Below are 144,179 nucleotides of genomic sequence, written 5' to 3'. Positions count from 1 at the left end.
GTTCGCTAAGCGTCTGATTTTGGCTCAGGTCATGATCCCACAGTTCACGGGTTCGAGCCTCGAGTCAGGCTCTGTGCTGACAGCAAGGAGCCTGCTTGGGATTGTCTCTCTCCCTCTCTCGGCCCCTCCCCAGCTCGCACATGTGCGCATACTTTCTCTCTCAAAATAAATAAATAAACATTAAACAACAAAAAAAAGAATTATAGGGGCTCCTGGGTGGCTCAGTTGGCTAAGCGTCTGACTTCGGCTCCGGTCATGATCTCACGGTTCATGGGTTCAAGCCCCGCGTCGGGCTCTGTGCTGACAGCTCGGAGCCTGGAGCCTGCTTCCAACTCTGTGTCTCCCTCTCTCTCTGCCCCTCCCCCACTCATGCTCTCTCTCTGTCTCTCAAAAAATGAATAAACGTTAAAAAATTTTGGAACAAAAAAAAGAATTATGGGAGCTTAAAGCACACGCCTCCTTATCCTGACTGTGGACCTCCACGAGGTCCACCCAGCCCCCTGCCCTCCTAGCATTAGCCAGCCAATGAACAGGAACCCGTGCAGCCCCTCCCCCACCCACCTGACCCTCCACCCCTCCTCACCACCCACAAGCACATGCTTCCGTGTTAGGACCTATGGTCTAGACAATTCTTGCGTTTTGTCTCACTGATTAGTCATGTCTACTCTCCAAGAATGCCCTACATCAGAGACCCCACTGACCCAAGAGCTTGTCTCCAAAATTTCCCCTGCTCTCGACCAGTTCAAGCTCACAGAACGTGACCGTGTCCGTGGAAGTCACCTCTCCCCAGCGCCACACTGGTTTCAGGTCCTGCTGTCCTCCTCATCCTCCGGTGGCGCGTCTGGGGATACAACGCAGAATAACTCGGCAGCCCTGCCCTCAGGGAGTGGAGTCTCGGCAGCGACCCCAAGCATGAGGAGAGGGCAAAGACCCTCTCCTTCCTAAAGCTCCCCAACTCCCCAGCCTCGCCTCTGCCTCTTCCGTCGCCAAAACACTTCACACCTCTCAGGACTCTGTGTGTGGTAGAAGCAAATCGGCAAGGCTCGGGATGTTAGATCCCCGAAGCCTTGGCCAGCTGTCGTTCCCCTGCAGTCCTGGGTTCCCCGGGGGTTGGGTGGGTGGGACCCCCGAGGAGCTAAGTCCTGAGACCCTGCATGGCCCTGAGTCCTGAGGCTCCCTTTCCTCCTGCCTCACGGTGAAGCTTTTCTTGCTCTTTTCTGGCCTTCAGGTCCAGATGGCTGGGGTCTCTATCCACAGAAATCCCAGCAAAGGGGAAAACAGCAGCCCTCATGGGGCTAAGGCTGGTCTGAGCACACCTGTGTCTACACCACTTGACTCCCAGGCTGGCAGCCCACAGTTCCCCTCACTCTCTCAGCCTTGTTTCCCAGGCTGGGGGACTAGGGGCTCCCCCACTGCCTGGCGCTCAGAGGGTGTGGCCAACACTGTCCTCGGCACTCGTGTCCTCAACTCCCTGCCTAGATGACAAACGCAGCGCCTACCTTTGTCCCATCTCCCCGTCGACACCGAGTGCGGAACGCAGTAGGTCCGTGGAATCGTCCGACCGCGCCTCCGATATGACTCTGGCTTCTGGCCAGTAGTTCCCAAGCTTCCCACGGACAGGCTTTGCCCCCAGCCTTGTCGTTCAGGTACAAGAGCGTGTCTCCCCTTCTCCAGACCCAGCTCACATCTCCTCTGCTCTAGTCACGTCCCCTACCTTCCCAGGTCCCCAAGCGAAGCTGCAAGGACAGCCATGAGTTCTGATTCAGGAGGTGACCCGTCTTGAGTACTCTTTGCTCCTGGCACTTGGGTGGTGGCTTTGGTCTAATCACACACCCTTTTTAAGAAAACGGTCGGTGCTCCCTGCCACGGGCCAGACACGGCTCCGAACAAGCACCCTGTGATTCTCACACTCGCCAGCCCTGTTTTCCCGATGTTACCCACGGGGTCTTTAGGACTGACTTGCCTGCGGTCTCAGGACCAGGAAGGGCGGTGCTGGGGTGTGGACTTGGCTTGCCTGGTCCCAGAGGCGTGGGCCCCCTGGGGGACCACCTGACGCAGCCTCTCTTGGAGGACGGCCGTGCAGGTTTTGTGGGGATGGCGGGCAGGTAAGCGGGAGGCAGTGCCAGCGGCCAGCCGGCCGTGACCCTGAGAGGGGAGAGGCCGTGATCATCCGTGTTACGGTTGAAGAAACACAGCTAGGTGGGGGTGAGCCCGTCCGGCTGGGGTGTGAGGCTTCGAGGGGTATGCTGCAGACACGGCTTAGCCAGCTTTGATGAAGGTGGCACGGAGGCTGGAAAGGGGTCTACAGATCTTTCTCCGACACACACACACACACACACACACACTAGATGAACACATTGCTACCCAGAACCGCGGATAGTAAGAGAGATTTGGGTTTGCACAGAGGGGTAAGAAGATCCAGGGAAGAATGGTCTCCTTGAGGCAGAGAAAGCCAAACCCTCCCTCATCCCCTCCTCTGCCTACAATGCCTTCGATTCCCTCTCCTTGCCCGACCTCCTATTCTGCTCAGAACTCTCCTCCTACAGGAAGTCTCCCCTGATTGCCTCCCCCTCTAGGCTGGGTTGGGCGCTGCTCTCTCACAGCGCCTGTGCCCTGCCATCAGGGGAAGGGGTGAGCAGAGCCACGAAGGAGGGAGCAGGCTGGGCTTGCGGGTGGTGACAGTCTGTTTTTCTTGGAGCTAAGAGTCCCTACAGGAGCAAGTGGCAGGTGGCCCTGGAGAAGTGGGGTGGCCCCATCCTGGTCCTCTTGGCCACGGATGCTACCGTCGCAGAAACTTTGGGGAAAGTGGCGTCTCCCTCATTTCTTCAAATAGCATCTGGACCCGAACGCTCCAGGCGGCTCTTGGGTGCAGAATCATACGTGCAAATTTTGCCACTTCGGGCTGATAACTCCGAGGGCTCAGGAGACAGTCCTGGCAGGGACTGTGCATAGTCAGGGAGCAAAGACAATCCGATAGTGTGGTTTGAATTCCACGTTCCTTGATCCTAAGGCCTTGAAAAAGAAAACACGTTCTGATCTGGCTTGGAGAACAGACGGAAACTTCGGTCTCATCATGGGGAAGCCGTCTCCTCAGCTGGTTCGTGCTGGTGAATCCTGGAGCTGGAGCCCAGTCGTCCAAGCTTGGACAGCAGCAGCGACACTGGGGGGGCAGAGGAAGGGCCTCCTTTCCGCGGTGGCCCGTCCCTGCTCAGAAGGCGGGGGAGAGGCTGGCATGTTCTATCCCGGCACCTGCTTATTGTTCGGCCCATCCTCTCTCCCCTGGCCTACACAACTCCAACTCCGCCCTCCTCCACCCTCCCTCCCCCCCCCCCCAGTGGATCTCGTACATTTTTACAAAGCATATGCGTATTTCCTTGAGAAACGCTGGCAGAGAAGGGAATTTATTTAAGTAGGCCATGGAAAGAGGCAGGGAGGTGGAGACATATTAGACGTGTGGCAAATAATCCCAGTGGCTAACTTTCTTTTTTTTCTTTTCTTAAAGTTTATTTATTGGGGGCGGGAAGAGAGGGAGAGAGAGAATCTTAAGCAGGTTCCATGCTCAGCGTGGAGCCCGATGCGGGGCTCCATCCCAGCAACGTGAGATCATGACCTAAGCTGAGATCAAGAGTCAGATGCTTAACTGACTGAGCCAGCCAGGCGCCCCCCAGTGGCTAAACTTTCTAGAGCACTTGACTGTTTTCTGAGCATGTGCAAATGTACGAGGACATCGTGAGTCTCCAGGAGCCAAGTTTACCAAATCTTTAAATCCAACTGCTGACATTTACTAAGCGCTTGGACCTTAGCACAAACCCCGGGAGGTAGGGAAAATGCCAAAAGTTTCCCTACAGCTCAGCTAAAGAGAAGCAAAAATGAATTAGAAAAATAATAATAAAGGAAACTGTAGTTCCCCCGCAGCTCAGCGGCTACACGGGAGTTATCCTCTTAACTGCTCACTACCAGGCCGTGTCTCCCTTCTGTTACAGATGCGGAAAGTGGGCCTAAGAGGAGGGGACCCACTCAAGGCCAGGAGTGGGTCAGTGCGAGCAGGAGACAGCAGAGTTGGGGCCAGAGCAGGGGTCTGATTCTACAGCCTGTGCTTTTTCTCACACTCTCAACGGAAGGAGGCTTCTGGCATTTGGTCCCGAGGTGGTGGATCCCACTCTGAGCCCCACGGGCTCAGGGAACTTTCTCTACCTGTCCCACGTAAAGGCCCCTTGCTCACCAGCGTTCCCATCCTGCGTGCTTGGGCTGAGATGGCTCTAGGCCGCTTGTTACGGGCTGAGTTGCGCCCCCTCAAATCCCCCTGTTGAAGCCCTAACGCTCGGTACTTCAGAATGTAACGTATTTGGCGAAAAGAAGTGATTGCATTAAAATAAGGTAGTTAGGGTGGGCCTTACTCCAACAGGACGGTGTCCTAAAGAGAAGAGACTTGGACACCTGGAGTGATACCAGAAATGTGCACGTGCGGAGAATCCCTTGTATGAAGATACAGTGAGAACGTGGCCATTTACAAGCCAAGAAGAAATACACTTCTTGACGCCCTGATTTCAGACTCCCAGCCTCCAGGACTATGAGAAAATAAATCTGGTGTTTAAACCACTCAGTCTGTGGTATTTTGTTACGGCCGCCCCAGTGAACTAACACAGCAACCCAATCTTTTTTTAAAGTTTATTCGTTTTTGAGGGAGACATAGAGACAGTGCAAGCAGGGTTGGGGGGGGGGGCAGACAGAGAGGGATAGAGAGAACCCCAAGCAGGCTCCATGATGTCAGCACAGAGCTCAATGCGGGGCTCGAACTCGTGAAACCGTGAAGTCATGACCTGAGCTGAAATCAAGAGTCAGATGCTTAACTGACTGAGCCACCCAGGTGCCCCCAGCACCCTAATCTTAAGTTACGAGGCCATATACACCTATTAGAATGACTAAAAAGAGAAAGAAAGAAAGGGAGGGAAGGAGGAGAGAAAGAAGGCAGGCAGGAAGGAAGGGAGGAACGGAGGGAGAGAGGGAGGGAGGAAGAAAGGTAGAGAAGGGAAGGGGGAGGGAGGGAGGGAAAGAAGGAAGAAAAAGCTTCCCTTTGACTGGTGATCCCCTGAGGGAGGGACCGAATCAGGGTGCTGGGCCCAAAGCCGTGCTCGGTGTTCATCAGGTGGGTGCAGAGTTGAACAGTGTTCATCAATTTTGGCCTTGGTGCACTTGGGCAGGAAGGAAGCCAGCTTCCAGAGCCCCCGGAGTGCTTGCTTTTGCAGGAAAGGTCTTCCCTGAAGACCCCACTCGGCCTCAGTCCAGTTCCTCTGAGCCCGGCAGTGTCACGAAAGGTGTGAGTGGCTCTGGGGCCTGAGCCTTTCTTGTGGTTTCTGTGCAAATGAACAGATGACGAGAGGTAAGCAGATTAGGACTGGCTGGTTGGAGTCATTTCAGCGGGCTCTGGGTGGCAGGGGCTGTGCTGGATGTAAGGTAGGGGCCCTGGGTGATGAGGGCGGGGGAAGGTGGCCTGGTCGAGCTCAATTAAGGAGGTGGTTGGGAGTGTGGACTTTGAAATGCGTTGCCTATGAAACACACCCTCCAGGGCAGGTTGTTGCCATCTCTAGGAATTGGCGAGCCCTGGGAGGGAGTCCCAGCCGCAGGCTGTCAAGCCATCAAAAACACAGAATAAAAATAACGACAAGCCCCCAGGTGATAGCTAGGCGCTCGCGATCTCCCAGCCCCTCTTAGACTACACGTCATAGACCTAGCTTTTCCCCCCCTACCTCACACGGGGGGCTGGCCACACAGGAGTTCGAGAGAGAGCCCTACCTGGAGGGATCAGAGTTTTCTCTGAGGAGTTGGTGAGTGTAGACAAGGTGTAGGGTTGTCCCATCCTTGCGGGGTTTTGCTGTGAGAGAGAAACCTCATCAAAACGTTCGTCAAACTTGAAAGTATTTGGGGGGCCGGGGTGGCTCAGTCGGGCAAGCATCCAACTCTTGATTTTGGCTCAGGTCATACATGAGCTCACGGTTTGTGAGATCGAGCCTCGTGTCGGGCTCTGCGCTAACAGTGTGGAGCCTGTTTGTGATTCTGTCGGCCTCTCTCCCTCTCTCTCAAAAGAAATGAAAAACATTTAAAAAATTTTTGAAAGTATTTTCACACATGCCACCTGGCAGAGTCTCACGACGGATTCGTGAGGTGATATTATCATCCTCGCCTCACAGTTGAGACCGAGGCTCAGAAGCGGCTGACCGAGGTTCATGGCTCCACAGTGAACCACCCCTGGGGCACTGGGGTGTGGCTGAGACAAAGATGGTCAGAGATAAGAAGCCTCTGGAAACTCTGGCTTTCTTGGGAAGATCAGCCCTGAGCATATGAAAAGGGGAATGCAGAGCAACCGGCTGGAATGAATGGGAGCTGGAAAATAGGAAGGTTCTGGGTGGCGGAAGGGGTCAAGTGCGTTGCGGTCAGGCGGGCTGAGGGAGGCTGGTGGGCATTTCAGGTGGGAGCAGGCTGGCTCCCAGGAGAAGGGCTAGTGGCTGATGTCAGTGGAGGGGAGGGGGGTGTTAGAGGTGAAGGGAAGGGGAGGGAGATCCTGCTACAAAGAGGATTGGCCGAGGACAGCTTCCGACGCCCAAGGAAGGAACGAGAGCTATGTTCTGGTGCGCTAGGGAGCCACTGGGGATATCTGAAGATATCCCCAACTGGCTTTAGAGCCAGTTGGATCGAGGCTTTAATACCCTGATCTATCACTAGCTGTTTTACCTTCAGCAAGGTGTTTAGCCTCTCTGGTCCTTAGTAGCTTCGTTGACAAAACAGGGATCAACACTTGGAATTAACAGTCTCAGAATTGTCACTATCAAATGAAATACCATGTAAGACATTCACACTATCCGACACGTCGCAGGTCCTCCAAATGGTAAATACTCACTGTTCATCAGAAGGGAAAGTTCATCCGGGCACCTGGGTGGCTCCGTTGGTTAAGCGTCCGACTTCGACTCAGGTCATGATCTCGCAGTTTGTGAGTTCGAGCCCCGCATCGGGCTCTGAGCTGACAGCTCAGAGAGAGCCTGGAGCCTGCTTCCGATTCTGTCTCCCTCTCTCTCTGTCCCTCCCCCACTCATGCTCTGTCTCTCTCCCTCTCTCAAAAATAAATAAACATTAAAAAAGTTTTTAAAAAAAGAAGAGAAAGTTCATCTCTCTGAGCGTCAGATGCCTCATCTGTACAACAGGAAAAATAATGCCAGCTGTCGAATTTCTCAGAACAAACATCAGGAGACTTTATCACGGAGCACACCATCTTGACAATCCTAGTAACGTCTCCGGAAGGGGAAGCCAGGAGAATAGAGTGACAGGGTTTGAAGTCCAGGGTGATTTTAAGGCAGTTCTGGAAAGACTGGTTGGGACTGGGCAGGATTGATGACATAATAGTTCTTGACTGGGGAGCACAGTGAGGTGAGGGTCTTGGAGTGAGTATCCATGAGGCACCTGGGTGGTTCAGTGAGTTAAGCATCCGACTTCGGCTCAGGTCATGATCTCACAGTTTGTGAGTTCGAGCCCCGCATCAAGCTCTGTGCTGGCAGTGCGGGGCCTGCTTGGGATTCTCTGCCTCTCTTTCTCTCTCCCTGCCCTTCCCCCACTTGCTCGCTCACTCTCTCTCTCTCTCAAAAATAAATAAACTTGAAGACAGTATCCATGAGCAAGCCTGTGGTCTGGATCAGAAAATCAGTGTGTAGCCTGCTGCCAGCAGCAAGTATTTTCTGGAACATGCAGCTAATTTAGCATAGTCCAGTTTTTTCTTAGCACAACCCCCAGAAAACATGTTTTGCCCCAGTATTAATTAGCACAGAAACAGTAAAGTATGTTGGTTTCCATAATAGTAATACCTCCTAGGATCGTTTGGAGAAATCAAGGGAAATCGTGTAGAATGTGTGCTTAGCACAACCTCTCCTCAATAACATACTTGTTAATTAGGGGGAGGCGGGAAATAACCAGATTAGGATAGGATAAAGCAATTTTGCCTGGGTGACCGATCCCCGGGCTGGGGGAGGCTTCCAGGATGTGAACTGCCAGTTTTAAAACAAAAACAACTCCCCCTACCCGGCCCCTGGTAACCGCCATTTTATTTTTGTCTACCGAATTTGACTACTATTCCATACTAATGGAATTATATAGTATTTGTCTTTTGGTGACTTAGCATAATGCTTTCAAGTTTTAACAGCGTGTCATGTGCATGTGTCAGAACTTCATTCCTGAGGCGCCTGGGTGGCCCCGTCGGTGAAGCATGAGATTTGGGCTCAGGTAGTGATCTCATGGTTCATGGGCTCGAGTCCCGCATCAGGCTCTGTGCTGACAGCTCGGAGCCTGGAGCCTGCTTCGGATTCTGTGTCTCCCTCTCTCTCTGCCCCTCCCCTGCTTGCGCTCCGTCTCTCCGTCAAAAACAATACATCAACATTACAACATTAAAAAGAAAGAACATTCCTTTTGAAGGCTGGATAATACCCCCTTGGAGGGCTACACCCCTGGTCGTTTGTCCTTTCATCTGTCAGTAGACACTTGGGAGGCCTTCCACTTCTTGGTTCTTAGGAATAATGCTGCCATCAACATGCATCAACACAGGTGTAATTAAAAAAAAACATTTGAAGTGTTACATAATGTTTGTTCACAAGTCAAAGAGTACAACGGGAGGCCCTTAGTGAGTAGAGAGTAGGGTTTCCTCAGTAGCAAAGGCTCTATCCTTCAGCAAGCCTTTGCTAGATTCTTGCTTCGGGGCCTTTGCTGAGGACGCTAGGGCAGCCCTTTGGAAGCACCCCAGCTTCTCTGGGAGACACTGCGTCGGAAAAAAATAAGCCCATAGAGGATCCTGCTGTGGGGAGAGCCTGAGCTCCTAAACCGAGCAGAGTCGCCCTTGGCATGACAGGCGGAGCTATACCTCTTTCATTCCTCTCGTCTGTTCAAAGGGAAAACTGAATCTGAGTGAAGAAATGCCCAGAACTGGGGTGAAAAATAAAGCAACTGGTTTCTTTTCCAAAGAAGACATCCAGATGGCCAACAGACACATGAAAAGATGCTCAGCATCACTCATCATCAGGGAAATGCAAATCAAAACCACAATGGGATATTGCCACACACCTGTTAGAATGGCTAATATCAAAAAGACAAGAAATAACAAGTGCTGGCAAGGATGAGGAGAAAAGGGAGCCCTTGTGCACTGTCGGTGGGAATGTAAATTGGTACAACTATGGAAAATAGAGTGAAGGTTCCTCAAAAAATTAAACAGAGGGCTACCATAGAATCCAGAAATTCCACTTCTGGGTATTGACCCAAAGAAAATGAAAACACTAATTCAAAAAGATATATGCACTCCTATGTTTATCGCAGCATTATTTACAATAGCCAAGATATATATGAAACAATCTAAGTGTCCATTGATGGGTGAATGGATAAAGGAGATGTGATACACACACACACACACACACGCACACACACGCACACACAAATAGTATTCAACCATAAAAAAGAGTGAAAATTTTGCCATTTGCAAAGACATGGATGAAACCTGGGGGCATTATGCTACCTGAAATAAGGTAAAGATATATACCGAATGATCTCACTGCACGTGGAATCTAAAAACCAAAGTTAAAAAAAAAATACAAGCTCATAGAAAAAGGGAATAGATTGGTGATTTCCAGAGGTGGGGGTTGGGGGTGGGGGTAATGGGTGAAAAGGGTTAAATGGGTGAAATGGGTGAAAGGGGCCAGTTTTAAAACTAGTATATCATGAGTATGTGATATACAGCATGACTATAGTTAATAATACAGTATTGGGGCACCTAGGTGGCTCAGTGGGTTCAGCATCCAACTCGACTTCAGCTCAGGTCATGTCTCATGGGTTCATGAAACGGAGCCCCACGTCGGGGAGCAGGGATTCTCTCTTTCCATCTCTCTGTGTCCCTCCCCCATTCTCACATGCACCCATCCGTTCTCTCTCTCAAAATAAATAAACATTAAAAAAAATTACAACATTGCATATTTGAAAGTTGCTAATAGAGTAAATCTTGAACGTTTTCATCTCAAGAAAAAAAAACTCTTTATGTGTGGTGACGGATATTAACTGGATTTATTGTGATCATTTCACAATATATAGAAATATCGAATTGTTACGTTCAACCCCTGAAACTAATGTAATGTTGTATGTCAGTTGTACCTCAATTAAAAAAAAAAAAAAGCCACAGGCTTCACAGTTAGACATTTCCCCCATCCCCTTTTCCCCGGATGGAGACCCACATGGCTTACTGGCTTACTGGATTTCTCTGCTAAATGCCTGGCTGGCACTGGTGCATGTAATTCTCACCACCGCCCTGTGATGAGTGTATTACTATCCACATTGCAGACCAGGAAATTAAGGTTGGGAGGGGTTAAGGGACTAGCAAAAGGTCCCGCAGCAGAAAGGACAGGAGAGCTGGGATTCCAATTTGGGTCTGTAGGGAGAGAACGGGGGCCTTTCTTCTCAGTCTCCTAAGTGTTGAGCCATCAACCACTGGGTGATCGGGTCTCCAAGATTAATGAGTCACCAGGACTCTTAAAGCATTATCTGAAGGTAAACAAGTCAGTATCATCTCCCGTTTAGGATCTGCGGGTCACGTCGGTCTACGGTCTGCGAGTGACTTTTCCTCTCTTGGGAGAGAAAGGTGGAAATTCATACCTAATTGAGCCCAAGGCAGGGGCTCAGGTTTCTCCTGGGGCGGCCTTGCTTCCAACCCCCTGGGGGGTCCTGGCCCAGTGCTATTCTCAGTAGGGTCCCCCATCAGCAGGGAAACTAGAACAGATTGACGGGAACTCCAGATGGAGAGAGACGCCCTGGGGGCACTTGGCTTAAGCCAGATCTGAACTGTTTCCCTCAATCCTGCTCCCCAGGCAGGAGGCCCTCTGAAAGGCCCTAACCACACTGATCTTATCTCCTCCTGCAGAACTTTCCCACAGGGAGGTGGGAAAGGTCAGCTGTGTGTCCTGGGAGCCTTGGGGGCAGGCTCAGCCCCCTTCTGCTGCAGAGGGGCTATGACAGAGGTCCCAGAGCCTACACACCTGTACTCCGGTGGCCCCTGTATCCTTCTAAGATATACGAGGGAGCCCTAAGTGCGGGGCATTAACATGGTACCTGGCCTACAAGACAGCTGAAAATCATTGTTAGGTTTTGTTTTTTTATAGAATTTTTTTTTTAATGTTTGAGAGGGTGGGGGGCAGAGAGAGAGGGAGACAGAGACGCTGAAGCAGGCTGCACACTGCCGGTGCAAAGCCTGACGGGGCTCAAACCCACGAACCACGAGATCATGACCTGAGCTGAAGTCGGACGCTCAACCGGCTGAGCCACCCAGGCACCCCCATTGTCAGGTTTTATCAAGCTCTCGTTTGACAAGGTTTAAAATGGGCTCAAACCTGAACATGGGTGCACGATGAGAAACTCCCTCACCCTGAATCAGGTCAGAAATGCCATCTCTTCACAATTCATGCACCACATTCACTATTTTTGCCACATCTGCGTTCCACCAAGTGCTGTTGTTTCCATTTTTAAGTCTATTATTTTATCCCTTAGTAATTTTTTTTAAACGTTTACTTATTTTTGAGACAGAGAGAGACAGAGCATGAACGGGGTAGGGGCAGAGAGAGAGAGGGAGACACAGAATCGGAAGCAGGCTCCAGGCTCTGAGCCATCAGCACAGAGCCCCACGCGGGGCTCGAACTCATGGACCGCGAGATCGTGACCTGAGCCGAAGTTGGACGCTCAACCGACTGATCCACCCAGGCTCCCCCCAGGCTCCCCGTTAGTAAGTTTTTTTAAAGTATCAACAGAGGTCAGTGGAAAGCCGGTACCAGTACCCATGTACTGTGCATACTCTCTCACCATATTTTATACGTGTACATATTTTATCACCGCAAAAATCAATACTATGAATACTCGTCAGCAACGAGAATGATCAACCTACATATAAACACAGTAATGCGGATGAATTTCACAAACAGAAAGCTTCAGGAAAGAAGCTGGGCCCCGGGGGATTCCATTTGTATGAATGATGTGAAAAACAGGCAGATCTAACCTATGCTGTTAAGAGTCAGGAGAGTGGGTGGTCGCCCTTTGGGGAGGGAGATAGTGACTGGCAAGGGAGGGGAGGGGCTCCCAGGAGCCCAGAAAATTCTGTTTTGTGAATTCAGCATTATCTGACTGCTGGATTCACAGGTTGCTCAGTTTGCGATAGATAATTCGCCCAGTTGCCCACCACTTAGGGTGCTGAACTTAAACGTTAAAAAGAAAAAAGGTTACAAGAAGTGGAAACACAGTGAACCAGCGAGGGTGCGTATTAACTTCTAGGCATCGGCCATGAGGGTGTAAGGGCCCTGAGCCCGAGGGCCGCGCCCCGTGGTAGGAAGAGGGCACGGGAAGGGCCCAAGAGGAGTCAAAGGCTGGTGCTTTGGTTTGCTCCGAAGGTTTGCAGGAGAACTAGAAAGGACGGGGCTTTCTCCCGGGCACTTGGGGAAAACACAGAAGGAGGCAGCCCACCCCCAGCTCCAGGTAAAAGGCTGCAATGCGGTGGGTCAGGGTGCAAAGCAGGGGCCACTGAGGGTGCGCAGCAGGAGGCGGGTGGACAGGGGGTGGGTGGGAGGATGGGGGTGTGTGGGGGCAGCAGAAAGCAGAGCTGAAGCCCTGTGCTGGGGACCAGCGGGGGTGGGGGGAGGGGCTGGAAAGAGCGGGGCGGGGCGGGGCGTAGCGGGGCGGGGCGTAGCGGGGCGGGGCTCCCCAAGGTTGGGGCCTCCCTGCTGCCCCTGGCCTTTCTGAGCGGCCAGCGTCTGTGGTTTTGGGCTGCTTACACACCGCATCTCAAGTGTGGCCTAAAAAGTGGGCTAATGCCTCCACCTTACCAGGGCTGCGAGGGCCGGTGGAAGGGCCACCTAGGTGCCCCCCACTCGCCTTAGATCCGCAAACGATTGAAACCTCAATAGGCCCCAGGTGCCCACCCTTGGCGTCAGCAGGACGCCCCATTCACTCCGTGGGAGCCGCGGAAGCCACCCCCTCCCCCGCCCAAACGCTGAGCCAGGGCATCCCGGGCACCCTCCGCCCCCACTTGGGTCGCCCTCCTGGGGCTGCTTTAGTATTAAGCGTTAATGATTAAATCCGGGTTCTCCATTAACCCCGCCGCCAGCCTTTGTCCCCAGGCCGCCCAGGAGCCTCCTCCTTTGAAACGCCACATAAAAATGATAGATGCTCTCTTCCTCCCTCCCCGGATCCGCAGGCCCTCTTTCCCTTTAAAGTTTGAGTCGGGCGAGTCCAGCTTTAACACGGAAGCGCGGGGGAGGGAGGGGGGCGGGGGGGGGAACCAACGCGCACGGTGGCTGCGGGGACCGGCCTGCAGAGGCGGGGCGGACGCGGGAACCGGGCCAGCCACCAGCGCCCCCCCACCTGCGCTGCTCCAGCTCAGGGCGGGACCTGCCTCTCCGCCAAGGATCACGTTGTTGTGGGCGGTAATGGTAACCTCAACCGCTGGAACGAAGCTTGATCTGCCCACATGGCAACGCGCTGTGATGAGAATTGAATGAGAAACGTGTAGGCACGGCTGGTGAATTCCGAATTCTGCCCCTACACCACCCAGAGCGGGGTCCAGGCCTTAGTGGCACTGGCCACACCCGCGTGCTCCTGAGAAATGCGGCATCTCCGGCGCGCTGAATCGGAATCTGGGCTTCAATTAGATTGCCAAGTGACTCCCGTGCCCCCTACAGTCTGCGAAGCCTTGTCCACCTACGTAACCGGTGGTTCTGGTTATAATGGCAACAAAACCGGGTAACGGGCATTGAGTGCTTGTCATGAGTCAGCATCCATCGAAGCACTTTGTGTCATTATTCTGCTTAATCTTTGCAACGGGCGGCTACACCATTTTGTGGATGCCAGAGTTGAGGTTCAGGGAGGGTTGGTGCCTTGTGAAGACACATGTGGTCACATGTGAAGCGATCCGAAGCCCAGGCCGGGACAGTCTGGCAAACAAGCACCCACACAGATACACTTCTAAGTTAGCTTCTGGGTGCATGGGCCACATCGAGTTGGGGACCGTCCTTTGGGATAACCAGAGACCAACTCCTGGTGCCTCTGGGCACACCCAGCTGACATGGGTGAAGCAAAACCACACCTGGCCCCAGAAAGACATGCCCTTTGTGGTACCCACCTGCAGCTTTTGGAGACAGACGGATGAGACATCCTGTCCCCATACTCCAGCTTTTAGGAGGAAATACCAGTGCGAGGCGTAAGCAACTGCCCCTACCCGTGTACCCCAGGTCAGCTGTGGCGCTACGAAAGGGTTAAGCTCGGACTCAGCCACTACATAAATCTGTGTTTATCTGCTGCAAAGTAAGCTATTTAGGTTTCTGATTTACAATCCTCGGTTTTCATAAAAGTCAGTCATTCCCAGTAAAAGAATGTGGGTTAGATTTATAGGATCTGCGTTAGTCTTTAAAGCCCAAAGCTGGTCTATGACTCACTCGCTTTAATGTTTTTGCTCTAGTCCGGATTATTCATGTGCAAAGAGAAAGATTCAGAACTCTGCCCTAAAAAATAAGACTTTTGGGGGGAACTAATTATAATGGCATCGATTGTACTATGCTTGTAAACTTGCCGTCAGCAGGCCCCCCTGGAGTCTGTTTTCCAAGGGTTTTATTCCATAATAAAATGTGCTCTGGTTTGCAGCTTGGCATGTGAGACCTCCAATGGTATGAGCGCATGTTTTTTTTTTCCCCTCCAAATTATTAGAAATAAACAGCCCACCGGTGGAAAGGCAGAAAAATTATAAGCAAGGAAAATAAATCTTGGAATGTTTGCATTCGGTGACTTTAATAAAATCGGTCACTTAGCCCAACAGCCCAACTGGCTAAATGGAGCCGGCCTGGTATTTTTATTTTAACTTGAGTTTGTGTTTTGCCAGTGTGAAATGGGGTCAAGGCAAGGCACCATGGAAAAAGGCTTTGATGTCTCCTTGAAAAATATTTTGCACTGTGACTTTACCGTATTTCATGTCCTTCTCCCCCTCCCCCCCCCCCGCCCCCGCCCCCAGGCCCAGCTTGATGAACTGCATGTTTAACCCATGGCCATGACGCATGGTGAAATATGGCCATCACCAACAGTCCTCATTCCAGCTCGCTCCCCTCCCCCAACGAAGTCCGAATTCAAGGCAGAATGCTTAATGCAAAATAAAAGTGCTGATCAAAATCAGCAAATATAATTAAAGGGGATGGAGGAAAGTAGCCTTTTCAAATTTCTCCCAAGCGAAGCCAAGGCGAGGGGCCCACGTGCAAGAGGGAAGGAAGGTCCCGGGGACTGGGCAGTTGGCTAGTTCTGTTCCAACTGGGTTAGGAGGGAAGGTTTGCCAGTGCGTCGAGAAGCAGAGAAGGACCGGTTAAAAAGGATGACAGAGAGCATTGAGCCCAGAATAAAAGCAAGCCCTCCTTCACCAAATGTGTGAGAGAGAAAGGTGGGCTTATGTTTACTAGAGCTTTCTGTCTCAGCGTGAGCACATTGGAGATCGAGGATGGTCAAGAGACAGACTTAGAAGTATCTGCTGTTAGTCACGGTCAGGAAAGGTTTACTGTGGGCCTGCAAAGCGCAGGCAGAGGCCCCCGGACACACGGATGCATGTTGCCCCTGACTTTTTCCCGGACCAGTGCTGGAGCAGATGATTTGGCAGAGGGTTTCCACCCAAGCAAGCAGAGCACGCAGAACAGTACAGATCGATCATGTGTGGCCCGTCCGTATTTCAGTGCAGCTGGGACAGAAATCCTATTGGGCTGCTTCCTTAATTTGTCTTGACCTTCACCTTAGCGCGGGGGATGATGGTAGGTAGGTCCTTTGGGGCTCTCAAAAGTGAACAAAATATGGTCCTGGCCTGAGTTCAATGGCACAAAGGAGTATACAGAGCACTCCACTATACCACAAAGAAATTGGTAAGGGCAGGAAAGAGAGAGAGAGAATATGTGTGACTCCAGAAACCAGGGAAGGCTTCAGGGAGCAGGTGGTGTTTCTATGGCTCTGGAAGACTCGGTAGGGACTTGATATGTAGAGGTGAGGAGGAAGGATAATCCAGGGAGAAAGAAAAATGAACCACAAAAGTGTTTGGAAGTAGGTAGCTTGGCCTGCTTGGAAAGAGGCAGGAGTTCTTTGCGGATGCTTCATGGAACACATGAGGAGTCTAGAGGTTAGGAGAGGGAACCCAGGCCAGGTGTGGACAACCTTGCATGCTCACCGAGGAAACTGGACTAAGTCCTGCAAGTACTGGGGTCTATCCTGACCCGCGGAGTCTGGGGTCAGTGTCCTTATTTGTGGCCCCAGCATAGCCTCTCCCTCCCTCCCTAATACTCTTCACCCTGTAGCTCAGCTTCATATCTGTCTCCCCTCCTGGATCGTGAGCCCCCAGAGTCCCGTTCACTGTTCTAATCCCAACATGTAATCGATGGGGATGCCCAACATGTAATCGATATTTAAGAAATACCAGATGCAGACTGAATGAAATGGACTTCTCATGGTAATGAACTGAATGAAGGCTTATGGCAGGGAAAGGGTGTGGACTTCGGAAAGGCCGTGGAAAGGCCGTGGCCTTCGGCTGTAAGGTAGACTGGAGCTGGGGGAGTCAGGACGCAGAGAGGCGCTGGCATTGGCTGGCAGCTGGGGAGTGTGGTCTGCTGGAGGTAGGAAATGGAAAGGATGGGGAGGTCAGGATGCAGAGAAGTCTGAAAATGATGGAGATGAACAAAGCACAGTGGATGGATGGATGGATGGATGAGTGAATTCAATCAGGGATATGCTACATTTGAAACGTGTTATGCACCCGAATAGAGGATTTGCAGGCATCAGGTAGAAATTTAGCGTAGAAACGTCTGCATGGTGAGCTCCAAGAGAGATAATGCAGAGAAAAAGCCAAGATCAGAGCCCAGGAGGTTGCCTATTTTGGGGGGATGGAACATCAGACACTACATCTGAAGCTCCCTTTTCTGCGACCCCCTCTTCTCTATTTTAGCTGAGATCAGTTTGGATTCACAGTGGGTCAGCCAGTTTCTCTCTGATGTTGTTTTGATCTTAACCCCCCACAAATTGGAGGTCTCTGTAGTAGGTGAAGTGTACCTCCCTCCAGCACACTGGGAAGTAGCCCGGCTGGCAGAAACCTTGAACTGTGTCACATTGTGATAAACAGTCCCCGACAATGAACAGCTCCCCGCCGCCCACTCCCTAGGCTCTGTGCCTCAGCTCTTTTGCAATATACCGGCATTATCGACTGTGAGAGCATCTAAAAGCAGGTGTTTTCTGCTCCCATGGTGGAACTGGTTGAAAGGATCCATGGGTAATGAACAGAGGGGTTGGCCTCCTACCCAGGACACAAGGAAATAGAGATACAGTTGACTAAGGTCAGAAATGACAGTGAGGGAGAAAAATGGGGGCCAGGATGGGGTGAAAGGCAGGAGGTGATGTTATGAACTGAGAAAGTTTGGCCTAACTTGAGCCTTGGAGGACAGAGCATATTTCTGGAGATTCTGAGTATATGAATCAGGAGAGAGAGGTGACTGAGAAGACGTTGCCCAAGGAGCCATGCCAGGCTAGAGCCCCACCTGAACAACCAGGCAGGAAGAGCCTGGTGTCCTTGAGGGGTAGAGAGAGAGAGAAGGGAAGGCTGACTGGCTAAGGAATCCCACATGACGTAGAAGACAAGAGCTTCCATTAAGCTGGCCTCTGGGCCGGTGGCGGCCCTCTAACCTTCTGCCCAGGCCACGTCTCTAGCAAAACAGTCTTTCCTCCGGGCAGATTATCTGGAAGAGTGTGAGATCATTTGGTTACTCACCCCTGACCCCAAAGGAGAATACAGAACAGGCTGTCCTCATCTCCCCAGTGGACGTGTCAGAAGTGCCCAGGGTGGCCTCAAATATGTTCCCAACATTAAGAAGTTTCTGCAATCTGTGCTCAAACCAGCTGCTCTGGTCTCCATGCCATGCTCTGGTCAGCAGAGGCTGCTGAGATGAACTGACCCTCCTCTGCAGGGGATTTATTTACATTTCCAGCAGAAGACGTGCTTTTACAGGAAGGATCTCCCAGAAGTAAACAGCAGTCGCTCCCATAATGGGTAGGACCCGCCGAGGTATAAGGTCCAGCCATAGAAGTGATGTCACCTTGGTGGGGTCTCTGGGGTCTGGGGACTTAGTCCTGGCAGGAATCGATGGTGCATTTAAAGTAATTTTAAAAGGAATTTTTGCACACATACCATAAAACTACCATTTAAACCATTTTAAAGCTATGATTCATTGGTATTTAGTACGTTCGCAGAGTTGTGCAACCATCACCACTATCTAGTTCCAGAACATTTTCATCCCCCCAAAAGGAAATCGTGTATCCATTAAGCAATCATTCTCATTTTCATCTCTGCCCCAGTCCCTGAAAACCACTGATCTGTTTTCTGTCTTATGGATTTGCCTATTCTGGACATTTATTTAGGTGGAGTCATTCAATAACATATGGAAGCTTCTGTCTGGCTTCTTCTACTTAGTGTCCTTCTCCAGGGATCCATCTATGCCACAGCATGTATCCAGACTTCATGCCTTTTTAGTGCCGAATAATATCCCTTGTATAGATATACCTCATTTTATCCGTCCATTTATCCATGGGGGGACATTTGAGTTGCTTCTACCTTTTGGTTACTGTGGATAATGCTACCGGTGAACATTCACACAAGTTTTATTTGCGTGTTTTTCATTCTTCTCGGCATAGACCTAGGAATAGAATGGCTGGGTCCTACGGCAAATCTGTGTTTAATTGTTTCAGGAACCACTAAAGCGTTCTGCACAGTGGCTCTTCTATTTGACAGCCCCACCAGCAAGGGATGAGGGTTCCACTCTCTCTCCATCCTCACCCATACTTGGGATTTTTCTTTTGTTTCCATCCTAGTGTGTGTGATGTGGTATCACACCGTGTTTTGATTCACATCAAAGGAGGCGGTAAAGGTGTGAAGCATCGTTTCACGTGCCTGCTGGCCATCTGGGTAGTTTCTTTGGAGATACGCCTACTCAGATCTTTTGCCCATTTATTAATTGGGTCCTGTGTCTTTTTATTATCGCATCCTAACAGCTCTTGGTATATTCTGGATTTTAGGCTCTTATCAGATATCTGATTTGCACACGCTGTCTCCGGCCCCCTGAGTTGTCTTTTCACTTTCCTGAGAGTGTTCTTTGATATGAACCAAAGTTTTTAATTTTGATGAAATCCAACTTATCAATTCTTTTCTTTTGTTGATTGTGCTTTTTTTTTGGGGGGGGGGATCATATCTAAGAATCTATTGATACATCCAAGGTCATGAAGACTTACCCTTATGTTATGTTCTAAGAGTTTTATAATTTTAGCAGTTGTATTTATGACTGACAGGAACTTTTTCAAGAGGTGTGTGCAGAGTTAAAGGACACCAACAAGAAATGGTGCAGGACTTTGGGGCGAGGCAGGCAGGGGCGCTGTCACCATTCCTAAGCCTGGGGGCAGAAGAGAGAGAGAGGAACGGGCTGAGTGGAGTTTGCAGCTGCGTGGAGGGGGGAAGGGACTGACTAGCAGGTGCCAGCCCACCACGGGGAAAAACTGGGGGATCTCTGTTTTCTGATCTTTGCTGATGCCTCCATTCATTGATCCCACCAGAAGCGAGAGGACAAGGGAGTGACTAGATGCGATCCCGACGGGTCAGTCTCCCCGGGGCACTGAACAGCTTAGAGGAAGTGAGGGGTGTAAATCTGGGGGTGTGGTCAGCAGGATAATAGCCCCCAAATATCTTCTGGTCCTAATCCTCAGAACCTATGAATACATTGCAGATGTGGTCAAGGATCTTGAGATGGGCAGATTATCCTGGATTATACAGGTTGGCATAATATAATCACAAAAGTCCTTACAAGGGGGGGGCAAGAAGGTCATTGTGAGAGTTTGAAGATGCTACTGCTTTTTAGATGGAGAAGAACACCATGAAACATAGAATGTGGGTGGCCTCTAGAAGCTAAAAAAGGCAAGGAAACAGATTCTCCCCGAGAGCCTCTAGGAAGAACATGGCCCTGAGGACCCCATAATTTTAACCCGATGAGACCCACTCTGGACTTCTGACCTCTAGAACTGTAAGATAATAAGTTTGTGTTGATTTAAGCCGTTTAGTTTGTAGTAAGTTCTTATAGCAGTAATAACAAACCAACACAGGAAAGACAGGTGGTGTTCCCCTCTGGGGAGGACCTGAGGTAACCAGTGCTGGAAACACTGCAGGTGACACATTTAGTCTCTCTGGGAAGACCGCATTTCATGAGTCCTGGCCCCTGCTTCCTGGGGGGGGGGGGGGGTAGGGGCACCATAAGTGCTCTTGGTGATTGTAGCTCACAGGATTCGCTCAGAAAATAGATGTCCTCTGAGGGATAGAGAATCGGGGGTTCATTATCGGAAATGGGCCTTACACAATCCTGGAAGCTGGTGGAAAATTCGCTGGAAGGCTGTTGCCTCTAGTGTTGAGTCTGACGCTGATTAGAACGCCAGGCCGGCAGTGAGGAAGGAAAGCTGACGTGAAGTGCGGGACAGCAGGGGTCCCCAAACCTGTCCCCCATGCAACTTTGACAGCACGAGTCACCTACCACAGGAACTGTGCCCTGAGCCACAGAAGTCACAGGCACCTAGGCCAGGACACGGAGACAGCGAAGGAGGAGATCCAGGGGGCACTGAAGAAGCTGTCCCAGGCCAACAAAGTGCCCCGTACCGACCTTGAAGAGGATAAAATGGCCACGCACCGCTCATGCCCTCCAGATTTCCCACAGAGGTCTCCTGCAGTCAGTCTGAACCTAGGGCTGTACAGGGAATGGAATTCTGGGAAGCACGGTTCAGCCTAGCTAGGTTAATATGTATGTCATGGACGCCATCTCCGTGACCTCATTTAGTCACCTCGTGACTGTGTCTGTTTTGCCGGCAAGGAAACCAAACCTCGGGATTACCTACCTTTCCAGATCACGCAGCTACTGCAAAGAAGACGCACAAATGGCCAACAAGTGCCTGAGAAGATGCTCAGTGTCATTGTCCTTTAGAGACAGGCAAATCGAAGCCAGTGAGAGGACTCTTCACACCGAGTAGGATGGTTTTAATAACAATTAAAAAAAAAATGGACAAAACGTGTACTGGGAGAGAGGTAGAGAAACTGCACGATTGCTGGGAATGTGAACGGGGGGCTGCCACAATCTGGCAGTTTCTCCGAATGGTGTATGTAGAGAGTTACCACACGACCCAGTGAGTCTACTCCCACGTGCGTAGCCAAGAGATACGTAAGCACGCGTCCGTGCGAAAACGTGGTGCACAAATGTCTTCAGCACCCTTATTCATAACAGCCAAAAAAATGGAAACCACCCAAATGCCCATCAACAAATAAATGGATAAATAAAAGATAGTATGTCCACACGATGGAATATTACTCGGCCATGAAAAAGAATGAGGTCCTGACACACTACAGCACAGATAAGCCTTGAAAACGTTAGGCTAAGTGAAAGAACCCAGACACGAATGGCCCTCCGATAGGAAATACCTAGCACAGACAAATCCATAGAGACAGAAGGCAGATTAGCGGCTGCTTAGGGGTCGGGGGTTAAGGGTCAGGAAATGGAGAATGACTGCTAATGGACACAGGTTTGTTTTTTTTTTACTTGGGGTAAGAAAAATGTTCTCAGATTGATTGTTATGGTGATTACACAACTCTGTGAATATACTGAAATCCAATGAATTGTAGGTACAAAGTATACGGGCAAATTAATTGCATGATATGCATATTATATCTCAAGAAAGCTGTTAAAAAAAAAAAAAATCATGCCACCGGTCAAGGGCAGAGCACAGGTCGGACTTCTGCGTCCCAGAGCTAAACGTGGGCATTAGTCAGCGACGTCTGAGCGAGTGGATGGGTAGAGGGGAAGGAGAAAGAGACATAGAAGCTCATGGACTGGGTCACGTGTTGGAGGGAGAGGCAGTGGAAGGCACGTCAGAATGCATCCAAGGGAGGGCACGGCAAAGGGCAAAGGGATGTCAAAGGCGTGTGGCAATTTCTCCGGAGGAGAGAGAGCACAAATACACCCTGGTCGAGTTTGCCACCTGCCTGGGGCTTCCGGGATGTGAACCCACGCGTAAACCTTGAAAGAGAATTTCAGTGAACTTGAGGTAGCCCGTTCTCTGGGCCTTCTTTTTGAAGAACTAATCTGAACAAGCTTGGAAAGCACCCAGCGGTGGTTAAATTTCAATCTTTTTTGTGCTGTCACATCTTTGTTCCCTTTACCTTCTCCTTGAAGTGGAAATGATTGATGCTTAAGTAACTTGGGCTGTTGAGTAATGTTTATTCAGACTGACGAGGAACAAGATAGGGCTTAAAAATGAGGTGGGCATTTTTCCTTTGAATGGCACAAGTTGAGCCTTTGAAAGTCAAGTGTATTCCCCATTGCGCAGTATAATAAAGAGAGAGGGGCCAGCGGGTAAAAGGTCTCCCGCGGATGATCAACGTCCAGAAGTTAAGTGGAGCTCAAGCAGACTCGTGAAGCCACTTGCGCCAAAGCCCCAGGTTATAAATGTTGACTGGGGCCTGGATCGTTTTGAGGACACCTTAGGTCTTGCGGTGAGTGCCTTTGACCCAGGAACTGGAGGGCTTTGTAAATAAACTTCCAAGGTTCTGAGGAAAGAAGCAAGTCTTGTTCCTGTATTTCAAACTCTCTGCAGATGATGGCGATCCTACCCCTACCCACCGCCTCAGAGGTAAACAGAGACCAGCCAGAAAACCTGCCCCCAACACCAGCGATGGTGGTGACGGCCTCCAGAAGAGCCGGAACCCCTCCATGTGTGGGCTCCTTCCTGTCCGTTGGCTCCAGTTGGCCCGTAGTAGCAGCCAACGGGGCTCAGACCATTCCAACACACATCCAAAGATTTGGCTTGGCACGCTATTATTTGATCTTAAAATCCAAAAATACACGAGCAAAAGCAGGAAAGAGAGTAATTGCTTGTTTTCGTTTTGCTAGGATAGCCTAACGATTGAATTGGGCATCTTCGGACCTACGGATGAAGACGGAGGGAGGGACCTACGTTCTCCTGGGAAGTGACGGGAAGGTAGAATTTTCTGAGCCCTGGGTGAGGGCTCCATTCATAACAAAACAGCCCTCTCCTTTTCAGGGGTGTGGCGGGCGGAAGGAAGAACTGAGGCCTCCAAGCGTTCTCCCCTGGAGCTTCCAGAAGGAGCGCCACCCTGCAACACCTTGAGTTTAGCCCGAGACGGCCGTGTTGGACTTCTCACCCACAGAACTGTAAGATGGGTTGGTGTTGGGTCAGGCCACGACATTTGTGGTGATTTGCCGCATCATGAATAGAAAACTAATACACGGGTTAAAAGATCAAGGATGTCCGAGTCCTTTGGAAAATGCTCTCTAGATGGAAATCGGAAGTGCTCAGAGGTCGGGAGGGGTGTGGACGGTGACCGACTTGATATCGCATCCCTGCAGGGGAATCTGTCAGACCCACCCACCCGACCTATTTGGGTCCCTCTGTGGGTGGATAAAACTCTCAAAGACCTAGGTGTTCAAAATCTCCCCTCCTGTACCCACCAGGCATGTGCCATCACCCCTGGCAGAGGGGAAGGTCACGGGTCAGAAACAAGGAGCCTGTCCCCTCTCCTCCCGCTCTGGGGACCTTGGCCTCAGCCAGTGGTTCTCAACCCTGTTGCCACATGAAAATCACCTGGCGAAGCTGTAACTCAGAGCTTGGTCTGTGGTGTGGCCCGGCCATCAGCATTTTTGAAACACTCCCCCAGGAGCGTCCGATCCGCAGCTAGAGCCGGGAGCGGCTGGCCAAGAGGGGCCACCTCACGGTCTGCGGGAGAGTCGTCTCTCTCATTCACAGGGACGCTGGGCTCCAATTTCTCCCAGCCTCCGCAGCCTGCTCCTCCCAGACGGGCAGGCTCAACCATAAATTTTAATTCAAAACTTTTCCTTTTTCTTATTTTCAAGTGCCCAAGGCCCTAAAAGTGGTGAGAAGCTTCTCTCGTGCTGTGACCCGCAGAAAAGCAGCGTTCCTCTGCAACAAGGTGCGTCCTGTGTCGGCAGCCCCGCCCCCTTGCACACACGCGCAAGCCCCCGTGCACACACACACTCGACTGCTTATTCTTTGCATCCGCGGATACTGTTCTATCCAGTGCGAAGTCAGTGACTTCACTCTGCTAAACTCGTTGTGTGGCGGCTCCTCCTCTGGGGCCAAATGGAAAGAAAATCCAGATAATCGTGGATAATGTGAGCGCTGACAGGTACGGGCGCGTGACTCCACCTGTACAGGCCGCCTCCCCGGTGAAACGCACATAACTTGTTGCAGCACGAAGTCCTGCCACTCTATGGCGGCATGAGCTCACCTGCATTCCCAGGGTGTCATGTGTTTTGACTGGGCGCCTGACACCGTGTGCCTGGGAGTGACCGAGCCCCCTTTTTCCGGCTGGCCTCCTGCCTGGAGTATTGGAAAACCTAAGCTGCAGCCTCGCTTAGCACCTGGAGAGAATGCGGGGTTTGGCCCCTGCCCTGCCCTGCGTGGCCTGAGCTTGGGAGTGGGAGGGTCCGTCCTCGAGGTCACATTGCCCCCAGGCAGTGGCCGCTGTTGGCCCAGAAACCCCTCGGGAAGTCACATGGCTCCGGTGAGCCAGAGAAATCCGATGCGATGCGGTGGGTGTGGGGCAGGCCCGAGGTTCTGCGTTTTGCCGATACTGCTGACTCCTGGACCACGCCTTGGGTAGCAAGTTCTGGGGGGGCTGGGTTCCAGCTGGCTCTGGGTCTAGGTCCAAACCCAGCTAGAGCTTCTGTGGGAAGATCTCTATTTCATAGGCAGAAAGGTACAAAGAAAGGGAGCCCAAGGGCTCGGTGGAAGGATGCACAGCGGTGTGACCACTCATAGCTGTGGCCAACAGGTCGCCATGATGTTGCTGCCAAGTGGTCAGTGGAGGTGACCCTCCCTTCACCCTCCCCTCCCTTCCAGCCTCCACTCTGCAGCCTGGTCACCAAACACCGTTTCCTTGTTGGCTCCGTCTGTAGCTCCTGTGCACTAGGCGATCCCCCTCCCAGTTGCTGGAGTGACATGCAGGGCCCCCCCACCCCCCTGAGGTCACAGTCCACCTCTCCGGCCTCAGCCCCTGGCCTGCAGTCCACTCTCTCTCAGGCCCGAGCCCAGGGACACGCCGTCATCCTCGAGCCCCAGCGGCAGTCACCTCCCCTGTGTGGTCTCCCCGCTTTCGGCCGGAATTATTCCCACGTTCTCCAGGCTCTGGGACACTTCGTACGCCCACCCGCTCTGGAGCTTTCCTTGGGGTGCTGCAGCTGTCTCCCCTGCCAGCCTCTGAACACCTCAGAAGTAGCACCCGCCAGGCATATGGCCGGCATGCAGTCAATGCCTGTTTATAAATAGTGCATCTAGTCACTCTGGCTTCCGGCTGTGCGGAGACCTCTTTCCCTCACCAGATAGGGAAGTGCAGCCCGGCTCAGCGCTGGAGAACACACAAAGGGCATTCTCAGTTCAGGGGAGCAAGCAGGGAGGAGAATTCACTGCCCTGAGAGGAAAGGAAATGGGTATAGAGCTCTTTCGGTCACCCCAACACTCCCCCTAAGTCCCCTTTTTCCTGAAAGAGAAAGTCCCAAGTCTGCGGCACAGGCCCGGCATACCCGGCAGGTGTGCGGACACCTGTGAGCTCAGAGGATCCCTTGACCATGAGGTGTATCCCCAGAAGCGAGGTCAGACCCTCACCTGTAATATCAAACAGGTTAAACACATCTCTGCCGATACTCGAACATGTATGTACATAAATACCGAAGTAGAGGGATGGTGAATTCTAGACCTGACAGGATGCTTCGTAGGCATTAAATTCAAGATGTATTCATTTCAGTTTTGTATTTCACTCCCTCTCTTTGAAGGAGGGGTGTGGCTTAAACCCTTTCAGAGGGTCTGGGTCCTAAGTCAGCCCCATGCCAAGAGAGCCTCTGCAGACACGCCCGGCTGAGAGGCCCCGGGGGTGGGGGTGGGGGGTGGGCAGGGAGGCAACACTATTTTCTTCTGTCGTCTTGGACAGGCATCAGGGCCCAGCTGATGTCTTTTCTGCCTCCAAGCTGGATTCTTCCTCCAAGCTCCCTCCTCTCCGGGAGGGAAGAGAAGGTCTCTTTCGGGTAGAGTAATGTAGTTGAAGCCAGGAATTCGGTGACGGCCACCGGGGAGTCATGAGGACCAAGAAATTCAACTTACGGTGTGCACTTTGCTTTGAGAGGGGCTCTCCGGAGGTGATGGTACAGAGGCTTGTTGGTGTCGCAAAGCCCGAAGCCCTCTCCAGAGGCCTGTGCTGTCCAGGGTGCTCACGCTCAGGGGCCGCCCCTCCCCCACCTCGCCCCAAGGGTAGGAGCCCCTCTAACCCCAGGTGTCTTCGATGCCCGGCCCCTGCCAGACGCCCCAGGAAACACACCTGCAGCCTGCAGCCTCCTGACCTGGGCTGGGCCGGGCAGGTGCATGTTCCTGCAGCCTGCGCCGCTCCACATTCCGCGGTGCCTCACCTCCGGGCTGGCTCAGACAAGCCGCTCCCCCCACCCCCAGCTCCGGATGCCCAGACAGAGGCCTCTCCCTCTCCTCTAGGCTGGGCCTAATTGCAACCTGGATGTGAGCGTCAGGAGGGACCGGGGAGAGCGTGTTAACCAGCCAGGAGGCTCCTGCTCTGAATTCTTTGGCAGTCGGGACTCCTGCACCAAGCGTGAGGCCGAGAATCAGAGACGGTGCAGGGACGGGAGCTAATTAAGCTGTAAACCATCCCCAGAGCCCCAGTGCATTTGTAATTATGCTCTCTGATCTCAGAAGCGCCTCGGGAGCTCTGGGAGAGCTGTGGGGGTGGCGGGGGGGAACGGGGAGCAGATGATTGAGAAGTTCATCGGGGCTTTTAGAATGGATTTTCACGAAACTGACATTTACACCGTTCTTGGAGAATCTGCTCCCTGAAAAGAACCATAAACCGTGCCTAATTCTGCCACGTGATCTGAGGAGCTCCAACCGGCTGGCCCCAGGGGGTACTGACTTGTTTTATGTAGGTCGGGGGACCCCTGTGTCATATGATTTCGGAAGCCCCCCTCCCTTGCTCCTGCCTGCGGAAATACCCCAGCTAAATGCACTGGTGCTGAAAACCGCGTAGCTCTTTAATTCTGGTGCTTTCAACATGGCCAAAAAAAAAAAAAAAAAAAAAAATCCAAACATTGTGCTTGCCTTATTGGAGGCTGTACCTCAGTAGGAAGGGAAGACGGGACCTCATCGCTATATCCCCAACCTATACTTTTTTAAAACAGTCAACAGACCAAAACATGACCTAATATTTAGATCTAATTTTTCAAGTGGGCAAACTGAGGGCCAGAAAGAACCGGGGACTTCACTGTAGGTCACATAGGCAGAATGTGGCAGAGTAGGACTTGCATCTAAGTCGCTTCGGATCTAACAGACGCTGCAGTTCATAAGAAATGGAGGAAAAAGAAAAAAAAAGCTGAGGACTTGTCAAGCGTCCTATTCCAGAGGCCGGTACTGAGCAGGGGTGCCACGCACGAAACTGGAGCCCGAACTGGGTTCGCATTATCACCTTTGGTCATTTCTTGATTTGTCGACTGTTAGAAAAATCCAGGTTGGGGACCGTAGCCTCGCTCCAAAGGATAAATTACAAGCAGAAATGCTCACGCCCGCGAGCTTGCATCTGTTAAGCACATCCCCGTGGGTCGATGGGCCCGGCTGACAATGGACTTGGGTCTGGGCTGAGCACACCCTCTCCCAGAAACCTCGTTCCCCAGACAGTCCCACATAACTAACTAGCAGCAGCTCGTCCGTGCTCAGCCTTTAAAGAAAACCAGATAATACTGGGCTCAACCCAGTTTAGGCCATGGCCATTTCTTTTAAAAACAGAGGGAGACAGGCAAAATTCCTGCTTGAATCCGTTCACCCTGCCCCTGCGGCCAAGCCCCAGGAATTCTGCCCTGGCCGGGAAGACTCAGGCCTCAGCACTTTTCCGAGCGGTGGGGACTTGGCCCAGAGTCTCCTTCCATGATTCTGGTTCCCAGAGTGGCAGCAAGGCATATCAGCGGGAGCCGGGCCTCCAGAGCCTTCCAAATGTGTGGAATGAAGCTAGGGAATCTTGAGACTTTTTTTCTATTTTTATTACAAATCATAAAATACAAACAACTGCTTTCTTCATAAAATTTTAATAAAAATTTAAGAGTTGAGGAACTCAGCCCGGTGCCTGGCATAGAGTAAGCACCCCCAAAATAGTCATTATAAAAATAATACCTTTCTGGTTATAAGGGTAGCTCTGAATTAGCAAATAAACAAATTTGTAAAACGCCGAGAAGAACAAAGAACATAATTAAATGCATCTATAACCCAAACTCTCAGACATGGCACCTGGTGGATATATATCTATATCCTTCCAGAATTTTTTCTACCCATAAACTCAGTATGTCTATAATATAAACTGGTTATGTCGATCTCACACATCATAAATGGGATATATCTATTCACACAAGTGGGGCCGTGGCCTATGTGTCGTTTGACTGTGTTTTCACTTTACAGCATTTCATGAACTTCTTTTCATAGTAACAGTAGTCGCCTAATTCATTATTCTTCACATCTGCAGGGTATCCTGTTACACCATAACAGCTCTCCGATAAGCATCCTTGCATCCTTCCCCCACCTGCCTGATGGTTTTCTCTAGATAATTCCCAGAAGATGAACTCTCAGAGTTAGATTTTAGGGACACGTGGGCCTCCCCTCCAGAATGAGACCCCAGTTTTCTTCCTAACATCTTTTCAGGCGTCACCAATACATCGACACGCGTCCATCCTCGCTATTCATGGATTCCATGTTTGCGACTTCACAAGAATTGTTCCAGAAAGTCTCTACAGAAAATACAATTCAATTGTTTTTTATCTTTTAACTTGCAATACACCTCGTACATTGTAAGCACTCTCTAAAGACAGTGCGTGTTGAATGAGTGGGAAGAAGGTCAGAGGTTGTTATACAATTTGGACCCCAGGTCAGGATACTGTGTTTTCTTTTTCTTTCTTTCTTTCTTTCTTTCTTTCTTTCTTTCTTTCTTTCTTTCTTCTTTCTTTCTTTCTTCTTTCTTTCTTTCTTCTTTCTTCTCTTTAACATTTATTTGTTTTTGAGAGATAGAGGGACAGAGTGTGAGTAGGGTAGGGGCAGAGAGAGGGAGACACAGAGTCTGAAGCAGGCTCTAGGCTCTGAGCTGTCAGCACAGAGCTTGACGTAGGGCTCGAACTCACGAACTGTGAGATCATGACCGAAGCCAAAGTTGGACGCTTAACTGAGTCATCCAGGTGCCCCAGGACACTGTATTTTCTATTCCTTCTTTTCTTAACCAGTATCTCTCCCTGTCCTGCCTTTAGCTGGTTCTTAACAGGCACTTCTCTGAGGCACAAGCATCCCTCACAAAAAAGCAAACTCCAGATCTCACCCTTGATCTTTCACCACTCATTAAATCTGAAGGCCACCAATGGCCTTGAAAAAAGTGGTGATATAGCACGGATAATCATATTTTCCCAACGAAAGAGTGGGAAACAAGGATGTTTTCTGATTTATAAATCTATTTATGTGGAAGAAGAAAAACATTTGCAGAAGAATAATATTTTGTGACACATGAAGATTATACAGAGTTCAAATTTCAGTGTCCACACGCCCATTTGTTACCCATCAACTATGGCAGATTCTGGTATATTACGGTGGAGTGGAGTAGTTGCTACAGAGAAGGGGCAGCTCACAAAGCCTAAAATATTTACTCTCTGGCCCTTACAGGAAAGTTTTCCAACTTCTGGCCTGCAGGTAGGAAAGGATATTTGGTCACAACGTACTCTGAAGTCTATATGTGTGTGCACACAGTCACCAGTGGTGCAAAAACTCTTTGGTTGATTTGCTCTCCAATTACTTGGCCTCAGAACCCTTTTTAATCTTGAAAATCACTGAAGACCTAAAAGAAGTTTGGATTAATGTGGGTTGTATGTGTTAATATTTGCCATATTTGAAAGTAAACCTATGAAACATTAAAAAAATTCATTAACTCACAATAACACCATAACCCCATTACATATTAATATGCCTAACATTTTTATGAACAAACAACTATGTTTTTCAAAACAAAAATGTCTGCTGAGAAGAGTGGCAGAGTTTTTACGTATTGGCAAATCTCTTTAAAATCTGGGTTAAGAGAAGACAGGTAGAGTCTCATCATTGCTTCTGTGTTCACTCCACTGCAATATTACACATAGCCTCTGGAAAACTCCACCGTGAGGGCGAAAAAGACAAATAACATCTTAGCATTACTATGAAAATAGTTTTGACATAGTGGATCCTCGGAATGTTTCTTGGGGAACCCCAGGGGTTCCCAGGCCACACTTTGAGAACTGCTGGTTTAGAAACACAAGGGCATATATATGATAAAAGCCTCTAGGAGAGGACTGACTGACGTGGAGCAAAGACGACCCCTTTGCCCCCGCTTCCAGAAAGATAACCAGAGTCTCAGACACGGAAAAGGTTAGGACAACCCATCCTCTTTCCATCCTGCAAAGCTGGGAGACGACCAGCCGCTTACTTGCAGTCCAGCAGCCAAAGCCATGGGAGAAGGAGGGGTGGCTTCAGAGATGGCAGTTCCTCCTCCCCAGCCCCCGCCTTCCACGAGCCTCCTCTGTCTTCCTTCCCATTCCCTCTCCTTCCTCTACCCTCTCCAGGAGCTGCGGGAAGAGAAGTGAGGTGCAGTGTCACCCTGGGTGGCATTGGGAAGGACCGGGGCAGTTCTCATTTGCATTTCCCACAGACATGTCTGTCCGAGACCCTTCTGTTAGCTGGAGGAATCACTTCCCTGGAGCTTGCACCTCAAATCACTTCCCGGGGCACCCACACCACCCACTGTGCCAGTGCCTTCGACACCCTTTGGGTGCAGCTATTTCCTCTCACGAGGAACACGAGATTCGGTCTCTTCCCGTGCTTGCTTTTGCTTTTCTCCCTTTTAAACTGTTGTCACTCCTCTGTGAAAACAGAATAGTCCCTATACTGAACCTGAGCACAAAAGGGTTCCGAGCACGAAGGTGCGATCTATCACGTGCTTGAAGCATGACCAGCTTCTTCCAATATGGCGGCGCTCTGGTAAGAGTATTAGTCTGCATTTCCCGCCCGCTCACGAAGCACCATGGAACTGGTTGGAGCCCTGGAGACACTCGAGACCGCAGGCTGTACACCTTGACACTGCTCTTCACTTTCCTTTAATTCTAGAAGCCATGGTTTTAAGTGAGGCACAAGGCTTCCCAGTTTAGAGACAACATCTGCAAGCCTCCCTTGCATCCGGGTGTGGCCACAGGACTAAGTTTTGGTTCATGAGATGCACAGAGTGTGCCCTTTGCCTCTCTTCCTCCTTCCTGCTAGCTGCAGTGAGGCTCTGAAGCACCAGTGGACCATCTCGGGTCGTGGAGTGGAAGCCACTTTTTGAAGACGGTAGAGCGACAAGTTAGAAGGACCTGTGTCCCTGACACTGGGCAATATGCCAGCCTGGTCTGCCTCGCTTCCCAGGGCGCCCATGCCGCCCCCTGCGCCAGCCCCTATGGAAGGAAATAACGATCTTTCTTTTGTTTTAAGCCACCATTTTCTGAGACAGTTCAACACAATCCTAATACAGACATCTAAGAGCCATTACTTGTAATCCTTATGACAACAGTACGACATCACCATTTTCCAACTGAGGCAGATAGAGATTGTATAACTAACCCCAGGCCATATGCTGGATGAGGGAGGAAATGAAAATCCGAGCCCAGGAAGTCAGAGTTCAAATCTGGTGCTTTAGCAACTCTACTTGGCTCCCCAATAGTTCACTCAATGACTGGCCTTCTTCCTTTTGGGGTTGGTTTTCCGACTTCCTTCATTTAGTGTTTACAAATATCTGTTACTGTTTGATACTAGCTTCTGGAGTAGAGCCACTGGGTTGCCAGCTACAACATGAAGAAATGATACCTCTAACGATTATATGCTCCATTCTCCTGTGAACTTACAGGTGTATAGGCACACGTGCACACACACACACACACACACACGCACATCCAAGCACTACTGAGGATACATACCCATTGTGGGGCGAAAAGCCAGGTGTCCACCTAGCTCATCAGACATTGGCTTTTAGACTCTCTACACACTTATCATGATCCTGAGCCCAGAAATATATCCTGGTCAAGTATAAACTATATTTGCTGTACTTCTATTGTGTCCAAAGGAAACATCCTTTAGAGGCCACTGGCAGTCCCATGCTGATTTTCCCTAAATCAAAAGTTAGGTGGCATTCTTCCCACCAGCAGAGCAGTCTTGTACCCCTGTCCCCACGCCATGCGGTGCTCTGCTTAGAAAGGACCACTCAGCTAACCTTTCATGAGAACGTGGCTAGCTCCCAGTCCTGTTCGTTAGGTTAGGCTATACTACGACAATTAGTTAACCCTAAAAGTTGAGCGCCTTAACGTAACAAAGGTTTAGTCTGTTCCCAGTGCGGGGTGGCCAGAGACCAGGAAATATTCAAGGGTGGTGGTACTCCACATAGTCATGTAAAGACCCAGGCTAATGGTGGCCCCCTGCATCCTACAGCTATACTCTCTGGAACATCTGACCTCCACGATTACCATGGAAGGGGAAGAGACCACTTGCATATCCGGCCCCCTCAGTCTCATGCTCCAACCCAGAAGTAACAGGCCACTTCCTCTCACAACCCATTGGGCAGAACTAGTCACGTGACCTGACCTCTGTACAACGGGGCTGGAGGAGGGAACACGATAGATACGTGAGGCGCTGGAAAGGTCTCTGCCATCCCATGTAAGCATCAACATGTCCACAATCCTGAGTCCTACTAAAAACATATTCGGAGTTCTTTCCTTAGTCTTTGGGGGGCACAGGTGAAACAGGCTAAGCTCCAAATAATGAGACAGCGTAGATGCGTAAGGACTTCCATGGGCTTCTCTGCCTTAGTGACAGAACACGTTAGGATTTTACTATCTGATGGTTAAAGAGCAATTGACAAGTGGCGCCTGAGAATTAAAACAGGATACTTCGTGGCCCGAGGAGAGAGAAGTCAACTGGTCCATCTGGCTCTGTCTTACAGGCCATGAGGAAGCCTGGAGCACTACCTGTGGTGCTCACCCACTCTTCTACCCACTATGGTCCTCCAGTAAGGATGGGAAGAAATACAGACACAGATTTATGGACTTCGGAAAGAGATAAATCAAGAATATGAAGCAAGAGAAACGTACGTTATTATTTATATCCTGAGTCCTCCAGGACTAAACACATTAGATGTTTTTTTAAGTTTTATTTATTTTTTTTTTTTTTAATTTTTTTTTTAACGTTTTATTTATTTTTGAGACCGAGAGAGACAGAGCATGAACGGGGGAGGGGCAGAGAGAGAGGGAGACACAGAATCAGAAGCAGGCTCCAGGCTCCGAGCCGTCAGCCCAGAGCCCGACGCGGGGCTCGAACTCACGGACCGCGAGATCGTGACCTGAGCCGAAGTCGGCCGCCCAACCGACTGAGCCACCCAGGCGCCCCAAGTTTTATTTATTTTTGAGAGAGAGAGAGAGAGAGACAGAGCACAAGCAGGGGAGGGGCAGAGAGGGAGACACAGAATCCAAAGCAGGTTCCAGGCTCCGAGCTTTCAGCACAGAACCCGACGCGGGGCTCGAACCCATGAATCAGGAGGTCATGACGTGAGCCAAAGTCAGATGCTTCACTGACTGAGCCACCTAGGCGCCCCAAACACATTAAAGGATATTTAGAGGTCTGAAGAGGAATGGTCAGCTTCTCTTTTTTACGGCTGGCTCACTACCGCTGGTACCTAAGGCCCTAACTGAACCAGGGGCAGGCTTGTTTTGGCTCTGGATCACGAATCAACCAGATATTTACTTTGACCCTACCATGGGTCTGGTACTATGCCTACTAATATTTTGATGGTTGCAAAAGGAAAGGAGAGTGTGCTACAAGGCAATAAGACGGGTTTTGTAGTAAAACATGCCACTTTTGTAATGTGTACAAATAGCCCAGAAGAACTCGCCCTTCACACGAGTCCTTTTAGAAGTTTGCACGCCTACGACTGAGAGCAGGTCATGGTGTCCTCTTTCGGAGCTGTCTTCAGGCCCCGGGGAAGGACGCATATGAAAGCTGACCCCATTACCACTGTAACCTCTCCTTTTCTGGTACTATTGTTATCCAGCAGAGTTATCTACTAGGTAGTTTACTAGAGTCGGCTTTCAATACCTTTTGTGTATCCTCAGAAATCAAATATGTGGCTCAACAGAGGAAGGGTAACCGTGCCAATAGAATATCTAGAAAAATGTGCTGTAGCCTCTGCAGGCAAATCCCTAATCACATTTTAAAACTCCATGGCAGGGGCGCCTGGGTGGCTCAGTCAGTTAAGCCTCCGACTCCGGCTCAGGTCACGATCTCACAGTTCGTGAGTTCGAGCCCCACGTCGGGCTCTGTGCTGACGGCTCAGACCCCGGAGCCTGCTTTGGATTCTGTGTCTCCCTCTCTCTCTGCCCCTCCCCTGCTCATGCTTGCTCGCTCTCGCGCTCTCGCTCTCCCTCTCTCTCAAAAATAAATAAACATTAAAAAATTAATGTTTTAAAACTCTATGGCGAGTTACATTTTCCCAAAAGCAGTATCTCTCATCCCATTTCTCATTCTGTATACCTTTCAAGAGATTTACTCACCCACCAGGAGGTGGAGTCTACTCTCTGTCCCCCTAAAAACCAGATGAGTTTTTGACTCACTTGTAACCAACAGAATGCAGAGACGTGATACTCTCTGACGTCAGCGTGAGGCCATAGAAGGCACTTCGGCTCTGCCACGTTGAGTCGAACACCCTCGCGGGAGCCCGGAATCGCCATGTAAGCGCTCGACCATTTCTGTGGTGTCAATAGTCCCAGAATGGCCAACCTCAAGCTACCAAAGTGGTGAATACAGAGTTGAAAAGAGATGCCCACTGCGGGCGTGCTGGCCGTAGAGCTGGAGCAGACCCTGAATCAGGTCAGCTCTGCAGGGCCAACAGGTGCTGCTGAATGGGTTTCATTTTTATTGATTTTTAAAATTTTTTCAAAGTGTATTTATTTCGAGAGACAGTGCGAGTGAGAGAGGGGCAGAGAGAAAGGAAGAGAGAGAGAGAGAGAGAGAGAGAGAATCCCAAGCAGGCTCCATGTTTTCAGTGCAGAGCCGGACGTGGGGCTCGAACCCACAAACCCTGAGATCACGACCTGAGCGGAAATCAAGAGTCAGACGCTTACCGGACTGAGCCACGCAGACGCCCCAAACGAGTTTAAAGTTCCTTCCCGCTTATGGGATGGGAGCCAGAACCAGGAAGACTGACATTTGTGGAGCTTTGTCTGCGCTTGCCTCTGGCCAAGATAGAGAATGAGAGTCTCTGGGTTCACGGTGGACAAACAGAACAGAAACCTCTGAGCAGCCCAAATGGACCCCTAAGTGACAGTATCTTTCCCCTGAGACAGAAGAATGTGGTGACGATCAGATCCCAGCGTAGATATGCAGATGCCGGTGGGGAGTTAGGCCACCCCCTGTTTGGGGTTTTGAAGGCCCTGCCCCCCCCTAAGGGGGCTGGGAAAATCCACCCTGAAGGATGTGGCTAGCGAGGAACAAGCTGTGAGGGGGCTGGGCCCGCTTTGTGAGAACACGGCCCCCCACCCCTACCTGGGAAAATACCCACCCCCCCGGCCAACACCAGAGTCTGCGTGAGGGGGTCAGACGCGGAAGGTCTTGCTATTTTCAACAACTTGTTTTCGATCTTAAATTAATCTCTTGTAGTTTGGGGGAAAAAACACATGAAAGGAGAACATTAACATGGTGCCCGGTCCCCCACTCTCCCCGCTGAACACGCGGCATTGTTTGCATGAATTTGCATTATTGGCTTCGTTTCCATTTTTGATGACCGCTGGGAGACACTTGGCATGATTGTCGACCGTGTGTATTTTTGCCGTTTAAGGGTGTTCTTTTTCCTCTTAACACTTGGGTCATGTTTTGCAATAGCGTTTCACGTAAAAGTACAATCCTGTGTGATATTTAGCACACACCTCTGCACTGGGTTAACTGACAGCCACATGAGTTCGTGTTTCTGTGGTCAAACACAATCACCTCCTACTTTTTAACTTCCATCTCAGCTTTTGTATCTCCAAAGTCCCTCCCTCAAGATCCAAAGTGTACCTACGTCTTCCAGGCTTACGTTGTCCTTGTATATAACTCTTGAATGCATGTGGACTTTATTTTGAAATATAGGGAGAGGAGCGCCTGAGTGGCTCAGTCGGTTGGGCGTCCGACTTCGGCTCAGGTCATGATCTCACGGTTCGTGGGTTCGAGCCCCGCATCAGGCTCCGTGCTGAAAACTGGGAGCCCGGAGCCTGCTTCGCATTCTGTGTCTCCCTCTCTCTCTGCCCCTCCCCTGCTCATGCTGTCTCTCTGTCTCTCAAAAACAAACATGAAAAGATTACTCTAATGAAATATGGGGAGAGCTAGGGATCATCTCTCATTTTTTCCACATGGTTGGTCCGAACATCATTTGTGGCGAACCTCCCTTTCCCCACGGATCTTAACTATGTGCTGATTTTTTATCTACAAGTGTCTCTATTCGGGTCTGCGTGTGAGACGCTCTGTTGTCCCCATCATCTGCCGATGGTTTGATTCGGCCATTGAAGCTTTAGAATATCTTTGGTTTTCTTCTTTCCCCTCAACAATATAAAACTTTGAAGCATGGGTTCCACCTGCATGTCTATCAGTAAATTATCTTGGGCACGCCGCTGCCACGCTCTGGAATTCTGCCACACCATCTGTAACACGAGGGTTCCAAACTGGACTCCCTTCCAGCTCTAACGCGGCGCAACCGGTTGGAGGCGACTGCATCCAAACCTCGCCGCCTTTGTTTCCCTGAAGCCCGCATCCGTCAGAACGTTCCGCAAGCTCTGAGTTCGGACATCTTCACATTTTTCCTGAGCCTTCTGACTTTGTGAACAGGCCCTTTCAAGGCCCAAGGAGTAAAAGCGCCCCCAAAGCGGGAAGCAGATAAAAAGCAACAGCTATGCCGGAGAAGAAGAAAGTTGCGTGTATGTTTTCTCCCTCTCGCTCGCTCTCATTAGGGTAACTTCTGACCGACTCAAACATTTGTTACACTTTTCCTGGAAACGTACAAGTTTAATTTGGAATACAGTCATGGAGAGAAAATTCTGCTCAGTGCAGAATGTAAAAATATGGTGGCTAATGAGTGGCACTGATTTCACAGGAAATAAGGAAGCAAAATACAGATTTTGGAAGAAAATAAGCAATTTCAAAATGTTTCCATTTGCTCCGAATCCAGCTTCATTGCTTCAAGGGGTAGTTTGGAAATTCTTCGCATGAAAGTGCAGTAAATATTACTGCAGACCGTCCTATTTACTGGCCCGGAAGAAAGGGGTAGAAATCACAGATTTCCTAGAACAACTTCTGGGAAATTTGTGTTGATGGTACTTCTGATTTAAAAAACTTTTTTTAACGTTTATTTATTTTTTCGAGACAAGAGACAGACAGACGCGAACGGGGGAGGGCCAGAGAGGGAGGGAGACACAGAATCCGAAACAGGCTCCGAGCTGTGGGCACAGAGCCTAACGCAGGGCTCGAACTCGCAGACCGTGAGCTCGTGACCTGAGCCGAAGTCGACGCTTCACCGCCTAAGCCACCCAGGCGCCCCCGCCGGTACTTCTGATCTTAAAATGCTTCGCTCTTTCCTCCAGCGAGACTACCCCAAATCCTGCGACAACATGCGACAGACTGGCAAATGCCCGCTTCTTCAGTTACACAAAAAAAGGAAGCTTTTTGTTCTTTGTGTCCGTACTGCTTGGGTGTGAGTGGCTGAGTGTGTGTTGTGTGTGACATAGATTTTTGAGATCGTTTCGGGAGATATCACGAAAGAATCTCCTTCCTCCCTGTTAGAAATTCCGATTCTACGCCATTAATTGGCATTTTCAAAACACCAAGCACCAGGTTTGAAGTCTACAAATAAAATACAAGCCCAGATGCTGTGTTTACGCTTGCATGCATTAACACTTCATAAGCAGTTCATTAAACTGATAACACTTTAAACGGTAACCCTGGCTCTTTCAGACCCTCTCAGCCTGTAATTGTCCTGAGGCACCAAATGAACCCTTTCGAGGCTGGGAACCACAGGAATTTACATTCTTGACGTGTGTCTCTTAATTATGGACACCCTGGGCCCCGGCTGACTCAGAGAGGGCCGGGCTCAAGCCTGCACGCCCCAGTGACTACACACACAGGGACAGACCCAGAGGACTTGTGTGCCGGGGACACGGCCCAGGGAAACGGGCCTCAGGACCGGTCCCGGCCGCAGGGGCAAGGCTGTCTCACTACTTTCCTGAAGCACCTCGGGTTTGCGCTGAGCCTCTCGCTAGAAACCAGTTTTCCAAGAACAAATCTCCCTGTTGATAAAGATCTGGGGAATGAACGGTCACCACCCTCTTGAGTTTTCCTTTCTCACTGCCCCAGCACTCGCTAGAAGTCGGAGAGCCTGGTGCAGTCTGGGACCCATCCCCCTCGCATAGACTTCTAAGCCCCTGGGGACTGTCTCATCAGAGGGGACATCTTGGCCACCTTGACGTCCGCGTATCCACGCACGGTACTCTTTCTTGAAGGGTTAACTGTCCTATTACCACTGTGTGAGCTCTCCGCACGCATTTCACTCAGTTCGACAACCCAGGGAGGCTCTACCTCTTTGGAATGATGACACCGAGGCCACAAAGGGATGATGGTATCAGTCCCCCTTGTACTCGAGCACAGGGCACTCTGCCCAGTAAGCCTTTCCTAGCATTGCCTCCCACATCCTGCCAACTGGTGGGGACCTTATTACCCTCACTTTGCAAAAGAGAAAGGGGAGACAAAGGGGAGGGGGGACTGAACTGGAACTCAAGTCCACCCGGCTCCCACGACCGGGCCAAGGCCTCTACGAGACGGTCCTCTCTGAGGACCCGGGGTGTGCACGGCAACTTAGAGGCTCTCTAAGCCCAGCTCCTGGGGCTTCACCCCCGAGGGCAGTGAGAACCAGGCCCCTCTCGCCCCTCCTGCCAGGCCAGTGCCTGCTGCCCTGAGTTCCCACGCCTCTTACCCCGGGGATGACCTCCAGCCCCACGGAACTGATGGTAACTGATCTGATGAGCAACTGATGGGTAACTGATGCATAACTGACCGGCTGCTGATTAACCTCAGCAGGGGTTTCGGCGAGCACCCTTTCCAGACCCGGAGGTCTACGGGCTTGGCTGCTCAGAGGCGGACACCTAACCGTGAGGCCCTACCCTGGAATCCTTGGTCGGAGTCCGCAGCAAGCACGGGGACCTTGAAGCACGATGTTCCGCGGCCGGGCGCACAGCGCCATCGCGTGGCCAGAGTGGGTAGCGCAGCTAGAACCTCGCGCTCAAACCTCCAGGACCAGGATGAGTTGGGCGATTCAGGATGGGGAAGGACCACTTCATCCTTTTGGGAACCTCCCCTAGTCTGCAGCTGTGGGCTCTGGCGGCTTGTGTGGCTGTAACAGCAGGGGGAACGGCCCGGTGGGGTCTTGCTCAGCGGAGACGCTGTGGTCGGTCCCAAAGCCTTCAGTGGGGGGAGCAAGGCACCCCCACCTCTCCTAGTGGGGCAATGGATTTCTTCCTTCTGAAAAAAGGAGCATGGATAGCAACGGCTCCTGAGAACCTTCTGCTCTTTCAAGGATATGTGGCTTTTCGAAACGGGCAAGGTCGTATTAAGGCCCACACCACTATTCATTCATTCGTTTTACGGTTCATTAAGTCAGCCAGCAAAAATGTAGTGAGCACTTCCCATGTGCCAGGACCCAAGGTGCATGCCGATGGTACAAAAGAGGACCCCAGGGTTGGCTTACAATGTGGCGGGCCCTTTACCGGTCAGCGGAGGCCCCTGGGCTCCTTCTCAAAACATTTGAGAACACATAAGGAAAGATACACAGAATCACAAAGCAACCAATTATCCTAAAACACAGTCACCAAAGTATTTTTTTTAATTGTGAAATAGTCGTGTTCTTTGTTAATATATGATGTAACAAGGTCTACAGACCAGAGTGCTAACGGCCGTCATTTCATATAGTGAGGAGCACAAGTGACATTTCAAGTCAATTGCACCAACTGTAACGTGATGGGAAAATAGCTGTGATTCCCGTTAGTGACAAAGTCACCAGCACTGCTAATACGCTGGGACATATTGCCTGTATTCATAATTGAAGAAATGTTAAGTTGAAAACAGAGATGTAAATGCTTCCTCATCCGAGTTCCCGGAGCCCCTTGGATTTTACCCATGTGCAGCTTTTGGTTAAGAAGCTGGCGGGTGAGCAGATAATAGGTAAATAAACAGGGTGAGTGTGGATGGTGCTGAATCCTTTGCAGGAAATCAAGAGGGGGATTCTGGCCACAAAACTGAGGTGGGGGAGTGGGTGCATGTCACATGCAATGGTCCCGGAAGCCCAGGAGAAGACATCTGTGAAGAGGCTCTTATAGAGGCAGGAGATGGCCACCAGGGGGCGCACTTTAACCCATAACCCGTGCATTCCGCAAACTTGACTCTTGCCTGCAGGGCTGGTCTCCAACCTTTGCCCACAGTGCACTGCACCCCCGCCCCCCCAGTTCCTAAAGCCTGGTCATACTCGCACCCCTGCCTGGGCCCTGAAGGCACTTGATTTTGCAACTTTGCCCCCCGGGGCAACCCAGCCGTGAGACAACAGTGATCTGCCCTGTGGAATTGAACCCCTCAGAACTGAACCTTGAAGAAAAAGCTCAGGATCTGAGTTGTATTTGGGAACCAGGCTCCTTAAGGCCTGGAGGTCCCCCGAGCCTTCCGGGTTTGTGATTCCTAAACCCCCTCAGCTGGCGGGTACGGAACCTCTGTTCTTATCCTCGGGGTCCAGGCCAGACGGTGTCTTGGGGAGTGGTTGGTGAGCTTGGGGCCGGGTCAGAGGCGGCCTTTGTAGTTGGTTACGAACCAGTGTGGCAGGCTTGCGGGGTGATGTCAGGGGCTGGCACCAGCAAAGAACAACTTTGTTGACAAGAAGATTAATTAGACAAATGTAGCGCCCATCAGTTACTGCCGCCCCCTCCTCAGGGGTCAACTCTAGTCAAGCCTTTGCTGGAGGTTTTTTCTTCTCTCTCTCTCTCTTGTTTTCCGTCTTTTTAAAAGAAAGCTTAATCTTCTAACAAGGCAGCCAAAAAATAATTCAAGGCGTGCCAGAGGAGCAAGTACATACAGGCAGGCTCTGAAGGGAAGGTTCCTGCCAGGCCTTGGGCTGGCCCAGCCTGGGAGCCGACTGGGGCCTCTTCCTCCTACCTGTACAGACCCGACCCCAGGAAGCGTGTTGAGCCCTGAATCCTTCCTCACGAGGGGGGACGCCCTGTTTGTGAGCTCTCTCGGCCTCTCCTCCTCTCTGCCTTTCATGACCGCGTGTCCCCAGAGAGCGGCTCTGGCAGCCAGCCATGCTGGGTCTTGAGGACGCGAGGCTTCTGCCATCTCCACCTCTCCTCGTTTCAAATGCCGTCTTTCTCCAGCGGGCACCCGTCCCATTGTCTCATTACGGGAAGCGACAATGAATCACCGAGTCGTGGTGGCCTCATTCATCATTCCACAAATATTCATCGAACCCGTTAAATGCCAGCATCGCTGGGGAGAGAGGGGTGATCTTGATACATCAGGCCCTCGCCTTGGGGGTGGGGGCCTTATATTCCTGAGAGGGAGACACAGCAATGAGTAAAATACACAAATGAGCTAGTTGCTGCCTGTGGTAAAGGCCAAGAAGGAGCTAAATGACGGGATGCGGTGGAGAGGGCTTGGAGGTGGCAGCCATTTTGGGAAGGGCGCCCTTGAGGAGGTGAAATTGCAGTGGAGGCTCCAGGAGGGAGGGAATCTGGCTGGGGAGAGCTGGTTGTTTTTCAGCCACAGGAGACAAGAGTCTCCTATTTACGCTTTGTCAATCAATACCTGACGGTTGGATGAATGAAAAAATATTTCCAAGTTGTGCTTCTCACACTTTTGGCGTACAATTTGAATCTTCTGGAAGACTTGTTAAAATTCAGATTTCCAGCCCCACCGATTCAGAAACGGTGGTGTGGGGCCCAGGAAGCTGCACCTCAACGGCCCTCCCCTCCTGTGCACCCCCGCCGGGGAGATGGATGAGGGCTGCCGCAGGTCCCGGCCTGCCCAGAGGCTCTGCTCCCCGCCCAGCCGGTGGCCATGGCACAGCCCACGCCTTCGGCCTGAGCTGCAGTCCCTCCTCGGCCCCCTCCCCTGCTCAGCCCTGGATTGCTGCCATCTCCGTCCCGTCAGGCTCCCTGAGATTCGAGAAAGCCCTTGCACGGCTGTGGGTGTCCCAAACCAACCAGTGTAGCTTCAGCAGGCCTGTCCCGGGAGCTTTTGATAACCCAGGGCCTTCACCCCCCACCCTGCCCACAGCACCCAGGCCCGGCCCGGGGTGAGGCCCGTGTCCCACTGTTAGCGAGGCCAAGACCCCTGAGCACACCCAAGGCTCATAGCAGATCTGGCCTCTTTAAGGGGCCTCTGAAAGCCTCCTAGGGTGGGGGGCAGAGCTGGATGGACACTCAATTGTCCTGCCCAACTGTCACCGCTCCTAGAGACGCCCTAAAGCCCCCAGAGGGTCCCCAGAGCCTCCTGGGCCCCACATCCATTTTTTTCTCAGAAAGAGCTGAGGATCCCACCTGTGGGAATGAGCTTCGGTAGCAGACGGGAGCCCAGGGCCTGATGAGGACACGGCCACGCTGAGGGGCCCCTGGGAGTGCAGGAGAGAGGCCGGGCCTTTGAGGAGTGGGGCGTGATCACCGCTGAGCACTGGGTCATCCAGGGAGGAGGAGCCTGCATTGCCACCCCTGAGGCTGTCTTGGCCTGAGGCCCCGGGGGGGGGGGGGGGGGGGTTGGGGGTTGCGGCTGGGACCTGCTCTGGAGCCAGGCCCCTGTCTACTGGACAAGGAGCCCCAGGGCCAAGATGGGACCTTCGTCCTGACCTTCCAGAGTTCATCTTGGGTACCTGGCGCCCTGAGCCAACCCCGGGTCTGTGTGGCCCTCTCTCCCTGGGTTCGTTCTCCCGTGGGTAACAGAGCCAGGATGTGTGGGTGGTGGGGATGTGGGCACAGACAGGGCTTGGACAGGTGGGACGTGCATCTCACACGCGAGACAAAGAGCCGGGGTTGGGCTGAAGCCCAGCTCTCTGCCCTGCATGTTCTGATAGGCAACTCTTGAGAATTCTCTTTTTTTTAATTTTTTAAATGTTTATTCTTTTAAAAAATTTTTTTTTCACATTTATTTATTTTTGACAGAGAGATACAGAGCATGAGTGGGGGAGGGGCAGAGAGAGGGAGAATCCGAAGCAGGCTCCAGGCTCCGAGCTGTCAGCACAGAGCCCGACGTGGGGCTTGAACTCACGAACCACGAGACCATGACCTGAGTCGAAGTTGGAAGCTTAACCGACTGAGCCACCTGGGGGCCCTTAGATTCCTAAAGTCAAACCTGGCCTTCCAGATGAGGAGGAAGATTCATTTATCAAGGTAGAAGAATAACACATGTCTTACCTAACAGCTTATTTTAATAACCTGTCAGTAATAGGCACAGGGCACGGGGCCTCCACTTTTGCTCTTGTCCTGGGCATCTCAAACGTCAGGGAGCTCAGAGACGGAGGAAGTTGCCAGAACCAAGGAATGCTCCTCATGGAGGCTGGGTGATTCTGAGAACAGAGACAGGAAACTACCAGTGTTGGTCAGGCCTCTTTTCTTCTCTGCACCCTGGTTTCACCGCAGCGATTCTCCCGGTGTGGCTGGGGAAGACCAGCCTGAGTCTCGTGGGGGCCTGTTTAACACGCAGATCCAGGGCCACCTGCCCCCCGCCGCCCCCCCCCCACGCCCAGACCTGATGAATGAATGGGGTCTGGTGACTCAAAGTCTCTGGGGATGGGAGAGCCACCGCCCCTCATGGGCCCACACCGGCAGATGCACACTTGGAAAAGGAGCATGGGGCTCTCTGAAGACCAGCCGGAGGGGTCTGATCCCAGACTGGGATCATCTGCTGTCTCGAATAGATGTTTGGGGACCCCCCAGAGACCCGTGACAGGAAGCCGGCCCTCAGGCCACCTGGCCTGGTTCTTTTCTAGGAGGGAATGTAAAACTCACAATGGGATGGAGTGATAGGCCTGTGCGTTATCCTGAGCCTGCCACAACGTGTGGCCCTTTCTCCCTCTCCAGGCCTCAGTTTCCCTGCGTGCAGGACTATAAAGGCAGTTTGATATCATCTGACTTGAATAAATAAACTGCCATGTAAGGCATCAATTTACTGGTCCTAGTCACGAAAGCGAGCACACATAGATTGGGACATTTTTGGTTTCTTTGGCCAATGGCTTTTGGAGGGCTGAGGGGCCAGACAGATCTGATCAAACAGAAGGCACTCCAGAGTTCCGTGGAGGGGATGAGCCGCCCAAATAACGCCATTTCCGGATCTCTGCCGCCCTCTGCTGTCCAGCGCTGGCTAGGACATGCTGACAAGGCAGCCTGGAGCCACATTCCAAGGGGTTCTTGGAAGGGACAGCGGTGTCCTCCAGGGCTGCTGCCTCCCCATCAGCTGGGCAGAGTCCTCTGGCTCACGGAGGCTTCGCAGGTGGTGCCGGGACCAGCAGTGGCTGCAGCACCACCTGGGAACTGGCTAGAAACGCTTTTCAGGGGTCCCCCGAGACCCTGTGTATCAGAAAGTGTGGACGGGACTCAGCACTCAGCATTCTGGTAAATTCCTCTGGGTGATTCTGATGTACACGCTAAAGGAGAAGCTTCGCTTCTCTTTGGAAACAGAAGCCCAAAGGAGAAATGGGTGTATATGTATATATGAATTTATTTATATTTACATGTATTTTGTACCCATATCGTGCATCTTCAAAATTAAAATGAGACATGAAAATGTAGCTTGACTAGTTTGTTTTTATTTCGTATTTGGGTAGCTCAGTGCTGTGAGAACATTAGGATCCCATCACACAGGCGGGCTCAGTCTGAGCTTTTGCAGAGAATGAGACTCCTGGGGGACAAGCATGTAGGAAGTTTTCTCTAATCTGGGTGATGCATGTGCCACTGCAGTGAGTGACGGAGAGCCTCTGCTGTCCAGCAGGATTTCTGGGTCTCAGCAAGACCCATCTGATGGCCGACATCATCAGCGACAGGGATATGGACTTTCAGAGACAGTCCTGATTTGAATGCATTCATTCCCTCGTTTAGTGACTGTTTATTGAGCACTAACCATGGATTCTAAAGACCGAGCCAGCCGTGTGGCATTGATTCCTGCCCTTGTTGACGTAGTCCCATGGGGAAGACCAGAACTAGCGCATAAGAATGAAGTCACTGAAATTAATTGGTCACAGCTATAAGCACTGTGATGGAGACAGTCCGAGGGCGCCGCCTAGTGACAGGGAGAATTATAAGGCAGTGGGATTTTCAGAGGGAGGTGGCCCCAGCGCTGTGAGGGAACCTAGGACACCTCAGCCTCCACCTTTCCCTCTGTGGGCTGCAGGGGGTGCCCCGAGAAAAGACGTCGCAGAGGCTGGGGGTTGGAGGCCTGAATCTTTCTACCCCATCAGAATTAATTATTAGTCATTATGGGACAATTTGTATTGTTTAAAAACTTTAGAAAACGTGGATCATACAGAGAAGGTGAACATTTTATTTATTTTTTTCAATGTTTATTTTTGAGACAGAGACAGAGCATGAATGGGGGAGGGTCAGAGAGGGGGAGACACAGAATCTGAAGCAGACTCCAGGCTCCAAGCTGTCAGCACAGAGCCTGACGCGGGGCCCAAACTCATGGACCGTGAGATCATGACCTGAGCCAAAGTCGGTCGCTCAACGGACTGACCCACCAGGCGCCCTGAGAAGGTGAACATTTTAAACCACCAATGATCCCATCATGCAGACATAACCACTGATAAGAGTTTGTTGTAGAGGCGTTTTTTTAAAGTTTATTTCTTTTGAGAGAGAGAGAGTGAGAGAGAGAGAGAGCCAGTGGAGGAGGGCCAGAAAGACAAGAGAATCCTAAGCAGGCTCCACACTGTCAGTGGAGAGCCCATTGCGGGGCTCGATCCCACAAACTGGAATCGTGACCTGAGCCAAGATGGAGTCGGATGCTTAACCCACTGAGCCACCCATGTGCCCCAGCTTGACTTTATTTATGTAAACATATGTGATATTACACTGCATTATATTAATTATACTAGCCATCATGCTGTATATTGTTTGGTACTTCACTTTTTTTTTTTTTTTTTTGAGGGAGGAGGAAAGTGTGAGGGGGGAGGGGCAGCGAGAGAGAGGGAGAGAGAGAAAACCCCAACAGGCTCTGCACTGTTAGCTCAGAGCCCAACTTGGGGCTCGAACCCCACGAACCGTGAGATCATGACCTGGGCCGAAGTCGGACGCGTAACCAGCTGAGCCACCCAGGCGCCCCAGTAATTCGCTTTTCAAATGGCCAGTGTGGCCTGGCGTTCTTCCTTTCTGCCCTCCGTCCACCTGTGACTACCACGCTGTAGCACGTGGCCAGGCAAGGTGCCTCCAAGGCTCATTTCACTGTGACACCTGTCAGGTCGTCCTCCCACGGCTCCCAAGCATACCCTGAACTGAAGGGGCTTTTCTTACTGAAAAGTCACTTTAAGAAGACGGTGGCCCTGTTCTGGGGCTTTTGTGTGAACGTGATCCTTAACTTTCAGAGGTAACTTTCAGAGATAACGATGCCCCGAGGGCCAGGAGAGCGCAGACTTGGGACCTAGGAGGGCAGAGACCAGGTGAGGAGGGACAGGGAGACGGGGTCACACTGGGAGAACCAGAGCTGCCTGGAGCCTGGGAGGGGAGCCGAGAGGTGGTTTCGGCGTTCAAGGCCCAGTCGCCTCCATGAGGGGCATTTAAGGCGTCATTGGTAATAAGGACGAAAACCTCCTTTCTGCAGGCTGTGCCCGTCATCAGTGAAGCCACGTGCCAGCCCTGCGCCCTGGCCCAGACACGGCCTCCCCCCAAGGCTCTGGTGACAGCAGGGCAGGAGCGAGGAAGGGCCTGTTGGAAGCCACGCGGGAGCATTTGCTGGGGAGCCAGAGCGAGGAAACACAGAAAGGTCTGGGGGCAGGAGGAAACTCAGAAAGCCCGCCTGGGGGTGTGCACCTCACTCCGCGGCCTACCAGCTGCTTGTGGAAATTTGCATGTCGCCAGCAGCAGCCTCCCCGGCCTGGTGAACGCGGGGAGATGCAGATCTCGGGGCAAATTGCTGGATCCGGGCAACGCGGGGCAAGAAGGACACCGCTCGGGGCACCTGATGCCACATCTCATGCTCTTGCCCTGTCCCTGTGATGGGTCTGGAGAACGGGCCGAGAAGGCCGTGGAGGGATGGATGCACCCCTACCGTGGCAAGATGGCCCGTTCTCGGCCATCAGAGCCACTGGGGTACGGAGGGGCCGTCACAGGCGCATCGGCTCTCAGCCACCGTCACTCCAACGGAGGGATAGGAGACGGATAAGGAAAGTAAGCTCGATCCCGACCGCACAGGGAAATGGCTTGGGGCTCTGGGCACAGCTCACGTGCTCAGGCGCCCCCTCGGTCCTCCAGCTGCACGACACTGTGTGTTCGTGCCTAGTTTTCAATTTGTTCATACACTTCAGGTGACCAGGAATGAGGCAGAAACACCTGGGGCGCATGCTGGCGGCCCACGTGTGCCCAGGTGGGGCCACAGGTCGTGCAGTGAGACCAAGGTGGTTCTGAGAGTTGAGTGTCTTTGCTTACGAACATAGCGAAACTACAAAATAAAGCACGGTGCTGGTTCTTTCTTGGTTTTATGATTACAAAAGTCAAAAACTGTCGGCACAAGAGTTGATTTTGGCCCGGGGTCGTATTTTGTCTGGCTTGGATTTTTTTTTTTTTTTTTTTAATCAAGCCAACACTTAAAAATCTGGATATTCTATGAAGTGTTTGGCCTTTCAGCTTCTTCTGAAAGATCGGATCTGACGTTCAGGGCTGGGGTTCTTCTGCACCAACAGTCAGCTGGCGTCAGCGGCTGCTACTGATTTTCTTTCCGGAGCTGCGGCCCCGGCATCCCCCGCACACAGGGTGGGCTTGAGCGCTGCACCCCGTCTGTCTCCCTCGCACTCATGACCGCCCCGCCTGGGCAGCGTTTGACTTTCTGACTTGTTCTAGAGCCTGTGGGTCCCCGTCACCCGTAAAATAAAAATGTTTTGGTGCCTCTGGACTTCCTCCGTATTAAAATCAAGCAACATAAATCAAGTTGTTCAGGGGCTCTTTGTGCATCTGATTCTAGCCCCTGAGTCAGCGACGCTATACGTTTTCATCTTGCAAATATGATAACCACAAGCAACTCTAGGGAAAAAGTTGTGGATCACAACACTATTGGTCATTTCTGAGCGCCCTGTTAGACACCGTACCTGTCCCTTTGCTCAGGAGCGGAAGGTGAGCATTGACGGAACGGAGGGGAGATCTGACCAGGACGTGGCTTCTTTGCTGAATGAGGAGGAAGGCGCCTTATCTGGCAGTTACGCCCAAGCTCGTGGTGGCCTGCAGCCCAGTCTGTGGAGGCACCAGGGCCACCGGAGTCTTACCGTCCTTTCCAAGAAGTGGCCAAAATGGACTTTTTTCTGTGTTTAAAAGGGGTGGCAGAGAGGCTGTGAACCCAAGTGGAGGTTTCAGTGGACAGAGTGGGGGTCCTGAAAGGCTCACTACACTCTAAAAATAAGAGTCAACCAGAAGTAGACTTGCCCCCCCAAGGTTCAAAGCCCGGTTTGGGGTCACCTCATTTCCCAACTGGATTAAGTTCAGGTAATCTGGCTGGCGCGTCTCACCTGACCGCCTGCAAAAAGCAAAAAGTAACCAACCCCCAGGGGAAGACAGCCCCATCCACAGCTCCAAGTTATACCGAAGTTTTTTTACATACAATGTCTGACAATCAAAAATTATCAGGCAGGGGCGCCTGGATGGCTCAGTGGGTTAAGCGTCCAACTCTTGATTTTGGCTCACGTCATTATCTCACGGTTCGTGAGTTTGAGCCCTGCGTCAGGCTCTGCGCTGTCATTGCAGAGCCTGGTTGGGATTCTCTCTCTCTCTCTCTCTCTCTCTCTCTCTCTGCCCCTCCCCTGCTCTCTCAAAATAAGTAAATAAACTTTAAAAAAAACTATCCAAAAATGATCAGGCATATTCAAAGGCGCATCAGTAAGACTGACGACTGGTTCCTCTGTAGAAATAGTGGATGCCAGAAGACGATGGAGTATGTTCAAAGTGTTGACAGAAAATCATCGCCAGGCTAGACTCCGCGGTAAAAATATCCTTAAAATGATGGAGCTGAGCAATGATTGTTTAAGCTGGGTTATGGGTACACAGAGGTTTATTTCATTGTTTTCTCTACTTCTGGAGGCTTGACGTTCTCCAGAAAAGAAATGGAAACAAAATGAAAGACAATGAAGATAAACAAAAGCTGAGAGACTGCCTTACCATTAGACACATACTAAAGATAATAGTGGAAAGTGTTCTTCAGGCAGAGGGAGAAGGATCCCAGACGGCAGCTGGCAATACAGGAGGAGCGAGAACGATGTGGGCAAGTCTGAATGGATATTGACCACATAAAATAATAATTATGTCGTGAGGAGGTTTGAAATATACATAGAATTAAACTCCATGCCAACAATAGCTCACGAGCCGGAAGAGGGATAAACGGAATTAGAATGTTCTAAGGTCCTTTTCACTGTCCGGAAGGTGGTAAAAGCATTAATTTATGTTAGACTTTAATAATGAGTCACGATGAATGCTGTAATCCCCCGGATAATAATGAAATGAGAAGAAGACAATATATAAGTAACGAGTGGGGAAATGGAATATTAAAGAAATACTAATCCGAAAGAGCAGGGAGGAGGGGGAAAGGATATAAAACAAGTAGGGGAAAGGAGAAAACAAAGAGTCAAGATAACAGATTTAAACTGCAGTGCATTAAGGAACGGGTGATATGTAAGTGGTCTAACACTCCAACTGAAAGAGTAAATAAAAACCAAAGCCCAGGGCGCCTGAGTGGCTCCGTTAGTTAAGCATTGACTTCGGCTCAGGTCATGATCTCGCAGTTCGTGAGTTCGAGCCCCGCGTCGGGCTCTGTGCTGACAGCTCGGAGCCTGGAGCCTGCTTCGGATTCTGTGTCTCCCTCTCTCTCTGCCCCTCCTCTGCTCATATGCACACGCACGCTCTCTCTCTCTCTCTCATTCTCTCTCTCAAGAATAAATAAACATTTAAAAAAAGAAAAAACCCAACTCCATGGTACTTAGAAGGGATGCCCGGTGTATGTAGAGGCACAGAAGGCTAAACATCAAACAGTACAGGCCCAGGGAAGGAAAAACAACGTAGTTGTGCCAACAGCAAGCCCGGAGGACCGTGAGGCAAGAAGCGGTGAGCGAAGACCCAGTGGCTATGCACCCGACAGCCTGTCATGGCGGTAACCTCACCCTCTAGTGAAACGTGGTTTGTGCCTGTCCCAGACCCTGACTCATCATGAAGAAGCAGGCGTATGGAAACCTGGACATGCCTGGTGCTGAAGAAAATGCCGGAGACGCTGGAGTGGGTGAGACCCGCCCCGCCTTCCCAGGGCCTACGGCCCAGTGGAGGAGACAGACTGAGGAATGGGGTGATACGGGGGAGAGTGGCAGGCCTTGTGGTGAGCTCAGAGGTGTGAGATGGGGCGGGGGGCCCTCGGCTGTCAGGACAGGTAGACGGGCGAGGCAGGAAAGGCGTGTGAGACAGCAAGAGTGATGCCATGATGGCGTCGCACGGTCAGAAGCCACCAGTACGTCAGGCTGGTTGAATGTGTCATCGGGTGCAGGTGGCAGGTGCCGAGTGGCCCTGCCCTGGAGAGGAGAGGTGGCCTGGCCCTGGGTTAGGGAGGACCTTTCATGTCATCTGAAAGTGACCAGTCTGTGGAGAGAGACCTGGTGAAGGGTTCTGGGCTGGAAATCAGCATAGTACACTGATTTATGGGGAAGACAAGAGGGGCGGAGTGTTTTTTTTTTTAAACTCGGAAGAGAAAGCCCTGGCAGGAAAGAAGGAAGGGAGGGACGTCCTCACTGCTGAAATGCAGGAGAGCACAATCAGCTAGCAGCAGGCAGAACACGGAAAGAACCTGTGATCAAATAGGATTCGGAATCCCAAAGTCCATATCCTTTGCCTAGAGGAGCACAACTTGTAGCTGGCATATTGAAGATCCTGAGAAGGTCTGCAATAAAAAGAACTTATTTAACCATATTCATTTTGGCATCTCCCAAACTTATTTCATTCTGATGCTTTTAAAAATGTTTATTAATATTTTGCAGGACATCACAGTTCCAAAAAAACACAGACTGGGACATATTGATCAAAAAAAAAAAAAATCTTGACTCCAGAAGCCTGGAAAGCTAAAACCACAGAGATTCCTACCTCTGGAATCTTCCCCAAGCCACAATCGCGGGTCTGGATGGCTTTGACTGCCAAGCAGACTTTCCCGGGCTGTGGGTTTTGGAATCGCTGGTGCCCGAATCCTTGTGATCAGCAGCGGGCAGCAGAAAAAGCCAGCAACATGTGGCGGGAGCTGCTGCAGACAAGGGGGCGGACGCAGAAGGCAGAGAGCCTGGCCGTGCAGATCTGGTTGAAAACAAAATTTCTAGGTCCAGAGGTACAACTGAAAGCCATTGCTTTTCTTTTTAGAAAGCAGACGCCGAGAGAAACACGCAAGCTCCAGGCCCTCCGCCAGGAGACTCGAGTCAGAATTCCTACTTTTCTAGGGAGGAGGGTGTGCCGGCCCTGTGACGTGAAGTCCCTGAGGAATTCTGGGTCCTCGGTCTTGGTCGAAGGCAGTGTAGTCGTGTCCTAGGGCCACCGTGACAAGTCACCACACGCTTGGTGGCTGAAAGCAGCAGAATTGTGTTTTCTCACAGTTCTGGAGGCTCCCTGGCTTCTGGTGGCTTCCGGCACTCCTTGGTGTCCCTCCACTGGCAGCTGCGTCTGTCCAGTCTCTTCCCGGGGCCATCGTCTCTGTCTCTGTGTTTCTGTGCCCTCTCCTCCCCTCCCCTCCCCTCCCAGGGACACCAGTCATGGAGTGATGATCTAATCACCAAGGACTACAAAGACCCTGTTCCCAAAAAAGGATACATTCTGAGGTTCCAGGTAGGCATGAATTTTGGGAGACACCATTGAGCCTCTGCAGGAGGGCTGGCGGTCCCACCAGCAGGCTGTGTGTGTGGCTCGGGCGCGGGAGGATGGCCGCAGGCTCTCTCTCTGCTGGGATCCATTGGGTTCAATCAGTCTGAAGGTCTGGGAGTCCAGGGGCCGGCTGCCCATGCTCCAGGCATGGCAACTACTTTGCAAAGAGCCACGGGCCCCTCACCTCCCAAACGTGGCCCCTCCATTTCCCTCCATCCCAACCGCTCTATTACAATCGAGTTAGCACAGGGGGGCCTGGGGGGCTCAGTCAGTTAAGCGTCTGACTCTTGGTTTCGGCTCAGGTCATATCTTACAGATCGTGTGATCGAGTCCCGTGTGGGGCTCCGTGCTAACGGTGTGGGGACTGCTTGGGATTCTCTCTCCCTCCCTCTGTCTCTCTGCGCCTCCCTGGCTCGCACTGTCTCTGCCGGGTTTGCTAACTGAACCCAGCCTGACCCCGGATGAGGAGTGCGTACAGGATTCCAGCTCAGCTGCGGATGGAACCCTCTAAGATCCCCTCATTCACTCGGCTGGCCCAGTGCACGCAGTGCAGCCTGAGGCAGCAGGCAGCAGACAGGCCTGTGTCTTACATCCCAGCTCTGTCGCTCACTAGTCGGGTCACCAAACTGTCCCATTCTGCACCATGCTGGCTTTAGCATCCAAAATCCAGTGTCTCAGAAAATTCCCCACTGGGGAACAGTCCAAGACAGAGGGCCACCCCAGTTGTCCTCAACATCTCTGATTCGTAGTTTGCCCTTCCGTGAAATGGGACGAGACTGTCTACCGTGAAGCCGTAGACTCGGACGGAGCATGGCTTGGCTCGCGCGTGCAGGTGGGAACTTGGCTTCCGGAAGCTGAGAGGCAGGGGCTCCCGGGAAGGCGTTCATTCTCCAAAGCCGACCCACCAGGGCTGCCCAGACATTTACCATCCCTGACCCACGTGACCCAATAACGAGACCCAACATTTGCCGTGCCGAGCTCTGTGCCAACAAGGGAAGTGCTGTCACGGTGCTCACTGCGCTGATGATGAAACTGAGGCATGGGAAGGCTAGATTAACGTGTTTAGGGGTCACACGACTGGCTAATGGCAGAGCTGGGATTCAGAGCTGGGGTGGGCTTGGGGGCGAGTGGGCCGGGTGCTGCCGAGAGGGGGCAGGGCAGACCCAGGTGGCGGGTGACAGAGTTCAGGCCGTCCCCCCGTTCCCGTAGAAACTGAAATATTGGCTTTTCAGGACAGAGGTGGCCTCTTGGTACCTACAGATTTCAGAAAATACAAAACAATGACACATCATTTTCCTTTCTCGAAAGCGCTTCTGTTTTGTATTCATTGACCAGAGGATGTCGTCAGGCTAAACACTCCAGTTAGTCAGTTTTCAGGGAATTGCATTTAATTAAAACACCATGTGCATTTGCTAAAGGACATGAAATGTGATGAGAAAAAGGAGCCCTGCTGCATGTGCCGGGAAACACGGAAAGTTCCGGAATGTGATTACTCCACACCTGCCGGTAACCCTTCTAGAACACTCTGCAGAGTCTAGGGGGCTGCCCGAGGACACGGTCAGGTGGGGAGGCTCTGGAAGGCTGCCCTGAGCCCTCCTGGGGCCCACGGCTCCACAGCCGGGTAGGGCTGCGTCCTCCCTGGGCCAGACCCTTCCTTGGGGACCTAAGTGTGTGTCTGTCCCCCCATCACATGGGCTGTCTCCGCCTGGCACCAGCTTGGACTTCAATGCAGTCCCCTCTCTGGCTTTTCCCCAAAAGCCAGTCACATGGAGCATCCAGTGGATTTCCTAATTTTAGATTCGTGAGGTCATGGGGTCAGGGCCGATTGCACAGGCTGTGGCATTTCTGAGAAAAAGCTGTTTCATGTGTCTTCTCCCAGGGCAGCTGGATGACGTCACAGGCAGGGTGACGTGGGCCTGTGGTCACTAGACAAAGGCAGGGTGAGCGGGCCTGCGGTGCCCCGCAGCACGTGAGAGTGATATGGAGTGACGTCTGTCAGCAGCCCACGGCTTGGCCCTGCCCCGAGGCAGGGACTGCTGGAAACGAGCCCTCCAGACCAACTTCCTGTTGCTGCCGTGATGGAAGAGCGGCTCCTGGGCTCATCCCCTCAGGCGTTCGGAACTTCCTGTCCCCCTTGCGGGCTCGCTGGGCACTTGGGCCAGGAAGCCTCTGCATCTGTCCTCTCTGGGATGACGGGTGTGGGGCCCCAGCCTACTGTCATGCTCATTAAAGGCTCACTCACCTGAGAAAGAGTGTCGGAGTGAGCGCTTGGAGAAGGGGCAGAATCCCGACAAGGGGTGGCCGTCCCCCGCTCCTGGGCCCTGCTCCTCTGCCTGGTTTCGCCTGGAGCAGGACAGGGCAGGCCAGTCCCGGTCCTGAGTGCCTCGTGCCCAGGAAGGGGGGCAGGGCTCCTACTCAGATGGGCGGAGGCAGATCGCAGACCCCACATGGCCCCTCCTGGTCTGAGGCCCTACGACCCCGGCATGCGGTGCCACTAAGCACAGGATCCTGAGTAGGGGACACAGGGCGGGCACCCAAAGAGCCCCTTAGACAGGGAGGAGAAGACACACGCTGTCAGCTCCTGCTAGGACGAAGGAGCACCTCCTTTTCCTCTACCTCCCTGCCAGGCCCCCTGTATTATGCATGCATTCATTCAACATTTATTTATCAATGGTTCTCTATGTGCTAGACCCTCTTCTGGGATCTAGGGACTCAGGAAAGAACAAGAGTAACCCAGCCTTGCCCTCATTGAGCCTGCAATCCAGTGAGCAAGCCGGGTCAAATGCACACAACACTGGGGTTTCTGGAGATAAATGAAGCAGGTCAGGGAATAGAGAGAGATGGGGTGCTAGTTACAGGACCTGGCTCAGGGTCGGCCTTTCTCATAATGAGGTGATTTGAGTAGAGAGAGGAAGGAGGAGACAGAGCCATGCAAATGCCTGGGGAAGACAGCTCTGGGCCAAGGGCACAGCAACCACAAAGGCACAAAAGTGATGAGGTGGGGCCATGATTCCCGATTGGCACGGTCAAGGTCAGAGATGTGGACAGAGAGGTAGGAAGCCAGGGGCTAGATCAGGCAGCGCCTTTTAGAGTCAGACCCTGGTAAGGACTTTGGATTTCACCCCAAGGGTAGCGGAAGCCCCTGGAGAGATGTGGCCAGGGCTGCAAATGCTGAGAATACGTGTCCAGAGGGTCACTAGCTGCTTTGTGAACAGAAAGCAGGGCTACCGGTGAAGCAGGGAGCCGGCAAGGCTGCTGAGTCCCCCGCCTCCACATCTGAACTTCCTTCTCACGTGCAGTTGGCTGGGTCCCACTACCGCGGTCTGAGGACCCCAGCAGGCTCAGGAGGTCCTGCCCCTTCCTCCTGGCCCGTGTTTCCCTCTGTCCCTGGCTAGTGATGCCCGCAGCGCTCCCTGGGCCCCGACTCCGCCCACCCAGCCTGGGGGACCCGTTCCAGCACTCCTGAAAAATGGAACCAGCTGCTTGTGCTGGTTCCAGGGCCATTTTCACGACCACACCTTTTCCTGTGCTGTTTTATGTGCCTGGGCACTCCCGGCTCGTGCTTGCTGGTCCTAATTCTGCCCACCGTTCAGGGCCGTGCTGATACCACCTCATGGGAGCTTCCAGGGAGTCGGCCTGCTCCCCGTCACCCCTGGGCCCTCTGCACCCGCAGCGCACCGCCCCTGCTCTGTCTTCCGTTGCGGCATCGTGCCCTTTCATGGTCACTCCCCGTGGATTCTGTCCAGCCCTTTCCTGGTGAGGGTGAACTTGCCCTGCTGCCCAGTGCTGCCCTTCACCTCTCTGCCCCCTCCAGCCCAGCCTACCTAGTTTTCCAGAAGTATCCGGTGGTGGCTGTGCCAGTACTCAGAGGGTGGCGGTTCCCATGGGGAGGGACAGGGCAGGGGCAGCAACAGAGGATGGGGACGTAGGAAGAGGCTTTGGAGTCTCAGGCAGACCTGTTGCGTGTGGATTTTCACAACTGCTAGAAGCTGGCAGAGGTTTCTAGAGGTGCCTCAAGAGACAGAAGGCAACCCAGCAGGTGCCATATGAAGTTCTTTCCACGAGTTTTCCACAACGCCAGAGTGGGTAAAGGCAGAGCTAAGTCAGGAATCCAGCCTTCCCTCTTTCCGTCTGAATCCCAGCTCCCGCCCAGGCAGTGGGGCTCCAGACGGTGAGGGAAAGCGAGCCACGCCATCCATCCTCAGCGAGGTCAGGCAGCTACACGGCAGAACACGCTGTCCCAAGCTCCACTCCCCCCTTTGCCCCCACATTCAGGTGCTGGGCACGATCACCGAGCGGGTTCAGAGGTAAAGAGGTTCGGTGGAGTTCCTCTGCCGGCCAGAGTGTGGCTCCAGCAGGCCCTCTGAAACGTGTCGGTATTTCTCAAAGCACAAACTTAGATTCTTACCATCACCTGAACTAACCTACTTTGGAGTCTTGCTAGGACATTACCCTCTGGGACGGCTTCCTAGCTGCTTGACAGGACACAGTCCACTGTCCTTGACCTGCTCTTGGCAAAGACCGGCCACTTAAGACGAGAAAGGGCCTGTTGTTCGATTAAATTCCCCACTGACACGCACGCTGGAAGACAGCTAGGAAGCAAACGATCTGTAGAACTGAATGTTGTTGTTGGACAGGTAGTTACCAAGAAAACTCCCCGTCATTCCCCACAAATCAGCCTGAGAAATCTCATTTCTTGGGCCTCCCTCCCTTCCATAACGTGTCTGTGCAAATTCCGATTTGCCGATTCCCTCCTGAGCTTTTCCACTTGATTATATTGCAGACTCGTCCATTTTCCACTTCTGGTTACTGTCCCACTTCCCGGTTCGTCCACGTGGATGGCAAGCCCTAGCCATCAGTCACTGCGACTCCCCTGACCCAGGACTCTCTCCCCAGGACGATCTTCATAAATGTGTGCACCCTATGAATTCACATCAGCAACAGCAGTACCTACCACTGGCTTAGGACAGAGTATGTTTCATCTTCTACCCTGCCTCAAGTATTCTGGCTAAAAAATGATGGTGAATGTCAAAAGACTAGAGTGAAGTGAGGGTCTTCCTAGGGAAGGACACGTTGGGAGGTATCTGGAGTAAAACTGCGATTTGCTTTGAAATGCTGATAGGTCAGAGCGCCTGGGTGGCTCAGTCAGTTAAGCGGCCGACTTCGGCTCAGGTCATGATCTCGCGGTCCGTGAGTTCGAGCCCTGCATTGGGCTCTGTGCTGATAGCTCGGAGCCTGGAGCCTGTTTCAGATTCTGTGTCTCCTTCTCTCTGACCCTCCCCCATTCATGCTGTCTCAAAAATAAATAAACGTTAAAAAAATTTTTTTAAATAAAAATAAAAAAAAATAAAATGCTGATAGGAAACAGCTCTTGGATTTAAACTTTTATATCTACAGACGCCTTTAGTCTCAGAATTGTCAGGAGTAAAACTAAGGTCACCCCAGGTGGTACATGTCGTATGTAGTTTCCCAGATCCACCACCATGGAGATCTGGGCCCGTAGAGGAGCCAGATGGGAGGGAGCCCAAACAGCTTTCTGTAAAGAGATTGGTTCTCGTGCACCCGGTCACAGAAAAATCGCAAAGGGCTTCATACTGATCCGTGCCCAACAAGGCAGTAGGACACCTGAAATTTCATCACAAGGAAGCACTTGGGTCCTTGAGTAGGCATGGGCAAACTTTTGCCCATGAAGTGCCAGATATTTAAATATTTTAGGCTTTTCAGGCCATATGGTCTCTGTAGCATCTACCCAACTCCACTGAATGAAAACAGCCACAGACAACAGATGGGCAGGACTGTGTTCGATAAAACTTTATTTACAAAGCAGGCAGTGAGCAGGCTGGTCTGCAGACCCCTAACCTAGAGGAACAGTTCCAGGGAGAGGCCCCTTCCGGATGACCCTGCCTCCTCCCCCAGCCTCCACCATCAGCCCACTTTCCTGCAGGGTTAAGAATACCGTTAACTGCAAAGAGAAAACTGACCTGAGCTACATTTTGAAGGTAGTGACTGAGGAAGGTCTTTTTGTCCGATCTTAATTCTCCACTATCAGTTGAAGCCTGTCTTTCTGAAGCAGTACATCACAGGGTTTTGAAGAGCCCTCTTCCCTAACTGCACTTGGCTGTGCTAAATATAAATATGGAAGCCAGGAAAGCTAAAAATCAACCCAAATTACCTGAAAAATGCAGAATGTCTTTCCTTCCCTGACATTTAGAACCGTTATCTTATCTGTCTGACTAGGTCTTTATTTCTCAATATCCCTTAAAAAAAAGAAGGGGGCTGCGATGGTGTTTATTTGGCCTTTTCAGGCGAGAGAGCCAAATGCTGAAGGTAAATGCTTCAAAGTGCCAGAAGGGACTCCTGTGAGAGCTTCAGAACCACTGGAAATCCTGAGTGAGACAAAAGTCAGGCTTTCATGGGGTTATTTTCAGTGGGTCCTGCATGGCTGAAAAGCAAACAAACTGAAGGACCCTCTAAGGACAGGAAAGACAGCGGACAATCTGCTCCCCAACGTGTCCTCCAGACCTGCCTGGCTACTTAGCTGCCAGCAGCTCTCAGAAGCGCGTTCCCAAGACTCAGCTTCTTCGCTCCCCTTCTTTTAAAACAGCAACACCTCGGGGCGTCCGGGTGGCTCAGTCGGTTAAGCGGCCAACTTCAGCTCAGGTCATGATCTCACGGCTCGTGAGTTCGAGCCCCGCGTCAGGCTCTGTGTTGACAGGTCAGAGCCTGGAGCCTGCTTTGTTCAGATTCTGTGTCTCCCTCTCTCTCTGCCTCTCCTCCGTTCACGTTCTGTCTCTGTCTCTCTCTCAAAAGTAAACATTAAAACAAACAAACAGTAACACCTTCAAGGGTCCTCAATCTCAAGTGCCGTTTCATTTTACTGAGTTCTTTCACTCACAAACCGTCTGGAGTCCATCAAATCAGTTACAAGAATGTGACCCAGAGTCCTGCTGGCTGGAGGCCTCTCCCGGCCGTGCCTCTGCCCTGCAGGACCCCTTCTGCTGCACGGTGACAAGTTCGCGCCTCAGCCTGACGTGGGTCACGTACCGCCACTGAGGAGAACGAGCTATCATGGATGACCACAGAGCCCAGGAGTCCCCGAAACAGGACACTGTCCTCACGAGACGTGGCGTTTCCGGGCAGTAACCAGCCGGGAGGGGAACTGGTTTCATACCAGCGTCTGTTCTGTGGATTTCTGACCAGGAATGGCAGTGAGGGACGGGAGGCTCGTACAGATGCCACTCCGGTGTCGATTTCAGAAGAGCGAAATGTCCTGCTACCACTTGCAAAGCAATGGACGTACCTGCAGCAAGGCTGCGGGGAGGCCTACAGCATGCCACGGGGCGGCAGAACATCAGCCACGGAGCAGGAAGAAGGGAAGGGTGAGCGGCAGGCAAGGGCTCTGCAGGGGCCAGCCGGGAGGCAGGGGTCACCCAGGGGCCTTCCTCCCGCCTCCGCCGGCCTGGCGGCCGAGGGAAGGGCCAAGGCCCAGACGGTGCTCCTGTGGGCACGGGAAAGGGAGGCGCCTGTAGCCCTGAAGCCACTGTCGCTCTCGTCCCAATTCCGGCTGCGGGTTTCATCCTGGGAAGCCTCCCTCGTAAGGCCCTGGTAACACCATGCTCCTGAAGATCCTTCGTGAAAAGATAAGCAGAAGTGCAGGCTGCCTATGAAGGTGATTCCTCCTCATCAGCTCTTGACCCTGAACACGCAGCAAAGGTGAGTGTAGCTAAGGGCCAGCTTCCAGCCCACAGGGTCACCAGGGAAAGGGGAGCCCAGGTTCTGTCTGGAATGGGACTTTCAGGTGGATCTTGACAGACCTGGTCTCCGTCTTGTGAGGAGTAACGACTGCCATTCTACCAGCTGGACCGTGACAGACCTCGGGCCCTCGGCCGTCCCTGATTAACGGGTTCTCCCCGCGCTGCTGTGCCTGGCCGTCCTCTCCTCCATCCCCACAGGCCGGCAGCGCCCCATTACTTAGTCACTGGCCTCGAATCCAAAGCATATTTAATTTTCAAAATGCCCCACTCTGGAGTACGACTTCTTATTTTTCCTCTTGGCTTAGTAAGGCCAGCATTCTTTTTCCCTTTAGCTAGCTGATGGCCGAATAAACACAATATATGGGGGCAATCATTTAACTAATAATATACAGAGAGTGGTGTTTGCCCATGGCCTTTAGGTATTCAGATGTAACCTGCCTACAGGACAAATGGATGGATCCTGTATTTCCTCTAGAACCTTCAGCCAAACTGCCAGTCTCGGAACAAGCATTCCTTTTGACAGGCCCGTCCTCCCCATGGATTCCAGTTCCTTGTCAGAGGGGCTCAGATTGACCTCTAAGGGCAGAGGCCATGATTCTATCTAAAAACCATATGCGGACATCCAGGAGGGATGACAGGAATGCCACCCCCTCTCCTCACCTCACCGAGAGCTGCACGCCGAGCCCTGCTCCCTCCGGAAATCAGAGCAGATCTGCCCAGGGGGCAAGGGCTTGGTCCAACCCTGCACCACACTCCCAGATTTCCTACTCCAGTTTCTCTGGACTCGGCCCGCAGCCTGGACTCTGCAGGGTAAGCACCTGGACTGACGCCCGAGAACCCAGCACAGCCCCTGGCCTCGTGCACCGCAGCTCGGGGAACACAAACGCCTGGCTGCAATCTCTTTTTTATTTATCATTTCTGTAAGTCACAGACAGCAATAATTTACAATTGTCACATCTCACGTATGTCAGTTATTGGACAAACACAAAGACAGAAAATTCAAGCACAGATACTTCAAAAAGGAGGTTAGTGTCATGCATCAGAGAAGGAGTTAAAATTCAAAATACCCAAGATTCCACATCCTAGAATAAAACATAAAGCTTAAAATTTCCCTGTGAGCCTATTAGCCTAAAATTACAAAATTTAGCAACTGCCTAAAGCAGAGAATCAACCGTTCTATGTTCTCAAGGTAAGAAACAAGGAATGCTTTGGTAAAGTCATCTTTACTGTTTAAATATTTCCGCTCTGTCCCTTGAATGACTGTGTATAAACACAGGCACAGCACATATTTGAGAATTAAGTCTCACAAACTTCTCTCACTATTAGATTTTCCAAACATCTTTACATTTAGTCAATGAGAAAAGCAATTCAGTCACTTGAATTTTAAGTTTAAAAAAATTAAAAGTATTTCCAGGGACTCTTAAGGCTGTCTCCAAAAGTATAAAATGTTATATACCCTTTCAAAATCTGAAGCGTTCGCATCTTTTTCTGAGATCAACACGGGACGTGGAAGTGGCCCCTGACAACACACATGCTCATTTGCTGCTGTGCACGTGAGCAGCTCCCGGGGACCCTGGCAGGGACGGGGTCCTCCGCAGTCTGGATCGTGACCGTGAGCACGGCCAGACCAACCTCCTGCCCCGCCCTGCTTACGAGGTCAGGTTCCCCAGCACAGATGGACTTGTCACTCTTCAGTCCGTTCTAGCTTGGGGGATTCCAGCTCCTTCAGTAAATCGCTGCCAGCCGCTCCAGCTTTTGAAGCAAAAAGAACCGCTCCCTGTTTGAAACCGAGGTTCTTCAAACTTCGGGCATAATCTGCATATATAGCAGAGATGAGTTTCTGTAAACCACAGTTAAGGAAAAGAAGGGCAGAAAAGGCTGTGATTATATTCCACCAAGCTCCCATGGGCAGGAAAGAAAGACCAGCTCCGTGGGGGGCTGCTCAGAAGGGACGAGGGTGCCCTCAGGAGGGCGCAGGTGCAGACACCTGCCTGGGGGAGGCGAGGTCTGAGTACAAAGCTATTCCTTCTAAGGAAGATCCAGCTAAATCCTCCTAGACTCCCTCAAAGCCTAACGCAGCCAAAGACTAGAAAAAGAAAGGGAAGATGTAAGTGTACACCCTGTGGCATCTGAAAGGCCCAGAGGTGGGTGGTTTGGGGGCAGATCCAGCTTAGGAGAGAGGTTCTGATGATAAAGCCCGCCCTGAGGCAGGAGCTCTGGCTACCTGGGGCGGGGGGTGGGCGGGAGGAAGGGGGGCGTTCAGACAGCCCTGTTTCATTGCGCTCTGACATTCCAAATGGCCCCTTCCAACTAGAGCCAAGTTCACCAGTGCCTGGAGATAGGATAGTGAATAAGTTCAAGTTCAGTTTCATTGTCTGTAAAAAAAAACATACACTATATATACACAGAAGACCAAGTATCTGGCAGAAATGAGGCCACAATGTAGTAACTCAAGAGGAGGTGTGATGAGAGCAAGCAGGGCTCAGCCAACACGAGCTCAAGCCCAATCTTTTCAAAGAAAAACAAGTGACTCATGTGAGGTCAGAAGTCAAAGTTCCTGCTAATACGTGGGCCACCGTGACTTGCCTGCATGACGCACATCTCTGAAGTGCCATCATGGTATCATGGTTTCCCGTTAGACTGTCGCTTTGGGTAACAGTATCTTTTTTACCTATTCCAGAATATATATTCCCAGGTAAATATACACGTTTTATTCCACGGAGTGCACTCTTTTCAACAGCACTACTTTAAAGTAGCACCACGGCTCCTGGACTTGTCCTCAAGTATTTCCTTTAAGTTCAAACAAGCCTTCACAGAATGCGGAGTCCCGTCCCTTTCCAGTCCTTCCTGCCTCCCCGTCCATCTGACAGCTGATGCCAGCGACGCAGCCACCTTCTTCCTGACCCTTCCCTCCCATCCTCCCTCCTTCCTGACTTCGGTGGATCTGAGTACGGACCTTCGAGAAGCCCACTCAGCCACTTGCCTCCCCTTGGCATAATCCACCCAGTGAAGGATATCCGTGTCCTCGGTGACTTGGATCACACCATACTTGAGACAGGCTTCCACAAACAGGGCAGCTCTATCGAAGTATCTCATGCTGCTCAAGAGACCAAAGTGAGTTCAAGCTTTGGGATTTACAGCAGTTGGGGGCAGACCCACCCAAGGGTGTATTTCCGTACAAAGACTTGTTGTGCCCGTTCTCCCTGGAAACCTAAGTGCCAGTAGGTTATACTAGCACCTTCCAATCTCTGGCTCATAGAGGAAAGCAGGGGACAATACTCGTGTCCCCACCCCCAGGCTCTTTTTAATTAACATTTACAAAAACTGTGAAATAGTTGAAATACACACGAATCTACAGAGATTAGACAAGCATTCACATATCCACTGACCAGATTTAACAAGGAATTTTTGGCCATATTTGCCTCAGCCTCCCTTAATTTTAAATGTCCTGGAAGGGATACATATTATTTTCGGATATTATTTTGGGACATCTCCCACCCACAACGCTGACACCCTTCCTGCTGCTCTCTGGCCTTCATTTTAGTTACACTATTCAAAGCTGAATTCTCTGAAGACTTCTTTTATATTGTTTTACTTTTTTTTTCTCGGTTTATTTATTTATTTTGAGAGAGAAAGCGCATGCATGAGTGGGTGGCGGCAGAGAGAAAGGAGAGACTGAATCCCAAGCAGGCTCCGCTCTGTCAGCACAAAGCCCGACTTGGGACTCGAACCCACGAATCGTGAGATCATGACCTGAGCTGAAATCAGCAGTTGGACGCTTAATGGACTGAGCCACCCAGGCGCCCCTTTTATATTGTTTTTAAATACACGGTACCTGTTAGGTCTGGCTACTATACTGGCGGGAGCCCAGAGCTCCCAGGCCCAGTGAAGACGGGTAAGCATGGACCGTTCCATTCCTGCAGGGGTTCATAAACCTAACCCGTAAGCTTCTCCTTTCACCCCGCATGGCGAGTGCTCCACCCACACCACAGAGCCTCAAAAGAGCACGAAGCAATCAGTCACCCCGACTCGCCACGAAGCACTCTGGGTGTACCTGTGAAGGGTCTCGGCCACGCTGGAGAAGCAGCCTAGAGAGAGGAGGACCAGGAGAGCCTTTGACTTCTGGTTGACTTGTGGAGAGCAAAGGTGGTCCACCCACCTCTTTAAAACATCGGCACACTCTTCGGAATTTAAACGGACCTGAGAAAGAGGCCCACGTGAAAAACAAAGACATCCTGCGCTACGTAGAGAAAACTGTCACGTGATCAAAAGGGGATCTGTTTCTAGGAAGCAAACGCGAGGCCCGGCTCTGCCAGCACGCTGCCCTGACGCTGCCGCTCGCCATCGACAGCGGTGGGAAGCCCAGCCTGAGGAGCGGAGGGCCCGGCAAGGCCCCGGGGCTGGGGGCTGGGCTCGCACCCTGGCGGGGAAAGGGGCCAGCTGCTTTCGCTTAACTGCTACCACAGCGATCCATTTTTCATTAAGAAGCCACGGAATTCATCCTCCTAAATAGGAGCACGGGAGTTGCAAGAAAACATTCGCACAGCAGCTCTGCAGCCAAAAACCACTTCTAAATGACAAGGCCGAACTTTCTATCCCAAACGCTCAACGCACCTCCTGGGGTGACCTACTTTTGCAAGCCAGGCGGCCCGGTTCCACTCGCCGTAAGTCTGCAGGTAGCGGCAGGCGTCCGCGGCCTTGTCGATCAGGCAGAGCAGCTGCACGCCCTCTGGAAGACAGAACGGCAGCCGCCCCGGTGAGCCGGCAGCCCGTCCCCGACAAGCCACCACTGGACCTCATCTGGTCTCACGCATTTTATACCCACTGCAGACGTTCTTCACTCACATTTCAACGCAAAATGCTAACGGAGAGTTTTACAACGTTACCATGCGAGGATGGGGGGGCGGCCAGTGCCAACACAGTGCAGGAAGCAAACGGGGAGAGCGCGGGGCTCCCGCCCTCGCCTCCCCTGTGGCGGCTGGCCCGCTGTCCCGGGAAGCGTTAGCGGTGCCCCTTTCCCACCTAAGACGTGTTCCGGTTCAGATGATTACGAGACACGGTCATCGTATAAAGAGCTAGCGATCACTGCCTATTTTTCTCCAGCATATATCAAAAAGCAAGAACTGCCTTCAGAATCCAATGCTCTGCTGGAAACAGGCTGGATTTTCGGGAACTGACCACCACACCCCCACGGTGTGCCTTACCTGCCAACTTGCCGTTGGCAATCATGTTGGTCGCCACCAGCTTAATGGTGCTCTGGGAGGGGCCTGACGAGGTGACAGTTGTGACCAAGCAGGCTTTCAGTGAGTCACAGTAATAGTGCTGGTTGTCCGCACTTGTCTCCAATAGCAACTGCACAGCTCTGTCTGTCTAATGAGAGAAACTGTTCTTGTAACTATGAGACTGTTTTCTTCCAACAGCATCTTCCCGAATTTATAATCTGGAACACTAAAGTTTACAGCTTAAAGAAGACTTTTATTTTCAAAACTGGCTGGTCAATGCTGTGTTTATGCACAAAAACAACAAAGTCTCCCACTGCTTCTTTGAAATAAAGGCAAAACCACAGTCTGGCCTATGCAAATGCTCAAGAAACTGCTTACTTTAGCTTTGCATCTGTCAATTCTGAGACACAAAACCAGACCACACCCAAACAGTTAGGTCTCATCGGACATTTATAGAAGTCAACATTCCAAGCTGGTCAACTACAGATTTTTGCTTTCTCACAGGTTTTGTTGGTCTTATTTTGAAAGACAGCCTAAATTTACATGTATACTTTCAGAGGAATACTCTGATCTATCTACCCATTTGTGTGTGTGCGTGTGATCTAACGTAATACTCTGAAATACTAATCAAAGAGCAGCTCCTTGAAACACGAAAGAGTTATAAAAGTTGACGTACCTGACCCAAGAGAAGTAGCTGGTCTGTACATTTCCTTGTATGATCATAAGTTGACCGCTTTACTTCCTGGAGATTAACCCTTTCCAGCTGAAATTTCTAGAGTAGAAAAAAAAAGAAAGAAAATTGAGCCTGGATTATAAGACTTGAATTAAATTTTACCATACTTAAAAAAATCATTTTATAAACCCTATTTTGACTTCTGACGTTATTAGATAGTCAACTTCATAGAAATCCAACCATTTAATAAGAATTTGATTAGGAAAATTGTTGACATGAATTCTCATTTGTGTGCAAGTTTGCCCATTTACAGAAACCGGGCATCAGGTGCAGCTGGGTGAAAGCCCTCTGAAGTACTGAGTACCGAAGTACTCTACTGCAGTGAAAACATTATGAAACCACCTTTTTATACACAACACGGCAAATTCAAGTCAAGTGAAAGAAATATTTGTTATTTATAGAAAATAAAATGAGAGAAATTAAAAAGAGTCTTCTAGGTGAACAATTCTAAGAAAACAAAGGCTTAATAATAAAATTCTAATGTGTATTTAAAGACTCAGTAAGCATCTATGAGCTTTTCCAGGCCGGAGTCAGGCCTTTTTTAGGCAGGGGTGCCAACAGACACATTTCTGTTACACGATTTCAACTTAGCTGGCACGTTTCTCGAGTTCAAGATAGTCGCAAAGACATAAGTGGTCAAGATGAGGGCGTCACAGAGTTTCACATACGAAATGGAATACCTGGAAATAGGCATTTTCACAGAGGATGTCATAACATATATCCAGCGGGTTGTTCACTTTGTCCCGAGGGGCGGCCTCTCCAACGGCTGGGCTGCGCGGGGACGAGCTGTGCAGGTAGTGTGCGGCGACGGTCCAGAAGTGCAGCTCCGACTCGTCGCCGTACAGCCTGACAAGGGGGACACCGAAGCCGCGCTGAGCCCACACGGCAGACATGGGTGCGGCCAGGGGCTCCCCCAGTAGCCTGAGGAGCCAGGAGCCTGGCGCCGTCACGTGACAAACCATCCGGGACACCGGCCTGGGCCGGGCAGGGGGAAAGAGGAAGCAGCGCCGTGTCCAGCCCCGTCACTGGGCCTCCCACAATGCAGGTGCCTGAGCACACGGACCCTCCGTGCCCCAACCTCCCGCTGTGCCGCGGGAAGATCAGCGCCGTGGTTCCGAAGCCTGGGCAATGGTTCACCCGGTTTGCCATTAGCACACGTTTTAATCTGGACCGGAGCTTCACATTAAAGAAATTCCTCTGGGAAAACTGGCTAAATAAGGTATGGAAATAGTTGCAATTTATTCTCTGGGGAGTGGACGGAAGGGTATTTTTGTGCAAGTGACAACTCTGTTGTACAGTGAGGAAGTTACAGGTTACTGCTTCTAAATACAATTTTTCAGCGTATTTGAGGACATACCCTTTGTGCCTGATACTTTAAAACATGCATTTTTTAAAAATTTTTTAATGTTTTTTATTTATTTTTGAGAAAGAGAGACAGAGCGCGAGCAGGGGAGAGGCAGAGAGAGAGGGAGACACAGAATCTGAAAGCAGGCTCCAGGCTCCGAGCTGTCAGCACAGAGCCGGACACGGGGCTTGAACTCGTGAACCACGAGATCATGACCTGAGCCAAAGCCGCACGCTTAACCGAGTGAGCCACCCAGGTGCCCCTAAAACATGTATTTTAAAAAGCTGTCCATAGGAGGCAATCTTTTCAGTAGAGAAGGCCTAGATCTCATGTTAAAAATGTAATTGTTTTTCCTATTTGTATTACTTGTTTCAAAGTTAATTGTAAATCAAATCTAAAGGATGAACTGATATGCCGTTTTAAAGTCTGAAAAGGTTTGGTCTTAAATAAAAACCCTTCATAAGACAAATGAGTTAATCTGAAATACTCTTGTCTCTTACACAGAGCGTTTCAGTGTTACCTTGAAACAAGCAGGCATCTCTGCAATAGAGTGAATTCCGGATCGAGCAAGAGTTTCTTTATGTCACTGCAAACAAAAATCCAGACAAAGGCAAGGCAAAATTTTTGAATCAAACAATAAAGGAGATAAATCACTATACTCTTGAAAGGGGAAATACACTCAGTATTGTTAATCTACTTAAAGTTTTGTTATTCCTTAAATTTTTTGTTCTTTTTGAACTAGGTAGTATGCCTAGAAGGAAGTTGCTTTGCCATGACACTGAAGTTACAAATGCTTTAGAAGGCACAGAGTGTGTCTAGGCTTAGAGAACTAGAACCTGTCAACCACCACAAGGGCGTGATCTCTGACTCTGGCTTACACCCTGGCAACAGGTCAACTCATGGTTTTGAAAACAAGAACAGATGTCTAACAATAGGAACAAGGTCACTGTTGATAAAATGATTTGCTAATCATCAGAAACAATATACACTTTAGGAAAGATACATTCAGAAACTGTTCCCAAAAAATACATAAGGAAAAAAAGCCAGGTTTTTGTAAGTTGGTTTTTCTAAAATAGCCATATATAGAATATTCATAAATCAGGGGAGGAAAAGAGGTTCTTTAAATCTTTTCTTGTCCACTGAAACACAAATGTTAACTTTTGGATGCAGAAAACAGTAATTACTTTGAATCTGGCGTCAATAAAACATGGTAAATTTATTACATGTGATAGATTCTAAGATTGCAAAAATGCATCATGTTTTACCAAGAACTCCTGGTGGACCCATACTTTTCCACTTCCTTTGCAATGTTATTCCCAATGCCAATTAGAGGGTACTTCTAAATGCCCTCCCTCCAGGGAGCACATTAGTTTCTCAGAGTTGTACACGCGCAGCACTGGACACAGAGAACTTATTTTAGAAAAGGCAGCTGCCACACAAGAACCACCCTGTGCGTGGCCTCTAGCACGAGGCTTCGCAGGGCACTGCAGGTGGAGGTGGGCGGAGCCACAGAGGTGCTCAAGCCACAGCCTCCACCCTGCCCTGACCTGAGACCACAGCAACCTGATGCTTATGGACTTGGCGAAGGTAGATGTCGTCCTTGTAACTATTGACTAGCTATGTTTCTGCAAAACAAAGATCCTCAAGGGAGATAAACCTCTGTGAACAGAACGGTCTCGCCTTGGGGCTACTAATATTTTCTAAACACAACTTACTTTAACTTCAAAAAGCCTAAATTATAATATTTTCCTTCTCCTAGTCTTATCTTTTCATAAAACGTAGCCGGAGTGCTTACTTTGACAATGAATTCAGCTGTTCTTGAAGGAGATTCTTTATTTCTTCATTTTCTGGATAATCACTGTACAGAAAAGATTGAGTCAGCTCATGCTCTTACACATGTAATACAACCATGTATTTCTTCACCAGAAAAAAAGTTGTGCCAATAAATACCCTTTGCAATAGCTGGTTTAAAAAGCTGGTTAGAGACCAAACAGCAACTACTCAAGAACCTATCAACCACCTTTCGTGACTGCTTTCAGTTTTAGTTAAAACAAACAAACAAAAATGAGTAAAGAAAGTCTCATTGGCTTTCAAGAAACCAGAAAATTTATCAGTTGGCTCTAAAAACAATCATTTTAGATTCATGTTAATAAGGAACCTAGCAATGACTAAAGGAATTTGTTCTTTCTGCTCTGCAAAATGGACATTCATTTCTCCAAGGAGATACTTCTTGGAGAATAGATATACCCATCACACTATTTTTTTTTTTTTTTATTCCCCTAACCCCTGCCTACCTGTGCACTCGACATGGCAAAAGTCCAATAACACTCGCAGATTTAACTAATAACCATACTACTAGTCACCGTATATTTTTACAGTGAGGCAGGTGGGGACATTCATAAAACATACAATACCTCTGCAGTAAGCCCATTCTTGCTGCTTTTAAAATGGATTTGAAGCCTGGCTTCAAATTCCTCTTGGCCTAATTGGCCATCTTCACACTCATCATACATACCACATTCCACATTTGGACCACAACCAGAGAGATGCTCGTGTACCCAGCCCCCCACACGCCCCCGGAGGGTGGGGACGAGAGGCACATCAGGGATTGTTCCAATGTGTCTGCCTCAGCTTGTCTTTACAGGCTCCCGCTGTACTGATTTTCAGGGTGCCCTTCAACCCCAAGGAAATTAAGAAAGGAAAACAGCAAGTGGTAAAAACTTACACATGAGAAATGTCCAGAGAATATTGTCCGTTCCACGGCTGGTGTAATAAGAAAGCTTTCAAGGCAAGCGAGGCCCTTGGAATAAGGAGATAGGGGCACCACACAGGCTCTAGACAAAATAATAATAATAATAAGAATTAAAAATAAATAATAATTAATAAATAAAATAATAAAATTTCTCTCAATAAAATTTTGTAGTCCTGCTACGAAGCTTCAGCTACAGCAGTTTACAGAGAAGTCAACAGAGAACAAAGTAGACATGTGGTGGCAGCTGAGAGAGTGTACTCAGTGTAATCACTGCTTAAAGACAAGCAGGCGAGGAGTGGGGAGAGTCTCTTCATTCAAATGATTAATATCTCTTTTTCCCCTTTTTAAAAGGTAACTGTCCTTGTGTGGTATGAAAACACTGATCTTAAGTGAATAAAAGATTCAATGTAACAAAACTCAACCGACATTAAGAAAGCTCATTATTTTGAAATACTAAAAACAGTACTTACCGGTGTCATCTGATACCATTTGCCATCTTTGCTCTTCTGAGACTATTAGACAACACGGCCCATCAACCTTGAGCCTGTCACTAAAAGCCACCTCTGATCAAAGGCATTTTCAGGTCTCACTTGTAAGAGCAGCCCTTGAACAGAAGGATCATCTTCCTAGACCACGGGCCCGAGCATCCCCTACGGGCAACAGTGGCTTACTTAGGACACAACAGAGATTTGCCTGTTGTTCAGCACGTTCTAGCCTAAAGAAGCAGAAGCCCCAGGGCCCGGTGTCTACGCAGCTGTGCGGCAGCTAACTTACACAGCCTGCTGGGTCGGACACTCGAGCGAATACAGTTCTTCGGAACTTCATTTCAACTTTAATGAATTAACCTTAATTAATTTCAACTAACTTAAATTTAAAAACTAATACTTGATTCGGTCATCGGATAACTTTTAAATCTATTAGGAAGAAGATGAATAGCTTCGTGGCCACTTTTTCAGTTGTAAATTTTATAGAATCTAAAAACAGCTTAAGTATTTCTGCTGAAAATTTGTCCTCTGAATTAAGATAAGTTCTAATGTAAAATACACACTGGATTTTGAAAACTGAGCACTCAAAAATGTGAAATATCTCATCAGTAATTTTTTTTAAATTTTTTTTAACATTTATTTATTTATTTATTTATTTATTCATTTATTTATTTTTTTAAATTTTTTTAATGTTTATTTATTTTTGAGACAGAAAACAGAGCATGAACAGGGGAGGGGCAGAGAGAGAGGGAGACACAGAATCTGAAACAGGCTCCAGGCTCTGAGCTGTCAGCACAGAGCCTGACACGGGGCTCGAACCCACGGACCGTGAGATCATGACCTGAGCCGAAGTCGGACGCTCAACCGACCGAGCCACCCAGGTGCCCCTAACATTTATTTATTTTTGAGACAGAGAGAGACAGAGCATGAACAGGGGAGGGGCAGAGAGAGAGGGAGACACAGAATCTGAAACAGGCTCCAGGCTCTGAGCGGTCAGCACAGAGCCCGACGCGGGGCTAGAACCCACGGACCGTGAGATCATGACCTGAGCCGAAGTCGGACGCTCAACCGACCAAGCCACCCAGGTGCCCCTAACATTTATTTATTTTTGAGACAGAGAGAGACAGAGCATGAACAGGGGAGGGGCAGAGAGAGAGGGAGACACAGAATCTGAAACAGGCTCCAGGCTCTGAGCGGTCAGCACAGAGCCCGACGCGGGGCTAGAACTCACGGACCGCAAGATCATGACCTGAGCCAAAGTCCGACGCTTAACCGACCGAGCCACCCAGGCGCCCCTCATCAGTAATTTTTAATACTGACTATATGCTGAAAAAATTTTGGATATGCTAGGTTAAATAAAATTTTTATTAAAATTAATTTTATCTGTTTCTTTTTACTTTTGTTAAAGTGGGTACCAGAAAATGTAAACTAACATATGGGGCTCACATTACATTTCTACTAGTACTGCTTTAGAAAACTTCATTCTATGTTGTTAGCTAAGAATTAAATCATAGATAAAATATCTTGTGTGGACTTTTCAAAGTCAGAACATGGTCAGAAATATTTCTTTATAAACATTTTTTTAAGTTTATTTTTATTTATTTTGAGAGAGAGATAAAGAGCAAACGGGAGAGGGGCAGCGGGAGAGGGAGACAGAATCCCAAGCAGGCTCCATGCTGTTAGCGTAGAGCCCCACGCGGGGCTCAGATTCACAACTGTGAGATCACAACCTGAGCCGAAGTCAAGAGTCGGACACTTAACCAACTGAGCCACCCAGGAGCCTCTGGTCAGAAATATTTGTAATACTACTTTTTTTCAAACCCAAGAGTTTTAATATTGACTCATTAAAATCACTTAAACTGCAGTCCATATTCAGAGGACCTCTGTTACTTCCTTATCCTGACAGGTATATTCCTTGTCGGAAGCCCAGCATCCATCCAAGATTCCTGCCTGCACTGGCTTCTCATGTCTCCTGAGTCTCCCCTAATCTAAAACAGTCTTCTCACCTTTTTGTTTTTGGTCTTACACAATGTTTTCATTTTGGAAAAGTCCTGGCCCATTCATTGTCTTAGGAACTGGTCTCCATTGTGACTTGTGTGTTTTCTGAGCCTCAAACTCTGGTCAAACATTTTCGGCAAGAAAAGGATACAAGGGATGTTGCATACTTCCCACCACATTCCATTGGAGGGAGCATGTCAGCTGGCCTCCTGTTAACAATGAATCTGATCATCTAGTTAAGGGGAACTCATGGGCTCTGTCCTAGTCAAGGCACAGTTTCCTCTTTACAATTAGTAGGTAACATGGCGGGGGGGGGTGCAGCATGGGGAGATACCGTGAGACCGAATTTCCCATTCCCTTCCACCCAGTGGTCTGACACCCACTGATGACCCTGGCTTGAGCCAACTATACATTAGGAAGGGGAATTGGTGATTTTCTAGTTCCATCATTCTGTTTCCATTTATCAACCAGCATTCTTCTACAAATAGAAGCCTTCTCGCCCACACCCGTTCCTCTTTTTCTTTGAATATTACTAGGAAATAACGGATTAAAAAAAAAATCAATACAGCTGTTATTCTTTGCAATGTTCAGACGGCCCCAGATTTGGTAGCGGAAGCCCCTAAATGCTAGTTTTTACATCTTTATGACAGGTTCTCATTAGTCTTTCAATTCCTTCCTTAGTTTCTGGCAACACACAATGTCCCAGACTCATCTTGTAACTTTCTTGCCTCTGTCCTGGAATAAACTGTCCAAGGAGCCCTGGTTCTTTTTAGTTGGGAAATGGAATTTATAAACCAAATCTGGGTGCAAGGAACGCTCATTGCCATCTAAATGTCATTGCTTCTAGGTGTGAGATCAGTATACAGAACCAGGATATGAGGAAATAAGGAAATAACATTAAAATTAAGGAAATCACATTAAAAAAAGAAAAAAGTCACGAATTTATACTGGTATCTCCAATGCAGATCCACTCCTGGAGGGTTCTTCCTCCGCACCCCCCATTCCGTGTCTGTATCTCCCTTTTCCCTCAGTAGGAACCCTGGTTCCCCTAAACTGCATTTACTGGCCTGTTCCAGCTGATAATATACACAAAACAGTTTCAGAATGACTAGTGCCACTGTCAACGAGTGGACTGGTGCCACCACCCAGGGCAAATTCCTTTGCGGCTCTTTGTCCCCGGTATGAACCACTACGGTGCACCGGGAGACTTCTGGCTTTCAGTTATTTGAACTATTCTTACCAATTTGTCATATGGTTTGGATGAATGGTTTGTGTTCAATTCCAGAGTTTGCTTTTTCTTTCACCCTTGTTTTCATTTTATGGTTGACCTCTGAACAGCATGGGTTTGAACCACACGGGTCCACTTACAGGTGAATTTTTTTCAATAAATACAGCACCATACTGCAAATGTATTTTCTCTCATGAGTTGACAAAATTCTGATTTCATGAAAATCTCCTGTGATTTTCTTAATAACATTTTCCTTTCTCTAGCTTACTTTATTATAAGAATACACATATAATACATATAACATACAAAGTATGTGTTAATCGACTGTTTAGGTCATTGGTAAGGATTCTGGCAACAGCAGGCTATCAGGAAAGTTTCTGGGGAGTGAAAAATTATACTTGGATTTTCAACTGCACGAGGGGCCGACAGCCCTAAGCCCCATGCTGTTCAAGGGTCACTTGTATTTTCTGAGTACGCACAACATTTACGTGATTCCGCACTTGAAACTATATGATATTAGTCTATTCACTGAAGTCTCACCCATCCCGATTCTCTCCATCTTTCCATCTACCTCCTATGACTCCTTTTACTAATCGTGTTCTTTAGATCTTGGATTATTCTGCGTTGCTGTTATTTCTGTAAAAGAAGCAAGTGCAGAAGCAGACCGCACACACCGTTACCCTGGCATTGCTCACCTACCCATCCCCTATCACTCCACATCAGTTCACAGAGACAGCCCTCATTCTAGTTTACTGCTAGACTATCCCATTGTGCACATATTCCCAAATTTATTCTCTCCAGAATTTTGCTACGGTCACATGTATGGATGGACATGTCCGGGTAAATCGTTAGTAGTGGAACTGCTGAGTAAAAAGGTAAATATACGTGCGCTTTTGTGAACTACTGCCCAATCCCCTCCTCCGGGGAGTGCTCCGTGAGTACTGCACGAGTTACTGGTTTCCTCAGATCTGCAAGGGCATGTTTTCAAGCTCTCAATTTTTATTGATCTGACAGTTGAGAAGCAGATTCTTAGTGTAATTTTAATTTGTATGTTTCTTATTAGGAATAAAGTTGAGCATCTTTTCATATATTTAAGGGCCATTGGTATATATATATTTTCTTCTCTGTGGATAGTCTATTAGGACTTGGAAATAACTTCTAGAAATACCTTCTCCCAGGTTATCATTTGTATTTTGCTTTGCTGATAGTTTCCGTTGCTATGAAGTTTTTAAAATTTTTCCATTCGGTAAAATTTATCTCGTACACCCAGGTTATTAAGAGAGGAATGTACCTGGTAAGAGTGAGACTCACCTACATACCTACAGAACCATTAAAACCAGCACCGGAAGAGATGAGCGTGGGTTAACTTATTAGCACACTCTCTCTCTACTCACCCTTACTAGACAACCACGTAATCCTCCAGCTCTCAAGTCGGCCCCTGCCACTTTCAGACGGTAGTGGCTGCTGGCATTAGGTTACAAAATGTTTGGAAATAGTAGTCCATGTGAGGACACAAAGACTTAACGGTACAAATTAAGCTTGGAAACAGAGGAAGTTTCCAGGTTAAGTGGTAGTTTCTTAATCAATGGACAATGAAAAGACACAAGAGAATATTCTTAAAAAGCAGCACTCCACAGTTTTTACATAATGTGAGCAAGACAACCTTTACCAAGCCAGGGCAAACGGAGGGAAACGTCTGATTTTTAAAAACAAATGTGTCATTTCTCCGAAACGAAACATTGCTGATGGCATCCCAATGGGGGTGAACAAATTGCAAGTGAACTCCATTCCCTTCTACCTTTCTTCTCAAGGGCAAAGATCAGCCATGAGAACACAACGGGTGACCATCTCGCAGCTAGAGAAAGTCAGCTATAAGAGCTCGTTCACGTCTAGAAATGACAGTGTAGAATGAAAAGGCGGCTCGTGGCACAGATACTCTCCCTCACACGTTCTGCTTGGTCTGGGCTACAGCTATTGGGGTGTCAAACAGAAGCACGCCCAGACTCTTGGCTGCCTGTGTGACAGCGGTGCAGAAAACACTGAAGAGCTGAGAAGAAAAGCAGGAGGAAGATCGCTCCCCCGCCAAGCGGAGGTGGCAAATGGCAAGGCGCGCAGGCGGTCTGGGAAGGAGAGGACCCTGCCCTGGTGACTTTTTCACTATGACGCAATGAGGGGGGGAAGAAGGGACACAAGAAACACTACTGACATTTTGGGCGGGACCATTCTTCATCGTCCAGACTGTTCCATGCACTGCATGCTGTTCAGTAACCCCAGACCTCCCCCCTGCCCCCCGCAAGTCGTGACACATTTCCAAATACCCCAAAAGAAAACCACTGGAAATGACTGGAAAGCAGAGGCAGACGAAGAGGCAGGGTTTGGGCATAAATCTGACTGCAGAAAGCCTCCTTCTGTGTGCTCCCTCGGGGAAAAGCGTGTCGTCCAGCAGTGGCCCGAGCAGCCGGGAGGAACCGGACTGTGGTCTCTAACACCACGCCGACGCCTTTCAGGGTGTGTGGAAAATGCATCCAACTGGAATGTCATTAAACAAGTCCCACACTCTTGGATTCCTTCTTGACGCCGCTAAAAAAAAGTCTTATGATTTTTTTTTTTAATGCCATTTTATGACCCTGATAAATAAGGCAGCAAAGGTTCTCCAACTCAAAAACAGGGCCCCTCGTCTTCTATGTTTGTCAGACCTTCTCGCTTATTGAGGTGGGGAGGGCTGAGACAAATGTAAACGGGGGGACAGGGGGAGAGGACTTTCTAAGCTGTTCTAAGAAAACCGACAAACCTGAACCAGTAGGATATTCTCTACTTGTTATTAAGGAGAATTAAAGAAAATTTATTAAGTGTATCACTGCATATGACCTAAAATGATTTTTCATCCCATATTAAGAAGCCCAAACTGTCTAATTCCCCAGAATAAGAATATATTAAACATAATTTTCCCAGACCATATCAGCATGTATCTGGAGGTAAACACAGAGACCTCTTCTTGCTAACTCCATATTTACACTGCCACCAGTTTTGATTCTTTAATGGGTATCGAATGTTGTTTAAAGGTCAATATTGACCTTTCCCCATTACTATTTTAAAGACTTTCCCTTTCTGGCTGAGGGTACATCACTAGAGATTGGATAGGAATGATTTAACGATGGGCTCCGATTCTGTAGTCACTTTAATTTAAGAAAGAGCTACCTTGGCTTTGGTAGACTCGAATTTTAAATTAATTGTGACTGAAAAGTTTTCAAACATTTGGATTATACTAGCGCACCTCTTTAACCTACAACTAGTACCTAAATTAGAAAGAAAACCATCTTGAAGTTCCCTCGATTTCCGCAAGAACTTGAGGTGTGTTACGGAAGGAAGGAGGGGATGGCCGCCCCTCTGCGGAGCTGGCAAACGTCTCAAGGACAGATGCGGGCATGCAATCCTCAACCCCTGGCTTCAGCAGGTGGCCATCACAGTCACACAGGAGGAAGCGACGGTACCAAATCCACTGGCAGGGGTAGGGAAGCGACAAAAACAAAGCACACCTAACAGAACTTCGAGGGAGCCCGGCCAGCATCCGCAGCACGCTGGGAGCACCTCAAGCAGGAACGCAAGGTCCAAGGGCAGGTTTCAAAACACTGTCTCTGAATGTGCCAAAGACTGACCTTCCAGAGGTACAGACAGTTCCCAGAGCTGCCAGTTCTAGGCTGAAACTCAGCAAGTGACCAAACAAGTCTCTTAGGAAATGTTCTACAGATCAGCAGCCTGGAGTGCACACCGCAGGGATGCCTGGAGAATACTTAATGCAGGAAGTTTCCTGCTTCGCTCCAATTAGGATCAGAAGGTCTGTCTCCCTCCAAAAGCACATTCCAAGGATGAACGCTGTATTTCATTGGACACAAGCTGCCTTTCAAACCGACAATCCCACTCTTTTTTCAAAGTCACAGAGGTTATAGTTACTAAAATATTCTTCATTCTGATAAAAACAATCTAAAAATAGGTATGATAGAGCAATCATCTAATTTTATTTTGACTGGCCATTTAACCTATCTTAAGATAGGTATCAAAATTCATGACAGAACACTGTCTGTCCTTACCAAAGTACCTTTTCTATGATACATGCTCACCCCTTTCTTTTCTAACATGGTTTGTTTTCTTCCTTCCTTCCTTCCTTCCTTCCTTCCTTCCTTCCTTCCTTCCTTCCTTCTTTCTCCCTTCCCTCCTCCCTCCCTCCTTTTCTTTCTTTCTTTCTTTCTTTCTTTCTTTCTTTCTTTCTTTCTTTCTTTCTTTCTTTCTTTCTCTTTCTTTCTTTCTTTCTCTCTCTCTCTCTCTCTCTCTCCCTCCCTCCCTCCCTCCTTTCTTTCTCTCTCTCTCTCTCTCCCTCCCTCCCTCCCTCTGTCTGTCTCTGCCCAACATGGGCTCCAACTTGTAAGATTAAGAGTCACATGTTCTACCTACTGAGCCAGCCAGGCGACCCCAGTGATATATGCTTGCAAAAGAGATCAAGCTCATTAGGAAAAAGCCAGCAGCACCTAACCACTAGATTCACCTCCTCTGATGAGTTCTCCTGAATTCTAAGTGTATCATTTTTATGTAAACATCTTTGATCTTTTGACAAAGCACTCTGCAAAGGGTCAAAGAAGGGGCACTTGCCAAACCAGAGGCGGAGAATGACTGGCATCTGCAGTTACAGAGTCCAGCGCACTCAAGCTTGAAGTTAATATATTTCCTTAAACTCAGATGGTTAGAAAGCAAGACCGAAATGAAACACAGGCAGCTCTGTCTTTGGAAGAGAGCAGCCTGGACGAAATAAAGACAGGTGTCACACACACACTTTCACTGGCGTCCCATACCGGTTAACTCTTGTTCATCCATTCTGAAACACGTGGACTTCATAGACATCTCCAGGACTCGGATACACCCATCATCTGATGCCAAGATCACTTTATCTGAAGTACACCAGTCCACATCCAATATCCGAAAGGTCACGTTTCTTCCGCTTCTTAAACTGCTCACCATCTGAACCTACAACAGTGAATTTGGTTGTCATTTTCAGAAAGAAAAGGAAGATGTTCATCACAGACGGTGCCAGCGCGAGTTAAAACCAAACAGTCTTTGGCAATCTCCTTTCCACATGCAGGTTGCATTTTAAAGATTCCAAAGACAGTGATACCATTAAAAGCGAGAAAATGGTTTTGAGAAGCTTGCTCAACCCATTACACAGGCTTCATTTCTACATCAGAGGGAGGGAGAAGAATACAGCTCCTGTATACAGCTTGGTTGGAGGGCCCCTCCCGGGGCTGAGCCCACCTCTTTCGTGTCCCACACTTCCGCACCGTCGCTGTACATTGCTATTAGTTTTTGGTTTCCTTTACCAGGGGCAAAACGAATCTTCCTCACCCAGCTGCGGTGTGTAGGTATTCCTCTGAGGACACACAAAAACAAAATGCCAGTATGAAGCAGGGTAAGATCTCGTCACCAGAAACTATGTCCAATGACTCTAGGTCTGTTTTTGACAAGGTCTGGTGACGCGAGAACCACTTTGCTTTCTGGGACAGGGGTCCCATCCGACGGAAAGGGTCTGCCTTTTCACAACAACTGGAATAATGTCTCAGCAAGCACTTCTGCCTGCACACTAAATGTCTCCGACGAATGACCCAGAGCTTGGCTCAAGGCCCTTCCTCCCAAGTTCAGTGACAAGAGACCCAAGGGTGCAAGCGACACCGGGTCATGTTTAAGGATCCTACTTACCATGTCACAAGCCTCCGAAGGAAATGTAACAAGAAGCTACTTTTTTTTTTTTAATCAAGTAATATTGCATTCTTAAATCATACCTGGATACTCTGCCTTTCAAGTCCCAAAAATTTAAATTTCCATCCATATCTCCAAGAACTAATGTGTCACCTTTCCAAGCGATGCAGGTAATACTACCCATACTTCCCTAGAAAACAACAGCAACAAATACACATGGTTTTCACTACGTAAGAGCCATCAAAACAGAGAAATATTTTTACCTAATGTGATAAAATAATACAGGTATTTTAATTAAAACTTCACTATAAACGGTTTTGCTTTAGTATGAATGCCATCAAATACTAACAGACTTCGGACACTAAAAGTGCCACCCACCTAGTTCATCAATTTCAACGATGAAGAAACAGGAGATTTCAATTTGACAGACATTAAGTTATCTGAACTAAATTTATAGAGAAAAGCTATCTTTTAAGGAAGAAATACCTCATAGAAAGCAAATTAAAAGAAATAAAGAGAAGGAAGAAAACCTTTTCCAGAGAGCTCTTGTCTCCAACTTATCATTCACTGCAAAAGGATAAACCAATCTATTCCACAGGAAACTACTCAAAGCTGTTTCAGAACGGATTGTGCAGTTTTTCTACTGAAAAGGGGACCCAGAGTTTCACGGATACCTTCAGGAATAATGAAGGTAAAAAGACACTGTAGATTACAGGCGTCTGCACAATCTGAATTCACAGAAAGCTTTGCAAAGAAGGTACACATGGAAACTCAAATATAAGAAGGTAACACTATTGTAGTAACTCCCAGGCGGGGGAGAAAGGAGCCTACTGCTCTAACAGACGCACAGAGCCAGTGTGACAGAGACCCTAGGAGTTCTAGCTGCCTGGGCTTGGATCTGAGCTTTATCACTCAAATCTGTTGTGTGCTTTGGGGCGCATTCACTTAATCTTCCTGCCTCTTGGATTTATTATGGATCAAGTAGGTTAAGCTCATGCAACTTGAGGAGTTCCTATTACTTTTAATGAATTTCTACAGGAAAGGGCTCAAAACAATGACCGCTACACAGCAGTCAATACATGCTACTATTAAACCATATTATTGCTTATTTATTTCTCCACTTATTAAATCTGCTTTTACAGCTATAAAACAAAATAAAAATAAAAATCCACATGCTTAGTTCTCATGCTATCCATAGTAGGAAGTAGAAAGCTCAAGGTTTGCCAAATTGACTATTAATAGACTGGCCCACACGTCAAATACTGCATAAATCCTAGTGGTAGTCAAGAAATAAAAGAAAAAGACTGGATTAAAAATGAATTATTTTAGGGGCGCCTGGGTGAATCAGTCGGTTAGGCATCCAGCTCTTGATCTCAGCTCAGGTCTTGATCTCAGGGTCGTGAGTTCAAGCCCTGCATTAGGCTCCATACTGGGCATGGAGCGTACTTTAAAAAAAAAAAAAAAGTATTTCAAAGAATTCAATAATAAAAAACTTAGAAAGGTATGTTAAATAAACAGAATTCTATATAGTATGAAGCAACACTCCAAGGTCTTATTAAACAATTTTTAATTAAGAATTTGCCTTTAGGGGCACCTGGGTATCTTAGTTGATTAAGTGTCTAACTCCTGATTTCAGCTCAGGTCGTGATCTCACAGTTCATGAATTTGAACCCCACATCGGGCTCCACGGTAGCAGTGTAGAGCCTGCTTGGGATTCTCCCTCTCTCTCTCTCTCTCTCTCTCTGCCTCTCCCCCATGCTGTCTCTCAAAAATAAATAACTTTAAAAAAAAAAAAAAGAATTTGCCTTTACTATTTAGTTTTAAAAACTTTCACATTTTATAACTTTACTTCCTAAACTCTAAAAATTAAAACGTAAAAGTTTAAAATTTAAGCTCTGAAATCAAATTAGAATTATAAGTGAAGATATTAATACAACCATATAATTAAACAATCCAGATCTTTCTACCTAAGAGTTTGTTGGTGGGATACGAGCCACATGGAATACCAAGGTGCTTTCAGAGGATGCGGCATAAAGCTGCTTTGTGGCTCTAAATAATCCTGAGAGAACTAAATGTAAGATTAAAACTCAACAGAGTATTATTAGTTGACACTGTTATGTTCCTGTATATAAAATATGATGTTCCAAAGATCAGAAGTAAGGCTGGCCACAAAGCAGGGACACTCATTCTCTCCCACTGTTCTAGTTTTGTGAATAAAGGCAATCAACTACAGACACTCCAGAATTTAAAATACGCCAAACTTTCCTTTTCTTTTTACCGTCTGTATATACACTATAGTTCTGGGGCCAACTCAAAGCAAATGTTTAATACTTCACATTTGGGAGGAAGGTAATAAATATTGGATTAAGACAAGCAAACAAAACCCTGCCTAAATTCTATATTAGTCCCTAGAAAATATTTAAATTCCAGAGAATAAAAATGACGAGCCAATTCCTCGTGTATTATTGAGAAGATGCTCAAATCCCTTTCCCTAACTGCTCTAACCTGCTCTAAACTACATACTCATTTCACCGGAGGCTGGTCATTCCATGAGAAAGTGGCTTCTAGCCATGGAATAGAAGGCTCTGGCAGGCAGATGGAGACTCGCTATAGCCTTACTTTAGACCTCCACAAAAGGAGACAGAATCTTACAAGTCCTGAGGCACAATTATCATCCTGAAAGGAATACTTTTAAGAGGGAAACTTGGGTCTAATGTCCAAAAGTTTTCAACTTTTTCTGGGGTAAGGAGGAACTGGCATCTCAATTACTGGATCGTTTCCATATCCTCATCGCAAGCGTGGAGCAGATTAGCAGCAGACGGAACTGCCTGCGAGTGGCTCTAGAAGCGCTGAGATGGGGCTTCTCTGGGCTTCCGGAGGAGGAACCTTCTATTTTCTAAGACAGCAGACAGGTTCCACGGGACGGCCACAGGGCACTGCAAGTCTTGCGTCTGCACCCCTTAGTGGTCTTTCATTCTATACGCTTAAAGTAAGTTACCTTTCTGTTAGGACTACCAAATATCAATCTTTCACACTCTCATTACCACCTCCATCCTTTCAAACTAGTGACAATTGGAAAAAGGTCAAAATAGGCATTACTAAGTCTCAGGTATGACCTGTTCTATAGAACAGTAACAATGAAACTGGTTTGAAAAGTACTTTCACATGTTATTTCCATTTCTAGGAGAGAAGGTTGTTTGGCCTCAACTCTTCTGTTGTTTACAAGGAAGATGTGGCAGCAGCCTCTAAGAGGTCCCACTAACCCGGCCTTGAGGACTCATGTCCCTTGGCAGTCACCTCCCACGAGGAACAGGACTGCCCCGTGAACCAACAGCACACTGAGGAAATGATGGAGTGTGATCGCCCAAGGTCCTAAACACTGCAGCTTTCTCTGTGTTCTCTTCTTGGATCACTCGCTCTGGAGGAAGGCACTCGACCCTCTGGAGAGGGCCACGTGAGGAGGAACAGAGGCCACTCGTCAACAGCCTGCATTATTTTGCAATGGCCTGTGAGTTAGCCATCTGGAAATGGACCTTGCACCCTGGCCGCCATCCTGACTACAACCCATGAGACTCTGAGTCACCTGCAAAATATGAGGGCTGGCATTCAACTAAAACATTACATTGTTAGACAACAATTTTAAATGAATAGATGTATTTTATGCCATCATCTCATCCCTCCGCTTAACCATTATAATAGTATTAGTTAACAAAAACATCTTCTTAATCTCTTCATTAAGAACAACCTCTGAGATGCACGCGGACATGAACTGTGAACTACAGAACCTCTGGGGATCTCACAAGGTCATAGAAGGATACACATAACTTAGTGAATATTAATACCATTGCACTTACAACCTGATTACTATTACCCCAAAATAATGCTAGACTGTAAGTCAAATCCTTCAGGGTAACGCCTGAAATGGAAAGAGGAGAGACACTGGAGTCAGACGACAGACCTGAGTTTAGAACTGCCATGTCGCTAAGCTGGGTAATGTTGGGAAAGTTACTTGTTCTCCCTCAGTTTTGTCACAGATAAAATGGAAATAATTCCTCATGGATTATTAAAGGGATAAAAAGTAAGTAACACGTAGTAAGTATTTACGCTAAGTAGTTACAATGTTATTCTCTAGCAGTATGGGACAAGTTTATTATCAATGATAGTATCTCCTTAAATAGTGAAGTTTATTATTTACATTAAACTTTTCTGAAATAGTTTCACAACTTAACTATGGCTTCCCTGGATATGGAATCAACAGAATCTTTGATCAGAACTCTCAATAAAGATTTAACCAGGAGTTGGACTCACATCCGGTGGAATCCGAGCACTATCTTTCACGGAGTTTCCTTCAACCGTGAGATGATAAACTTGGCCGTCATTATCAGTAAACACAAAATGTTCTCGGGCAGAGATGTTCTGGCTGAGTTCAGATTTACTTTCTGCCTCCTGCAACAAGCTTTGGAATAGAGACAAGATAAAGGTATTTCTTTTCCCTAGAGTGACAGTTAATTAACTTGCCCAAAATATAGATGCATTAACAAGAGGTCCAAAATGATTTCAAAGAAACAAACAAATCACAAGAAACAAAAAAACAAAACAAAAGGCTGAAACGGATCTTTGCCCAGCTACTAATATAGAAAACACAAATTAGGGGCGCCTGGGTAGCTCCTGATTTCAGCTCAGGTCATGATCCCAGGGTTGTGGGACTGAGCCCTGCTTTGGGCTCTCTGCTTAAGCTTCTCTCTCTCCCTCTCCCTCTACCCCTCCCCCACACTCACAGGCTTACTCTCTCTTAAAAAAAAAACAAACCCAGAACAACAACAAAACACAAATGACTCCCAACTGGTCACACTATGAGAGAACACTTACCCCCCCCAGAGGCATGCGGTCATCTAGACCTCACACAAGGAACTTCTTCACCATTTCTGCTGCAGAACACTCCTCAGCAGAAGAGAGGCCTTACCTCGACCCATCATTCTTTCTGAAGTTTTTTATTTGTAAAATTGATGGGAATGGGGATGGGGACAGTCCATAAATCTAGAATTCTCTCTGTATTTTCTTTGGTGTACATAAAATGAAAATATGATGTATCTAGATGTTCATGCTACACTCATTTGAATTTCAGCAGCTGAAGTTTATGGAACACATTCGCTAATGGATGCCGACATGTGGAATTTACTGGGTACGTTATTGACCGCACTAAGAAATGAAATAATAGAATTCACTTCAGTCTTCCAGGTATGCACCGAAGCACAACAAAGTATGTTCAAAAGCAGACTGCACCTTGCTGCTAGAGATGCCTTTGGGTGACATTTGTCAAGTTCCCGAGCATGACACTGGTATCCCAAATGACCAAGGCAGGAAACAGCACACCGCACCTGATCACGGACGATTCGACGACACTCAGCTCTGTATCTGAGACCACAGTCTGGCGGGCCATGGCCTCTCGGGTGGCCAACTGTTTCTTTCTCAGGCTCTTCAAGTTGTGAGATGGTGACCACTCCTGGGAAGCAAAGACAGGCACACCTGGAAATGCTGAGTTTACTTCAGTCAAAGAATCCTTCCAGAACAGCTGGGCATGCTCGCCACTGCCTGGCATCACTTCTTATTACTGCACATGAATTCACAATTTGTTCTGAGGTTTTATCTGTTTACACAAAGGTTGAATGAATGCATTTTAATTAGTGCTTAAGGCAGATTTTAATAGTCTACCTCTTACCTCCTTCTCCCTCTAATCTTTAATGAGAGCTTAAGGTAGAAGAGTTTAATGGCAAAGTTCCAAAAGGTCTAACTTTTTGGTGCTTTCTTTTTCTTACAAAATGAAAATAATAAATATAATTATGAGATTTCCTCTTCCCTACTTCTACCTCTCCCCTGCAGGTGCACAGGGTGAGATTCGTGTTCCTCCAATCATGGCCCACTGTCATCCACAGATCCACCTCAAAGCTCTGATTTTATTTACTTATTCTTTTGCATTCCCACCTATTCTAATGCATTCAATCTAATATCCTTTCAGCAAAGGATACCCAGACTGCCTCCAAACTCTCACGACAAATAACGCTGCAGTCAGTACCCTCACAGAAGCTCCTTTGTGATCAGGGGCTGAAGAGCTGGCACACAGGGGATGTCTGTCTGCCCAGGCGCAGTCAGTCTGCTCTGCAGAGCGCCTCACTGATCTGCTTTCCCACCAATAGTTGCATAAGGATTCCTGTGTCCCATACCACACCCGCATCTGGTTTCCCAGTTTTTGCTAGTCTAAGAGTTATACCATGATTATTCTATTTTGTCCATCTTTAAAAACAGATGAGTTTGAATCTTTCTTCATATGCTTCTTGGCCTTTTAGGTTTCTCCACCAACCGCTCCCGTCCTGTGGCCATCTTTCCACGGGGGTTCCTGTCCTGTCACTGTATAAGTGCAGGACTTCCCACGATCCCAACCCCCTACAGGGATTAGCTGGTCCTTTGTTGGTTGCAGACACCGGTAAATTTCTTTTTCCAACTGGTCTTCTATATTTAACTTTGACATTAGTGTCCTTCATTGAATAGAAAGCATCAATCTTGACATAATTAAATGCATGAATTTTTCTTTTTTTGCCTTTTGGTTTGAGCTTCTATTGCCCTTTCCTGCTTCCAGGACACAAAAGTATTCTTTTTTGTTTGACTATATTAATCTTACAGCTTTACATTTTTACATTTAGGTCTTTAATCCTGGAGAGCCCACTTCTGAATAGAGTATTAGGTAGAGATCCAGTATTTTTCTCCATAAAGTGAGACCACTTTCCCAATACTGTCCTCCACTTTTTTCAAGGCTGAGTTAGCTGTTATGATTTTTATCCTTTCATAAATCTTTTGGAGTATGTTTATCATGTTCCTCAAAACATCTAAGTAAAATTGTAATTGGAATTCCACCAACGGTATTATCTTAACCGAACCAAGAAAATAAGACTTATCTCCAGGTATTTAGATCATCTTCTCTTGAACACACATTTTTAACAAGAAAATACATGGCAGTAATGACTTCAATTCGAGCTAAAGAAAAATACCCACCACACACACACGCCTATGTCCTTCACGCATGAAGAACATTTAGTTCTTCAGCTGGAACTTACCAAAGCAGTCACTGCAGGGAAGTTTTTGGACATCTCTCTCAGAATGGTACAAGTCCTAACATCCCATAACTCCAGGGGTTTATCTTTGAATACAACTGCCAAATACTGCCTAAAATAAACAAAATTACTAAATAAGCCCCTTATTGCAAGATTTTCACCATAATACATATAAAAAGTTGAGTAAATCAGAAAACTCACATGACACATTCTAAACACAGACAATATAAATTAACATTTAGTTCTCATGGCTAATAGTTTTAAGAAGGTAAAACCCTAAGATGACCTTTGAGAGCCATACAGCCAAACTTACGTAAGGAGCCCAGCTCAGAAGACAGAATAAAAAAAGGCACAAGTTCATATCCTGGTGAAACAGTTTACGGTAATATGGTAACCCTCCCAAGATTTAATTTTCTGGCACGTGACATGAGAATACCCCTACCTAACCCAATGAATTGGTATGAGGATTATGGTAAAAATTAAATGAAAAAGTAAAGGTTTTCATAAAGTTTCTATCATGCTGACACTGAGGAAATGTGAGAGTAGAAAGATCCCTACATTCAGTGCATCCAAAGACTTATGTTCTCTTGCTCAGGACAAAGTTTGCCACTTGATAATTATGTGGCCTCAGACAAACCAGGTAATCTTTTGGAGTTTTAGTCTACTTATCTTTGTAATGGTGTTAATAACACCTGTCTTACCTCCCTCACTGAATGCTCTAAGAATAAAAAGGGGGAGGGGAGGGGAGAGCGCACATGAATTAATTTTATAAACCACGATGGACTATACAAATGAAATATGTTACACTTTTTACTATGTCTAACATAAAGGCATCTAGTGGCTTGTATGTAAATAACTAATAAAAGACAAAATCTGGTGAATGCTATAAAGATTCACTACGAAAGAAGAGATTTATTTTGACAATCGGGCAATGGCATTCCAGGCAGAGTTACAAATGTGACAAATGGCCAAGACAAGAAAGGACACAGAGCGGGGGAACACGCTACCTGATGCAGAACGTGCGACAGCAATCATGGTGAGAAAGACTAAAGTGTGAATTTTGGATCACATCACAAAAGACTTAGAACACTGGAACATGTCAGACTAGGTTATAAAGAGATTTATCTTGCAGAGAATAGTGGATCACTGAAGGCTTTCGGATAGGAGGGATAAAGTGATCAGTCGTTTTAGGTGTATTAACTTAGCAGGTGTATGTAGAGTCAAGACTGGCTGGAAACAGGAGAGACTGGAGTCCAAATAGTTTAACTGAACAATTCTGAAAACTTTCAGTCTCAGGACTCCTTTACATTTTTAAAAGTTATTGAGGACCTCCCGCAAAGAACTTTTATGTGGTTTATAACAATTGACATTTTGCATATTAGAAACGAAATCTAAGAAATTAAAAACTATCCTTATTAACTCATTTTAAAGTAAAAAAAATAGAAAATAGCAAGGTGGTAGATTTCAACATAAGGCACATTGATGATTACATTAAATAGGAATAATTTAAACACTGTCATTTGAAACACAAATTACCAAATAGAATAACAAGCCCGGACTACATGCTTTCTAGAAGAAATCAACTTTAAATGTAAAGACATAGGTAAGACACAAGTAAAAGGAAGAAAAAGATACACCATGCAAACTTTAGTCAAAAGAGAGCAGGAGTGGCTATACTAATCAGACAAATCCGACCTACTTCTGAATAAAGAATAGGACCAAAATAAAGAGGATATTTCATAATGATAAAGAAGTCAATTAATCAAAAGGACATAATAGTAATACCAAATATGCATGTACCCAAGAGCAGAGCTTTAGAATATCTAAAGCAAGAACTCAAGTTCTTCAAAAGAAGAATACATCCAGAACAAAGTTCATTTCAACACTCATCTCTCAGTAATAGAGAGAAAGGCTGGCAGAAAATCTGTATGAATGTGAGACTTGAATAACTACAAACCAATCTTTTCAAGAGCATATGGAACATTCACTAAGACAGACCACATTCTGGGCCACATAATAATCACATGAAATTTATAAGGACTAAAATAAAATATGCTGACTCTAATCAAAATCATAAATTAACAGAAAGATATCTGGCAAACCCCTAAATATTTTGAAATTAAACAATGTATCTCTAAATACCCACAGAAATGTTAAAGTATAAGGGCGCCTGGGTGGCTCAGTTGGTTAAGCGTCCAACTTCGGCTCAGGTCATGATCTCGCAGTTTGTGAGTTGCAGCCCTGCATCGGGCTCTGTGCTGACATGACAGCTCAGGGCTTGCTTCAGAATCTGTGTCTCTTTCTCTCTCTGCCCCTCCCCCCGCTCAATCTGTCTCTCAAAAATAGACATTAAAAAAATTATTATACAGTGAATTAAAAGAAAACTCATCACATCAAAAGGTGTAAGGTACAGAAAAAGTAGTGCTTATGTAACATTAAATGCTTATATTAAATTTTAAAGAAAAACCTCAATTCAATCATCTACAGTTCTATCTTAAAAGGGCGAAAGATTTATACGATCTGAAGAGAAACCAGAGTATACAGTTCTATCTTAAGAAACTAGAGAAAGAACATATTAAGCCCAAAGTAAGCAGGCAAAAAAAAAAGATACCTATGGCATTCGATGAAACAAAAACTAGAAAACCATAGAGAAAAATTAAAGAAACTGAACAAGGTTTTTTGAAAATATCAACAAAACTGATCACTGTAATTCAGTAATATCAGAAATGAAAGAGCCATCATTCAGGTGAAACAGACATTAAAATAAAATCATGAACAAGTTTTAATCAATAAATTCAACAATTTCATTGAAATGGACAGATTTCTTGAAAGCCACTACCAGAGTTCATTGGGGAAAAACAAAAAAAACAAACCCTAAATAGTTATATATTTATGAAAGAACTGAATATGTATTTAAAAGCTTTTCCACAAAGAAAGCTCTAGGCCCAGGTGGGTTCCCTGGTGAAATCTTCCTATTCAAGTAAGGAATAATACCAATTCTACACAAATTCATCCAGAAAAAAAGAAGAGGAGGAAATATTTCACAACTTGTTTTACAAGGTCAACATTACCCTGATTCTAAAACCAGACAAGGATAGTACATGAAAACTAGGTCAGTATCTTTCATGAGCACAGATGCAAAAAATCCTTAATAAAACATTAGCAAATAAAACCCAGGAATATACCAGAATATTAGCAAATCAAATGCAATAATATATCATGACCAAGAAAAATTTATCCTAGGGATGTAAAGTTGGTTTAACATGAAATAGAGGTCCATGTAATTCACCATATTAGCTGACCTAAAACAAAAACCACCATCATGGTGACGTCCATAAATGCAGAAAAAGCATCTGACCAAATCCATCACCTTCTCAATACAAAGTTTCAGCAGACTAGGAACAGAAAACTTCCTCAATCTAACAAAGGGCACCTACAAAACATCTACAACTAACATTTTGCTTAATGTTGAAAGACTGAACGCTTTCTCCGTAAAATCCAGAAACAGAACAAAGATGTCAGTTCTCATCATTTCTATTCAACATTGTACTGGAGGTCCTACTCAGTACAGCAAAGCAAGGGGGGGAAAAAGGCCCATACTCCAGAAAATAGAGATATAGAAGTGTCTTTACTGGCAAACGACAGTGAAGTATGTCTATATAGAAAATAGTACGGAATCAACAAAAATGCTACTAGAAATATTACTGAAAGATATTAAAGCTGTAAATAAGTGGAGAGAGACACCATGTTCATGAATCCCAAAACCTGTTAAGATGTCGATTCTTCCCCACATTGATCTATGGATTCAATGCAATCCCAATCAAAATCCCAGGAAGCTTTTTTGGGTAAAATTGATAAGCTAATTCTAAAATTTATATGGAAATGCAAAGATCCTCATAAAGCTAAAGCAATTTTGTTTTTTTTTTTATTTTTTATTTATTTATTTATTTATTTTTTTAACGTTTATTTATTTTTGAGACAGAGAGAGACAGAGCATGAACGGCGGAAGAGCAGAGAGAGAGGGAGACACAGGATTGGGAGCAGGCTCCAGGCTCTGAGCCATCAGCCCAGAGCCCGACGCGGGGCTTGAACTCACGGACCGTGAGATCGTGACCTGAGCTGAAGTCAGACGCTTAACCGACTGAGCCACCCAGGCGCCCCAAGCTAAAGCAATTTTGAAAACTATTGTGGACAGCTTACTCTTTCTTTTTTGTTCTTCTGATTGGTTTTCATTCAGTCTCTGTGTTTAATAATCTTGCTTTACATGTATTTTCTCTTGGAATGAAAAAGTCAAAACTTACTAAAATTAAAATTATAAGGAAAGAACATCAGTTCTTTCACTCAACAAACCCATGCTGAGATAGAAATGCATAAGAATTTCATTAGGTAACAAATAACATTTTCTTAGTGGGTGATAGGTATTTACAATAGAGCTATAGCAGAACAAACAGATTACTGGTTTTACCAATCTAATGAAATGTTATCTCATCTTTTTAAGTAGAAATTAAAAGCAATAGGGGTGCCTGAGTGGCTCAGTTGGTTGAGTGTCCAACTCTTGATTTCAGCACAGGTCATGATCTCACACAGTTCATGGGACAGAGACACGCGTCGGGCTCTACATTGACAGCACAGAGCCTGCTTAGGATTCTCTATCAGTCTCTCAAAATAAATAGGTAAACATTAAAAAAAAAAAAAAAAGAAATTAAAAGAAATAGCAATTTAATTTTGTGATCAAAATATTTTCTTGGATAGAGCTGCATAGCACCATTTATTATCATTAAGAAATTCTATACGTACACTTTCTTCGAGATTAAAACAAATTTTTAAGATTCCATTGTGATAACACTAGATTTTTTTTGGTTCATACTTACTTCAAATGAGATACTTTAATCATTTCGATGGGTGACTCATCATTGCCTCGTTCACCGCGAAAAGCAATGCTCCTACCTTTATTGCAAATATTAAAGAAAATGTAAAAAACCAGATAAAACATGTAAGACACAAGAACTTATCCACACCAATGGAATCTGATCTGGGCTGCCTCTACTCTCCCATTCATTCTTCCACTTGCTTCTAAGTTATTTCAATTACTCTAAATTTAAAACATATTCTTAGAAGTATTACAAGTTAAAGACAAATTAATATATTACTTGTATTCAAATATCTATTTTATACAAATATATTTTCCTTTGTTGTAGAGTTTTTTGAATACCTTCGGTGGTTTCTTACAGTTATATTTTAGAAATTAAGAAATCAATTTCTAAAGTTTCAACACATTTATGGTAAAGGAATTGTCTACTATAAAAACTACTGGTATATTTAAAGTAATATAAATATTTGCATGCTCACGAAACTAACTAGTGGGGAAAACACTTTCTAAATTGGTACTTAAGATTTCTTGTCCCATGAACAAAGCTCAACTGAAAGACTTTGACATGTTCCTATCAAAAGCTCTCTACACATTGAAATTGGGGAATGATAAGAATTAGTTAACTGCCAAAGAAGCTAAGTGGCTTTCTGTAATTAAAAAATGCAAATTCTACTTCATGTGGGAACAAATATATTTTAATAACTTTCTCACATTTGTATTTACATTAAACAAAAGAGAGAAAGTAATCAAAGACAAGTGAACGCCTGCATGCCTCCCTCCTCCCCAGTGCCATCAAATGAGATCTCCCTCTTCTTATTTGCCAAACACCCACATCCTTTCCTGACTCCGCTGGTCTGCTGCCCTCCTTTAGAAGACAAGACTAAAAAAGTCAATCATCTATGAAGTCAAATATCCCACTTAAGCAAGTCAGTAACTATGACTTAGAAATTTGTTCATGAAAAATAAATACGTGAAAGAAAGATTTTAAGTTAACTAACAGTCTTGAACTTGAGCTGACCGGGGGGAAAAAATGGGAAAAAATGAATGACACTAGAAAACAGCATTTCACCCCCAGGCTACCATGTAATTAGAGAAACCCCAATCTGGGGGCAGGGTTTACTAGGCAGGCCACTTCCACTGAGACCAGAACACTGAACTGATTCCAGTGGGGCTAATTCCCTGAGGTTTAGTAACATACTCTGATAAGTAAGAACAACCATACCCTGGAGATACATACGGAGAATACAAGGAAACAACCATATACTTGATTTACCGCACACACACGTACACACATACATATCTTAGGGTTAAACCAGCTACATATATATTCTCGTTGCCACACCATTTTAGAGAAACTCAGGACTATTTTGTTAAGAATTCTATTTGAAATCATGCATGTGCCATAAAATAATTTGAAACTCTCACCTTATTCTTTCTTCAAGTTCTTCATTTTGAGATTCACTGGGTTGTAGGTTTTTAAACAATTCTGAACAAGTTACTTTACTGGAATGTTTCCTATTGTAGTCTTTAAACTCCCAAATTTCCCTATTCAGTCAGCCAGAGACTACCAAAAGTTTTAAATATGAGCACTTAACAAGAATCCTTACCTACAAATTTATAAAGGTTTTCCTACAAAGGCCAAAAGTTATAAAAGAGAATCTAATAAAGCCTAATACAAAGATTTATTTTAAAACTGTACTTCTGGGGGCGCCTGGGTGGCTCAGTCGGTTGAGCATCCGACTTTGGCTCAGGTCACGATCTTGCAGTCTGTGAGTTCAAGCCCCGCGTCGGGCTCTGTGCTGACAGCTCAGAGCCTGGAGCCTGCTTCAGATTCTGTCTGTCTGTCTGTCTCTGTCTCTGTCTCTCTCTCTCTCTCTGCCCCTCCCCCACTCATATTCTGTCTCTCCTTCAAAAATAAATAAAACATTAAAAAAAATTAAAAAAAAAATAAAACTGTACTTCTGGTTATCTATAACAATGTACTTAAAGTAGAACTGATACCGTATTTAATTATGAATTTGTCTGTTCAGGCTAATGGTATGCCATTTACCATGCATTTATGTTAGCAGAATTTGCATACAAACAAGTCTTTCTAGAGCAATTACTACAGACAAAACAACAACAAAATGAATATACAAATACAGAATACAAGAAAAAAACTCCAAGTTGAAAGAAACTTTTTTGGAACATGTTTTATAAATAGCAACATCTTTGATCAGTATGACAAACCATTTTCAATCTTTTAATAGACTAAATACACAAACCTGTTGGAAGATCAACCAGCTGAAGTTCATTTCTCACTAATCCCATATTGTTCGGTGTTGAAGTAGCAAAGGAAAGAAAACCAGTCAAACTTGTCCATTCGATACCCCTAAAGTAAGAAATTAAATAAAGTTTAGTGAAATAAACTGGGTGGGTCACTTGGTTCATCTCAGGTCAGTTGGTTCACCTCACGGTTTGTAAGCCTGAGCCCCAGGTCAGGCTCTGTCTGTGCTAACAGCTCAGAGCCTGGAGCCTGCTTCGGATTTTGTGTCTCCCTCTCTCTCTGCCTGTTCCCCCAGCCCCCCACCCTGCTTTCGCTCTCTCTCTCAAAAATAAATACACATTAAAAAATAAAAAAGAATAATATTAACAAGACCTTTCATTTGAGCCTAATTACCATACATTTCCAATATATGTGAAATTATTTCCAATTAAAACTTTATCTCCAAATGAAATGATAAGATAGTTCAGTTACCAGGATTCATAGCAGCATTAAAATGACTATTAAAATGTGGCAAAGGAGAGAGTCACTTATCACAGTAATTTGCAAGAATTCCACTGCTTAAGAAAGAGTGGTACGGAAATATTCTGAGCAATCCCTATCAAAGTAACACCCACATTCTTTTACAGGGCTAGAACAAACAATCCTAAAATTTGTATGGAATCAGAAAGACCCCAAATAGCCAAAGCAATCCTGAAAAAGAAAACCAAAGCCTAAGGCATCACAACTTCGGACTTCAAGCTGTATTACAACACTGTAATCATCAAGACAGCATGGTACCGGTACAAAAACAGACACATAGATCAATGGAACAGAACAGAGAACCCAGAAATGGATCCACAAACATATGGCCAACTAATCTCTGACAAAGCAGGGAAGAATATCCAATGGAAAAAAGGACAGTGTCTTCAGTAAATGGTGTTGCGAAAACTGGACAGCGACATGCAGAAGAATGAAACTGGACCACTTTTTCACACCATACACAAAAATAAACTCAAAATGGATGAAAGACCTAAACATAAGACAAGAAGCCATCAACATCCTAGAGGAGAAAACAGGCAACAATCTCTGACCTCGGCTGCAGCAATTTCTTACTTGACATGTCTCCAGAGGTAAGAGAAATAAAAGCAAAAATGAACTACTGGGACCCCAAGATAAAAAGCTTCTGCACAGCAAAGGAAACAATCAGTGAAGCTAAGAGGCAATTGACAGAAGGGGAGAATATATTTGCAAATGGGTTAGTATCTAAAAATCTATAAAGAACTTACCAAGTCAATACCTAAAAAACAAATAATCCAGTGAAGAAATGGGCAAAACACATGAATAGACAGTTTTCCAAAGAAGACATCCAGATGGCTAACAGACACATGAAAAAATGCTCAACATCACTCACCATCAGGGAAATACAAATCAAAACCACTACGAGATACCACCTCACACCCGTCATAATGGCTAAAATTAACAATTCAGGAAAAAACAGGTGTTGGCAAGGATGCAGAGAAAAAGGAACCCTTTTGCACTACTGGTGGGAATGCAAACTGGTGCAGCCACTCTGGAAAACAGTATGGAGGTTCCTCAAAAAATTAAAAATAGAACTACCCTATGACCCAGCAATTGCACTACTAGGTATTTATCCAAAGGATACAGGTGTGCTGATTCAAAGGGGCACATGCACCCCCATGTTTATAGCAGCACTATCGACAATAGCCAAAGTATGGAAAGAGCCCAAATGTCCATCAACTGATGAATGGATAAAGAAGATGTGGTATATACACACAATGGAATATTACTCGGTGATCAAAGAGAATGAAACCTTGCCATTTGCAAGTATGTGGATGGAACAGAGTGTATTATGCTAAATAAAATAAGACAATAAAATAAATAAAATAAAATAAAATAAAATAAGAAATAAAAAGATCGTTATGATTTCACTCATATGTGGAGTTTAAGATAAAAAAGAGATGAACATAAGGAAAGGAAAGCAAAAATAACATAAAAACAGAGAGGGAGACAAACCATAAGAGACTCTTAAATACAGAGAACAAACTGAAGGTTGCTGGCGGGGTGATGGGTGGGGGGATGGGTTAAATGGGCAGGGGGCATTAAGGAGGACACTTGTTGGGACAAGCACTGGGTGTTATATGTAAGTGATGAATCACTAAATTCTATTCCTAAAATCATTACTACACTATATGTCAACTAACTTGGATTTAAATTTTAAAAAATTTTAAAAAATTGTAAAAAAAACAAATATTCTGAGCCAGACTGCTTTTAAAGTTGGGTACACTGAAGAATTTCATCAAATTTCCTAGTTGGCTAGGAGGCAGAAATTCCTGAAGCAAACAATTTGAACTTGGCTGTTAGATTTGGAAGCGGCTTACAGTTCCAAATGGTTTATTAATTAGAGAAAAGCACAAAAGAAAAATCTCAAAGAAACAAGAAGACAGCAACCTGTCAACCAGAGGCCTGGGAGTCTCCTTTATGGGGACTGACAGGAGGTGAATCCACAGTGTCTCCCACTGACATCAACTACAGAGTGCTACCACCATGGCTTATAGAGAATGGAGGTGGGGGCATGTGGGGAGCCACAGGACAAGTGCACAGTCAGAATCATAAGAAGGAGAAGGAGAAATTTTGCACTACTGCCCTACCTTGGTTACAAGGTCATAGAGGCTGGCTGGGAGGGACGTCTAACCTTTGTCCTATATGCATTTATGGGACAATTGTTGTTTAACAACATATCATCTATGACTGCTTTCCTGATATAATGACAGAATTGACTAGCTGTGATAGAAATTTTATGGCCTGCAAAGCCTAAAATCTTTACTATCTGGTCCTTTAGAAAAAATGCATGCTAACCCCGATCAAGTTTATCCATATCTACTCCAATTCGAAAGCTATTGTTAGATTTAGCATTACATGCTGTTTCGAACAGGTCTCGCATTTGCGCATGAAGATATGATGGCTTCCTGCATCATATCCAAACTCCTATGTAACTTCCGAGGCCATCCAGCCATTTGCTCATCCTACCAAATTTATCTCTCAATCCTCTGAATCTTGTCTGCTACTTTAACTACAGTAACTTTCCTCACTGACCCCTGTGTATCCACCGATTTGCCCTCCTCAGAGGGGCAAAGATGGTCCCAAAGGAGCTGAAAATAATATTTGTTAAACCAAGGAACTGCCATAGTTATCAAGGATTATAACTCTTTAAGTGTACAATTGTGCTGAAACACTCAAATCAGGCGCTTAAAACTGAGTGCCCTTAAGAACTTCCGTGCCTTGAGGGCGCCTGGGTGGCTCAGTCGGTTAAAAGTCCAACTTCGGCTCAGGTCATGATTTCAATGATTTCTGAGTTCGAGCCCCAGTCAGGCTGTCAGCACAAAGTCTGCTTTGGATCCTCTGTCCCCTTCTCTCTCTGCTCCTCCCCCTCTCATGCACACACTTCTCCCTCTCTCTCAAAAATAAACATTAAAAAAAAAAATGGGGCACCTGGGTGGCTCAGTTGGTGAAGCGTCCGATTTCGGCTCAGGTCATGATCTCACGGTTCGTGAATTCGAGCCCTACATCGGGCTCTGTGCTGACAGCTCGGAGACTGGAGCCTGCTTTGGATTCTGTGTCTTCCTCTCTCTGACCCTCCCCCATTCATGCTCTGTCCCTCTCTTATTTCTGTCTCTCAAAAATAAGTAAATGTTAAAAAAAATTAAAATTAAAATTAAAAAAATGTCCATGCTTGGCCTGAAAAGACCTCTCTCCTTCCCTCTTCAGATACTACTTGAGTTCAAATCCTGGCTTCAGCACTTCCAGCTCTGTGCTCCCTCTACACCTTACCTGTTATTACTGCAGGAATAATAACACTGTGTACATAAAGAATGCCTGGCACACAGTAAGCGCTGCATGTAGTAGCAATTACCATTATTATCATTACTATTCTTATTTCCAGATCTAAAGTCAAGCCCTATTTTCTTCGTGAATCCTCCTCATTTACTAAACTCAAAGCACACCTATACTGAATACAATATAAACTTGGTTACTCATTCACTGAAAAGCCTCATTGTCTCATGCTTCTCTTTCCCTTCTCTAACACGTCACAGTACTCATTAAGTAGATTTCTACTTAGAGTGAACAAAGAAGTGAGAAATCATCTTGGACTTACGGTGCTTTGTAAGTCTGGCAGCTTTGAGCAGATCTGTTCACCGACAAACCTAAGACACACTCTCCAAGGCTCGTTGCTGGCTATCTGAACACCTATGCTCCAGTAGTGATGCCACGACCTCTGGATACCAAGAATCCCGGTCCCCCTTCTTCATTCATTATTTTTACAGAGGTACCTGTGAAGTACCCAGTGTGTACCCGTGACTGTGCTAGGTGCTGAGAGTACCGCTGTGACATGAGTCGGGCCTTCTGGAACTTACGATCTAGCGGGGAAAAAAGACATTACATAAGTGTGTTCTTGATTCCTTATTACAAAAGACAGTGGGACGGAGTTCCACAGAAGCTTGTAAGAATCACACAGAATCTGGTCTCTGGGGCCTGCCGAGACCCAGAGGGCAAACAGGGTGCTGCCTGAAAGTCGAAACAACTTGAGGAAATAGTGCCACTGGCTGAGAGACGCTGCCCCGGATCGTACTCTTTGAAGGGAGGCACCACACCATGCCTCTCCATGTGACAGGCACTCAGTACGTTCTGGCGGATTAAATGAAGGATATCCGAGGAAAGCCAGCGTTCCTCCTTGTGACTGTACCACACGCATTCGGCCTGTTTTCCCCGCTGTTTACAAGACATCCCAGTGCTGAGCGTAGAAGAGAACACGGAGTGGCTGCTTGCTTGTAATCAAGCACTGTGAGCTTGTTGCCTTTGAGCAGAGTCCGGCAGCAGCTTTTCTATCTGATTCCTACTGATCAACTGAAGAAAATAAAAATCAAGTTGGACTTCAAAGAAAACTAGGTAAGGGCGGGATTATTTCTCAACAGAAAAGAATGAAAACTCTTGTCAAACAATAGCGAGCACCGCACTGCTCTCAGGATCAGAAAGTTGCTGTCCGGGTTTAATTACACACTGAGCTCTATTAAAAACTCCTAAGAAGAGCAGTTCCCTTTCTGACTCAATCCAGGATGGTTCTGCTGGGATTAACCAGCGAACAACTGTAACCGCAGACTCTGTCACCAGGTATCTGCGGTTCTCCCGGGCCTGCCGCAGAGGCTACTTCTTGACACTTAGGTGACTGGCGGTCATGGGGGGTGGGGGACACCCACCTCGGGAAGGCCTTGAACTTCTACAATGCCAAGAAACTAACTTGGGCCAAATTACAGACAAAACAGAGATTATTTTATTTTCCAAAAACCACTCAATTTGCTCAAAGTAATAGTCAGTCAACGTTCTGAAAGTCATATAAACTGCTACTGTAGTAAGTTTTGACACTGAAAATGGTATTGTGCTTTATTATCATAAATGTAGCCTACTGGACAAAGGCACAAACCAATAATAAACTTAAAAAAAATGGAGCACATTTGTGTGATCATTCACAAATCAGCCTGAGTAGCACATCCATTATTTGGTATTGCAAGTAACACTTTATAATTCAGCATCACTCAATAACAAACATTATCACAGCATGTGTAAGTCATGTACTTAGTGACATATACCACATGACTAATCCAGGATAACAAATCTCATTTAAAACTAATAGCTTGATCCCTCCGACGGGTCTGCCTCCCGCCTGGTGCCGCAGGGCCCCTCCCGCAGCGGACCAGCAAAGGCAAAGCGAGCCGAGCCTGCCCCTCCTGCCCCTGTGCACCTTGCAGATCCACCCCGGCTGATACGCCAGATCCCATCCAAGCAGCACCACAAGCCTGGCAGGGTGCAAGTAGCCCAGACAGGGGCCACGCCACTCCACAGTGAGTCCTGTCTCCGGGAGAGGGGAAGCTAAGGTACACACCAGTCGGACTGTGGCCCCAGCGGCGGGCTGGGGGCAGACATCAGGTCTGACTGCGGCCCCGCCCACCAACCCAAGTAACTCCAGACAGCATAGAGGAAGAGCCCTGCAGTTCCGCGCCACTCCAGGGACTATCCAAAATGACGAAACAGAAGAATTCTCCTCAAAAGAAACTCCAGGAAGTAGCGACAGCTAACGAACTGATCAAAAACGATTTAAGCAATGTAACAGAAAATGAATTTAAAATAATAGTCATAAAATTAATCACTGGGCTTGAAAAAAGTATAGAGGACAGCAGAGAATCTATTGCTACACAGATCAAGGGACTAAGAAACAGAAAGGAGGAGCTAAAAATGCTATAAATGAGCTGCAAAATAAAATGGAGGCGACCACAGCTCGGATTGAAGAGGCAGAGGAGAGAATAGGTGAATTAGAAGATAAAATTATGGAAAAAGAGGAAGGTGAGAAAAAGAGAGATAAAAAAATCCAGGAGTATGAGGGGAGAATTAGAGAACCAAATGATGTGATAAAACGCAATAATATAAGCATAATTGGGATTCCAGAGGAGGAAGAGAGAGAGAAAGGTGCTGAAGGTGTACTTGAAGAAATCATAGCTGAGAACTTCCCTAATCTGAGAAGGAAAAAGGCACTGAAATTCAAGAGGCACAGAGAACTCCCTTCAGATGTGACTTGAATCGATCTTCTGCACGACATATCATAGTGAAAATGGCAAAATACAAGGATAAAGAGAAAATTCTGAAAGCAGCTAGGGATAAACATGCTCTAACATATAAAGGGAGACCAATGAGACTAGTGATGGATCTATCTACTGAAACTTGGCATGCCAGAAAGGAATGGCAAGAAATCTTCAATGTGATGAACAGAAAAAATATGCAGCCAAGAATCCTTTATCCAGCAAGTCTGTCATTTAGAATAGAAGGAGAGATAAAGGTCTTCCCAAACAAACAAAAACTGAAGGAATTCATCACCACTAAACCAGCCCTATAAGAGATCCTAAGGGGGATCCTGTGAGACAAAGTACCAGAGACATCACTACAAGCATGAAACCTACAGATATCACAATGACTCTAAATCCGTATCTTTCTATAATGACACTGAATGTAAATGGACTAAATGCTCCAACCAAAAGACATAGGGTATCAGAATGGATAAAAAAACAAGACCCATCTATTTGCTGTCTACAAGAGACTCATTTTAGACCTGAGGGCACCTTAAGATTGAAAGTGAGGGGATGGAGAACTATCATGCTACTGGAAGTCAAAAGAAAGCTGGAGGAGCTTATATCAGATACTTATATCAGACAAAATAGACTTTCAATTAAAGTCTGTAACAAGAGATGAAGAAGGGCATTATATAATAATTACAGGGTCTATCCATCAGGAAGAGCTAACAATTACAAATGTCTATGCGCCGAATACGGGAGCCCCAAATATATAAAACAGTTAATCACAAACATAAGCAACCCTACTGATAAGAATGTGGTAATTGCAGGGGACTTTAATACTCCACTTACAACAATAAATAGATCATCTAGACACAATATCAATAAAGAAACAAGGGCCCTGAATGATACATTGGATCAGATGGACTTGACAGATTATTTAGAACTCTGCATCCCAAAGCAACAGAATATACTTTCTTCTCGAGTGCACATGGAACATTCTCCAAGATACATCACATACTGGGTCACAAAACAGCCCTTCATAAGTATACAAGAATTGAGATCATACCATGCATACTTTCAGACCACAATGCTATGAAGCTTGAAATCAACCACAGGAAAAAGTCTGGAAAACCTCCAAAAGCATGGAGGTTAAAGAACACCCTACTAAAAAATGAATGGGTCAACCAGGCAATTAGAGGAGAAATTAAAAAATATATGGAGACAAATGAAAATGAAAATACAACAATCCAAACGCTTTGGGAGGCAGCAAAGGCAGTCCTGAGAGGAAAATACATTGCAATCCAGGCCTATCTCAAGAAACAAGAAAAATCCCAAATACAAAATCTAACAGCACACCTAAAGGAAATAGAAGCAGAACAGCAGAGACACCCCAAAACCAGCAGAAGAAGAGAAATAATAAAGATCAGAGCAGAAATAAACAATATAGAATCTAAAAAAACTGTAGAACAGACCAATGAAACCAAGAGTTGGTTTTTTGAAAAAATAAATAAAATTGATAAACCTCTAGCCAAGCTTCTGACAAAGAAATGGGAGATGACCCAAAAAGATAAAATCATGAATGAAAATGTAATTATTACAACCAATCCCTCAGAAATACAAGCAATTATCTGGGAATACTATGAAAAACTATATGCCAACAAACTGGACAACCTGGAAGAAATGGACAAATTCATAAACACCCACACACTTCCAAAACTCACACAGGAAGAAATAGAAAGCTTAAACAGACCCATAACCAGCAAAGAAATTGAATCAGTTATCAAAAATCTCCCAACAAGTAAGAGTCCAGGACCAGATGGCTTTCCAGGGGAATTCTACCAGACATTTAAAGCAGAGATAATACCTATCCTTCTCAAGCTGTTCCAAAAAAATAGAAAGGGAAGGAAAACTTCCAGACTCATTCTATGAAGCCAGTATTACTGTAATTCCTAAACCAGACAGAGACCCAGCAAAAAAAAGAGAACTACAGGCCAATATCCCTGATGAATACGGATGCAAAAATTCTCAAGATACTAGCAAATCAAATTCAACAGCATATAAAAAGAATTATTCACCATGATGAAGTGGGACTCATTCCTGCGCTGCAGGGCTGGTTCAACATTCACAAATCAATCAGTGTGATACATCACATTAATAAAAGAAAAGATAAGAACCATATGATCCTGTCAATCGATGCAGAAAAAGCATTTGACAAGATTCAGCATCCTTTCTTAATAAAAACCCTCCAGAAAGTTGGGGTAGAAGGAACATACTTAAACATCATAAAAGTCATTTAAGAAAAGCCCACAGCTAATAACATCCTCAATAGGGAAAAACTGATAGCTTTCTCCCTGAGATCAGGAACACGACAGGGATGTCCACTCTCACTGCTGTTGTTTAACATAGTGTTGGAAGTTCTAACATCAGCAATCAGACAACAAAAGGAAATCAAAGGCATCAAAATTGGCAAAGATGAAGTTAAGCTGTCACTTTTTGCAGATGACATGATATTATACATGGAAAATCCGATAGACTCCACCAAAAGTCTGCTAGAACTGATACATGAATTCAGCAAAGTCGCAGGATACAAAATCAATGTAAAGAAATCAGTTGCATTCTCATACACTAATAATGAAGCAACAGAAAGACAAATAAAGAAACTGATCCCATTCACAAGTGCACCAAAAAGCATAAAATACCTAGGAATAAACCTAACCAAAGATGTAAAAGATCTGTATGCTGAAAACTATAGAAAGCTCATGAAGGAAATTGAAGAAGATATAAAAAAATGGAAAAACATTCCGTGCTCATGGATTGGAAGAATAAATATTGCTAACATGTCAATACTACCCAAAGCTATCTACACATTCGATGCAATCCCAATCAAACTTGCACCAGCATTTTTCTCCAAGCTAGAACAAGCAATCCTAAAATTTGTATGGAACCACAAAAGGCCCCGAATAGCCAAAGTAATTTTGAAGAAGACCAAAGCAGGAGGCATCACAATCCCAGACTTTAGCCTCTTCTACAAAGCTGTAATCATCAAGACAGCATGGTATTAGCACAAAAAACAGACACATAGACCAATGGAATAGAATAGAAACCCCAGAACTAGACCCACAAAAGTATGGCCAACTAATCTTTGACAAAGCAGGAAAGAATATCCAATGGAAAAAAGATAGTGTCTTTAATAAATCGTGCTGGGAGAAATGGACAGCAACATGCAGAAGGATGAAACAAGACCACTTTCTTACACCATTCACAAAAATAAACTCAAAATGGATAAAGGACCTGACTGTGAGACAGGAAACCATCAAAACCCTAGAGGAGAAAGCAGGAAAACACCTCTCTGACCTCAGCCACAGCAATTTCTTACTTGACACATCCCCAAAAGCAAGGGAATTAAAAGCAAAAATGAACTATTGGGACCTCATGAAGATAAAAAGCTTCTGCACAGCAAAGGAAACAATCAACAAAACTAAAAGGCAGACAGTGGAATGGGAAAAGATATTTGCAAATGAGTTATTGGACAAAGGGCTAGTATCCAAAATCTACAAAGAGCCCACCAAACTCCACACCCGAAAAACAAATAACCCAGTGAAGAAATGGGCAGAAAACATGAATAGACACTTCTCTAAAGAAGACATCTGGATGGCCAACAGGCACATGAAAAGATGCTCAACATTGCTCCTCATCAGGGAAATATGAATCAAAACCACACTGAAATACCACCTCACGCCGGTCAGAGTGGCTAAAATGAACAAATCAGGAGACTATAGATGCTGGAAGGATGTGGAGAAACGGGAACCCTCTTGCACTGTTGGTGGGAATGCAAACTGGCGTAGCCACTCTGGAAAACAGTGTGGAGGTTCCTCAAAAAATTAAAAATAGACCTACTCTATGACCCAGCAGTAGCACTGCTAGGAATTTACCCAAGGGATACAGGAGTGCTGATGCATAGGGGCACTTGTACCCCAATGTTTATAGCAGCACTCTCAACAACAGCCAAAGTATGGAAAGAGCCTAAATGTCCATCAACTGATGAATGGATAAAGAAATTGTGGTTTATATACACAATGGAATACTACGTGGCAATGAGAAAGAATGAAATATGGCCTTTTGTAGCAACACGGATGGAACTGGAGAGTGTTATGCTCAGTGAAATAAGTCATACAGAGAAAGACAGATACCATATGTTTTCACTCTCATGTGGATCCTGAGAAACTTAACAGAAGACCATGGGGCGGGGAAGGGAAAATAATGTTAGAGAGGGAGGGAGCCAAACCATAAGAGACTCTTAAAAACTGAGAATGAACTGAGGGTTGATGGGGGGTGAGAGGGAGGGGAGGGTGGGTGATGGTTATTGAGGAGGGCACCTGTTGGGATGAGCACTGGGTGTTGTATGGAAACCAATTTGACAATAAATTTCATATTAAAAAAAATTAATAAACATTAAAATAAATAAATAATAAATAAATAAATAAATAAATAAATAAATAAAATGAGATAAAATTAGTTTGCCATGGCTTTATAAAAAAAAAAAAAACTAATAGCTTGCTGATAAACTAGCTATTGAGTCTTTATTAAAGATTTCAGTGTTCAGAAAAAAATGAAAATGACCTGATTTTCCAGAAGCAGGTATATGAATCCCAGCTCAGTCAACATTTTTATCTTGTTGCCAAAATGTGTGCTACATGCATTTTTTTAGCTGGAGATGTAGCCCATGTACTATAAATAAAGGTCAGTTCTGAAGCTTGAAACGCCCAGGTTAAATTCCATCTACTGTTTCACACATTACAATACTGAGTTTTTTCTGTAAAATGGGAATAAAAATAGTGCCTACCACATAAAGTTGTAGTGGGGATACAATGAAATGGTCATGCAAAATATCAGCACTTAACACAATCCTCAGAACACGTTGTGATTACATGGAGAGTCTGACTGGCTGGTGTCACCCACAGAAGGAAACACTACACAAAGGCAAGGGTGAAAGGGAATGTTAAGAGAAGAAATGCAGACAAGAAAGGGAGAGAGCAGGTAGTAGCAGTGGCAGAAAGGTCTACCGGAAGAAAAGACGAACAAGAGCCTGAAATGGGCCAAACTCAGACCTGTGTCACTGCACCCGACACCCTAGTGATTTCTAAAGACATTACGACTCCACGGAAAGGTATTTAAGGGGCTGCTGGAGGGCACAGCATAAGGTGGCAACCAACAGTCATTTGGGCTGCACCACAAACAACACTTGAAGGCAATGTAAGCTTTTCTGGAACTTCCATCACAATCAGAAGTTGTGATACTTAAAGGGTTAACCCTTCCCCATTCGGAAAACACAATTAGTCAGAATAACGTGTTCACTAAGGGATCATACGAATTTTAACATACGCGTGAGACCTATAATTATATAAAGTACAAAGGACAGAAAATAGCCTTTCTTATGTTTGTTAAAAGATCAAAAATGGTAGAAATGTGATAAATTTATATTATACATGCATAACTTCACAATCCATCTTTGCTGGGGCAAAGAAAAGCAGTCATGCCATCAACAAAAGAAGCTATCTGGGCGCCTGGGTGGCTCAGTCGGTTGAGTGACCAACTTTGGCTCAGGTCACTATCGTACGGTTCGTGAGTTCGAGCCCTGCATCGGGGTCTGTGCTGACAGCTCAGAGCCTGAAGCCTGCTTCAGATTCTGTGTCTTCCTCTCTCTCTGCCCCTCCCCCACTCATGCTCTGTCTGTCTCTGTCTCAGAAATAAACATTTCCAAAAATATTTAAAAAAAAAGCTACAGAGCAGATAATGCGCGCACATTAAAACAGGAAGCAACCTTCTTCCCTCAGACATCTCTGAATGCACAGAACTCATAAAACACATCACCTCTCAAAATGAAAGAAGAAATGCCATACAGTTTGGTCCTTTCCTCATGGTGTTGAAACAAAAAACAAATCAGATTTGTTAATAATTAAAACACCTTGATTCAAATTTTTCAGGAACAGTCTTACTGATGGATCTCTATAGACATGAAAAACAAATCATAGAAATATGAACAAGGAAACGCAGTGATATCTAGTGAGAAAATATCCTAGACTGTAGAAATAAGATGCAGCCATAAAAGGTAGAAAGAAAATTTCCCACTGCCTAATACCCTTTCACAAAGCAAACAATTAGTGCTCAGCCTTGATTAACATAACCATTACTCGAAACCTGAATAATCACTGTTCCAAGTTTCCAGGCAAAAAATCACCTCTGCAGAGGATTCAATATAGAAAATTCTACCAGCACTTTTTTCCAGTATTCTTGTATTTGTGATGTCAATGTCACAACGACATACTCACTTGACTTCACATGAGTGGACGCTTAACTCTTTGTGCAGCAGCCCACTGGTGAGATGGTACACCAGGACAGAACCATTACTTGTACCTATCGAAATGATGTAAAAGAAGGGTATTAATCTAATGGGAGTTCCAGATCTTTCCAACAAGTCTTTTCTCAAGATTTTCATCATTTTATAAATTTACCTTTTCTAAAAGGAACCCAAGCTATGAGTGAAGAAAGAGTTAATTTCTCTGTCTTCTCTCTTCTCAAAAAATCTTACGTGGTCTGAATCTTACCTAAATCCAGGGATAGGTTTTTACAGAAAGACTTCAAAACTCTAACTCAATACACACAGGATTTGAAGAAGCATTTTGCTGAGCTTTTTTATACATGAGAACTCATACTTTCTGAGATTTGGAGTGTTTACTATATAGCTGGTCCTCAAAAAGGCAACCTAGCAGAACTCATCAAGCAGGACTTTTGCATTCTTCTTTACAAAGATTTTTTTGTTTTGTCTTTTACATTACATAAATCATAGAGATGGTCAAGTATGGCGGTTCACGGTGGATTACAAGCCTGAGGTCAAGCTCTGGCTCTGTCTTACAGTCTTACAAATCACCTACCTATACTAATCTGTGTTCTTAATCCCATAGAAAATCTATGTGTTGGAGAGTAAATTAGAAGACATATTTTAAACACTTAGTATAGTACCTAGCACAAACTAAGTACTATTTCTGTTATCAGTGTGATTTTGGTTTATAGTTATTATTATGCCTAATGCTTTTCATGGTCTCAGGTAGTGTGTGTGTCTAAAATTTAATTTGAAGGGACATGGCCATACTTAAAAAAGTAAAGTTTCAGTCCTTAAAATGTTTTTATAAATGAAGCCAGAAAAGTGAACAGTATAACTTGTTGGCCAATCACTTTCTCGCCGCGCATGACTTAAAAAAATGAATGGATTCATGCAAAGTAATCGAATGTAGAAATAATAGAATAATAATAATAGAAGAAGTAAAAATGCTAGGTAAGCTCCAATTTTAGCTCACCTGCTGAATAAAGCTTCATTAAATATTTTATAAAACTATTTTAGGAAAACACACTATCATACTTGGGTGCACTTATCATCTACTCCACAATAATTAGTCACTTCTAGCGCTGAGACAATATCTAAAAAATTACTAAAATCTTTCAATTAACAGATCTTCATAATAATCAAATGATTTCTATATTCTGCAAGTTTTGATGATGCTGAACCTATGATCTAATCTTCTAGGGGGGCTATAGGAGGAAGAATTCCACAGTGGAAGTCTGCCTCTTTTCCCCTAGTGACTCTACAAAAGCTTAGGCACTTATTTATGTTTTTTCCTTTTACTTTGTGATTGTATTAAACTCAATAAATGACTTGACTGTCACGACATACCAGTACAATAGAGCTTCTTCTACAATAGAAACCTCAGATCCTGGGGCACCTGGGTGTCTCAGTCGGTTAAGCATCCAAATCTTGATTTCAGCCCAGGTCATGATCTCACGGGTTCGTGAGTTTGAGCCCCACATCAGGCTCTGTGGTGACAGTGTAGCGTCTGCTTGAGATTCTGTCTCCCTCTCTCTCTGCCCTCGCCCTCTCCCCCCCACCCCCTTGCTCACTCGCTCTCCCAAAATAAATAAAAATAAACTTAAAAGAAGTTGTAAAAAAAACTTTTAAAAAAGAGAGAAATCTCAGATCCCGACTCAGCTCTTATTATTTAGCTGTGCCAAGAATTTTCTCCAAGAAATTGACCAAATCCTATTTCACAAATTAGGTATACTGACACTGTACATGCACGTCCATATAATGTACACTGACAAATTCCAATTAAAATTTCTATAAGAGGCTTAATAGTTTCTGAAGCAAAAACTAAATATTTGATTTACATAAATGTGGACACATGTACACACAGACTACCAAACCTTAAAACGCAAACCACTTTTGGAAGACAGTGACAGGAAAAATGGGAAAATCCGAACACTGACAAATAGAATTACTCCAGTGAGCCTTCAGTACTCACAAGTCAACTGTTAGCTGAGACGCTGAGACATCCTAGCAACAAAATAACTGTGGGTCAGGTTTTCGTTTTAGGATAAAAAAAAAAAAAAAAATCACAAATCGTGTTAAAGGCCCAGAGTGAAAGCCAGAAGCCAACCAACAGCCTCTTAAGAAAAAATGTTGACAATTTCAAATGAATATACTTTTTGAAATTATAGAGAAATGGACTTTAACCTTATATACTTAATAGCAAATTAAAATTTGCTTTCCTCTATAAAGGAAGTTAGGTTACTCACATTACTATAAGTTAATGTGACAGCAAGTTGAAACCCAGACCAATTTTCTATCTATAATACAAAACTTTGCAATTTCAACCCAAAAGGCAAATCTTATTTTAGAGAGACCACAGTCACTTTAAACAACATTTCATACATAATTCATACCAGATGAAGAACACTGCTATCATTAAAATGCTAGCTATGATTATGTTGTTCATTAACAAAAACCCAAAACAAAACGACATGCACAGAATAAGCCTTGGGTAGTCCAAATGAAGACAAGGAATCTGGATTCAGCATCACACAGGGATTATCCTCTTAACATTTCAGAAAGATACCCATTGTGTCAGGGGCTCTATCACCCAGGGTCAGGTGGAGGAATGAACACTGCGATCAAAATGAATGAATAGGGGCGCCTGATGGCTTGGTAGGTTCTTGGTTTGGGCTCAGGTCATGATCTCACAATTCATGAGTTCTAGCCCTACATTGGGCTCCACACTAACAGCGCAGGGCCTTCTCGGGATTCTCTCTCTCTCTGCCCCTACCCTGTGCTCACACTCTCTCTCTCAAAATAAATAAACTTAAAAAATTTTTAAATTAAATTAAATGACTAAAAAGGGTGGCTTAAAAGGACAGAAAAAAGAAAAAAAATGTTAAGTTTATTTTTATTTTGAGAAGAGATAGAGAGCAAGCAGGGGAGGGGCACAGAGGGAGGGAGACAGAATCCCAAGCAGACCCCACGCTGTCAGCAGAGCCTGATGCGGGGCTCAGACTCACACAGTGAGAGATCATGACCTGAGTCGAAGTCAAGAGTTGGACTCTTAACTGACCGAGCCACCCAGGCGCCCCAAGAAGCAAAGTATTTTAAGATGTATATATACGTGATTCACTGGGCCTCTTCCTCCTTATCCTCAAAGAAAGGATTTTCCAGTAACCAGCAAACTTAAATGTCTTACAAACGAAAGGAGGCATGAAGGACTAAAAAAAGAACAGGTCCAATACGCACCAACAGCAAGCAGTGGCTGATACACCTTGATGTTTTTTGTGGTCAGCGGCGGGCACATGCGGATGGCGAACTGAGGTGAGGGCAGCCCTGAAAGGAGTCCCGTCAGCAGGAACCTGAGGTGCACTTCCTGCAGAACGGGGCCTTTAGGATGCTCCTCCCCGGCGATGGCGCTTTGTCCTGATCGGTAATCAAAAATACAAACATATTCATTATAACGTATGCTGAAAGGTAAAGAAACTTTTCATTGGAAATGCTCTTCAGACCTACAGGGTATCACGCAGCACCCGAGGGGCTACAGCTGAACAGTGGCTCTGTACTTGGCTATGGGACTTAAACCGCACCGTCTACCATCTCAGAGGACAGACCACTCTGGAGCACTGCTGTCCGGACTTCAGGGACCTGTCATCTAAGAAGCATGATTTCAGCCTGAGTTCCGGGTACGAGGACACCAAACAAAGCCAATGAGGGGACCTGGGTTCGAGAGCAGCTTCTATGGAGTGGGATATTGCAGTACATTCCCACCTTACCGCCTGCCTTTTTAAAATTTTTTTTTAATGTTTATTTATTTTTTGAGAGAGACAGAGACAGAGCAGGAGCAGGGGAGGGGCACAGAGAGGGGGAGACAGAATCCGAAACAGGCTCCAGGCTCCGAGCTGTCAGCACAGAGCCCGACGCGGGGCTCGAACCCACAAACCATGAGATCATGACCTGAGCCGAAGTCGGACGCCCAACCGACTGAGCCACCCAGGCGCCCCCCGCCTGCCTTTTTAAAGGGTTGCTTTTCAAACTGATGCACTTGCTCAAGTATACATAAAATAGTAATCGCCAACTGCAGGTTCAAAGAACCCATCTAGATTTCTAATGGGAAATCTCAGTGTGTCAATGTAATTATAAAATTTAAGCCTTATAATTAAATACTTCATATATAAACATAAAATAACATATATAAATAAGTTATATATGTTACATACAAACATGAGAATATATGTTAATATATGGTATAAATAATGTGTAAACTGTCATGGTTGACAGTTAGATGGGCATTATTTTCAGATATACCATTTATACTTAGGTTATTAAGTCTCAAACTAAAAAGATTCGGTAAAACCATTTTAACAAAACGTGAATATGAAGAGTACAACAAAATCAAGACCACTCACTAAAAAGAGTATAATATACAAATTTTCTTCCTATAAACCACTACTGAATATCGGGACATAGTCGTCAAGAACACATAGTAAAGGATACATGAGTGTGGGTGTGTGTAGACACATACATATACATATGTATGCACACACCACACATACACTGTGAAAGGGGAAAATGTAAATAATTACTGTAAGTGGATGATGGGACTCTGAATGTTGACTATAACTTTCTGAAGCTATAAAGTCGTTTTAATAAAGCGACACTTTAAAATTCGTAAGACGTACAGGAAAAATGGCCATCAATTTAATCCAAATAAAATGATCCCTTAAGATCAGTGATACAATTGATATCAGCCTTTGGTAACAAAAAACAGAGTCTAAAGGAATGTGAAGTTCAACATATAGGTACCATGTTTACCAACCCTCTGTAGCTTGGAGTTGACTTCTGAGAATGGCCATATTTTTCTTCAAACTTCTCCCATAGAGGCAATTCACAAGGTAGGGCAGATTAGGTCTTAAAAAGCAGCAGGCTTTACCCAATGAATATAAATCAGGCCTCTGTATTTAAATGAATTGCTTTCAATTATCACTAAGGACATAGTGAATTTCAAATTAAAAGTTTAATTAAAAGTTTTAATTAAAATGTTTTCAAGTAACAAAGCTTTATTTATTTAATGCTTTTAAATCAACTACATTGTCAGGAATTGTATACAATCCGTATCCTTTTGTCTCTTAAAAAAATGTAATTTATATCACTTAGATACCTAAACAGCATGAAATTTCAGCCTCCTGTGGGCTTCATATTCCTGATTAGTTCTATGCATGAGTGTTTATAATTCTTCTCACTTTAATATTTTATATTAAGTGAAGACAAGGTCTATTAACTCAGCAAACTGTGTTACTGACAAAATGAATTCTGCAAAACAAGTATGTGTCTAAACTTCCTCATATGGATTATGTTTGGAAAATGAGGAGAAAGAATTTTAAATATACACGTTAGTGCCATTGAGCAAAAGGATTTTGCAAGTGGGAAGAATCGTGAGAAAAGCAAGGCCTGGAGAAGTCAGGTCTTGCCTAAGATCACAGTAGAGCAGCCAGGACTGGAGGTCACGGACAAGGAGCAGATTCCAGACTGGGTGACTGGGCTCACATGGGGGCTTTTCCACTTACTGGCTGTGTGGTTTGGGACAAGTTTTTTAAATCTCTCTGGGTCTCAGTTCCCACTTACATAAAATAGAAATAATAATAGTATTACCCACCTTGCAGGGTTATTAAGGTAACATGCAGGGCATTTAGCACAGCACCAATAAATGTCATCTCTGATTTAAAAAGAAAAATTTTTTTTAAACTTTTATTCATTTTTGAGAGACAGAGCACAAGTGGGGGAGGGGCAGAGAGAGAGTGAGACACAAAATCCGAAGCAGGCTCCAGGCTCCCAGCTGTCAGCACAGAGCCCAACGTGGGGCTCGAACCCACAGACCGTGAGATCATGACCTGAGCTGGGTGTCAGATGCTTAACCAACTGAGCCACTCAGGTGCCCCAAATGTCATCTCTGATTAAAAAGATTAATAAAGGAGGAGGGCCTGGGTAGCTCAGTTGGTTAAGCATCTGACACCCAGCTCAGGTCATGATCTGATGGTCCGTGGGTTCCACTGCTCGTGCTCTGTCCCTCTCTCTCTCTCTCAAAAATAAATAAATGTTGAAAAAAAATTTTTTTTGAAGATTAATATGGTAATGTTCTTTCTAGCATAATCATCATCAGCATTAAAAAAAAAAAACCTACTAAACAATATCAACTTTATGAATAACGGTACAGAAAATCCTTTATGAGCCAGAGCCATAATTTTCAAAGAATTAGACATCAAAACTCCTTGGCATATTTACAATTTCTAGTTGTACAATATTTGAAATCATAAATCGTCATTCTGCCTTTAGTATATACTGACCCTATAATACTTAAATAACTCTGAAACAATATGTTATCTGTAATTAAATATTTGTTGAAAGAATCCCCAACATGAAAATTTTAAAATGTACATCAAAATGTTTGAAATAACCTTTTTCTAAAACTGCTCACTTTGTTCCTTCAACAAATGTATACTGCACATCTTGAATGTACAAGGCTCTTTGCTGAATGCTCGGGATACAAAGTGGAATCAAACATTGACCCAAACTTACAGAGTTTATAATTTACTGGAGGAAACAAAATCACTACAATCAACTGACCACTGTTAGGCACCACAAATGAAGACCATTTAGGTCAGGCTAGGGAGACTAAAGAAAGCAACACTCGAGCTGAATCTTGAATCAGGAGTAGCAGAAAGGGAGAGAAAGAAAGTATGTGTTCAGAGTGAAGGGACGAGCCAGCATGAAGGCCCTGGGGAGGTAGGGCAGGACTCAGCACAGACTACATCTGGTATTCGGAGGCCTAATGTCATCCCCTTCATTTAAATCAGAATCTCTCATGAATGAACATTTTCTAATTCTAATAACTGTAATGCTCATCTAGGCTTTTATGCTTAAATATTTCATACTCTCGGATTTATTGAGGGAAGAATGATTCCACATTTTAGTTTTCTCAAGTATTAACTTTGACTTTATAATAATTGCAAACCAGAGACTATTAATTTTGCCCTTCAAGAAGAATACCTAACCTAAACGTTAGAGGAAAGAAAATAGCTTACCAATCATGTTGTCTAAGGAGAGGTCTGGGAGTTTATTCTGTAGCACTCCTACAGGAATTCCACAGAAAGACACTGGTGAATATAAAGGTGACACACCAGAACTACTGCAAAGACATAACAATTACATGATTTCACATATTTAAAACCGACGTCACATTTCAGTAACTCAAATTACCAATTTCGGATCATGGCATTCTACCCACTTTTACAGTACCTATTCATCTTACCCACAGGCAAATTTCCCTGGCAGATTTACACAATTCCCTGATAATCTAAAGTCTGAATTCTCACTTTAAAAATATTTTCTGTAGGAAAAAAAGTCCCTGCTATTTTCATATGATTCTGGTAATCTTTTAAAAAGAGGAAACAAACCAGAAAATGATCCCGTTGATTCATTTACCTGTTCCGTGAGCTTCGGTTACAAACAGCAGACTTCAGCTCCCATATCATGACCCTGCCGTCACTCACAACGAGGGCAGCTGCATTCTCATTGACAGGACAACACACCATACTGAAGGGACGCACGGTTTTTGTCACCCTGATGGCATCGCATTGGCTTCGTAGATCATAGGTAAGTTCCTGGACAGGATCTGGATCTTAACACAGTATTGTTTTCTTTTAAATGGCAGAAAACAATCGCAACAGTATCACTACTATTTAGTTCAAATCAAACCTCAACTAAAAAGAACATCATTCCTTCACTAGGGCAGAGTCTGTCACACATGCCTTCTCCCTTTACAATTACTACTAATTTCAGAATACAAATATAATTCATTTAATGACGGTCTACGCCAAGTTTAATTTCCAAAATAAAAACTATATTCAGTATGGCTTGTTTTTTAGTATTTTTAAAAAAGAAAATAACTTTGAAAAAGGATCAACAGTGATATGATTAAGTAATGTACAGTACACTATAGAGCATCATAATTTACAGTGGTCTATATAATGAGCCCGAAAATAATGGCTCTCTACAAAAGATGTGAAAGTCACCTTTGCCTTTATGTAGTACATCACTTTACAAAACACCGCTTTCATTCTCCAGGAGAAGACTGAAAATGACAACTGAGTACCCTGGTGACTTATTAACCTATGTCATTTTACAATGGAAATTCCTAAAGCACAGGTGAAGTCAGGGAGTGTAATAACAAAGGTATTTTACTGGGTCTACTTGTGCTGAAGAAAAATTCACAAAGATAATACCTACTTGGCTCATGGATACAATTGAGAAGGAATTACAAATCATTACTTTCTTTGCTGTGTAGGACGAACACTATTGTAACACCAAGAGATGAATCTTGGGCTTGTGCTTTTTTATGCCTCATATTATGACCATATTCTATTTTTTTTTTTAAGTTTAAGTTTATTTATTTTGAGAGAGACAGAGACAGCATGAATGGGAGAGGGGCACAGAGAGAGAGAGAGAGAGGAGAGAGAGAGAGAGAGAGACAGAGAGACAGAGAGAGAGACAGAGAATCCCAAGCAGGTTCTGTGTTGTCAGTGTGGAGCCCGATCCAGGGCACAACCATATTCTACTTCTCAAGGCCAGGATTACCATTAACTCTATGCCTTGGCTGGTATCTGCCACATGAAGGTTTATGAAATTCTAAAGAAAAATACATTAATATTATTCTGAGATATAAACTCACCTGGCTCCTCATTTGAAGTGGTAAAAATGCTGTTATACGATCTTCGAACACGTAAAGTTATGCAACCATTTTCATGTAGGCAAAATAAACCATCTCGTTGAAAGCAGGGTATTACCTTTAAATAGATAATATAATCATTTTTAAAAACACAATAGATTAAAGAGTATATACTGGGAAGCTCAGAACTCATATTTAGAGAATATGGGCAAAAAAAAAATAAAAGGAAAACAAAAATACACACATAATCTCCAAGCCTTAAACTAAATGAACATTCAAAAACTCCATTTATATACATAAAAAATTTGTCTTTGTCTAGGTAACTTAAACAGTTCAATACTTAGCTCCAGACCAGTCAGAAGAATTTCTAGGGTAAATCAAACCAATTGAAAGTGTAGAAAAATTGGAATATACGACAACATTGTTAATTTCTAAATAAACAGAAAAGAAAAGGTGGAACTAAGGACATTTCTACAATTATGTTTTTTCTTTCTATAACATTCATAATCAATTTTTGGGGATGTAATTTATAAATCACAGATACCTGCAGAAATGGAACTCCCGTTCGTTCTATTGCAATCACACCCACTGTTTGATTCACCTCAAGGTCAAGGATTAAAATCTCTCGAGGATAGAGTAACAACATGTGATTTCTTTTGGAAGGCAGATATGCCAACTGAAGGCAGTCATTGAGAGTTATAAATTCAGCACTGAAAAAAGTAAATGTATTTTAGGCATCAAGAAATGAGTCAAAGACTTTATTCATATCAAAAAAGCTAATAAAATACTGAATTTTGTCCTTTCCACAGAACTGTCAATGTGAATGTACAACTGTTTCCTGAAATGACCAACAGGGACTAGCATCTAAAATTATTTCTCTACTACGTGCCAAAATCCAAATTTATGACAACAATATTGCATAGATTAGAGACATTTCTAAATTTCTGAGAAATTTAAAGTACGACGTCTGTAAGACGGTAGGTGACAAAACTGTACTGGCATTCATAAGAGAGTTTTATTCACTTATTTAAAAGTTTTAAATTTTGTTTACTTTACAGAGAAAGAGAGCATGAGTGAGGGGAGAGGGGCAGAGAAGGGGAAGAGAATCCCAAGCAGGCTCCATGCTCAGTGTGGAGCACAACGCAGGGCTCGATCCCACGACTCTGGGATCACAACCTGAGCCGAAATTGAGTCAGATGCTCAACCGACTAAGCCACCCAGCCGCCCCAGTAGTTTTATTTTTATTTTGCAATTAGAAGTACCAAACAGGGGCACCTGGGTGACTCAGTCAGTTAAGCATCCGACTCTTTGACTCAGATCATGATCCCACGGTCCATGGGCTAGGGCCCCACGTCGGGCCCCGCGCTGACAGTGAAGCCCGCTTGGGATTCTCTCCTCTCTCCCCAGCTCATGTGCTCTCTCTCAAATATTTAAAAAAAAAAAAAAAAAAAAAAAAAAAAAAAAAAAAAGTTACCAGACAGACTGCTGAAATCAAGACTCAGCATCAAAACAAAAATAGTTCGGCCAATTAGGGCCCCTGGATCAGGAGTCAATGAACTATCTGTACGGCCTTGGGCAAGTCACTTCCCCTCTGCCTTCATTCACTTTTAAGTGGTCTTAAATCTGTTTTGAAACAAAGTAGGGCATCATATTCACTTATCACAGCATTTTCTTCTGTGTAAATAAAATTAATAAAACTATATAACGATTGCAGAAGACTGTTCAAGAGACTCAAGAATCATTTTAGTCGTGACTTGCATATAATCACAACTTTTCATATTAAACATATTTAAATAGGAATAAACATATAATTATGTGCTATTTTCCTTTTCTATAATGATTAAAATGTTTCAAATTAAAATAAAGTTAGGCTAGAGGACTAGAAGAGGGACAGAGCTTGCATTAAAATCCTGGCTCTGCCATTTCCTAGTTGGGCAAGCTTGAGGAACATATTTCAAACAATGTGGAACTCAATTTCCTCACTTATAAAATAGGCACCGTAATGCTGCCCAGAACTGTAGTTGGATATGTAATGATGGATGTGAACGCACCTGGAGTGGTTCTATTCGAAGGGACTAGGAATCCATTTCCCCAAATCATAACATAAAACAATTCAGACTTCAAAAGATGTATTTACAACACAGAATCAAAAAAAAAAAAAAAAATAGAAAATTCTCTTAAGGCATTTAAGGAACAATCTTAAATTATTTCAGCACAGGGTGGGGGATAAATTAGTGAACGTAATCAGCCTATGGCTGAATACATAAAAATGATACTTATATATAAATTCAGAATATATTTGTAGAGCTATTTGTATTTTAGCACATATTTTTTCAGGTAATTAACCATAAAATCTAGAGAGAATAATTTTAGCACATTAAAAATAAGAGCCTTTTTAAAATGAATGCCAAAAAACTGCCAAAGCAATAAAAATATAAGAACAATCGTAGCTCTCTAGGGAAAAAAAGGACTAAAATCTATTTCTAATGCATAAAATTAGCTACTTAAAATAAAATTTTATTCCGTTCCAATTTCTGAGATAAACAACAGGTAGCATTTACCAAATAAATGCTTGCTAAGTATCAGCCACTACATTAAGTACTTAAGTTACTGTATCTATTAATCCTTACAACGACCATCTAAAATCCTTTAGAACACTGTTTTAGAGATTGGGAGACTGAAATCTGAGCAACATTAAAGAATTTTCTGAGTCACACAGCTATACTGTTCCCTAGAATCCTGGCCCTTTACCAGTATAGGAAACATCTTCACATGTGTAAGAGAAACACACATATTTTAGCAGCTAATGAGACTGCACGGCATTTAAGACAGGAAAATATATTTAAAATGAAAATCCAGCTTTTTCCCCCAAATTTCTAATGTACTCAACAGCCAACTTTAAAATCTTCATCTTATACTTTCAGAGATAAAAACAACTGAAGTCAAAAACTGTGATCTGTAAAAATTAGTGGGGGAGAGGTTAGCACAATGAATAGAAGTGAAGGAACCGTGTTTAATGCAGAATCTCCTCTTTGGGGAAGAGACAGAACATTCTCCTCCTGTAAATTCAAAACCAGAAATAAGAAAGGGGGAGGTAAAGGAGAAAACCAGTATAAGCACATCTTCAAAAATGATGCTGCATGAATGGATGGCAGATAAACGGTGAATAGATGAAGGTTATTAGTTTTACACTTGTAACTTACCTAGGTTTCTCTTGAGTAATTAAGATTTTTACTTTATTAAGAGCCTTCTTGGCCCCTGTGGCTGCAGCCAGCTTGTTATGAGCTGGACTGGAGTGTGGGCTGGATATGTAAACTTTTTTCCCAGGGCCCGAGGGAGGCTTGGCTGGAGAGAAGTCTGAGATGAATACAATACCCTCGCTGGTGAGTACTATATTGAGAGAAGCAAAACTCTGATTAAAGTTTAATCAAGTTTAGCGCAGAGTTTTATTCCAATACAAGTCTGAAAGCAAGGTAATGGTAATTTTAGTAATATAGAACTGGCAGTGTAATGTAGTCATAACATAACTGGAATGTTCTCCAAGTTGAAGTCAAACAGGTGGTCCATTACAATTCATCGGAGGCCTCCAAGCTCAGTGTTTTAAATTAATGTTTTATATTAAAACGATACCAGACGGTTGCCGGCAGAAAGAACAAATGTTTGTTCTTCCAAATAAATTCAGTGCACGGACTTTCATTAAAAACCTTTCTTCACTATATCCGTTAACTTCAAAATCCAAAGACTTTTCAGAATATAAAATTCACAGAAGAAAAAAAAATCCCATATATAAGAGACTCTACATATCACACGTAGCTAAGTTCAAATATTTGATGTGTTATTAATTTTTTATGATTATCATGAGCTACTCAATCTAAATATATTTCCTTTTTCTTCTGGAGCATCGGACTGAACCTCAGGAAATATGAAAGAGTATTCTTTTTCTCTTTATGTCTAGAGTAAAAATAGAGTGCCAACAATGGCTTACTAAATGAATGTACAGGAAACAGAAGTATTCAAGAAGGCAGCACCACATTTACCAACACAAATTATGCCTTTTTATGACTGAAAAATAATCTCCCTCCAAAACTGGGGCCGTTACAAGGATATCTGAACAGAGAAATGTTGTCTACCCTGGCTTCCTGCAGACAGTGAGGCTGCCTTAAGCACAGAGAGCAAAGAAGTATTCAAGAGTTATGACAGCCTTAGCACATTCAATAGGAGTAAATCAAAGATGTTGGGTGAACTGAAGCTTTGAAATATACAGTGCTTTTATCAACCAAATTACAGAGATGCAGTAAGTTAGCCTGAGGCCTTATCTCCTTTTCAAATGACAGAACTCACTTTCCAAGGTCTCATTCATTCCCCATTTTTATGATGCCCTCCCTCCCCGAGTCAACCAGCTAACGCAGCCCACCCCTGCGTCCCCACGGCACCACACAAACCAGGCAGAGAGTTCGTGTAGGCACAAGATCGTATACACAGATAGAAACAGGCAAAGCCTAACCACACACTACTGGAGCTCCACGGCCACACTGCCCATTTTGGTTTCTGTTTGTACACCCTTCTCTTCCTTCTCCAACACACAAATATACACTCAGTAAGAACACACGTCGGTAGATAAAAGTCACAACTCCGAGTCATTCAAATTCAGGGAAAACATTCTTTACCGCAGCTAATTCCCTTACCTCTCCAGTTTTTGATCAAATATCAAAATGAAGTCTATTCTGACCACTTTGTCTAATCTGACAACCTGCCCATCCCACCCCCCCTTCCCCTTCATTTCCTTTACGCCTGGCATGTAGTGATAGCTCAAGAAATACCTGTCAGATACTGAATAAGGAATCTCTCCTAAATCATTTAGTTACAAAAATACATGTCTGACAACAACTCTAGTTTTTAGATCAGCAGCTCAGTGAATTATCAAAAGCGCACTGGCAAAAACAACCTCTGCAAGAAAAAACCCCCTTGGGCTTATTCTGTTCCTCACATGCGTCTGTTTATGGCACTCAAGACACACGGCATGAATTTAAACGGTTTTTTTAAAAGAGGAACTGAATTTGGCCACATACTAAATGAAACTCTTGACTCAGGTTCTTTAAATGTTCCTAGAAAAACAAATTTAATTAAGCCTGAATTAGCATAGCCCAGCAACTCCCTCTCCCTGGCTAATCTAATTCTATTTACGAATTCAACACAGTGAAGTTACAGCTTGCTGACTTAAATTTCTAACCATCAAAATACTTGCAAATGATACGGGATTATGATTTAGTGTCTGTATTAGGAGCTGCAGATATATGGACTTCTCGCTTGGCTCAGTTGTTTTCACTTTATAGATGTACGATGCGGGTTGCGCATATTTTATGTATATAGTATTAACTATATTATGAAGAACTCATTTTCCACCAAAGACTATTACTCACAAGTTAAATGTGAGGGATCAAAAGGGTCAAAGGAAAAAGAAAGAATGTTATCTGCATAGCTCTTCTTCCACAGTTTGGTGCCGGTATCTGCGTTCCAAAGCACAATATAATTTGGTGGATGGATAGCAAGTAGTAAGTCTCGGGAAGCATCTTGATTCCACAACCACTGAACATCTGTAAAGACCGGATAAAGGCAAAATTCAGAAATCACTTCAGAACTCTTGGCTAATGTATTCTTGACATTTACTTTGTTTTGTTTTTCATAATCCTTAAAATCCCAACTTCCCTTCTCCCTATGTTGCATATATGGGTATTTATGCGAAGAATGAACAGAAAAAGTGCAATTTTATATACAAATGAGCTGTCTGGACAGTAGAACCTCAAGGTCAACATTTTCAAATTACTTCAAAGAAAATACAAGACAGTTTTCACTAGTCATTACTTAAAACTTTGTGTCTTAGACTGTGCTGGCCATGATCAAGGTCATATTCTCCTAACATTTTTGTGGAATTACTTAACAGAACTTTGCAGAGTTTCAGGTTTATTCTCACAATAATAAACAATAAACATCTAGTTCAGCACCTAGTACAAAACACTCGACAAAACATTTTTAAATGAATTTTTAAAAAATTCATTCAGTCAGGAAAGCCACTCAGTCAAAGCCTGGAATCTAAAGAATACCATATTGGTTTTAAGTCAGTAACATAAACAAACAAATGATCTATAGGCAAATGAAAATAAAATGTGGATAATCTCTATTAATAGAAAGTAAGCACTGAGGGCTAATTCAAAATAGCAGTTCAGCCAAGTTTACGTCTGTTATAGCTTAGATTACAATATTGTTTATAGCAGCTTCATTTTTCTCATCATGCTTGACTGAAGTCAATGTTAAAATCAGCACAATTTACAGAAGCACAGATCAGCTGAGATTTGAGGAAACGTACAGAAATACACTGATAAGGAAAAGAAAGCTAGATTCAGGTCAATAGAACAGGCTAAACACAATCAAGCGTTAACTGGGAAGTGATGAAATTAAAGGGGGAAAAACCATTCTAAGAGTAAGTGTATTAACACAAACACTTAGCGGAGCACAGACTTTCCTCACCCTGAATAGGTTTGGCATGCTCTTGGATCTCACACTGAGCTACTCCCGCTGCTACATCCCAAACGATGATCTTTCCATTGACATCAGCAGAAGCTAAGCGCAAGGAATATGGTGAGCCAATGTTATGGTGATAATTTTCCCTGGCCCATTTAACCTAGTATCAAGAAGAAATCAAATCAAGTAAATACTTGTACTGGATGAAACTAAACACAATTTTCATAGAACATCAACCAGAACCCCAACTACAGTCTGCACTTATGTTACAAAAATATTTAGAAAGCATAAACAGGAAACTGGTTTCTGTCTCAAAAATCAGACTTATTATTTGTGATGCTTTTTAAGTTGCATTACAATCATAAGATCTAATCATGACAAGACATCTGAAATCCTAAACTGCTAAGTAGAATGGTTTTCCATATTCTCCTCTCCTAATTAAAAGGAGACAACTTAGAAAGACCAAAGCCTTGCAGAGGAAAAAATAGGAAAAAATAAAAGCAAGCAAAAAACCTCTGTCTTTTTCCTAAAATTGGGGAAAAAAATGTTAATTTTTCCTCTTTGAAAAAAAAAAAAAAAAGGAATGCTTCATACCTCAAGCAACATCGTAAGAGAAGAATTTTTAAAATAAAAACCACAAGAATTCTGGCACAAATCAGGTTAATCCTGAGCATTAAATACCGATGGTTAGAGACAGGAATAAAACATATGGTCTTCATTTTGCCCGAAGCCATGGCCTTCCAAGGCCACAATCTCTCCACTGTCCTAGCTCAGCATCCAGCTTGTTTTCTTCAAAGGATTTTCCAAACAACAATTGGTAATTGCTTTATTTACCCTGTTCTGACCTATATCACCAACCCATGAATTGTAAGCTCCACTGGGCAGGATCACACAGGGCTCAGTCATATTGCTATCTTAACACAGGGCCAGACCTTAACACACGGCCAAAGTTAGTGCTCAGCAAGTTATGTGTTTAATAAATGAACCCAAATGCCACAGAATCTTCCAATATATACATACATAAACATATGCATATAGATACTTGTGCGTATATATACGTAAACACACGTTTATGCCTAATGCTAAGGCAGGGAAGTATGAAACCAATTCCTACAGCATTCATGAAAAAGATGGCAACAAAACATTTCCTGAACTTTAGTGTTGAGAAGGCTTAAAATTCTATTGTAATACATCTTTTCCTCAGACCAGAATTTTTTTTAATAAAACGTATGTGTATAAATGTGTAAAAGCATACATGTTTGAATGTGCATTTATGTGTATATTTTTGTGTGTATACAATCAGGACTCATTATTTGCAGATGCTGTGTGAGTTTGCCTCCTCACTGAAATTGATGCTTTTATTTAAAAAAATCAGTATTTGCAGGGCTTTCACTGTCATTCACAGACACATGCACAGGGGTGAAAATTCCCACATAAAACAAAATGTGCTTGTTTCAGCTCTCATAACGCAAACAAGCGTTTTTTTTTTTTTTAAACTTATTTACTTTTTAATTTACATCCAAGTTAGTTAGCATATGTGATATAATGATTTCAGGAGTAGATTCCAGGGATTCATCCCCTCTGTATAACACCCAGTGCTCATCCCAGCAAGTGTCTTCCCTAATGCCCCTTACCCATTTAGCCCATCCCCCCTCCCACCACCCCTCCTTCAACCCTCTGTTTGTTCTCTATAGTTAAGAGTCTTTTACATTTTGTGCTTTTTCTTGAGGATTTCACTGTTCAAATTCAAAATGGTCCCCAAGCACAGTGCCCAAGTGCTATCTTGTGGTCCCAAGCCCAAGAAGCTGTGATGTGCCTTCTGGAAAAAACACGAGATAAGCTCTGTTCAGGCATGAGCTTTAGTGCTGCTGGCTGTGCGCTCAATGTTAATGAATCAACAAAAACACATATGAAACAAGGTTATATACTGATCAGTAGATGAAAATGTTATGACAGGAGGCTCACAGGAACCTAACCTGTATTTCCTCTAGAAGTAATCAACATTTCAGTATTCACCAATGTCAGCGTTTGCATCAACTTTACAGAATAAAACTATCATAGATAAGAATTGACCGTATGCATGTATTTAAGTGCTTGAATTCCATTTATGTAAATGCCAAGCAGTGTGTGTGTGTGTGTGTGTGTGTGTGTGTGTGTGTGTGTTTAAAATCACCTAGATATATCCTAATCTAACTGCTAAAACTAAGGATAAGGAGAAAATCTTGAAGGCAGCCAAATGAGAAAACATACATTGCATGTAGAGAAATAAAGATAAGAGTTTCTCTCAGAAGTTATGCAATGCTGTGTGTTTGAGTTTGCACATACAGTGGAATATCTTTAAAGCATCATAAGAGAAAAAAACTGATGAAATACCTTTATAGACAAATAAAAGCCAAGAGAGTCATCCTATATTAGACATATACCTCAAGAACTTAAAGGAATTTCTTCAAGCAAAGGGAGTATAATACCAGACTGAAACATGGATCCACACAAAGAAGTGAAAACTCCAGAAATGCCAAAAAGATTGGGGAGTAGGTAAGAGAGAGAACCTATTTTTCTCAAAATAAAACCCTGTACCTAACCTCAGACTTAACGGTGAAAGACTGAATGCTCTCCCCCTGGGCTCAGGAACAAGAGTATTTTCTCACCATTCCTATTCATTATAGTAGAGGTCCTAGCCAATGCAATATGAATACGACAAGAAAAAAATAGAAGACATAATAGATTATCAATGAAAAAACTAAACTGTTATCTGCAGATAACATGACTATGTAAAAAGTGTCCCCAGAGCTACTAGGTCTAAAGAGTTTAATAACAAGATCGCAGGATACAAGGCATCTGAATTTTTCCCTACTTCACATTATATATAAAAACTAATTCAAAATGGATTATGAATCTATATCTAAGAGCTAAAACTTTAGAATTTCTTAGAGGAAAACAAAGGTGTAAATTTTAACAACAGAAAAAACAAGAAAAAATGGACATATTGGACATCAAAATTAAAAACTTTCATGTTTGGGGCGCCTGGGTGGCTCAATCGGTTGAGTGTCCAACTTCGGTTCAGGTCATGATCCAGTTTGTTCGTGAGTTCAAGCCCTGCACTGGGCTCTGTGCTGACAGCTTAGAGCCTGGAGCCTGCTTCAGATTCTGTGTCTCCCTCTCTTTGCCCCTTCCCTGCTCATTCTCTGTCTCTCAAAAATGAATAAACGTTAAAAAAATAATAATAAAAAAAAACTTTCATGTTTTATGGGACACTATCAAGAAAGTGAAAGACAACTTACAGAACGAGAGAAAATATTTACTAACCATATATCTCCTAAGAGACTTCTATGTAGAATATATAAAGAATTCTAATAACTCCATAAGAAGATAATACAGTTTTAAAATGGGCAAAGGACTAAAATAGACACTTCTCAAAGAAGATATACAAATGGCCAATTAACACACGAAAAGATGAAAAGATGTCCAACATCATTAGTCACTAGGGAAATGCACACCAAAACCACAATGAGAACCACTTCATACCCAGGAGGATGGCTACAATCAAAAGGACAGAGAAAAACCAACATCGCTGAGGATGTAGAGAAATTGGAATCCTCATATACTGCTAATAGGAATGTAAAATGGTGCAGCCTCTTTAGAAATAGTCTGGAAGTTCCTAAACAAGTTAAACACAGAGCTCCCATATGAGTCAGCAATTCCACTCCCCAGTATGCACCCAAGAGAAATGAAAACACATGTTTGCATGAAAACTTGTACATACAGGTTCATAGCAGCATTATTCCTAATACCTAAAAAGTGGGAAATACCCATATGTCCATCAATACATGTGGTATACTCAGAGTGGAATACTCTTCAGCAATAAAAAGGAACGGAGCACTGAAACGTGCTAAAACATGGATGAACCTTGAGTGAGAGGTGAAAGAAGCTAGGCACCAAAGTCCACATATTGTTATTCCCTCATTTATATGAAATGTCTAGAATAGGCAAATCTACAGAAACTATTTTACCGGATGCCTAGGGATGAGGAAACGAAAGATCAGAGGCAGCCACTAATAGGTACTGGGTTTCTATTCAGTGATGAAACTGCAGCGATGGCTACACAATTCTATGAACATATTAAAGACCATGGATATTGTGCACCATAAATGGGTGAATTTTATGGTAGGAGTATCTCAATAAAGCTATGACCAAACAAACCCAAACCCCCAAACCTCTAGCTCTAATCCTCTCCCTCAAAATTTCAGGTCGCTAGAATTCAAAAGTCAAGTGCACCAGGCATCTGAGACTTTGCATGCTGAAAATTTAACTCACTGATTTCATACCTACTCACCTGGTCATAGCAACATCATTCCCTTATTCAGAGAGAACTTGGAATCATTCTATAGCTTCGACTCTCCTTAAACTGACTACTATAAAGGCTATCAAGTTTTTTGTTGTTTTTTTTTTTTTGAGAAAGAAAATCCCAAGCAGGCTCCACGTTCATGCAGAGTCCCACGCGGGGCTCAATCCCACGACCCTGAGATCATAACCTGAGCTGAAATCAAGAGTCAGACTCTTAAACCGACTGAGCCACCCAGGCACCCCTATCAAGTTTACTTCTTAAGCGGCTCCTGAATAGGACTCCTTCATGCCTTGGCTTAATCTTAGGCCCTTCGAATTTCCTGCTAAAATTATGGCAAAACTCTCCTAAACGATCTCCCTGCCCCATCTTGCCTTTTCTCCAAGAAATCCTGCACTGCTGCCAGAGTAAGTTTTCCCAAGATGCCAATAGGACCTTATCAACCGACTACTTAAAAATCCTAATTCCGTGAGAACCTTGAAACACTTGCGGGACGGATGAATTTCTCTGGCTGCCTCCTCTTCGATCACCCCTTTAAGCGTATCCCCACTTTTAGCCATCTTTACACACCTACTTACCTTTGTGCCTATCCTTCCTTTTTCCTGGGGTGCCTCTTCCCCAATTCCTCACTTGCTAATGACGGCTGACCAGTCCCTAAACTGGAAAGACTTGTGACTCTCCCCAGATCCCAAAACTAGGTGATAGGTAGCTCCTTTGTCTTTCCACAGAGTTCACTTATCAAACTGTATTTGTGTTTTCATTGTTCCTCATTAGACAATGAATTGCTTGAGGGCTTTCATCTGTAAATGCTTAGCATATGCTAAGTGCTCAAATCTTGGCATATACTAAGTATTCTGGTAAATGGTAGAATTGGTGTTGACTGTTAGCTTCAAAATCACCTAAGAGCTAGTATCTAAAAGCTCATCTAGGATTGCCATTTATACCCCGATAAATTATCATATTTAAAAGCTATTCAACATTTATACTGTTATACATACAACATTTATATATGACTTGATGAGAATCTAGTGGTATTTAAAACTTCTGAATAGACAATACGTTATAGGGTGAAAGTGGAATTTGACTTACCTTGACCACATCAGCTTTATGTTTTTCTAAAACTTGAAGAGTTTGAGCAGTATTGGAATCGATCACTACTACAAGCGAGTGACATCCATAAGCAATTAAACCTTGCCAGCCCCTAACAAAACAGTGACATGAAAACTTAAGTACAAAACAAAGACTTAAGTTCTCTCTTGCCAGGAGACATGCTAAAATAAATCGCAAATCTAATATATACTACCATTAACAAAATTATTATTTAAGCATAAAGGTCAGTATTTTACCTTATCTCATTTAAATAAAACGTCTAGCTAGCTTGAAAATGTTGACATTTGTTTTGCACTTGGATAAAAAAAAGTTTCTAAGAGACATGCGTATACAGCCGTAAGCATGTATAAGGCAACACTGGACAGACAGGAGGTTTCAGTCCTCTGGCTAACGTGCCGTACAGAATTTTGCTTTATGCCTCAGGGTTCACGGTCGGAGTTGCGGTGCTGGTTTACAGTGGAAAGGTAAAGGTGAGATGACAGGTAAGGAAACAGGCGCCTCGTCTGGCAAAGCTGCTGAATAGCTACAGGTAAGAAACAGGTATAAGACACAGAAGGAAGACACAAATTGGGGAAGAGAAAGTGGGCAGGGGAATTGATGGCGGAGGGAGACCAGCTGGCGGTCGGCGGCGAGGGAAAGAAACGAGAAGGGGATGGGGGTGAAGGTGCGGGGCGAAAGAGCAAAAAGCAAGAATTTGGGAGAAACGGGGCAACTCTGTTTGCACAGGGAGGGCTCGCCCGTGGGGCATTTACTCCTTTTATAGGAACAACAAAAACCCAGCATGAAAAGAAAGTCTCTAGCGTGAAGGCAGCCCCCCCGGCTTGGCGAGGCCAAATTAACCAGGGGGGTGAAATCTCTCGTTCTTTCCCCTTCCCCTACACACTCCTGGCCGAGCCCGGCCGCCTCGGAGCGCGGCGCCCTCACCAGTCCACCGCCGCCTTGTTGTGAGCATTGAGGGCCCCGGTGAGGGTGCGCGCAGACACCTTGAAGTTCACCGTGAAGGGCAACATCGCCTCGGCGCAACCCCGGCCCTCGGCGCCCACCGGCAACCCGGAAGCGGCGGCCGCTGCGCTTCCGTTCCAAGCAGAGTCCGGGTGGCTCCTTGAGCGCCGCCGTTTGGTTCCGTCGGATGCAAGGTCCCACCACCTTGGATTCCGCGGTTCAGCTTCCTTCAGGGTCCGGCCGCCCAGGTCCGGGCTGCCTGTCCCTGTGGGGGCGGGGCTGCTTTCCATGACGTCTGTTTGCTTTGCCGTGGGGGCAGCATTGGCCTCTGTGCCCTGCTGGAAATCGTGAAAAGCAAGGGCTGAAAGCCCCACTTAGCCTTTCTGACTTTGATCTGTTGATTTAGGACAGCTACCAAATGCCAAGCCCTGTCCTAGGCATCTGCAGTGTAGCCAAGAAGAAACCGTCCCCGCTCTCAAGAAGTTTATAGGACAAACATAGGAATAGGACTGGGATATAGGAATACAAAATGGATACAATGGATGAGATGAGGGGCGCCTGGGTGGCTCAATCGGCTCAGGTCACGATCTCGCGGTTTGTGAGTTCAAGCCTCGCGTGGGGCTCTGTGTTGACAGCTCAGAACCTGGGGCCTGCTTCGGATTTTCTGTGTCTCCTTCTCTCTCTGCCCCTTCCCTAGTCATGCTCTGTCTCTCTCTGTCTCTCAAAAATGAATAAACGTTAAAAAAAAATTTTTTTTAATAAAAATAAAAAAAGAATGGATGAGATGAATGGCTCTGATATACACAATTTCTAAATATGGAGAACACTGCGTGTCTGGTCTTGAAAATATTTGAAACAATACATTACCCCTGAGGCCACCTGTCAATTTGCAGGCTTGTTGGGGTGGCTTTCATTGTGCAGTTTTTCCTCTGCGGCTCTCCTTTAAATCAAACTCCATCTCTCTCTCTCTCTCCTCTGTGCTCAGCACATCATCTGCACTGTTGATCAGTAAGAAGAGGTTTGTAAAGCAACTAAAGCATTTATTTGGGGTTTTAGGGATTGTAATCCATGGGACATAGGATCCACTCAAATCAAAAATATGCTCTAAATTGCCAGGGAGCTGGAATGCACTCTTATAAAGGGGAAAACAGCAAGGTTCCATAGCTTGTTTTGAAAGAATTAAAATTGGTGCTGGCAGAGTTTACACTGATCATCTGATACACGATCGGCTATGTAGCTAACAAGTGTTGCATTCTTTTTATTTTGGCTCAAAATAGAGGGATGTATTCCCGGAGGTGGTGAAGTTGCGACTGACAAAAGTCAAAAGTTCCTGGTATTCTGAGGATTCAAACAGGAGAGGTGCCCAGGTCTTACCACTTCCATTCCACGACCTTTGCCACTCTGTTCAGAGCGACTCTCTTAACAGCCCTGACTTTAATTTTGAGTCTTTGCCATGCCCTTTACTGTAAGATTCGACATGATTTCTTTCCAGGAATAATTTTTGTCGATGTCTCTTTTTTCCCCAATGCATTCAACACAAGGTACAAAACAATTGGTCCACCTTATTGCTCTTAGAAAACAATGTTCTCAAAGATCACCTCCAATACCATCTCAGCTGTCAAAGCCAATGAACTCCTTTTTCCTTCTAGTTGCTCTCTGGCAAGTGTTGCTGCTTCCCTTCCCGCCCCACATCCTTCCCTACTGATGCTTTGGGGGGCATCCAGAGGTGCCAATACCCATAGGTCTACATTTATCACCCCCTTATTGCACATCTTTGATGTTTCCTATGACAGAGATTGCTACTTGGCTCCCAAAATTCATTCTCCTGTTCTTTCATAGAAACAGAACCACAATTTGCATCTGAGCACATTTTCACGCCATTCAATGAATATATATCCCAGCTTCCCTGACAACTAGATCCAGCCATGAGGCTAAATTCTGGCCAATGTGATGTAAGTCAACGTATTGTGTAGTGACCTCTGAGAAACCACTCTTCTGTGTTATTTCAATATATATACTCCACGTGATTTTCATCCCTGTACGCTTCTGTCTAACAGGGAAAGTAACACGTTTTTAGGCAACTGTAATACAGGGGAATAAATTCGTCCTCGTAGACTTAGAACTCCTTTGAGAAAGGGACCAAATTCCAATCTTTCTTTCTCTCCAATGCCAAACACTTCTCAGGCATGCAGTTGGTCCTCAATAAATGACTAAGGGAGCAGGAGCTTTAAGTGGCCATAAGCATAAGGCCAATCAGGTTTCAGGTGACAATGAGGAGTCAGTGATGGCACTCACAGACAGAGAGGTGCAGCAAGTGACCCTCTTGGAGGAAGAGGGATTCACTAGTTTAAATCTGTAAGCTACCTTGAGGACATGAATGTTAAATATTCAGGGCAAGGATGGATGACCAGCCGGGGCTGGGATAGCAATACGTCTCCCATGGTACAAAGTGTGAATTAAATATGTTAATGGGTTTCTATGGCCTTCTCTGAAGCATCTGTCTTGGCCAGTGTGGCGACAGAATATTGGACACACTGGACTATTGATCTCTTCAATAGGACAGAACCTGTGCTCCTCTCCCATGCCTGAAAAACTAATTTCACCCCATGCCCATGCCAGAAGACATCAGCTCCAAAGCGTGGTAATAGGGCCCAGAGCACCCTTCCACTGCTATATCATTTGCATCCCTGAACTAGAACAATTTTTCTCTCTTTCTTTTAAAGCTGGTGGAGATAAGAGTACAGATGACCCTTGAACAACACAAGTTTGATGCAGATTTTTTTTTTCCAGCAGATATAGTACTATAAATGTATTTTCTCTTCCTCATGATTTTCTTAATATTTTCTTTTCTTGGGGCACCTGAGTGGTTCAGTCGGTTGAGTGTCCTACTCTTGATTTCAGCTCAGGTCATGATCCGAGGGTCCTGGGATCGAGCCCCATGTCAGGCTCCAGGCTGAGCATGGAGCCTGCTTAAGATTGTCTTTCTCAGGGCACCTAAGTGGCTCAGTCGGTTAAGGGTCTGACTTCGGCTCAGGTCATGATCTCATGGTTCATGGGTTCGAGCCCTGCATCGGGCTCTGTGCTGACCGCTCAGAGCCTGGAGCCTGCTTCGGATTCTGTGTCTCCCTCTTTTTCTGCCCCTCCTCCACTGTGCTCTGTGTGTGTCTCTCTCTCTCTCAAAAATACATGAAATGTCAAAAAAAAATTTAAAAAAAGATGGTCTCTCTCTCCCTCTGCCCCTCTCCCCTGCTCATGCTCTCTTGCTCTCAAAATAATAATAACAACAACAATAATAATAATAATAAACTAATTATTATTTTTTAAATTATTTTCTTTTCTCTGGCTTACTTTATTGTAAGAATACAGTATAGAATTCATACAAATACACACATTTGTATTAATCAACTGTTTATGTTATTGGTAAGGCTTCTGGTCAACAGTGGGCAATTAGCAGTGAAGTTTGGGGGATTCAAAACTTATATGCAGCTTTTCAACTGCACAGGGGGTTGGCCCCCAAGCCCCTCATTGTTCAAGGGTCAAGTGTATATTGCTGATATCTCTGATAGCTATTCCCCTCCGGTCGGGGGAAGCAGAGAAAAGTGATGAAGATGGAAATCATAGATAACTGAACACTTACCTCATGAACTTTCCACAGTCACATCAGAAAGAGCACTGAGGGGCGCCTGGGTGGCGCAGTCGGTTAAGCTTCCGACTTCAGCCAGGTCACGATCTCGCGGTCTGTGAGTTCGAGCCCCGCGTCAGGCTCTGGGCTGATGGCTCGGAGCCTGGAGCCTGTTTCCAATTCTGTGTATCTCCCTCTCTCTCTGCCCCTCCCCCGTTCATGCTCTGTCTCTCTCTGTCCCAAAAATAAATAAAAAACGTTGAAAAAAAATTTAAAAAAAAAAAAAAAAAGAAAGAGCACTGAGGTGGCACCCGAGTGCCTCAGTCAGGTAAGCATCCAACTTGTGACTTCGGCTCAGGTCATGATCTCACGGTTCGCGAGTTCAAGCCCCGCATCGGGCTCCGCGCTAACAGCGAGGGGCCTGCTTGGGATTCTCTCTCTCTCTCTCTCTCTCTCTCTCTCTCTCTCTCTCTCTCCTCCCTCTGCCCCCCTTTCAAAATAAATAAATAAACTTTTAAAGTAACTTTTTTGAAAGAAAGAAAAAGAAAAAGAAAGAGCACTGAGTAAATAGATCTGAGCATGGATGGAGATGTTGACGATGAAGCCAATACCTTACTGCTGACACTCATAACGTGTCAGATACGATGATCTACCTTTTACCTGTATAATCTCACTTAATCATCTCAAAGTCACAAGATTATGATCACCAGCATCCTATGGATGACAAAATTAAGACTCACAGAGTGATTTGAAGTTACACGGCCAACAGAAAGCAGAGCCAGCATTGGAGCCCAGGTGAGTCTGATTCCAAAACTCAAGCTTCTGACTACTGGCGGTACCATGCTGCCCCCCCACCCCACCCCCCCATGCCACAACCCACTCCACAGCCCAGGTGCAACGAATTCTAGCTGCCTGGGAAGCACCGGATTAAGCAACAACAACACAGATTTATACAGATATAATGCATATACCCTAGAATTCATTTCTTTAACTTGCACAATTTGCCGATGTTCCCAGAGCTTTGCAACCATCACCACAATTAGTTTCAGGATGTTTTCATCGCCTCATAAAGGAAACTTGTACCCGCTAACAGTCACTCCCCATATTTCCCCAACCTGCCTGCCCCCCTTCCCATCCCTAGGCCACCACATGTCTCCATAAGCATGTCTCTTCTGGACATTTCATATAAATGGGATCATATACCACGTGGCCATTTGTACCTGACTTCTTCCTCTTGGCATCATGTTTCCAGGATTTGTTTAGGTTGAAGCATGTGTCAGTACTTTATTCCTTTGCATTCTCGAAAAACATTTCATAGTTCCAATGTACCACTTTTTATTTATCCATTCATCTGTTGATGACCAGTTGTGTTGTTTCCACTTTCCAGCTGCTATGAACATTCCTGTACGCTTTTTTGTGTGAACGTGTCTTCATTTCTCTCGTGTGTATACTGAGGAGTGGAGTTGCTGACTCATGTCGTAACTCTATGTTTAACTTCTTGAGGAACCGAATGACTGTTTCCCAAAGAGGAAACATTCTCATCAGCAGTATAAAAATTCCAATTTCTCATCATCTCTACCAACATTAGTTATCTCTGTCTTTTTTTTTAAATTATTATAGTCATTCTAGTAGATGTGAGGTGGTTTTGATTGGTATTTCCCTAATGGTTAACGCTGTTGAGCACCTTTTTATGTGCTTATTGGCTGTTTATGCATGGTCTTTGGAGAAATGTCTTTTCCCATCCTTTGCTCAGTTTTAAATTTGGTTATTTGTCTTTTTACTACTGAGTTATAAAAGTTCTTATATACACTAGACACAGTCTCTTATTAGACTTGAAAAAAAAAATTCTCCTGTTCTATGTCCTGTAGGTGACAACATAGACTCTGAGCCACTTGGTTGAGCAAATATTGCCAATAAGTTTAAGGACTGTCGCCAAGATCTTATTTCCAAAACTAAGAAAGATAGTGGTGGCCTGGTTCTGGCGTAATTGTGGAAAAAGGGAAAGGAACATAATTCTGGTTGCTAAAACAATGTGTGTAAGAACACGATACACTTCCAGGAATAATGAAATTAACTGAAGGGAAAATTTGTGGATCGTTTTTTATTTCCTTTTTTTCTCCTTTTATATTTCACCATTTGTGCAGCTGTAACTTGCGTTTTTGTTTTCACTCATCCCACTCAAAATGGCAGGATAATGAACAACTTCAGGAACACTGTTGGCGGTCCTGCTCAATTCCTGACCTTCACACTTGGCCAAATGCCTTCTAGCACTTCTGTGTCTACAAGTCTGTGGAAACCATGCCCCGAATGTAATCCTTTGCAGATCTTTTTTAATGCCTTTCCAGTACGAATACCGGGTCCCATTTGTTGAGGTTTGAACCACGTGTTAGACAGTGAGCTGAGGACTTTCCATGTTAGCTAAGCCTTTTCCGTTCTTTAATTCTCATGCTGGATTTTCTTCTCCTGGCCCTCCTCTCCTGGGAGAGTCCTGGACAGTTATCATCAGTAATAGAAGGGCCTTTGCTGTGACCCTGGACAGATTACTTGACCTCATTAAGCTTCCTTTTTTTTCCTTCTATTATTTACAGGGAGAGGAGTAACTGTTCTTAGATGATTAAAAGCATTACCTTAGACGACATATTTTAAAAGCCCAACATAACACTTAGATTCCTAAGCACCTCACAGAGTTTGGGGAATAAATCTAGGCCTCCTGTTTTCATTGACGGCACTGGCCCATCGAAGCTGTAACACCTTGCATTTGAAGAAAGCTCTTCCCTCTTTAAGGTGCACCTGGCAAGAGACGTAGCGATAAGAATTTGGATGAAAGTGGAGTTGAATTTGCTGTCAGTCATCAGGACACCAAAACCACAGTGGCCAGCTTTAAACAAAGCCTTACCGGGTCCCCACAGTGAACACATCAGACAGTGTTTGGAAATCACAGCTCTGGACAGACCATGCTGAAGTTGGCTACAGGGGCCAAATCAACACTTTCTAAAAGGTGAGGGTGTCCTGACACAGCCAAAGACACAGGCTGTTTGAGCTGTCAGGCAAGCCCTGACCTGTGCTCCCCACCAGGAGCCATAGGTAGGGACAGCAGTCCTGTAAACCACATCCTGTCTACTGCACCAAATACTGCTTGGGTCTCACCTCTGGTGGTCACAGGTATTGGCTTTATTATTTATTTTTTCTTAACATCTATTTACTTATTTTGAGAGAGAGAGAGCGAGAGAGAGCGAGCAGGGGAGGGGCAGAGAGAGAGGGAGACAGAATCCCAAGCAGGCTCTGAGCTGTCAGTGCAGAGCCTGATGCAGGACTTGGATCCATGAACTGTGAGATCATGACCTGAGCCAAAATCAAGAGTCAGACACTTAGCCCACTGAACCACCCAGCCCCCCGCCCCACCAGGGATTGGCTTCTAAATGAGGGGGGTCTACAGCCTGAATGCCTTTCAGAATGATGTTACCTAGTGTCTCTTCCAGGCCTAGATCCCTTGAGTGCCGTTCTCAGGCTGTGTCCTCACTCAAAACCTTCTCTGGACATTGGTTGCTCAGCCCCCCACCAACTATGGCACCAATATGTGCCAAGACTTTTACTGCACTTGTTTTGTTATTTTCCTTATAACATTGGTATTTTAAAGTTTATTTATTTTGAGAGACAGAGAGTTGGGGGAGGGGCAGAGAGCAAGAGCGAGAGAGAAAGCGAGAGAGAGCAAGAGAGAGAGAGAGAATTCCAAGCATGTTCCACACTGTCAACACGAAGCTTGATGTGGGGCTCAAACTCATGAACCATGAGATCATTACCTGAGCCAAAGTTGGATGCTTAACCAACAGAGGCACCCAGGTGCCTCTAGAACATTGATATTCTAACTTGATCATTTCTTTATTATTTAAACAAAAGCACTTGAATTCCAAACTAAACCTGTTTTGTTAGTGGTGGGTATCACCAACCCCATGTTCTAGATGAAGGAACTTGGCCTCAAACAGGATCAGTGACTTACCCAAGATCACACTTCCGGCCAATGGCATAGGGGAACCTCCACCAGGTCTTCTCACTCCAAACCCTGGCATCTTCCAGGATACAGAGCTGCTCCACATCAAATGTAGGGATGGTTGTGAAATTCTCCAGGGGATGGAATGAGGCCTTAGCACAGTCAAAACATTTGAAAAGAAAGGCACCCAGTTATGTGGGCAAAGTCAGAAGGGGAGTGGGTGACTGGCCAAATGGGAGGGAATTCCTGGCTGATAGCCTAGACTTGGTATCTATTCAACTTTCCTCAGATTTTTCCTTAAACACCTTCTGCCCACCCCTTACTTTGTTGAGAAGGATCATCAATCTGATTATTTGGCTACTGTCCTTACTGATCTCCTTTCATGTATACATACTACAGGTACGGGGAGCTTGGGTGGCTCAGTTGGTTAAGCTTCTGACTCTTGGTTTCAGCTCAGGTCATGATCTCATGGTTCCTGACTTCAAGCCCCATGCCGGGCTCCACCCTGACAGTTTATTTGAGGTTTACTTGACTAAAGGATGTTTCTGAGAAGCGCAGTCCTGATGAAATGGATTTCTTCCAGGTAGGTCATGTGAGGGATGTGCTTCTCTTACACGGTCAGCACAGGAGGGGTGGTTGGATGCTCAGATCAGGAGTGCTTTACAGTTAGACAGTCAGGCAGGTGAGAGTTCTGGTCTGGCCCTGCCACCCTGAGCCCTGTGACTGTGGGTGATTTTAGGGCATAAAAATACTGCATGTAAGATTCTCCAATGTAATAATGGCTGTCCTGGCTATTAAGGATGAGGACCCTTGTCGCCCTTTGCCTCTCAGTGGCCCATTCTGGCCCTTTATCTCTTTCCAGCTGGTCTCCGTAATTGACCTGCCAGCATATCTCATTGTGAGGCCGCTTGGGTTCTGTCAGTGTGTGTTCATCCAGTTATTGGCTGTTTTTTGAAAGGAAGAATAAACTAGAAAGGGCTTTCTTATTTGATTTCTTCATCAATTTTATCAGTCCAAGTAAACAGTGCCTTTAACAATGTGGTCATAGAACAGCATTTCATAAACTAGATTAACCTAACAAGATTGTATCTGGTATATGACCATGATTTCTGGGGGGGGGGGGGGGGGGGGGGGGAATGATTCTATTGATTTCTTCTCTTAACGAGCTTGAACTTTGGTGGAAGTGGAGTGTGAGATGCTCTGACAGGTTTAAGGTCTTTTTGATGTCGTCTGGTCTTTCACAGAATCTACTAATTGTTGCAATTAAAAATAAATGCCAGTTTTCTTCTGTGAACTTTGAATCTCTGAGTGTTATGCTTGTGTTTCTGCCCAGGGCAGATGAACGACTTATAATTCAAATCTACCCTGTAATGAAGCTTGAGTGTGGACAGGCTGAATCAAGAGGCTGAGATGACAGCAGAAAACCAAGGGGCCTCACAGCACTCAGACCTGTACCAAAAGTGTTTGTTCAGAACTATCTTGTTTTACTCTTTTGAAATATGAAGAACAATATAATTTTTAGAAATGTATCTGTAACTTTCATTTGCTAATGTTTTTATTTTTATTTACACATTTTCTCCCAGTTGTTCAAATGAAGATGTATTTTACATAGTTGTATAATACACATACATCTTGTCAATCTTTTCCTTTGAACATTCTATCAAAATTATATTTATAATATTTATGTAGTCATCATTATCATTTGAACGATTTCACAATATTTGGTAGAGTGGATTTATTTAACTAGTCTACCCTTCCTTGCCTGATACGTAAGTTATTTCCATTTTGTTAAAATGTTTATTTTTGAGAGGAGGGAGGGGCAGAGAGAGAGGGGGACAGAGAATCTGAAGCAGGCTCTGCACGGACAGCACAGAGCCCAACGTGGGGCTCGAACTCACGAACTGCGAGATCATGACCTGAGCCGAAGTCGGATGCTCAACTGACTGAGCCCCCTATTTCCAATTTTTTAAATAATGAAGATAAAAAACTACAGTAAATATCTTTATGCTTACAGTTGGTTTTAATTCTATTATTCGCAGGAGTGAGTATAACTATCTTCGTTTTACTAAAAATTTCTAAATCATACAACAAATAAATGCTTATTGTAGAAAGCATGGAAGTTTCAGAAAAGCATAAAGACAAAAAAAATTAAGTATATGGTCACTGGTAGGATTGGCTTCTTGTAAGTGACTATGTCTTCCTTTTAAAATGCATACGTTTTATTTTTCAGAAAATTGAGATCATACTATAGGTGATATTTTTACTCTTCTCTTTCCCACTCAATAACCAGATACAATCATTTGTAAATATTTTCCCCTCAGTAACCAGATACGATCATTTGCAAATATTTTCCTAATTTAATCTGCCCTTTATTTTGTGATTTTTTTTATAATACAGAAATTTAACAGTTTTTAATGGAATAGAATGCGCTGCCCACTGTATGCCCTTCTCATATGATAAAAGCATGTCTTTCATTGCTTGACTGCCCCATTTCCATTTGACAACGCGGTGTTCTAGATCGGTCGCGGCATCGCTGTGTCTAGGCCTGATGTCAGTCACAGAAGCTAATGAAAAGGAGCCATTTTTGAAGTCCTCAGGTGATGAGCCAGGTGCCAGCCCTGGGAGGTGCCAGCCCTCCTCCCCTCTCACCTTGCTTCTCTCAGTGGTCTGCTCAAGTTCCCAAGAGGGCTTTGGTATAGTAGGAGCTGAATCCCAGAGTCTGCACTCACTGTCTACACGGACCCTGCAGGGAGCCTGGGCTTCACAGCCTCACCTAGATGTCAGTCATTCAGCCCCACAGCTGGGAGACTGATTCAGGTAGCAAGGGACAGCCACCAGACCCACATATCTGCCTCAAGACGCACCTAGCTGGGTGCTTGCCAAACAAGCCAATTAATGACAACGTGGCGCCTTCCTCTGAAGGATGCTCTCTTGAGGGCCAAGTTAATGCTCAGGGGTTTCCAGCCAAGGAAAGTCACATCTGACTTCGCTATGTGTCACATCTGTCTCATTTGCATGAAGGGTTTCAACAGACAGTAGAGAAGGAAGACGGTCATTAATCTTCTCATGGCAGAATGTAGTAGCAGTTATAAAAGTCAATTCTCTGCAGGATCGGGCTGAAATTTCACTTAAAACATTTTTAAAAGGGAGAACCACTAGGATTCTTGGATGATTGTAGAAAGGAGCATTCTATAAAGCTTGATGAGCTAAATAATGCGGTTTATTGAGAAGCAGTTTGGTAAATGGAAATTCGTGCTTCTGATTAGATATGTTATATATATATATGTATATGTATATGTATAAAATCACAAATATAAAAAATATATATAAAATGTTTTAGCTCCGACCATAACTTGCCATGTGGTAAATGGCAGTGATATTAAAATGTTCTCATTTTAAGTCTTGCCTTTCCTAGCTGAGCGCTCTCTGGGGGCTCTGGAAGTGGGGGATGTGAGTTACTGCTGAGAGCCCGAACAGAGAGGTGAATAGAACAACCATTATCGAAGACGTTTATGGTGTCTATGATTGAGGACTCCATCGCTTCCCTGCTTTAGTTAGCCCATAAGAACAGTCTTTACATGGTAATATGTTCGTGTCGGGGTTACACTGCCATTGCAGAATTTGCATTAGGGCTCATTAATCTACAACAGGAGGTAGTAGGTGCTTTACTATGAAATTTAATGATTCAAGGAAGTGATGATAACACATCAGATTTTAAACCGTAGGGGAAATTCTCCATCCCTGAACAGTACCTTTTCTTCTAAAACAGTGTTTCCGGTAGTGTAAAACATTTCCCTTATGCTCTGAAAACTGTATCCCGATGCTCACCTCCATCAAGTCTATCCTCCAGGGCAATGCTCTCCCTTGACCACTGCCCTTCTCCCCCTTCCCTCCCTCATCCATCCTCATTCAATGTCACACGTGTTCACAAAGCATTTGCCAGGGTCGGTGCTACGGGGCCAGCTGGTGGCCATCTTACTTGTCCATCATTGCTGGGGCTACAGCAGTGAGGTGCCTCGTGGACCTCCCTGTCAACCAAGGTCATGTCTCTTGTCTCCCACTGCTGGGTCTTCGCTTACCCTGTTCCTTCTGTCTGAGACACCGAGTCGTCTTTCTTTGACTGGCTCTTCCTCCTCTCTTGAAAAATCAGATCTGGTATCTTCCTCTCGGGGAGGTCTTTCTGGAATCTCCAGATTCACCATTTTCACACTGTCGTATTTTTTCTTTTAAAGAAGGGTATTTCCTATGTTCTTCTCATTATATAAGTAGCATGTGTTCATGAGTGAAATATTGGTAAATTTTTAAAATGTATCATTGAAATATTGGTAAATACAAACACGTATACAAGAGACAAAAGTTTCTATTAATCGCATCTAATGATAATATTCATATCATTTTAAAAGTTTCTTTTAATATGCCTGTTCCCTTCCCCTGACCTCTTGGGGACACATATTCATGTCTTATTCATATTATGCCTTTTTCTACCTAGCTCTCTGCCCGTCACATAGCAGCTCTCAATACATGCTTATTGAGTGGATCCAGATTCATTCACCTCTTATTGCTACAAAAGAGAGAGAGAGAGAGAGAGAGAGAGAGAGAGAGAAGTGAGCAAATTAAGCATTCTATTTGGGGCATTAGGAAAGAAACATAAATTCTTTCCACCAAACAGAAGGATATAATAAAGACAAAAGAGAAATAGAGTAGAAAAAGAAAGTATAATTAATAAATCAAAGCAATCTTCTTTTGAAAAAAAAAAGTATATGGATTACTCTTTGGCAAATCTTGAAGACAAAACAGTGAAGAAAAAATACAAATAATAGAAGAACAGGACTGAATTGTAGGTATGGAAATATTAAAAAAAATTTAAGTACCATATATATGTATATATAACTTGAAAGGCTAAATTAAATGGATAGTTCTGAAAAACACGCATTGATACCATAGTAAATTTCTTTTCTAAATCAGAAAAGATAAATAAGAAGAAATGAATCAAAGAAGTGAGGCCTCTTCTTTAGAGCCCACTGCTGACCTGGGCTACTTGACAGGTGAGTTCTTATACAGTCAAGACATTGATAATATCCATTATCTAGAAGCCATTTGCAAAACATATGGCCCAAGACGTAGATTTGTTAACATGTTGACTTGCAAGGAACAAAACCGACCGCGTGGCTTACCAGAAAAGAGACTGTTCCAAGAGTATCGGAAAACTAGTACACTCGCTAGAAAACAGGAAAACCAGGTTTGACTAGGAATGTGAGGAGGAGCAGCTTACCCCAAAGCATGCCAGCAATCTGCCCAGGACTGCACTGCTCCCCAGCTGGCCCCACGCCACTGCTGGTGCCACCAGCTCTAGACACCTCTCTCTCTGCCACACCCTCCGCACGGTGGACTCTGGTCCACAGCAACCACCACGAAGGACGTTCTCTGACTGACGCACCCTGCTTGGTTATGCTGGGTGCCCATGCACACTTCCTCCTCTACTTACGCTTACGAATAATGGCTCCTGGCAAGTAGGTCCACTCCCTGTCATAACTCCAAGTAGAACAGCGCCCACCCACAGGGAGGGTTCATCCAAATCCCACCAGTTTCTGGACTGAATCATATGAAACTGCCATTCTTCTTGATCAACAAATGGTCGCATCTGATCATTTTCTTGTGGTTCACACTGACATTATACTCAACTCCCGTTTCTCCAAACTAGCAGAACCCTGGGTTGCAGATGGGACAATGGCCCCTAAGACTGGTATCTCCCCAGGGCACTTCTCTCACCAAGAAGGAAGCTCCCTGAGCACAAGTTATGCCGCGTGGGCTGCCAAAATGCATCTGGTAAGACATGGAGTTTGGCACTGGCAGAAGCCTGCTGGGCCAGGAGAGCAACTCCAAGTTCAGCAAGAGGCCTGTTCCAGGGAGGGAAAAGCTCTGCTCTTCCATGATGGAACGAACCTGGCGTAGTTAACCTACTGCCGGCTTGTTATCCCCTAGTGGCTTTTTAGGTTTGGTTACTGCTGATATCAGATTGTGCCGGCGGCACCAGCGGTGTCACGGTCAACACCAGAGAGAGGAAGTTCATGTTATTGAGCCCAAACAGAGCCTCTGCTTCACGAGCAGGCTCTGGGCTGGCTGAGGAAGGAAGTCAGCTGACATCCTTAGGGCCCTTTCCCCACTACCTCCCTCTACCTCCAAGAGCCTCTGTCACAGAGGGTAACTTTTGATGAGGCACAAATATTCTCATATTCCGGGTCCAGTCGTAGATGTCTGCCCATATATCTCTCTCCAATACTCCTGTGATGCCATCTCAATATTCATTAACTGATTGAGTCAACTGCATTTTCTCCCATATGCTAGCAATACAGCCTTCAACACAGAGCAAGAGGAGGCCTAGAAGATACCAGAACTGAACTTGTATGAACTCTCACATGCTGTTGCCTCCTTCCCTCATTCTTCTGCCTAGTTCTATCCATCCTTCCGCACTTAACCAGAAGAGACACTTCTCCTGGAAGCCTTCATTGATGTCTGTTGCACATCGGGTCTTCCTAAAGCAGACGCTGTGACAGAGTTTGGCCAACGAGGTATTTATCAGAGATCAACACCTGTGTAAAGGGGTGAGCAGAAGCAGGATGAGGCCGATGTTGAGCTGTGCTGGAGACCCAACAGTGACCTAGTCCGAGGCCCATAGGTTGCCCAACATCTCAGATCCCTTCCAGGGCTGAACAGACGTTTAAGAAGTAGCCTGACTCCAAGAAAAGACAGTTTTTTCCCAGAGGGAGGAGATGTGGGCCGTCCTCAGGTTTTGGAGATTCCACAGGGCAAAACAGAGTAGCAAGTTGCAAAGCCTGGGGCTCAGGAAGAAGAGAAAGCACACGGGGTTTCTGCTGAGCTGCAGTCACAGGCAGGGGCCCTTATACTAGGGTTTTATGAACATGATCCTTAGTTCTTGAAAAGAGCCTTCCTTCCCAAAGAGATGTGTATAATCTCTACCCTAAAACCTCAACCCAAACCGGCAAGTGGCAGACACACAAAGTTGTTCAAATGTGTACCACTCAGTTATTTCTTGACTAATCTTTGCACAGTTCAGAACAACTAGGAATATAAGGCAGAGGGCACCTGTCAAGTTTGCTCTCGGTCCAGGTCTTCCTGGCATGATCTAAGACACTCTGAATCTAAAATAGAATTGTTTCTACCAGCCTGGTTGGAGGACACTGCCGACCTCATGGTGCTCATTTGCAGCATATGGTAAGCACAGCCCACAAAATTCAAGTCAGCTTTCAGAAAATTCGACACAATTCAACCCCCCTCTACCTGCACTGACACCAACTCTCAGTCCCTCAGAGATAACTTCTGAGCATCTTTTACGTAAAGGCTGTGCCTAGTAAATCACTATGGCCCCTCATAATGCTGACCAACAAAGCCTGGGCATAGGGCATAACTAAACACTTCCACAGTAGTGTAGGAGAGGGAGAGGAGGGGGGGGTGGCGAGAGAGAATATGAGATGTATAAGATTTAATGCAATATGCTTTATACTTTGCTGCAAACAGGAGTATGGTGGAGCGGTAAGGATGTGGGTTTTAGAGCCTGGAAGACCTAGGTTTGACAGTCTGCTCTAGCTACCTAGAAAGTTCTGCTCCTCAGAGACCCCTCCCAGCACCGAGAAGATGAGCCCTTCATGTTTGACTCCCCTACCTGCCATGTCCCCTCCAGAGCTCCCATCACTACTGACACCATAGCGCATGTTCACCGTTTTTATTGTTCCTATCTTTATTGAGTGCCTTCCCACCCAGTTGTAAGGGAATCTATCTCTTAATTTCTTCAAGGACTAGATCAGTGACAGACATAATGCATAACTCCTTGCGGGTGGATGAATGAATAAAATTGTAAGGACAGAAACCAGCCTTACGCATCTTTCGATCTTCAGCCTCCAGTGGGCACCGATGATTTGTTGAACTCATTACGTGAGTACCTTTATAAACATATATTTCTTAATTGCCCTGCACTTCAGTTCTCTTATCTGTAAATAGGGATCAGCTTCCTCTTAAGATTGTTGTGAAGACTGAATGGGTTCATACCTGCTTAGAACATGTGGCATATGG

At 45.5% G+C, this 144,179-nt stretch overlaps 1 protein-coding gene and 1 long non-coding RNA gene across 4 annotated transcripts; one reads left to right on the top strand and one right to left on the bottom strand.

Annotated features, from left to right (window-relative positions):
* The first annotated feature begins 53,892 nt into the window (after positions 1 to 53,892).
* Positions 53,893 to 54,604, top strand: LOC122231994. The gene is made up of 2 exons (XR_006209308.1): positions 53,893 to 53,979; positions 54,238 to 54,604. It is a non-coding gene; the product is annotated as an uncharacterized LOC122231994 (long non-coding RNA).
* A 6,400-nt stretch (positions 54,605 to 61,004) lies between these two features.
* WDR11 (WD repeat domain 11) lies at positions 61,005 to 128,611 on the bottom strand. 3 transcript variants are annotated; one of them, XM_007084867.3, is made up of 29 exons: positions 128,464 to 128,608; positions 127,519 to 127,630; positions 122,094 to 122,247; positions 120,989 to 121,162; positions 118,772 to 118,958; positions 116,113 to 116,278; positions 115,572 to 115,686; positions 114,326 to 114,521; positions 113,926 to 114,029; positions 110,093 to 110,269; positions 106,806 to 106,890; positions 93,858 to 93,964; positions 91,595 to 91,670; positions 86,727 to 86,835; positions 84,996 to 85,120; positions 83,926 to 84,073; positions 79,701 to 79,807; positions 79,177 to 79,291; positions 78,720 to 78,891; positions 70,138 to 70,246; positions 69,208 to 69,270; positions 67,933 to 67,998; positions 66,748 to 66,913; positions 66,011 to 66,106; positions 65,317 to 65,482; positions 64,744 to 64,841; positions 64,167 to 64,312; positions 63,130 to 63,209; positions 61,005 to 61,954 (listed from the first exon to the last, which is right to left on the bottom strand). In XM_007084867.3, the coding sequence occupies exons 1-29, from the start codon at positions 128,547 to 128,549 to the stop codon at positions 61,797 to 61,799; spliced, it is 3,663 nt and encodes a 1,220-aa protein (XP_007084929.2). In that variant the 5' UTR covers positions 128,550 to 128,608; the 3' UTR covers positions 61,005 to 61,796. The 3 variants fall into 3 exon arrangements, with proteins under 3 accessions (XP_007084929.2, XP_042816034.1, XP_042816035.1); XM_042960100.1 differs by lacking the exon at positions 63,130 to 63,209 and having other exon boundaries at positions 61,826 to 61,952; positions 128,464 to 128,609; XM_042960101.1 differs by lacking the exons at positions 61,005 to 61,954; positions 63,130 to 63,209; positions 64,167 to 64,312; positions 64,744 to 64,841 and having other exon boundaries at positions 65,323 to 65,478; positions 128,464 to 128,611.
* Between the last annotated feature and the right edge of the window lie 15,568 nt (positions 128,612 to 144,179).

Source organism: Panthera tigris, chromosome D2 (assembly GCF_018350195.1).
Source record: "Panthera tigris isolate Pti1 chromosome D2, P.tigris_Pti1_mat1.1, whole genome shotgun sequence".
Classification (NCBI taxonomy): Eukaryota; Metazoa; Chordata; class Mammalia; order Carnivora; family Felidae; genus Panthera; species Panthera tigris.
Note: the sequence above shows the minus strand (reverse complement) of the source record. Positions and strands in the feature narration are given on the sequence as shown.

Bases quoted from the DNA above. Each gene is read 5' to 3' on its own strand.
- WDR11 (XM_007084867.3), bottom strand. From the start codon at position 128,549: ATGTTGCCCTTCACGGTGAACTTCAAGGTGTCTGCGCGCACCCTCACC. The intron at 79,292-79,700 runs GTATGATTTAAG...GTGTGTCCTCAG, and splicing joins TTGAAAGGCAGAGTATCCAG to AGGAATACCTACACACCGCA. The intron at 66,914-67,932 runs GTAACACTGAAA...CCCCCTTGTCAG, and splicing joins AGATGCCTGCTTGTTTCAAG to GCTGTACGGCGACGAGTCGG.